Source organism: Pogona vitticeps, chromosome 12 (genome assembly GCF_051106095.1).
Source record: "Pogona vitticeps strain Pit_001003342236 chromosome 12, PviZW2.1, whole genome shotgun sequence".
Taxonomy (NCBI): domain Eukaryota; kingdom Metazoa; phylum Chordata; class Lepidosauria; order Squamata; family Agamidae; genus Pogona; species Pogona vitticeps.
In genome coordinates, this window is record NC_135794.1 from 10,144,917 (window position 1) to 10,273,189 (window position 128,273).

The 128,273-nt window shown below is 43.4% G+C and overlaps 3 protein-coding genes, 2 long non-coding RNA genes and 1 other non-coding gene across 14 annotated transcripts in view; 1 reads left to right on the forward strand and 5 right to left on the reverse strand.

Moving 5' to 3' along the window:
* PML (PML nuclear body scaffold) overlaps positions 1-3,684 on the reverse strand; it is a 33,116-nt gene extending 29,432 nt beyond the window's left edge. For both annotated transcript variants that reach the window (XM_078381099.1, XM_078381096.1), the window contains exon 1: positions 3,551-3,684. The gene's annotated coding sequence lies outside the window, so the exon portion shown is untranslated. The remainder of the gene's footprint in view (positions 1-3,550) is intronic.
* The window catches only part of LOC110084441 (uncharacterized), an 8,004-nt gene extending 3,854 nt beyond the window's left edge, over positions 1-4,150 (forward strand). The window contains exon 2 of the long non-coding RNA XR_002301481.3: positions 1-4,150. This exon is cut by the window's left edge and continues 2,792 nt beyond it. This is a non-coding gene — a long non-coding RNA (uncharacterized LOC110084441).
* RPS17 (ribosomal protein S17) lies at positions 3,693-12,087 on the reverse strand. The gene is made up of 5 exons (XM_072981984.2): positions 11,934-12,087; positions 10,209-10,360; positions 9,259-9,364; positions 4,188-4,253; positions 3,693-3,819 (listed from the first exon to the last, which is right to left on the reverse strand). Exons 1-5 carry the CDS (start codon positions 11,934-11,936, stop codon positions 3,739-3,741), a joined length of 408 nt encoding a protein of 135 aa, XP_072838085.1. The 5' UTR covers positions 11,937-12,087; the 3' UTR covers positions 3,693-3,738.
* Positions 9,993-10,124, reverse strand: LOC140702483 (small nucleolar RNA SNORA71). Its single transcript, XR_012081671.2, has one exon. It is a non-coding gene; the product is annotated as a small nucleolar RNA SNORA71 (small nucleolar RNA).
* Positions 12,088-14,347: 2,260 nt separating the features above from the next.
* LOC144584627 (uncharacterized) lies at positions 14,348-19,517 on the reverse strand. Its single transcript, XR_013538996.1, has 3 exons — positions 19,333-19,517; positions 17,718-18,953; positions 14,348-16,368 (listed from the first exon to the last, which is right to left on the reverse strand). It is a non-coding gene; the product is annotated as an uncharacterized LOC144584627 (long non-coding RNA).
* Positions 19,518-37,318: 17,801 nt separating this feature from the next.
* CPEB1 (cytoplasmic polyadenylation element binding protein 1) lies at positions 37,319-118,076 on the reverse strand. 8 transcript variants are annotated; one of them, XM_072982248.2, is made up of 12 exons: positions 117,922-118,076; positions 113,262-113,439; positions 101,047-101,241; positions 65,284-65,501; positions 53,568-53,814; positions 53,336-53,449; positions 49,602-49,706; positions 48,823-48,959; positions 45,184-45,382; positions 43,348-43,442; positions 40,610-40,690; positions 37,319-38,721 (listed from the first exon to the last, which is right to left on the reverse strand). In XM_072982248.2, the coding sequence occupies exons 1-12, from the start codon at positions 117,937-117,939 to the stop codon at positions 38,611-38,613; spliced, it is 1,698 nt and encodes a 565-aa protein (XP_072838349.1). In that variant the 5' UTR covers positions 117,940-118,076; the 3' UTR covers positions 37,319-38,610. The 8 variants fall into 8 exon arrangements, with proteins under 8 accessions (XP_072838349.1, XP_072838353.1, XP_072838350.1 ...); XM_072982252.2 differs by having other exon boundaries at positions 49,617-49,706; positions 101,047-101,238; positions 117,922-118,052; XM_072982249.2 differs by having other exon boundaries at positions 101,047-101,238; positions 117,922-118,052.
* Between the last annotated feature and the right edge of the window lie 10,197 nt (positions 118,077-128,273).

A 128,273-nucleotide genomic window follows, 5' to 3' on the forward strand; every position in this document is an offset into this window, starting at 1 on the left:
TGTCAAGCATTTGCATGAAAGAGACAGCCAGCTTTCCAACATGTCCAGCTGTAGATTAAAAACAAATTATTATATGCAAATATCAAGATCCACATACTCATCTCTGATGCATTCCTAGCAGGGACTACAATTAGAAAGGTGGTCCAGTTTTTATGCTGAGAGGGAATAGACTCTGAAACCTCTGTAAGTTTCATACCTTTTATATTCTGTCGTTTTCCTGTCAATTCAAGCAAATGTGCACCCTTCAAGCTGCAAATAGACGAAACCAATCTTTTCGGAGCTGTTTGCTCCCTCTAGTGGGGAGGATAACTTGTAGCTTCTGTCCTCTCTTCAAATTTCTTCTTTATTAATCAACAATCAACAAAACACAGAACAGATAACTGAACTGGGAATGTCAGGCCAGCTAGACAATTACTCATCACTTTCTCTGTATGCCACTTTATAACCTGGTACCAACAGCAGGTGGCAAAGGATGCCCTTCTTCCAGTGTATAAAAGGAACGACTCATGGCAGGTACCACAGTCCCTTTTTCTAACCAAAGTGGGAAAGGCTGTACAATAGGACTTACCGAAGTTTACAATACTGGATGGTTTGCAGATGCTCTCGGTCCAGGTTTCTATTTGGCTACCTACTGGGGGACCCCGTGTTGCAGGACCCCACAATCCAAATGATGCCACTGCTTAGGCAAAAAGGGTCCAGCCTTTAATGCCTGACAAACAGAGACTATGCCCTCCAAGTGATTGCCCTGCAAGTATTCAGGTGGGAGCCTAGGACCAAAGGCTGTCGACATGGCTGCACTTTGAGCAGTGTGTGCTCCGATTCCCATCTTGGCCAAACCAAGTAACAGGCTGCTACGGCCAGCACTGATTCAGATGCCTTCTCATTCAACTTTCATGGGGGGAAAAAACAGAATCAGCACATCTGAAAAGTCAAGATATACCACACCTTCTCTACTATTGTGCATGGATTAGGACAGAAGGAGAGGAGAATTAAGCTCCTGTGCCTGATGGAAAATAGAACTGAACTTTAGGACAAAAGGTGAATCCTACCAGAGGACCACAGACTCAGCATGGATTAGACACAACTCACACCTAACTCAGAGACCCTCTTAGCTAAGGCTGTCAGGAAAAGCACCTTCCAAGAAAGATGTTTTCATGATCCCGTTCTAAGCAATTTAAAGGGTGCCTTGTTCAGGGCCTTTATAACAATATGGAAGTTCCAGGAAGGAAATCCATGAATGCCAGGAAGAGTTTTAAGGACATGCCTCAGAGAAACCACTTCATGTTTTTATCCATATACTGTACAAGAAATTCCCCTTCCTAGATGGTGGCTAGGGCAGCAACCATCCTCCTTAAGATGTTAAGGCCCCTGCTTATACCGTTCTGTAAAAAATCCAAAGCATTAGATATGGCAACTTTCTGTGCCCATCCTTTTCCATTGTACCAACAACTGAATACCCTCCAAGTGACCTCATAAATCCTATTGATGGGTTCTCCTTGGGATGCTAGGGCAGATCACCTGCTCTGGGCTGCCAAGGAAGAAGGGGAGAAGGAATGAGTGAGTGCCAAGCTATACAGCAAAATCTGGTGAGGGGAAGAGATGACCTTTAAATTCCCTTCCTTGTGCTTTCTCCAAGTCATTTGAGAAATGTGAAGCTTACTTTTCACTCACCTGCAGATGGGAAGGAAGCTTCCCATTTCTTTTTAAATCATTGCTAACCAACATAACACATCAGCAATAAACTGAAATGACTTTAAAAAAAATCTATTCCAAAGCATCACTAAGCAACAATTGAAAGAAAACCTCCTCTCTCTTCCCCTCTGCAGTTAAGCAGCCAAGACGTTTCCTATTTCTCAAGACTGTTCAGCAGGTTCAGCAATGGATACCCATACAACCACTTTGACTTAACCCGAGATCACACATGTGGGAACTGAAGCAAAACAGTGATCCTACCTGCACTGAAAATCAGTAGCCCCTGACAAAGACCCAAAAAGGTGCAGGCAGGCACCGATTGGAGCAGACTGGCTTGCAATGGCACACATGCCATGAGGTTGCCAAAAAAAGGAACAAAGCAGCCCATCTCCAGGGCAGACCAAACAGCAGGGCAAGTACAGTGGTGCCTCGCTTGACAATGTTAATTCGTTCCAGCAAAATCACTGTAGAGCGAAAACATCATCAAACGAAATTTAAAAAGCCCATTGAAACGCATTAAAACCTGGTTAATGCGTTCCAATGGGCTGAAAACTCACCGTCCAGCGAAGATCCTCCATAGGGGCGGCCATTTTCCATGCCTGTGCAGCGAGGAATCCGTCCCTAAGCACAGTAGGGGGCCATTTTCTTCAGCCAGCGGCCACTTTGAAACTCGACGATCAGCTGTTTTTGATCATCGTAAAGCAAAAATCAGTTCCCGAAGCAGGGAACCGATCATCGCTATCAAAATTCCATTTAGACCATCGTTTTGCAATCGCAAAAACCTCATCGTAAAGCAATTTCCTCGTTAAGCAAGGCAATCGTTAAGCAGGGCACAATTGTATCCATGGTTTCACCCATAGTTGGGAGGACAATGAAACCAGGAAGGTCAAATCTTATTACAGATATGCACATAACTTACTGCTGCCCCTTTTGTTTGCTTCAACAAAACATGTTTTGGGTCTTCCTTCTGTGGAACGCTAGCATTCTAGTCAGCATCTCTCCCAAAACTGTACCAACCATGTGGCACATTGCACGGCACACCTTGAAGGAGGCCAACCACCACAATGGGTCTACCCACTCGGCTCCATCCTGTTGGAAGCTTTATTGGAAGCTATCCACTTGTGACAGCTGCTTCAGGCAACAGACTGACCATATCAAGGGTGGAACTTTTCCAGCAGACTGTCTGAACAGTTTTTCATGTAAGTGATCAATATAAGCCCCCACCCTAATATTAATAGTAGCAGCAGCCATAATAATGTGCTGTTTTTGCCCCTTTCTGACTTAGGGCTATAAGGACATATAAAGTGCTCAGAAATAGTTCACCACTTCCTCTTCTGGTTGCACTTTGACATCATATAACTTGTCGGTGCTACATAGTGGCAAGTTAACAAAAACCCATCAACCACACACTTTCCAGATTATCTTCGCTGACACCCCCATTCCAGGAATGCAGTGTGAATTTTAATTCCCAGTGCAAAGCTCTGCAGTCATGCGCTACACTACACTGAGTTACACCAGTCTTCTTCTTTCCTTCCTCCCTCCTTCCCTCCCCATCTCTAATTCCTTCTGTACCATTTCAACTGTAAACCTGGGGGCCAGGCTGTAACACTATTTCCCTGGGAGCATTTGTGGCTGAAGGTAAAGGTTTAAAGGCTAAGTAAAATTTGCTACTGCTCTGCAAATAGTCATCATTGATCTCACCTCCATTAGTTTTAAAGTGGAAACAACCTGCAATAGGGGCAATCTTCTTGCTGTTTAGCAATTTTTGCAAATCTTCCAAGCAGAAAGGAGACAGTGAATGCTCTCCTATGGGCCCAGCAAATAATCATGCAAATTACAGCAAGAGGTGCCTGCTTACCTTTATAGTTGTTTGGACACTTCTCACTGGCCTCCTGAAACCTGGCCTCTCTGTCATTAAAGATGGATGGCAATGTCCTCACACACTACTATTCCGCACATACAGAAGTGCACGATATATAATCAGACAAGAACGTCAACACTGTGTTTCTATGTATTTATTGTAAAACTGGCAGAATGGAACTGGCCTCAGATGGCACCTCTTGGGGTTTTGAAGTTCATCCCTACAGTGGGCTGCGTGACTTGCAGATTAGAAAGGCTGCCAAAGTCCTGGAAGAACACAGAACAAAGAACATTCACCAATACAAGCTAAACCAATGGGAATATTCCTTCAAGATGTGCTAAATCCCTTGCATCAAATAACCTACGTAGTCTTTCACCTAAAACATTATGGTACACAGACCAAATGGGATACTGTATTAATGAACACAATTTGCATCCATGGAGTACATTTCAAGGTTTCCCAAACACTAAGGCTTAGCCAACAAGATCCATTTAATACTGTAGCCTGCAAGCAGATGGCCTCCAAAAATTGACCTCAACACTGCTGTGATGCAGGTAGCTATTATTGTCAAGAAAAACCAGCTGGCTGCAACAAAAAGCAGTTCTGCTGGCAGCCATTCAGCTCCCCTGCTTACCAGTAGCTTCAACATTTCCTTGGTATCGGGGTCCACTTCAATGATCTCCTGATCCAGAGCAGAAACCTAACAGTGACAAAGATGGATTTGGTTAGAATGGCAGGCCACAGACTATCAACACAGTATACATCCAAATATAAGACCAGTGCAGTGCCAGCAACTGCTCGATGCATGCATTATGCCAGCAACTGCCTCACCAGTCTGAACTCACTAGTGGCCGATTGCAAGAAACATTGAAGCAGTAATGGGCAGTATCTTGAAATAGTGTGCAAATATGATCATCTACAACACTAGGGGTTTATAGAATTACCTATAAAGTACGTACTCGCCGAGCAATATTTTACTGTCGTAATTGTTTCCTGCATCTGCTAGGAAGGTTTCTGCTGGAATTTAAGGGTCACACACATGACTCATCTGTATAGTGTGTATTTTCAGCCTTCTACCACGAGTTACAAAAAAAATCTCTTACACCACTAAGGGTAGTGATTACACTTGTATGGTACAATCTATATGTCAACATTTTGTAACCGAACTACACAGTTTCGATTTAGTAACAATGAAGTGATCAACACAGCGGCCGTACAATGCAGGAATGGATAAAATGTCACTAATATAGAGTTAGGTATAGTTTCAGTGCAAACCACAGTGTAAATCACTTTGCACTGTGTTCTCCCCAGTGAAGGGATGCTATTTCACATTTAGAGAAAAACAAAAAAGCCCAGAAGGAAAAAAACACATCCTCACAAATGCATGAACACAAAGAGCTACAAGGAGTTAGCTGAGTGGTTCCCAGCTCTGAGTTCACCTGTGTGTTCTTGGACAGCAATTCCCAGAAGCCTTCACCACGAGCTGTCGTGGCTGAGGTTTCTGCAAGCTGCAGTCTGAGAACACCTGGGGTATTCAAGGTTAGGAACCACTGAGCTAGGTGAGCAGTTAGCCTTTGCTTGCAATCAGGCTCCCAAAAGCAGGCTGGACAATACCCTCTGTGAGGCCACTTCTCGGATTGTGTAAGCAGCTGCAGACATTTCCTCCAAACAAGCTCCTTGAAAAACCATTAAGAAAGAACCTGTATCCCATAACCCTAAATGTTTTTTGATACCAAAATTAATCAGTTAGCTAGGTCTCTGCTATCCCAAGAGATAAATAATTCAGAATTGCTAAGACACACTAAAGGAAACTACACTATGTTTAAGTTCTTTATTTTTAATTACTCTATCAAGAACACGTACATCTGGATATACTCAGATTACATGCTGCCATCTAAACAGGTAGAAGCTACAAGATCAACAGTTCTCAGAAAAGAGAAACAACTATTTAAGGAGGAAATATATTCCAATGGAGGGGCACAATTCATTTGAAGCAACACAGAGAATTCTTGCTTCATACGGAATGAGCCTCATGGCACAGGGGTTAAACTGCTGGAGTGCAGCCAAAACTGTGCTCACGTCCTGGGGTTCAATCCCAGGTAGCTGGCTCAAGGTTGACTCAGCCTTCCATTCTTCTGAGGTCGGTAAAATTACCCAGCTTGCTTGGGGTGCAATGTGCATCATCAACTTGTAATCCATCCAGAGTGCTTGAAGCGCTATGGGACAGTATATAAGCAGCACACTTTGGTTTGCTTTGAAGCTACAGAAGGGCTATTCCACATTCTAGGGATCTTTTTATCCTAATTGAAATCATTCCAGTGTCTTTCTCCACACCATATTTTTCACAAGAGCAGAATACTCATATGGCTTGGCTAGTTTACTCTCAATAGAGCCAAATGAACTGTGCAGTATGAAACAGTGAAAACAAGTCTGGCTTGACTTAATTTCAATCATACTGATTTAAATCATTATTCGGATTCAATTTAATCACATGATTTCTTCCCAAATGGAGCACTCGTTTGCTTTAACATATTAATACAGCAGTACACCCCCCATCTGTGGGATCAGTATCCACTGATTCACCTATCCGCTGTATGAAAATATTAAACATTCCCTCCCAAAATACATAATTATATTTATTTCCAGGGTGTAATTGCCAGAAATGTCCATTAGAGGTAGTGAGAGACAATGCATTATGTAGGGTTTTTTGCATCCCTGGAGGGGGGGTGCAGTCCTAATGTACGTAATTTTCATGTACGTATTTTTCAGAAGAGATATTTTTCACCATCACCTTGCCCAGATTCATTCCATTTCCAGTAATATTTACATTGACAGCATCTGAAAGTGTTCACTTTCAGGACGAGAAGGCTAGACTGCTGCATTTTTCTGTTTTGAAAGCATGCAAATGCGAGTGGATAAATAGGTCCCACCTCGGTGGGAAGGTAAAACGGTGTTCCCTAATCACGCTGGTCATGTGGCATCGGAAATTGTCTTCGGATAACCGCTGGCTCTACGACTTGAAAACGGGATGAGCAACGCCCCTAGAGTTGGACACGACTGGACTAAAAATGTCAAGGGAAACCTTTACCTTATGTTTATAAGGCACCTCCCACACTTTTCTAACCCCAAAATTAAGAAAATGTAGCTTTGAGTATTCAGCCTCTGGGCTCAAATTGCTAGGACATTACGAGTCCCTGTTGAATCTGAGCACTGCTTACAGGCTCCACTTTCAACCAGGTGTGTTCCAATTGGTTTGTTTGGCATCAGCTGACATCAGTTCCATAAGGCTCATGATTGGAGGAAGCTATTAGGAAGCTAAGCAGCACGATTTGCTTTGTTAAGCCTCCTGATTGGAAGCAGCTAAGCCTTGTGATTGAAGGAAGCCAGTCTACAGAGGCAAGGTATGTGATTTTGTTCTCTCCTCAGCTATCTCAGCTTACTTCTGTGTAAGATACCCCTCAATTTTTAGTGTAATGATTTTAGGGAAAAAATAGCATTTTATACACGGAAAAGTATGGTATGTCTACACAAAGATGCCAAGGAACAATAGCAAAACTGTTACTCTTAAGGGGACAGCATCACTTAAGGAAACTACTGAAAACAAATCTAGAGATTTTATATAGCGTCCAAAAATTTCCTAAATTATATCATGTCAAGACAAAAGAAGGCTGCACAAGTAAGTACAGTGAGGGTTGGGAAATAGGGCTAAGTACATCTACCTAGGGATGTGGTGGCGCTGCGGGCTAAACCGCAGAAGCCTGTGCTGCAGGGTCAGAAGACCAGCAGTCGTAAGATCGAATCCATGCGACAGAGTGAGCTCTCATCGCTTTGTCCCAGCTTCTTGCAAACCTAGCAGTCTGAAAGCATGTAAATGCGAGTAGATAAATAGCTACCACCTCAGTGGGAAGGTAAACAGCATTCCCTAGTCACGCTGGCCACGTGACAACGGAAACTGTCTTTGGACAAGCGCTGGCTCTACGGCTTGATAAACAGGATGAGCACCACCCATAGAGTCGGACATTACTGAACTAAAAATGTTAAGGGGAACCTTTACCTTTATACATCTACTATTGCTCATTTACATGTACTGTTGCAAAAAATTCTGTCTCGCTGCAGACACAAACCCAGTTTGAAAAACACAATTTCTCCTGATAATCTACTAGGCTGTGTACCAGGGAGACAGAAAGATTAACTATATAATCTATATGGAAAGAAAACTATAGAAATTCATAAAGTTGAGGGTTGAATTTGGGAATGATTGCACTTTAAATTGCCAAAAAAGAGGATTATTTGAATTGTCTCATAATATAGAACTAACATTTACAATCATTATTGTATAATGGATTTTTGAGCAATAATATCCTTTAAATTAAAATTGCCACCCTACAGCTTTTAAAGACAAATGTCTGAATAAAAACTACAAAAACCTGACTGAAACTTTAAAAAGGCAATTTGAAATCTTAAAAACTGATTTTAAGATATACAGTGGTGCCTCGCACAACGATTGCTTCATACAACGATGAATTCACACAGCGATGGGTTTTTTTGAGGAATTTCCCCCATCGTTTAACGATGTTCTCTATGGGGGAATTTCACTTAACGATGTCCCTTTTTGCTCATTTAAAAGTGTCTTAAAATGTTTGAAACCTGTTTTAAATGCTTGGATTCCATAGTGCACCTTGTGAAACATGTGCAAACTTAATTTGGTTTTGTTCTGAGTCTTCATTAATTTTTGGTGATTTTTTTATTTTCCCCATTTAAATCAATTGAATGGACAGTTCAATGCATTTAAATAGGGAAAACAAAAAATCACCAAAAATTAAGGACGACTCAGAACAACACCAAATTAAGTTTGCATAGGGTCATCCTTAAATTTTGAGTCGTCCTTAAATTTTAGTGATTTTTTTGAATTTTCTCTCATTGGAATGTATTGGAACTTTCCGACTGAGGCACTATAATAGCATTTTTCAAATACTTGAAAGGTTGTCATACAGATTTGTTATTGATCATCCCAGAGTGCAGGATACGCAACAATGAGCTCAAGTTACAGAAAGCCAGATTTCAGTTGAATATCAGGAAAAACTTCCTGCTAGAGCAAATATGGCAATATAATCAATTATCTTGAGAGGTGGTGAGTGCTCCAATGCTGGAGGCACTCAAGAGAAAATTAAGACAACCACCTGGCAGATATTCTTTGATCTGTATTCCTGCACTTGATGGCCTTATGGGCCCCTTCCAACATGATTCTATGATTCTGACTTACGCTGACCCTCTTCAGGGTTTTCTAGGTAAAAAATACTAGGAAGCAGCTACCATTTCCTTCTGGGTGCGTCCTGGGACTGTGCTGTCTGCCCATGGCAACACAAACTAGCTGTGTTCTTACAGTGGAGAATGAATCTCCCAAACTATGGATCCACAGCCAGATAGCTAAACCATCAGTTGATTCCCTAGAACACTACAAGTACTGCAATCTGTGATCAAGTTTTACAGTATCCCAGATACGCCAGTTGTTGTTCAAAGCTCCCTTTGCTAAATTAACTGCACTATTTGAAGGAGGTGGCTCATATGTATTTTCTGTTTGTTGTTTACTTGCTTCAATACAATACACAAAGTATCCCAAATCATGCTAGAAAGCAGAGGCTATTAATTCACAACCATCTAATTAACAACAAAAGCCCCCATACTTCAAGAAACTCAAAACATACCTCAGGGACATAGTTATCCCTCCTTTCTCTTTCCTCTTCCTGCAGTTTGATGGAGATACCTCTGACTGGTCCTCTTTGAATACGTTTCATCAGATGGGTCACATACCTGTAGAGAGACAGCACATGAGTATGCCTGGCTGCAAATCTCTATATTCCTAACACAAAAAAATTAACAGGAGAAAAAGCCAGCAGCAACAAAGCTCATACCGCAAACACATATAATTTTGTTTATTTATTTATTCAATTTTTACCCCGCCCCTCTAGACAACGTCTACTCGAGGCGGCTTACAAAAATTAAAACACATTAAAACAATGTAGAAAATAACTAGCATAATGCAATTATTATAATTAATACTATCCAAGATGGCAACATTAAGAACCAGAAAAAAAAGGGGGGGGGGGAAGAACTTAGGTGACTGGGGGGAAGGCCTGTCTGAATAACCATGTTTTTAGTTGGTTTTCGAACACACCCAGCGAGGGTGCAAGCTGAATTTCAGTGGGAAGTGTGTTCCACAGCCGAGGGGCAACTGCCGAGAAGGCCCGGTTTCTCGTTTTCTCCTTCCGGGCCTCCCTCGGCGTCAGTCCCCTCAGCCGTCCCTGCTGGCTATGTCGGGTGACTCGGGTAGATCTGGGTGGGAGGAGGCGATCTGCCAAATATATAAGCACGTATCTAGGCACTAAGTGCAAATGGAACAAGTTCTGCTATCTGTCTGCTAATCTTGCAGCTGTCACAATGTCTGAAAAGCTCAGGGTTTGGTAGGGTTGAGAAATGGTCCTCCAAACACGGGAAATGCTGTCAAGGATGCTGTTCCTGCAGTATCAATGACTAGGCCACAAACAAGACCAAAATCACTTTCGATGCAGGTTCTAAAAGGAGGAGACATCACAGCTTAACTTCCAATAGGCAGCCTCACAAGCATATGCTAGCAGAGGAAAACCAAACAACTTACCCAGCAATTTTGTTTCTCAACTTTTTGCTAGGAATTATGGCAATCTCTTCACATACTCGTTTGTTTGTGTGGAAATCATTTCCAAGGCGGGTATAGTATTTTTCAATGATGACTCGGGCAGCCTTTTTCACTGTCTTCGTGCGCACACGTCCCTAAGAAATTCCAAAAAGAGAATAAGCATGGTGCAATAGTATTGAAACCATTTTTGATCTTAGAAAGAGTTTAGAATTTTTTTTTCAGATAGAGAAGAATCCTGAAACAGGTTCTCTCGCAACTATCCTACTATAGCAGAGGTTTAAGATTCAAAATATGACAAGTTGGAAATAAAGAGGCATTGACACAGGGCAGCAACTTTATGTAACCAAGCCTTAAAGAGATTCATGAAAGGTGACAAATGGTGAGCAAATCCTCTATAACCCTTCCAAGTCAGCACTATTTTCTGACAGTTGCCTACAACTAGTCAATAACTACAGAGACAAAAGGAATGTTCCCATGACATGAATGTATTTATTTATTTAACTTATATGCCGCCCACACTACCCGAAGGTCTCTGGCCGGCTTACAGCATTTAAAATACAATAAAAAGGCAAAATAATTAAAATGCAATTAAAATATGTATTCTAAAAATTGCTATCAGACCTACAGCTGATATTATTTCAGTTAAAAGCCATCTGGAACAGGATTGCTCACACAATGTGCCACTTCCCCCCCATGCAAACTCTTAGTGGTAATTTTTCATAAGAGTGCTTGTCCACACAGAGAACATCCAGTTAGCTATGGTCAAACAGACTTCAACGATCAACAAATAAACCACTATCAACTTCCTACCCCTTCATCTCTGTGGCATCCCATCCAGCATGAGGGAAACCTGCACACTTCAGCAGAGCATGCAGACAGCAATCGGCAATTCCCTTCACTACTGCAGGTGAGCGCACCAGGACTTGCCACTAAGTACATACCCTTTAAATCAGGGTGAAGAATGGGGTGGATTCACCCTTTAAATCAGGGTGAAGAATGGGGTGGATTCACCAAACGAAGTAAGCCCATAAATGACCCACCAAAAACAAACCAATAAACCGCCACCCAAGAATCCTTTCCTGTAGCCGTTTTATGAGGTTACTAATGCGGAGAGGGAGGAAATAAAGAGGAGGGGAATCTGTTTTATACCCTTCGTGCCTATAAGCCAGAGATCGCCTTTTAGCCTCTGCTTTTGGGGCCTGAACCATAAGCAAAAAAAAATAAAATGAAATCCTTTTAGTGAAGACTTTCCTGGCTTCCGTCTCCCCAGGAGGGTGCAAAAGAGCACCGAGGAGGAGAGGGCGGCATATAAGTTAAATAAATAAATAATAATAAAAGCGTCAGGCCGAAAGCCCGTTCCTTCCCTCCACCGGCGAGCAAGCCAAGGCCCAGGAACCGCGCAGGCGGCCAGGCCCCGCGTTGTTCTCCTTCCGAAGGCCCCGGTCACGGACAACACCCCCCAAGACACCTCTGCGCCCCGCGGAGCCTGGCCAGCCTCACCCCAGGGCCGGCCAAGGCCCGAGCGGCCTGCTTGGCATCTCGACCCCTGAAGGAGCAGGCCTCCCCGCTCCACCAGCCCGGCCTGCCGAGACAAGAGACGGGGCCTGGGTGCCCGTATGACCGGGGAACTGCTCAGACCAGGCCCGATGCCTTCGGAACAGCCGCCAGGCCGAGGATGGTTCTGGATGAAGACCTCCCCGTACTCACCATGTCGGCGGTAGCCCGTCCAAAAGAGAGCAAAGGATGCCGGGAAGGGGCCTATAAAGAAGCTCGGGCCAGAAGGGAAGCAGGAGCGAAGGCTTCGCAGTTCTCGCACCGCGCCACCTCGTGGTCAGGAGGGTAAATAGGCTGCCTTCGAGCTTGTGCGAGCCGGGACAGAATAGCGGAATGGTCAAAATCGGAGGGCCTGGTGGCCGAGGATGGGCTGTCAGTCATTAAATCCCACACACTGAAGCCACACAACACTCTGTTGACTCCTGGTTGTTATGGGGGTGATTCTTGGGCTTTCCACAAGCCCAAGAAGAGCCTGTCTGTCCAAATAGGATGGCTACTGGTTTAGTAGCCCTATCAGCCTAACATGCTAAGGAACAACTGCTGATTTGAGTTGCCAGTCCTCAGTAGGTCTGTGGGCTACTCCAGTAAAATGCAACACCACTGTACTGGCTGATGGGGCTCAATTTTTGGTCTGCTGCTTTCCCCAGTCGTGAGATCCAGAATCCTGTAGAGGCAATAAGGGCTTCAGATCCACACCCCCTTTGCCAACTTAACCTCTTGCCTGATTCTTGAAAGGTTGCACACTTTTTTTCCTGCCCTCCTCCTCTGTTTTTCATTGGCCTCACTGAGCCGGTACAGCTCTGTGGGTTGGAGGGTCTTGTTGCAGAGCAAGGGGCTGGAAAGCTCTAATTTAGCCTGTGCCTCCTTCAGCTTACCCTGGCTCCTGGTGACCAAATGGGGGACTGATGCCTTGCGCAAGCTTCATGATCCCGGAGCATCAGATGAAGGAGGGACCTCTAAGCATTTGATAGTTAGAAAGCCCTGGAAAGGTTGCCATCAATTGGAAATGACTTGCCAGCACATAAACGTCAAAAGCTGTTATGATCGCAATGTGGATTTTTCAAACAAATGTGTGTATTGAGACAATAAGTACAGGAACCATTATTTCAGCCCTCCTGCCTGCCTGCCAATGCAAGATGTAAACAAATATTCTTTATTCAATTTTTGCTTGTTTGTTTTAGTCATAGGTCATAAACACAGAGGCGACGGCTCTGCACTCAGTTATCTGGAAATAAGACTCACAGTGGGATTGACTTTTCAATACGTTTGTATAGAACTATGATGTGAATGCAACAAAATAACATCAGTATCAAAACAGCAGGCTCATTACATATTTATTTACTTGTTCAATTATATACAGATGCCATCTGTTGGAATACTATTCTTTCAAGGTAGCTTCCAATAAATTTAGCATGTGTGTGTGGAGAATAAACAAAACAACAACAAAAACTGAGCTTGGAGTGTTAGTTTTAAAAATTGATTAATTAGTACTAAATATTAGAAAGGGGCGTGGGTGGCACTGCGGGTTCAACCACTGAGCCACTGGGCTTGTCAACAGTATGCATCTGCCGTGACGAGGTGAGCTCCCATCGTTTCTCCCAGCTCCTGCCAACCTGGCAGTTTGAAAGCATGCAAATGCAAGTAGATGAAAAGTACCTTCCTCAGTAGGAAGGTAATGGCGTTTTGTGTCTAGTCATGTAGGCCACGTGACCACAGAAACTGTCTGAGGACAAATGCTGGCTCTTCGGCTTACAAACAGGGATGGGCCCCGGCCCTTAGAATCAGACACAACTGGACTTAATTATCAAGGGGAACCTTTACCTTTAGCAAATATTAGAAGCAGGAAAATTAACTGACTCATTAGTTAAATTCATAGTTCTGAAATAAACAAGAGGATTTACAAGGGCTCCTTCTTGGACCTCTATTCATTTAGTATTAGTTCCTTCAGAAGTGTTCTTTTTGTTGCTTAAAATTGCTCCCTTCAAAGATCCTTTCAAATTTATCTTGATTCATTATTCTTATATTATATTTCTAGTTATATGTGCCATGCAGCAGCAGATTTTTCTTCTGCCTCTTTGTAAATTTTTATACATGCACCCCCATGTGAGAATCAATCAACTGGAAATTATTGACCTGCAGGTTCTCATAGATAATTAAGTTTTTATAGATATTTTAAACATTTTATTATTTGAAGCAAAACTAAATTGTGATTCAAATTGAGAAAGGAAGCTGGGATGATTTGCACAGACCTTCCCCTAAGCAGGACATTCACATTTAGAGTTATTCTACCAAGAAACTTTGCCTAATTTGTTAAATGAAGGAGCCATTTTTGGGAGGTCTGTCAGCCCTTACTTTTTACAAATGGGAGTGTACATATCTATGACTAATAGTTTTAACATTTAAAAAATGCTGTTAATTATACTCATACTCCATTTATTCATAGCATATTGTCAGTTGCTTGGAAAAAAATGAATTATTTCCAAGCTCTGTACAAAAATCACGAAACACCAGAAGTATAGAAGAACAAAGTACATCAGCAAAGCAACTGCCAAATCTAAACACCAACATAAAATTAAAATGTCTTTATTCCACATTTAAAGACTGCAAGAAATGGGCTTGACTGAGCTCCTTCAAAAAGACTCTGGAACTCAACCCTATATATCAAGCCGATGAATGAATAGGTAGCCCACATAACTCGGATAGGATTTGTGTAATATACAGTGACCATCTTGTCCCTACAGTTGATTATATATATTTATTACATTTATTACATCCTAATTACTCCAGAGAACTAAAGGGAACAGATATAGCTGCCTCCCCACTTTCTCTTCTCAACAGTGTTTCTCTGTTGGTTCTTCTGGACCTCTCAGCAGCTCTCAGTACCATCAACCACGGCATCCTTCTGAGCTGCTTACCAGGGATGGGACTTGACAGCCCTGTGTTGAGGTGCCTTTGGTCCTTCCTGAAGAACCCAGAAGGCGATGATGGGAGACACCTGTTCAATGCCTGGCCATGGGCCAGTGGGGTCGCTCAGGGCTCTGTTTGATCACCTTGCTATTTAACATCTACAAGACACCCATTAAAGAGGCTGTCCAGAGTTTAGGGGGTTCAGTGTCACCAGTATGCTGCCTACGTGACAAGAAGGACATAGCTGTGTGGAATTAACTACCATGAGGTGAATCACTAATTTGATTGGTTGGAGGTACAGCGGTGCCTTGCTAGACGATGATGATCCATTCCACTGAAATCGCTGTTTAGCGAAATCATTGTCTAGCAAAAAGCATTTCCCCATTGGAATGCCTTTGGTCCTTCCTGTTTCGGTTTGCGAAGCAGGGACCAAACACTGTCCAGCGAAATCCCCCCATAGGAATGACTGTTTTGCGAATCGCTACAGCGATCGCAAAAAGCCAATGTCTAGCGAAAAAACTGTCATGTGGGGTAACTGTCTAGCGAGGCATCACTGTATATTTAATTGCTGGTAGATTTAAAATCTCCTGAGTCCCTGCTGGGGGAGAAAGGCAAGAGAAACAAAATACTGCATTAAATAAACAGTTCTGAAAGATGTGACAGGATGACACTGTATGACTAGGCCATCCACTGTCTTTCACGGATAAAAACTGTAACAATGATACCATGTTGTCATAGAGATGATCGTTTGAACCGATCAAACTATAATCTTTTAAAGAAGTGTGATCTCACGCGGATTGTCTGTCACAAGTGCAAAAATAACTTGAGCCCTGCAGACTTTTGTCAGGGGGGGGCACCACCGGCTCCTCCACTTCAGGCAGCAAAATGATCTTGTCCTTCCCTTAGGAGATGAATCTAGAACCTTCTACAGACAAAGGGATGTGTTTTGTCAGCAAACGATGGGGTAGAGCAGCTTCCCTGTGCTTTGGCTGAGAATGCAGAACTCTTGTCAAACTCAACAGAGGAGACACCCAGACTTCTTTCAAAATTCACTATGGGGAAACAGGATGATGGCTGCTATGACAACCCTCCTTCTGGAGCCCAGGAGAGGATTTATGGAGCTTAAGAGACACTGAGGTCCACAGGGAGGGTTGCTCAGGCATCCTCTCTGTCCTGCCAAGTAAAACTCAGTATTCTTTGATGAGGCGAGCTCTGTTTTATTCTATGAGTCCTGTGACGCAAGGATCGGGTTGGTCTCATGGGTTCTGAGGTTCTCACTTGAGCATAAGGAGACGTGAAGGATGGAGGCAACCATCGCTGTATCTTCTTGGAGCTGTTTAAGAGCATCTTCTCCTGATCAGTTTGTCCTGACCAGCGAGCCATGAGCAACATTGGGAGAAACCCCAGGTGCAATTCTGGCTGATACCAACGCGCCTTTGCTTGACTGCGGAACCACGGCCCTTGATGGCTTGAGGGTCTTTCTTTTCCTTAAAGTGGGAGGTGAAGAGGCGAAGGTTGTTGCCTCTCCTTCTGGGATGGACTCCCTTTTAGTCTCCCAGAAGCTCTTGCCCATCATACCATTATGCTTACAAGGCAGGTGGGTTCCTTTGAGTGAAGAGACAGATGCTGAGGTGGGAATGCTGTTGCTTTCAGTCCACTGCCTTGGTCTCTCCTTGTTTGCCTGGGAAACACAAAGTACACGGTCAGAGACCCTCCTCAACACAAATGGGGCCTTCAGGACCTGTCTCAATCTGAGTTAGATCATCGGTCCATGTGGCGCAATATTACCAGTCCTACCTAGGTGGAATTGCTCCACTTGGATTTGTTTCCAGTATGTGTGATTGATGAGATCAAACCAAATCACTTAGTTGCCTGTCAGTCTGCTTTAAGCCTTTCAGAATATAACCATTTATTAGGAAATGGAAAGCTTCCTCCTACTTCCGCAAAGTTAAAAAAAACCTTGTAATTCAATGTTGAAATGGTTGAATGTCATGCTGGTTCAGTACTATGCCACTTAGGGATAATTTCTTTTAATCACAGCTTTTTCTTGCTCCTCCACAGAGGGGCAGATAGGAGGGGACACGGAAGAGGGACTTTTAAATAATTCTTTATTTATTTTCCTTTCCCTTTATAGGGATGAATTGGTTGCTTGTTTGGTTTCCTGCCCCCAAACTACTCCATCCTTGCATTCAATTGCAAGGATCACCCCAAATGGCATACTGCACCTCAAAGAAAACCTGTTTAGCCTGTTCCAGTTTGGCCATTTAGGGGCTCAGAAGAAAGTTACAGGTACCCACACCAAAACGTAAGAACTGCAAAACCAACTGAAGTTATGCTACTGTGAGATCTGAAGGACAAAGTGATACACATACACTCGTTGAATTCTCATCTAATTAACTCCCACTTGTGGGAACCTTCCCAGTGTTGTCTAGGTATAACGTATTTAGAAGTGGTCTACTGGACCCTCGTTCTGGTGGCACTCTAGGACTTTGAAGGTTGCCCAAGGCAACACAGGTGAGAGGACACATAACCCCATAATCCACACATGGGCAGGATGACGTTTGCTGGCCTCTCTCCCAAGAAGCACAGGGAGGATTTGAACGCCCAGCCACTGGCTCCATGGGTGTGTGTGCTCCAAGCCACTGAGTTAAGGCAGAAACCAAACAGACATGCAATCAAAATGTACTTCCCCATCATTTCTGTGGGCAGCAGGCTAGGTTAAGGGGTGCAGAGCAAGCAACATAGAACCACAGGCCACAAAAACACCTCCCCACCACTCCTGCATGCTCCCCACAGTGGCATCTAATGCCTGAGCCAGTCACCTTGTTTTGCCTATGGGTAGGACTAGCCCTGAAAGGCAGGACCCCAGGTTTCCACCCATTAAAAATATAGTTTCCTCCCACTCTTCAAAAGCCTTTTCAAAAACAGCGTTAATAAAGGGAAATGGTAACTGAAGTCTCCTTCACACATCCCTCCACCACTTTTCCATTTCAATTGTGCACCATTAATTCAAACCGAGGCCTTGTGTACCTGGCATCTTCCTTTGCCACGGGGATAGCGGGCAATGCTCTGGCGGAGGAGCTGCTCCTTATGCCAGTTTTGCTGCCAATGTTCCTGGGCAAGTTCCGACTTCCTTCCTTCCAGACGCTTGAGCAGCTGTTGGTTCTCCCAGTCAATGCGTGCAAGGTCCCAACGACGCTTCTCCCAGTTTAAGCTGTAGGAGGGACAATGGGGCGGAGGGCAGCTCCCTTCACTCTCTGCGGTGTGCTGATGTCATATCGGATCACCAATGCATTTTTAACAGACCATATACATCTCAGAGGATTTTTGTTAGTGGATAATTTTAAAATGTGATACAAGAAATAAAATAAATTGATTCAGATCCTGCCTTCTCCCAAAACTGGGACTCAGAAGGTGGCTCATGTCAAGATTAATTGAAAAAGAGGATGAGGTTGTTTTTTTAAAAAAAAAACTTTAAAAAAATCACACTGTCAAATATGTTACATTATTAAAAGATTGGCTGCATTAAAAACAACTTAAAAGCATATCAATAAACTGAGCACAATAACTGCCCTGGAAAAGCCCTTTTTTGAGCAGCCAATCTGTGGCCAGGATTCCACAAGAATGAAAAGGTATTTGCCTGTTGTCAACCAAAAGATGAGCCGTCTGGCCTTGGAAGCACAGAAGGCCCACGTAGGTGGGAGAGGACCCCTCTTGAAACCTCTCCTATCCCTGGGATTCTTGTACCGTCTTTGCAATTCCTTCTAACTCATGTCTATTCAGAATCGCTATTGTGGGGATGGCAGCTAAACTCAGAGAACATGAGGGTACTTGAGGAGGGTGGGAGATTATGGGAGTACACCTCTTAATCAAAAGGCTTTAACTTTACAAGCTGTGTTTCCACTACATCTCTACCTGCCATTGCCAGGATGAAACATAGACTACGAGTACTCTAACATCGCTACTCAACTCATCTCAAACCCTGCCTCTCAAAAAAACAATATTCAACAGAGCTTGGAGCTATTATGCTTGTGGGCTGCAACTTCCAGAACCTCCCGGTCTGACTGGAGGATTCTGGGAATTATAGTTCCCCAAACCTGTCCACACACTGCAGTTTAATTCCCCCCCTCCCCAGAGGCTTACCGACCTGTGTGTACAGTAGAAGTTCCAGTTGTCCAAACATCCCTGGGACTGTTTGATGCCCCATAGCTTGGCACGATGCAAGAAATTATCCCGGTCCCAAATTTCTTGACGTTCTTTTTGCATCTGAAATGAATAGAATGGATGAAATCATAATGGATGAAGTATGTATAGAGCGGATGAAATAATAATAAAGGAATGGTGCTACAAAATGACATTGAGGCATTTCTTGTTAAGTTTATAAACTTCATTCATTATTAGTTAACTGGTTGGGAAGATTATTTCTGCTGGGTGGAGTACACATCTGTATGTATGTTTGGGATTACATGCTTGCATACCTAAGGGAATATTATGCAGAGTTTGGATAAATTACTTTGTTTACTACATCAGTTACAGTCCAAAAAAGCTTTCAAAGCTTTGATTGTTATGCCACAAGAACCATCTTCCAATATCAATGGACAATTGAGTCCTCACTGAGCACCTGGACTGGAACAATCAGTTCTACCTCTATTTTCTTCAGGTTCACCTGCAGATGGAAAGGGGTTGGCGGGGCTGTAGTGTTCACAACTGGGACAGCTAGCTCCACCTGTGGGGAGAGAGCAAATAATCAATGAAACAAGAGGAGTTTTCCCTGCCCCAAGTTGTCCAGACAATGGGTTGTCAGCTTTTGATGCTCCAGATGTTTCAGACTTGTGTGTGGGATTCTATACATCTGTATAGAATCCAAAACATCTGTGGGCCAAAGGGTGACCGCCCCCAGTTACAATGGGAACAGCTCACAATATTGAGATCAATGCTGATTTTTCAGTTTCTTTGAGTGATCATTTCAGCCTTGATGATAGTGTTGCCACCGGGTAGAATTTTCTTTTCTTTCCCTTTTCCCTTTTCCCTTTTCCCTTTTCCCTTTTCCCTTTTCCCCGTTCCCCGTTCCCCGTTCCCCGTTCCCCTTTCCCCTTTCCCCTTTCCCCTTTCCCCTTTCCCCTTTCCCCTTTCCCCTTTCCCCTTTCCCCTTTCCCCTTTCCCCTTTCCCCTTTCCCCTTCCTTCCTTCCTTCCTTCCTTCCTTCCTTCCTTCCTTCCTTCCTTCCTTCCTTCCTGTAAGATACCAGCATCTACAGTGACACTAGCTTCAACTCAGAACCAGGCACATGCAAACCACTATGTATTCAGGTTGTTGTCTTATCTGGTTTGGACTGTCATAGAATCACAGGGCTGTTTTGCTGGAATGGACTCCATACGTCACAAGTCAAACACAGGAGGTATACATCTAAAGCACCCCTGGTCATCTAGCCCTCTGTTTCAACATCTCTAGTGAAGGTGAATATGAGTTAGTTTCTCCCATAATCACTCTTGCTATCATAAAGCTAATAAAATTTAGCTGAATTCACTTTTCATATAAATGAATCCACTAGATGAGATCTTAGGCAAAGGTTCCCCTTGACAATTTGTCCAGTCATGTCCGACTCTAGGGGGTGGTGCTCATCTCCATTTCCAACCCATAGAGCTAGTGTTTGTCCGAAGACAATCTTCTGTGGTCACATCGCCAGCGCGTCTAGATACGGAACACCGTTACAGTATCTTCCCATCATGGTGGTACCTGTTTAGCTACTCCCATTTTGCATGTTTTCAAACCACTAGGTTGGTGGGAGCTGCAGACCCCTTTGTGAGGACATCACAGCTGCCTGGGGGTCTGCAGACCACAAGTGAAGAACCTAGGCCATAATGCATGTAATGGATGGGGCCCATAACATTCATCCCTGCGTATTTACAGAGGGAATTGGTATGGATGGAAAACTTGCTTGCAGAGTTAGAGGCCAGGAGTTTGAATTCCACTATGCCTTCTGGGCGAAGGGCCAGCTGTGGACAGCCAGAGCATATGTAACTGATGGATTTATGCCTCTTGCTACTTGTTGAAATCTGGGCAAAAGTCATCCTCCCAGAATGCCATCAGAAGGGAAGACTGGGAAATCGGTGCAGAGTACAGTACTTTGAACCTAGAAAAGCATTGGAGGGTCTCTGTTAATCAGGATTAACTTGGTGGCACATGATCAATTACAAACTCGCTTCTTCTAAGAAGCAGATATATCTTTACGCATCACCAGCATGAATCATGCTCCGGCACTACCCACACAAATATGCAATAAAACCCAACATGACTCATCCTGGAAATTATCCAGTAAAGCAGCTATGGGTTAGGGTTAGAGGCATATGACAACTGTGGCTAATGCAGGATCTTATGGCAATGGAAGATGGCAACAAAAGGGGCAATGAAGCTTAAAGGATCCCCACAAGGGAGTCTACCAGCAAGCAAAAGTGCCAGCACTCGTGTACGATCTGGGAGCACCAGATGCATCATGTTGGAGTTGTGCAGGTGCAGATGTTTTCTGAACCTGAGCAGACACCTAAAAGCTTTATTAAGCTCAACCAAAAGGAGGGTAGAAGTTCATGCAGAACTGGACAAATTACTCCAAAACAGGACAAAAATAATGAAGCCATCCATTCTGGAGCAGTGTTAGGATAATGCTCTGGGACCAAGATCAACATCCTGCCTCTCTTCAGTTACTGTATACTGTAGCTGGTTCCATAGTTACACAGGACCTCCTGGTTGCTTAAGTCTTTCTCACCAGAGATCTCTGTTGTGGGTACACAACACAACATATGTCTATGCAAGGATGTCCTGAATTCCTTCCTGTGTAAGTTCCATAAGTATTAAATTTACACATTATGGGACATTACACCTGTTGTGCAAGCAATTCACCTGTAAAGCCCTAGATCTTTGAGCTGCAACCGTTCAAGCTGTAATTCTTCACTTGTGTACCTGAGATTAAGCCCAGTGGGAATATTGTCTGAGTATACATGTACAGAATTTCATTGTTAACATTTGTAATCAATTAAAGATTTCCTTAATAAATTCATGAACAACTTACACTCTTTCAAAAGTTTTAAAATAAGCATTTGTTTTTAAAAACTACTGATAAAGGCCACCTTTTTAAAAGAATCATCCCCTCCTGTCTGAGACAGAAGTGGAAATGCACAGCATATCGCCTAAAAACAAAGAAAGCACTCATTGGCACTTGAAAACCTTGTTTTGTGTACATGCGGTTTCAGGTAGGTTTCAGGCAGCTTCATGGATTCATCAAATAACCAGTTGACCGAAACTCACATGATAAATCAACTTCGGTTTCTTCAGCTCAGCGAGATAACAGTTGTAAGAAGCATACATTATTCATTTTACCAGCAGTTCTTCCTGTGTGTATTCAGTGTTCTGATGGGTCCTGGACTGAAAAGTTTGCCTGCCTGAGTCCCATTTCCTATACTGTACCTTACTTTGGAGTTTATCAGTTTTCTGCAACAAGGAGCCCAAAGTTACCCTTTTTATAGGTTGCCTGGTACCTTTCTGCGATGCTTCTGATAGCTGGCCCTGTCCCATTTCTCCTGCAGGTATTTGCTGGTTGCTGGTCGGAGAGGCTGATAGGCTCGATACATGTCTCACACAAGACCTCCAACCAAGTGAAACACTACACCAAGGTCTAAACAGCTGAAGTGACCCAGCTGAACAGGAGACAGACAAGGCCACTGGGTCCTAACCTCCACCTTTCCTGACACGGCTGAGCTTGTGTCTCAGAAGAAATGCACGACTACAGGTGAGGCAGAAGCCACAACTGACAGAAGATGATGCATTATTTTGTAATAGAAACATTGTCTTGAACCAGGACAGGTGATGGGTCCATGTCAGGGCTGGCCCTACTGGAAGGAAGTGTGGGGAAACTGCACTATGTTAAAGGTACAGCATGTCTTCCTGAGCACATGGCTTTTCCAGTCTGTTGGAGGACAGAGCCCCCTAAATTCACCTGCTGCCTCAATTATGATGGAAGAGGCTATGATGACACCGGTATTGTCTTCTTCATCAAGTAGCAAACTCTCTTGGGTGTTTTGGTGGTGGTGGTGGTGGTGGTAGCGGCAGTCTCACACAATAACTGCAGTACTGATTACAGGAAAGCAGAACAAGTGGAGCAAGGCAAACTTTTCCCAAGCTCCTGCTATCCGGTGTGGTTAATTGCAAACCTAATGACTCCCAGTCAGGCAGTCAACAGCCAGCAAGTTAGATGGGCTTGAGTCTGGACTCTGTCCAGATAAATATTCTCTGAAAAACGGCACTGCGTCACTTACCGTATTTTTTCGTGTATAAGATGCGCTCATGTATAAGAATTTTTAACCCAAAATTAAGAAATCTAAGTGGGGCTTAGCAAGTGGAGGGGGAAAGCAAAGATCAAAGTGATCATGCGGCATTCTGATCCCTGCTTTCCCCCTCCACTTGCTAAGTGAGCAGAACAAATGGAGGAGGGAAGCAGGGATCAAAGTGCCGCACGATTGCTTCGATCCCTGCCTTAACCCTCCACTTTCTTAGCAACAAAGTGGAGGGGGAAAGCAGGGATCAAAGTGCTTTGATCCCTGCCTTCCTATTCCACTTTCTTGCCTCTACTTTCTTGGCAAGAAAGTGGAAGGGGAAAGAGGGATCAAAGCAATCATGCAGCGCTTTGATTCCTCTTTCCCCCTCCACTTGCTAAGCAGGCTCAGCAAGTGAAGGTGGAAAGCAGGGATCAAAGTGATGCACGATTACTTTGATCCCTGGTTTCTCCTTTCTGGCTAAGCCCCGTGGGGCTTAGCAAAAAAGGAAAAAGCAGGAATCAAAGCGATCTGCAATCCTGCAGCTTTCCCTTTTGATCCCTTTTCGCCCTCCTTATTTCTGTGTATAACGACGACCCTCAGTTTTTAGTCTAAAGATTTTAGACAAAAGTATTCTCTTATAAATTCAGTTTCCCTTAGCCCGGTGAAGTGCTCTGAATGTTTTGACTACAACAGTGAGGCCTTTTAGGACTTTTAATCCCAACTATCTAAGGAGCATCAGGTTGGAGAAGCCTGACATAATGTCCCCCAGATTTAAAGAATATAGACTAGATCATTGTTTCATGACATTTCGATCAAAAAATTGGGGGGGGGCTAGATATTTGGGTCTAAAAGTGGCATTATGATGGTGATCCCCCCCCTGTATTTGAAGAAATCCTAGCATAATTCTGAAAATTAAGATTTGTCCTGCTTGTTCTAAGTCAAATAATATTTTTGGAAAAAATATTTTTGTTAGTCCCTTGGAATGTGGATTCAAATTAATTGCCTTTTGTCTGGAATAATAGTTATCAAGTGGGGATGAATTTGCTGTTGTGAGTAGCATTTTCTTTACTTAAATGGATCAGTAATTTCTTTGACGAGCTAACCAAGAGATTCTTCTAGAATTCTAGTTTTATACAGGATGTCAGGGCTTAAGATAACATAAATATTTGTATTTCAACCCCATGGAAATTACATTTTATTGTTCACTAGTCTGTGGACAATTTTGACTGAAATCTGGATAATGCTGACTTAGGAAAATACAATTTGTCAGACTGCCTGCTTCTACCAAATGTATCTTTGAAAGATTTAGGAGGTTTTGATCATCTTTAGAGGAGAATCAAGACAGGCTAATGAAAAGAATAAAGGGTAGACCAAATGAGACCTGTGAGAAGTAGTGAAAGGAAAGACATATGCTTGGTTGCTTAACGAAAAAATAACTAAAGAAGGACGCAACACGACTACCCAACTACTTCTGAAGGGCTGTCTGTCATGCAGAAGAGGACAAGGATTAGGTCTGCTGTGCTTAAGTTACCAGAAGGCGGGTCTCAGCTGAACTCAGAGCCATCCCAAAACATGTTGCTGCCTAATGCAAAAGACACAACAGCACACCGCTGGCAGCTGAACCCAACTTATACACTGGCAATGGGAGAGCATTCTCCACTACACCTTGAGGCAGTGGAGACCCAGGACTGGTTATGTGATCTTCACAGCTCTTTTCTCCAACAGAAGGAGACACTGGAGAGATCATGGGGACCACCCAGGAGGCTCTCACTGTCATGCCTCTCTCAGTATTTTCATTATAGGCAGTTGCCTGGTTCTGCCTAATTGGAAGTCTAGTTCTGGCTGACCACTGGAGGACTCTCTTAATACCCTGTTTCGCCAAAAATAAGACAGGGTTTTATATTAATTTTTGCTCCAAAAAAAACGCACTAGGGCTTATTTTCAGGGGATGTTTTTCATGTATAATCTACTTTTATTCAAATACAGTCATGTCATCTTCTTCTTCTGGTTGCTGCACAGTGGTGGAAGGGAGGGTTTCACTTAACCGGGGCTTATTTTGGGGGTAGGGCTTATATTATGAGCAACCTGGAAAAAAAACATACTAGGGCTTATTTTCAGATTTGGTCTTATTTTCAGGGAAACAGGGTAATAAACACAGTTGAATGGCAGAGAGGAAACCTAGAAGGATGGCGGGCAATCCCTAAAGTACGGTCTTCAAGCAGAGGCGAGTTGGCCATATGTTGGGAGTCCTTTTGCTCTAGATTTTCTACCTCAAGCAGCAGGTTGGACCAAATGACTTATAAGACTCCCCCGTCCCGCCTTGTGAGGTTGGAAATACAAATGAAAGGTGATTTTTGTTCCTTGTTGTGGGCCAGGCATCTGTGAATAGTGGTATTACATAGGCTGTTACTGCAAAACTAAAGTATTATTTTGCAACGTGAGAGCCTTAACTACAAGATCTTTTGTTTTACAGTGCTATTATGATGCTGCTTTAGATTACATGAGGCAAAGGGATGGCAATTTTAATTAACTCAAGACAACGAAGCATAATGGTCACAGCCCTGAACTGGCACAAAAAGAGAGTACTCATCTGACACTGTGTATGGACCATCCAGTGTACTCTTAGGATTCACCCGAAACTCCAAACTCCCACAGAGACGTTGATGCAAAGTCAGCTTTCGTTACCATGGGAGCAGGCCTTCCCCCTGCGCGGGGCTCCATTCATTATTCACAAGTTCCTCAGATGAAAACTTGATGCCCCTCCAGAGAGAGAGAGTTTGCTGCTCTAACCTACAGTCAAACATGGACTAGCACATAACTTGGAAATATTTTATTCAAAATTAATTCATTGCTTTAATCCTTTCCGTCAAAATTTTAAAATTTGTTATTTTAACTGTTAAATGTCCATGGTTTTTTTTGTTTTTTTTTCCTTCCCTTTATTTTCTTTTTCTTTTTGGAGCAACAATTAACATTTATTTGTTGCTCTAATTTATTACTCGCTAGTTGTTAGCAATTTCAAAACATAATTAACTGCTTGTTCATGGGCGAGGTTTAGAAATCCCTTTTAACATTTCAACTGAATTGCTTCAACAATTGAGTGCCAAGGCATTAGCATCACCATCCATATTTTTGCTCTGTGCTAGCAAAGCCCTTGGCCATCACTGGGTGCCCACACACCATTGAAGGAAGATTTAGATCACGTCTGCCCTTGTCCTTCCCCCTCAAATTGGTTTGTTGTGTGTTGCCGAAGAAGCCAGATTTAATTGTCAAAGTGCTGTGGTCCCATTAAAAAAATATTTTAAAAAATGTTTCAAAGAATCGGTTGATAGCCAAATGCTGCAATGGCTGTAGCCAATTTAGTCAAGCAATATTGAGGCACTGGGGCTCTTGAGCACTTCGTAATTCCTACTGGCAGGTCCTGCCCATTTTATTGCTTCCTGTTGAAGGAGGCAGTGCATTATTTATCATTGTTATTACTAATTTATGGTTCTTTACAAAGAATACATATGACAGCTCTCTATGAAACGAACAAACACACACAGGGAAGGAGAGCAACTGGAAAACAAAAACACAAGTAAGCAAGAGAAAAAAGTGCTGGATTTTGCCAATCTGTGCAGTGATGTGGTTAGAGCAAGGCTGGGAAACCGTAGCCCTGCAGTTGTTTTTGATAACATCTCTCATCAACCCTAGATTTTATATTTGATTTGGTAAATATTAGAGAAATTAGTTTGCTTTTCAAATGGTCTTTGGCTGTCTCATTGTGTAACACTCCCAATTTTCTTTCCCCTCTTCTAGTTGTACTGTTTTATACGCTTTCCATCTTGCTGAATTGTGTAATTGCATTATAAATTTTTATATATGTGTTGTACTCCATGTTGTAAGCCGCCTAGAGTGGTCGAAATGACCAGATAGGCGGGGTATAAATAGAATAAATAAAATAAATAAATAAATAAAACCCTAACTGATGGAAAAGTCCATAACAGTTGACAAGCCATGATGGGGATGCACAATCTCCAGGCTTAGAAGAAAGGGACCTTCAAAGGCCAGGTGCAGGGGAGGGGTATCAGGAGACAGGTCTCTCGTAGTTTCCCAGAGGCCCTTGATAGGGCCACCGGGAGAGACAGAGAGCCGGAGTAAATGGGCCCTTGGCCGGATCCAGCAGGGCTTTTCTGAGGTTCTATACAACTAATGTCAAGGGATTACAATGGTGCCTCACTTAACGATTACAACAAATCCGCTTTACGATGATGTTTTTGTGATCGCAAGTGTGATCGCAAAATGATGGTCTAAATGAGGGGATTTCGCTTAGTGATGATCGGTTCTCTGCTTCGGGAACCGATTTTCGCTTTGTGATTATCAAAAACAGCTGATTGTCGGGTTTTCAAAATGGCCACCGGGTGCTTAAAATGGCTCCCCGCTGTGCTTAGGGACAGATTCCTCACTATACAGGTACCGAAAATGGCCGCCGTATGGAGGATCTTCGCTGGACGGTGAGTTTTTAGCCCATTGGAATGCACTGAACGGTTTTCAATGCATTTCAATGGGTTTTTAAATTTCGCTTTACAACGTTTTTGCTTAACAGTGATTTTCCTGGAATGGATTATCGTCGTTAAGTGAGGCACCACTGTATAGGTGTTGTAGTTCAACCTCTGGAGAGCCACTATTTGTTCACCTGTATTAAAATCTAACACATATATTGCCAAGCAAAAACAAGACAAAAAACATGCCTGACATACTAGCACAGACCAGTACTGCTGCTCTAAAACATGTATTGTAACTTGCATGGTCTAGAGCCCACTGTGGGAGCTACAGGAGGTAGTTATAACAGAGGATAAGAGATAATACAACAGAGATAAAACAACATGCATGTGCAAAAACAAACATGCACCTTGAGTACAGAATGTAGCTGTTATAATATTGACTACAAAAGTCGAAACAACACAGTAAGGAGTGTTTGTTTAGTCTTTGCATAAAAGTGCAATAGGTCCAAATCAGCAATGGTGTGACTCATTTCCAACTGGCTGCCGCTAGTGAGTAGGCACAATGAAATGAACAGTAGAAAACATACAGTTGAAGAAAAGGTGTTATGTTCAAGCTTGAGTTAATCAACCCAGGTTGCTTCTAATTCGAATTTCTCAAGTGTTGTATGTATGCCAGTCTCCTTCAGTGGGGGATGGAGACTTGGCATTCCAGCCATCTGTAAAGTGATTCTTCAACACGTTTTCCCTTCACTGTATATGCATCTCAGTGTCTTGCGTCAAGAAAAATCAAGAAAATCAATATACCAGGCCAGGCTTTTGAACTTTCTGTGTCTTCCCTGTCCCCTATGTTTGTACCATTGTGCCTAATAAAAAGCTCTAAAGAATTTGACCTGTGGCAACTTTCTGCCACTTTTGTCATATTTTAGTGGTACTAATAAAGGATAACATGCAGTCTATACATTGGACACAACTACTTTCATTGACTGAATTTCCTAATAGATTCCTAATTAGCAAATTCACTACGGGAGTCCACAGGAGACAGAAGGACTAAGGCACCAAGTAAAGATACATTACTACCAGGAATAGACAAATTTGGAATTGTGGGTGCCAATTCTAGCTGTGCTGTTCTCAAATAGAAACAATATTGGAAATCTACCTTCAAACTGGAGGAGTTAATTCTCCAGAATCTGGAATTGACTTCATTAATCCTCCAACTGTTTACTGAGTTGCATCCTGAACTGTATATTTCAAACCAGGATTTTATTTCAGTGTACAGAACCTCTTCTCTCTCACTAAGATGAAACAAAAAGCTTGGGTGACATAGTTGTCAGATTTACAATGGGACACAAGAAAGATGCCCTGTTTTCAGCTCTTTGAGAAAAAAAATCCGATAGTGTTCCAGAATGCAAACATACTAGTTTATCAGGATCTTTGTCCCATAATTTTGCAGTGCTTCAAAATATACCAGTCGTTCACAAGCCTCTCGTGTGAAAAAGGAATAAAATACAGAAGGGGGAATCCAACAATACTGATCAATCAGGAAAGGAATCTTTTGAATTGTTGCTCCTATGGAGTGGCAGGGAAAAAGGAAAACCAGATGCAATAATGTCCACCTCACAACCAGCAATAAGATTTGTTACTGTTAATTTTGTGAGAGTGTTAGCTAATTAGAATTATTCATTCTTTTGAGTATTTTTTAAATGGTCTAACATAATTAGTGTAACTGGGGGTGCATAAAAAGAATGCTACTGTGGTCCCATCTACATTCCCCTATGTTTTGCTCTCTCCCTGTTGTTGTCCTTTGAATGAGTCTGGAACTCCCTACATAAAGGGTTGTTTCAGATGAATTTTAGAGGCTTTTTCAGCCTAGGTTAGTGTATCACAGGTTGTTTTTTTCCAGTGGTACAGGTTATATTTCATGTTTTAAACTTTGCCTTCATCACAAATTGGACTTCTGATTGGTTTTCTATGGTGTCCAAATTACAGCTGTTTTCGGGTCAACTCAAGACAACTTATTTTAAATTTGAGATGCCAGATTTGAAAGTGACATCATTCAGTGTCAATGGAAAGGGATCCCTAATGAAATGAGGGTAAATCCAGAATAAAGCATGTTGATTCTGGCATAATAATGGTGCAAGACACCCATCACAGAGGGGACTCATCCCATCTTGTAGGATGAACTAGATTAAGCTCCTGTCATTCAGCTGCCAGCTCTTCTAAATTACATGGAGTACTGATTGCCGCCTTCTCCGCACAGATACATTTCCAGTGTGAAGGGGAGTTAAAAGACTCCAATGGCAGGTTATTCTCTGTAAATGGATCTATTGTCAATTCAAATTAGCAGGGGGATATATACAGTATATAGCCAAACACAGAGTTTTCTTTTCTTTAAGATACTCTGTCAAAACTGTTTGTCTTTGAGGAGGGTCAGATCCTGCTTGAGGATGACCTTAATATAACTGCAAGCACCTTGGACAATAGTACTCATAAAGCTTGCATCATCCTTTGCCACAACTCTTCAGTGAATCATCATCAGCAGCAGCAGCAGCAGCTTGGAGAGAACTTTGTCCAGGTGAGAAAGACTACTCTTACTTTTCCAAACGTGAATCATACTCCAGAATAGAAGATAATACAGGTTTCCAATGCATGGAAAGTGTATTTCAGGTCAACACAAATTGGATCCTTAACAGCTTCCAATCACACACCTCTTCAAGCAACGTTTCATCTTTTCAGGCCAAGACCAAAGCCTTCTCCTGGTCACTGAATCTAGCTTTATTATGCAGAAGAGAAACTACAGAAAAATTTTAGAAGACCGTTGTGAACTGTATCAAAGAGAACAATGCACCATTAAGTGAATATTGCTATTCTATGGGATGCTTTGAAGGCTGTAGTATGGGCATATGTATTGCTGAATTTTGCCACTTAAAAGGAGTATCACAAGGGGCTGTATCCTTTCCTATAGGAATAAATGATATGTGTCTATAGGCTCTGGTAAATTGAAACCCTTCTTTTTAATGCCAAGGTGAAGCTCTGTAGCTCTAAGAGGATGATGATGAATAAGAACTGTTGGATAACTCTGGTTTATGTCTCTGACTGTGGAGCCAGAGGTTGGGAGTTCAATTCCCCACTGTGCCTTCCGGCTGCACTTGATCATCCATAGGGTCCCTTTCAGATCTGCAGTTCTAAGATGATAAATCCTGTGTCTAATTGTGTCCATTTTCCTACCTTCCTTGGGTAATGGAACTGTATATTTTTCCTTTTAATCTCATCTGAAATGCTTCAACAATAATCAAACTGATTTTAGGATGTTTAAAAAAGAAAGCCTAATTCCTTATTTGTTATTTTATATAAAATTTCCACCCTTCTAGAAGTTGGTGAAAGAATAGACGGCTTTTTCCAAGGCTCCTTTTCCAAATCTAGCACTGCAATGACTTGAATATTAACAGTTTCCAGTGGTGGAAGTTTCTGAACCTGTAACTGGAGATATTTTGCCATTCTCAACGTTAAATCAGAGAAGGACCACCTTCTGATGACGGCAGATTAGTATCTCTGAAATCGGAATCTTGAGATGTGACTATGAGAGATGGAGATTAGAGAGAAAAGCTATTATCCTCTTTTGAATTAGAAGAGTTCTTGTTCTCATAGTTGACCCCCTTCTTTTCTTCTGCAGGTTTGGACTGATCATCTACCTCTGGACATACCAGAATTATGCCCGATCTTTTTTTAGTATTAAAAACTGAATACTTTTATTTCTGAGGTGATCCTCACAATTAGTATTGGCAAGTCAACTTCCTTAACTTGTTATTGGTTTCAATAATGAACGATGGGAACCTCAGGTTAATGTTGAGTTTCAAGATCAGATACCTTTCAGAATTGGGGATCATGAGCTTGAGCTTACAGATGAACCATCTTTACTGCCTCATTTTCATCCTCCTAAGAGTCTGGTGATTTCAAAACCAAACTCACTGTGTTCGGGTTTTGATTGTTCCTTCTCAGAGGATATTGATATTGAGTGACTCCTCCATTTCAAGAGGCTTTTAGTCTCCAATCTTAGATTTATCCTTTCTTTTAGTCAGTATTTCTGCAATGTGGAAGACTTTGATTACTTAGGCATCCTTCAGTCTCGAAAGACTTTGATGCTAAGCATGATCATCCATGGGACATGAGTGCACGCCTCTGAAAACCTGGAAACTCACGTCACCCATACTGACCTGATTGGAGTTCCAGCATCAGAAGGGCCAACATGGAGCCACGGTATGCATTTGAAAGCCTCATGGCCTGTGCCTTACGAAGGCTGAAACAGGGCGATAGATATGGTCCCTCCACACCCACATAAAACTGTATTAAGGTAAAGGTAAAGGTCCCCCTTGACAATTTTTGTCCAGTCGTGTTCGACTCTAGGGGGCGGTGCTCATCCCCGTTTCCATGCCATAGAGCCAGCGTTTTGTCCGAAGACAATCTTCCGTGGTCACATGGCCAGTGCGACTTAGACACGGAACGCTGTTACCTTCCTACCGAGGTGGTCCCTATTTATCTACTTGCATTTGCATGCTTTCGAACCGCTAGGTTGTCGGGAGCTGGGACAAGCGACGGGCTCTCACTGGATTCGATCTTACAACTGCTTGGTCTTCTGACCCTGCAGCACAGGCTTCTGCGGTTTAGCCCACAGCGCCACCACGTCCCTGTATTGGGGCTCCATAATAGAATGAGTGTGGATAAACATTTTCACCCATAGGGAACTGATTGAGGGTAGTGGAATCTCTTTTTCATTAAGGAGGGGGGGAGATACCACTTCCAGTAATTAGGACACATTTAATCAAAGCAGCTGCTTGAATGCCATCATCACATATTGCACTACTTGCAATGCCAATCTGTCTTGATGGCATAAGATTATGCCTATTTAGTGTCATGCAATAGTTTTAGGAAAGCAGAATGAAATAAACTGGAGGAGGGTTTGAGTAAATGCTGGCAGTCCACAATGGAGCATTTTGTTGCAGGCTAGTTCTCCATGGGCTGCTTTGTGGTTTTCCTCTATCCCTACCCCTCCACCCACCTAAGCAGGGGTAGGCAACATCTATGGGGCTGGGGCTACTATTCAGGCAACCTACCTCCTTGGCAGCTTCACTCCAAAAGGATTATAGAATAAATGTAATTACAGAATTAAAATAATTATTTTTAGTCATTAAATAATTGTGAAATATTTTTCTACAATTATGAAACAATTTAAATTACAGAATATTAGAATAGTGACTATAATGAAGTTACAGAATGTTGTTAAATGAACTGCAAGAACCACGAACTGTCATTTGCTTATTGTACCAAAGTCAGAATTTTCCCCCTTCAATAATAGTTAAGGCTATTTCAATGACACTGACACTTAAGAATCTTTATGTGAAAATTAAGGCATAATATCAATAATTACATGCCACCAAGTTGGTTCTAATTTATGGTGACACTTCTATGTTTTTCTTATGAATAATTTGAACTGATTTACCATTCCTTTCTCCTTGGAAGGCACTTTGGAGCTGTGCAGACTGAAACTTGGATTTAGCTAAATAAAGGAGATGTACAAAGAAAAACTGCAAATAGTCTGATAAATGAAGTTTTGTGTCTTCACTTTTCTTTGAAAAGATTTACTGGGAGAAGAACTGGGAGTCTCTAGGGAGTTCTTAAAAGAGAGTTTAATGCAGTGGTTCCCAAGCTTGAGTAACCCAGGTGTTTGGACTGCAAGCCCCAGAAACCCCAGCCAGCATGCCTGGTCATGAAGGCTTCTGGGAGTTGCAGTCCAAGAACATCTGGTTTACTCAAGGTTGAGAACCACTGGTTTAGATGGGAAAGATTACTTACCTGTAACCTTGGTTCTTCATGGTCTCTATGAATGCACACAAATGGGTTAATCTGTGCCTGCGCAGGACTCCTCTGATGTTTCTAGAGCTTAAAAACATGTGATTAGTAGGATGTTCCCCCATAGAGCGCATGCTCCTATAAAGGTCTGCCACTGTCAAAAGACATGGAGATAACATGACACAGGGAAGGACGGGTGGGACAGGTGGCTTCACAGAGGACCACTAGAAGAACCATGGTTACAGGTAATTTATTTATTTATTTATTGGATTTCTATCCCACCCATCTAGACCAAAGTTTTCTTCTTTGTGGTCTCTATGAATGCACATGAATGGGTGACTAGCAAGCTGACTTACTGGATGGTGGGACATCACGTCAGCAATGAAGCAAGTACAGCTCTGACGAAGCTTGCCTTATTTTTGGCCTCGACGTCAAGTTGGACCCCATCTACCTCTTCCCTCCCATTCCTCTCACTGAAAGGTGCAAACGCGGCACCATTGATTGCACCGATACAATACCTGTACGGCTGTTGAGTAGAGTAGTAACAGGCTGTTTTGCAAATTTTATCAAGGTTGTCCATCCCTTCATCAGTCTTGTCATTAAAGAGGCCTACTCTGTCAAAGGGAAGGTCCTCTATGCAGGTTCTTGCGTCATCCGTGATCCCAGCTGACGGAAGCCAGGCATGTCATCTAAGAGCGATGGCTGATGCCATAGACTTGGACGCTGCATCAGCGATGTGGCAGCTATACATTGCTGTTTAGCCAGGGTGGAGGCCTCTAGATGTACATTGCTGTCCTCGAGGGCAGCCTAGAGAATTGGAAGGACCTTATTCCAATTGCCTATGATAGGCTCCTGTGGCCGCGTGGTAGTTGGAGACTCTCATAGCAAAAGAGGCGAGTGAGTAGAGACAACATCCAAGTACAACTAATTTCCTACCTTCCCTGTTAGTAGGGGTGACTGAAGAACGGGTTCCCGCTCGCAACTGACTAGACTGGACAATGATCGAATTAGGCAATGGGTGATTTGCAAAGAAGGCAGTGCCACTTCCATGGGTTCTGTAGTGATTTTCTACCCGTCTGGAGATCTGTAGCGAAGAAGATGGCTTGTTCCACGACTCCTTTATGAGGCTGAGCATAGCCGGGATGAAGGCAAGGCTCAACCGGGGGGGGGGGGGGGGAGGGATTTGTCATGGTTAATGTCATCAAAGACGAGTCCTGTTTGGGAGGAGGCGGCTGCTCGATGTCAAGCTCAAGAGATTTCACCATACAAAGTATTAGATGTGAGTAGGAGGTGAAGTCCTCAGATGGAGAGGGTGTGTGTGATTATCGGCCACGTCCAAATCAGGGGTGGGTAAGTTTGAAGGTGACTCCCGGGAAGCCTCAGAAGGTGAATCCATTACGTCTGAGATTGTCGAGACCGAAGACCCTCTGATTTACAAGGGCGGAAGAGAAGGCGAGCGGTGTCGAGATCGTGACATGGAAGTTGTAACTTGACAGGCCAGCTGGAGCTGAAGGAGGTCCCCTGTAAGCAGTCATGACCTGGAGAGATGATGGTTGGGCACAACGTAAGGTCACAGTCAGATGTGAGGCCAAGGCAGGAGCCAATACCGAAAAGGTACAGGGATGCTTTGTTGAATGGTGTTCAGAGTGCAAAATGTCTGGCTGCGGTAAACGCTATTCGAGGGAAGATCCGAAGATCGCAAATGAATCGCTCTAGTCGTCCAAGTCTGAACTCAGCAGCGGCTAAAAGGAACTGAGGGACTGTAGATGGTCAGAGAATGCGCTCCATGGGGGAAAGTCCTACATTTTAAAGCTCTAGAAATTTCCGAGGAGTCCTGAGCAGGCGATTAACCCATTTGTGTGCATTCAGAGACCACAAAGAACACACATTATCTTTACTACCCTTCTGTTCACTCCCAGATCCACCCATCCATCCATCTTCAGTATGAAAACCACAAGAAGTCCCCCGAATTTGCTGTTGTCACACTGCTGTGCATGGATGATGCCGTTTTTTGGCTACCAAAAACACTAGCATCACCTCTGAACTTTGAGAGTAAATGACTGCTTTGCTGAAGTAAACTTGCTTCACACCTTTGCTATTTCCATAAAAAGTGTATAAAGTTCTCCCCCGTACAGCTACTGACAAGTCTAGACTGCCTTAACTTCAGCAGTTACTACATCATGTCCCTTGGATAAGAGAAAGGGATTCTCCTCCCCCCATTATTAAACCCATTTCTTTGAAGTAATCTGCTGGGGGCTTGTGAACAGCTCTAGGTCCTCTGTAGGCAGAAGGGTGTCAAAAAGAACAACTGGTTACCCACCTGTAATTGTAGTTCCTCGAGCGGACCTCTGTGATTCACACTCTGGGTGATCCGCAGCTGCGCAGAGCCTCATTGGAAAGTTTTAGAGCTTCTGCAGTAGCAAAAAAAATTAGAATAAGGCACCTCCCCCCTCGTATAAGTACCTTGGCACCAACGCTCCCCCCCCTTTCAGTTGTGTCAGCCGCTGCTATATTAAGTGGCGGAGGACAGGCGGGATGTGTGAATCAGAGGTCCACTCGAAGTACAATTATAGGTGGGTAAACTGACATTCTTCTTCGTGGTTTCTGAATCACACCCTGGGTGACTTACCTGGTGGCAGGGTGGCATGCCAAGGTAGAGGCTAGAACAGCACATCCAAAGCCCGGAGGGCTTTGATATCAAGGGTTTCAGTATTGAGCATTTTGATTTATGGGTTTTTCAAGTTTTAGACAAAGTGGATGGAACGTCGGAGTTGGACAGTGTGGTTGATGGACGTTGTTTTGAGGCTTCAGAGAGTCTTCTCTATTACTCTGGTTTGTGAGGTGGCCTTACAAGGAGATTGGGCCATTTTGGTTGGTTGAAGGAATTGTTCCCAAAGTTTTAATCTTGAAAAGTGAGAGCGGAGGACTCTGCGCTTGAAGTTCTTACAGTGCTGGGAGGACGACGTCTGGTGTGCCTCTCCCAAAAAAAGCACTTGGCGTGACCATCTTGTTATCACAGACCACGCAATGTTTAAATGGGGCCATGAATAGGAGAAAAAAAATGATGGGGTGGTGGTGGTGCTGCGGCCAGAGGCCGAGCAAAGTAGAAAAGGAAAAAAACACCTCTGATAATAATTAATTTGATCTAAAAGTTTAAAGGAAAAAAGATTGATAACAGGAAGGAATCAAGACTAAACTCTCTTTCTCTTTTACTCACAGAAGCAGAACTATGAGGCTCCCAACGCAGCGGTTGAAAGAAACTGAAACGGGAGCCTTGGTGCCAAGGTACTTATACGAGGGGGGAGAGGCCTTATTCTAATTTGTTTTTTGCTACCGCAGAAGCTCTAGAACTTTCTGATGAGGCTCCGCACAGGCGCGAATCACCCAGGGTGTGACTCACAGAGGCCACGAAGAACCAAAACTTCAAATACAGGAAGCCCTAGACAGAGGGGTTAACATAGCAAACCAATGAACCTAGACACACAGCTTCTTCCCAGTTGGAGCAGCACTGACCTATTGTCATCTGCCCATGTGCAGTCTCTATGAGGAGTGCTTCCCTCACCCTCCCCGTGTCCCAAATACGGTTCAACAGTGCTGGTGTGCGGGCAGGTTTGCTCCATGTCAGCAAGGACTGGGCTGTGGGCCAGTCCATCTCTTCAATTGTCTACACTGCCTCTAGATTGCCATGGGATACCTTGGAGGGACCAGCAGACACAGGCCTACCATGCCAGCAGCAGGCAAGACTGAAGTGAGGGGGGGGTATATTGGGGCATCCATTTCAGAGCGGGGGCCATGTAAAGTCAGACTGGGGACCACAGGTCAACTAGCTGGTCTTCAGAGCATGCCTTAGGCTTGACTGCCCCCAATGCAAGATGAAGCGCCATGGGTTATATGTATAAAATGAGTGCAACTGACCTCCAGAAATGGCTTGAAAAGCTGCTCTGACACACACTGACACAGACGTCCAGTTTGCCGTTAAAAGAAAACAAAACTAAGGATTTGCTGCAACGTGTTTATTATGTGCCAAGAACTACATCACAGCTTACTCCACGCATCTGTAGGAGAGTGCAGTCTTGCCTGCATATACTACAATGAGGTAGAGACTTCACATACTGGTTCACAAAACCCCACAAAGAGCAGCTGGAATATGCAACATCAGCTCAGCAGGAAAAAGGGAGAACTTATGACACTGGTTCTTTGGCACACAGCTTCCAAATAGAGGGAAAAAAAATAAAACAAAATCAAAACTTCAACTCCCAGCACGATCGGTGGGCTGTACTTCTCTCTTCTGTACATTCCTTAAAGTTATTTTACTCATCTCTAAACAGAAAAGGGCTCCCAGGAACCTTTGCCTGCCCTATGGAAGCACAGCCCTTAAATCAGCTCCGTTATAAAAAGAAAATTGAAGTCTTGTGACTTTGTGATTAAAAATCTTTATCAAGCCCCCTTAAGTGCAACTTAAAGTGCAACAAACTATATACAGCAGCTCAAAGATCGTTTATCCGGTCCAGTTTCAAAATCCAAAAATCCTATCCTTCTGGGTTGCAAATACTGCTATTCACAACTGGGAAACTTTTTTTTTAAACTAACAGCTCCCAGACACAAGTTGCAATGATGTTAAAAGCTGCCAGGAAAGAAAAAAATCTAGTCTCAAACGACTTAAAAACCATTTTCAAGAGTGTAAAAAGGAACTGGTAAAAATCCTGGAGCGTAAAATATGAAATATGATTTGGTTTAAGTGAAGAACAAAGTCTCCTTGTTGTTACAGTAAAAAACACCAGCTGAACATTCATTTTATTCCGTTCAGATGGGGGGGTTAAATGAATGGAAAGGCACTGTATGGCAACTGCAAAAAAACGGAGCCAATGAGACCTGCATTATTACCATCAGTATTGCAAGGAATGTAAAAAAAGGGCCCTTGATAAATAAGAAACGGAAGCGAAGGCATCTGCATTCAACACCTTCTCAACACAAGGCCCCTTTATGCTTCTAGTCAGCAACAAGGAACCAAAGTCTGGGAACTGCAGAATTGTTTGAGGGGGGCCCTCCCCTCTCAACCCCCCCAAACAAATCCCTGACAAAACTTCACTGTGCATTAAGTGCAGAAACAAATAAAGACCAGCAAGTGCAAACGTGAAGGCAAGATTCCCCGTTACGTTTTTTTCAAAAACGGGCATTCCCCAAGCCTGGGTGGTGGCACGGGCAAGCAGCCCTGGGCTCTTTCTCTCCCTGGTGGCAGGTAAACAGAAGAGCTTCTCTCTGCAAAGCTGCAGCGGCCTCGGCCGCAGCTCTAGCTGGCATCTCTGTTCTTCTGATTGCGCATCAGTGGGCGGTGGTGATGCAAGATCTCCATGGAATGTTTCCAGTGCCAGCAGGCGCGACAGAAATACTTGAAGCAGACCTGGGAGTTGGGGGGGGGTGGAGAAGGAAGGAAGGAAGGAATGAGAGAGTGGGAAAAGCATCCCGAGGGTACACACAGTTACGCAAGTTGTACAGGGATTCACAGATTCAAGGTCTGAGCTTACATTACCAAAAATGCTAACATGTTGATGTTGAACTCCTACAAAACACATTTATGAATACTAGGGGAAGTTTGAATTTTTAAAAAAACATTAAAGCGTTAAAAAGAACATTTAGAATGATTAAAATGGATAGTAATAAACTAAACTACTGTGAACACCAATCATTATTAAAAATAGGTAATTTGGTGCTTAACGATTAAGATAATGAATTTAAAAACTGTAGGAAATACTACAAAGACTGGGCTAATAAATTACTTGATACATATCCCTTCCAACCTTTGTTGACAATGATTCAAAAGGCTAACACTGCTTTATTTTTAAGGGTACTAGGCACTGGCCCAACAGCAAGTACCATACTAGGAAGAATACTAAACTGAAAATATCCGGCACATTTATAGTAGGTTAACATTTCCCCTCCAGAAGGAAAAAGAGAAACAGAACCCTCACATCCATGTTTTCTTTTTTGTATTGTCAAGACTAGTGAGGTACTTTTCTGCCCAAAGCATGCTCCTAGAAAGGTAAAACATAAAACCAATGGCTACACGGTGAGACATCATCATAAACCTTTGAAAACGAGTGACTCTGCTCAAGGGGCGGACTTTTGGTTCAGTCTAGGCAGACAGCAAGATTCAGGGTATCAGCTGCAGACTGCGGCAGGCATCTTCGAGTTTTTGACGAGGATACGTTTAGAATTTTGAAAGCAATGTTTAAAACAAAAACAAGCAACGAAGCCAAAAAGCCACTAGAGGAGAGTGCCTGATTCACAGGAATGAAACTGGCAAGGCTGAGGGATCGACTGCCTTGCCAAAGAACCTGATTGCAAGGCAGGGATGTGGCTGGAGTCCTTAAACTATTTCTGTGAACCCTCTTGTGTGTCCCACCTGCTCTCTCTCCTTACTGTAAAACTCTTTATGAGCCCCAGTCATCATCCTTCCTCATACCAGCATGGCTTTTCCCACTGTTCCACGTTACCTGCCTTTCCTCCACCAGATCACAGATCTCTGAGAGGGGTGTGTGTGTGTGTGTGTGTGTGCTCAAGTGCTCAGCTCAGGCAGATGAGCCCCCTCCCTTGTTTTCAATCAGTTCGAAGACTTATGGTCTGTCTAAGCTTGGAGGAAGTGGCTATAATGCAACAAAAAGACTGCATGGACCGGATTTCGGAGAGAACTTAGTACAAAGAGGAGCAGACAACAGTGGCAACACCAGGATCTCAATGACCTCCCTAAAGCCACCCACTTCCATGCTGCGCCACTGCTTTGGGAATTCTCAATCAAAAAGGGTACAACAGAGGTCTTCTCCCCAGACTTTCAGAAGAAATAGTTATCTGCATAGACTCTCTTCCTAAACTGGCTTTTAAAATATCTCCCTCTTCCCCCCCCCAAAAAAAAACCCAGACCAAGAGATGTAGAGTAGCAAGAGGGCAAGCCTGGGCCTAGGGTGGCATTAATCTGGGTCAATGGGAGATGGAGAGAAGCTGACTTCTGTGCACCCCCAGCAAGGCGTAAACTGGTACTTTAATGCCTATTATATTCACTGAGTCAGTAGCCTACATTTCACAGCCACAAAAAGACACAAAGTGGCCAAAACACCTTGGTTCAGATTTTAACTTAAGTCTGACATGCTTAAAATAGAGTTTTAAAGGGGGATTAAAGAGGAAGAAATCTTTGAAGAGTTTGTACACAACATGTGAACCAGCAGATCTGCCCATCCGTCCATCCATGTCCTCACTGAGGCCTGAGGTTGCAAGAAGGAAGAAAGACTGTTTACCTGATCTCTGCAAAAGAAGGGACCTGGCTGAGTCCTGCAGACTTGACACATGGCATCTTCTAGGTATGGATCAATCTGAACCTGTTCAGGTGAGAAAGTAATTAAATTAAAGGGAGGGAGAGCAAAGGCAGAATCAACAGAGCTGCACAAGAAGAATGCAGGACTCTGGCAAGAAACAAAGTGAAAGGCCAAGGCTCATGAGGGTTGCTCCTCCTGAAGAAGCAGCGCCAAGGATATGTATTGAAGGACGTCGCTGCTGTAGGACAAGCTTTGCTTTTATCTCTACTTGAGAGGTCTGCTCCTCTCCGGAGAATAAGGGCCAGCATAGAAGACATGGGTATCTCCTGCAAGCAGGTCTCTCTGTGAAACAAGCAGCTCGGGTATGCAATTTGCAACCCAGATACAGTGGTGCCTCGCTTAACGATTGCTTCGTATAACGAAAAATTCACTTAATGATTTTTTTAGGAGCGATCTTGCACTTCGTTTAACGATTTTCCCTATGGGCGATTTTCGCTTAACGATTTTGGGACCATGCTTCGCTTAACGTTTCTGGTTTTAGGTCCCCTTGTTTCGCTTAATGTTTTTTTTGACAGCCCCGTTTTTGCTATTTTTAAAATATTCTAAATGTTTAAAAAATGTTTAAAATGCTTGGAATCATTAGTGCACCTAATAAAACCTTCGTTAACTTAATTTGGCTTTGTTCTGAGTCTTTTTGAATGTTTGTGAATTTCTTTCCCCCATTGAAATAGGCTTCAATGTATTTCAATGGAGGAACCGCGTTTCGCTTAATGTTTTTTCCTATGGCGATTTTCGCTTAAGGACGGTAATCCGTTCCAATTGGAACGGATTATCCGGTTTTCAATGCATCTCTATGGGAAATGGTGTTTCGCTTAACAATGTTTTCACATAGCAATTTTTTTAAACCAATTAAAATCGTTAAGCGAGGCACCACTGTATTTGAGGGCATGCCTCCCATTATAAATACCTGCCTGGTAATTAAAACCAACCTAGGGAGCAACTCCTGTGTCCCCCCCACTGGAAGCAGTGCATCATCTTGAGATCCACTGGCTGTGAAATTCTCTCCCTCTGGAGTCCTGGCTGGCGCAGAGAACCTACTCCATGGCTGCTCACCCAAACATTTGGGCTCTTATGAGATCCTGGATGGTTCTATCAATTTACATCGTTTGGCTTCCATTGTTAGAAATATTTTAAAGTGTCAGAATATAGCCATAGTATCTGCTGATACAACGTGGGTGAGAAATACTTAAATAATTAAAATAAACCATGCAGTCTCCCCTACAGTATTTTTCTTCTTGCAACATGTAGGTAACTCGAGTAACGTGTGATACAAACACAAAGTAAATTATGAACACAGTGATGCTTAAGATCCTTAGGATGAGTAGAACCTTTGGAGTGCTCTCATCCAAGTTCTGAAAATTCAACAAAGCACACACAACATAATTTGATTTGGCCTCACAACATTATGGCTACTGAGATCTGAACCATAGCTCTATTCATGATACAGAGGAATCTGGTAGCCTATTGTGACTTGAGTGGCTCATAGAGTGTAAATAAACTTTGTTTCCTACCAGAGTACAACAGAACAAAATGGGCTTGCAATGGCTCAAAGAATACATGCCACTTTTCAGGAATGACTTTTGACATTTTCTTTATCTTCTGTCCAAACTAATATGGGATGCAATTTATTATAGAGCTATCTGAATTAGTAAATTTCAAGGACAGAACGATCAGGAATAATTAAATGATTGGCTGGATACAATCATAACTATTATTTACCAAATATATACCTTTTAATCAGGCAATTGCTATATGAGAAGAGAATTTAAGAATTTCCAGAACCAAGTATGGTTTCTCTTCAGGACTATAATTAAAAATCTGGGATTAGTTGTATTTTTTTTTTAAACTGATGTGAAATGAAGACAGCCTGGCCATCTTTGCCATCCTTCTGCAAGGAGGCTGAGACGTTTTCTCTTCAGCCACACTCCTCCCACTCCCACTCCCCTTGGCTGGCTGGTTGAGGGGCTTCTTTGTTTTAAATAAATGGGTTGTAGTGCCTTGTTGCTTTTGAATGTGTTTTTCGGTGTCATTTTGTTTACCATTTTTAATACATTTGTTTATTATTTTTAAATCAGGGCTTTAATATTTTACATCAGGGGTTATTTTTAAATTATGATTCAAATCAACGCAGGGCGGATGAAAATGAATGGCTTTTTAAAAACTGATTTTTTAAAAAAAAAGTAAAACCCACTCTGTTTTATATATTAGCATACTTGCTGTTTTTGGATGTTATCTATGGGGATGTGCTCCACCTTGGGTCTTTTCAGGAGATAAGTGGAGCAAAAATATTTCAAATAAATGAAAGGTGGGGTAAAAATATTTCAAATAAATAGAAGAATAAATAATGTTTCCCTAATGTTCTTATCACATACATAATCCCTGGCACCTCCAGTTTAATGACAGGGTTGGTTGCATTCAGTCTTTGGATCAGTGCTTGGACACCTTATGCCAAACTTGGCACCGTTCAGGTGTGCCCTACTATAGCTCACATCATCCACAAATGACCAAGCTAACTGGGAATAATGCTATTTATAGTCCAACACGCCTGGACAGTACCAAGCTGCAAAAGGTTGACTTGCCAGTCTCAGGATTTGTGGAAACAAGTTGTCAAGAACGTAGCCACATCCTCACAGCTTGTATTTTTATTTTATGTGCTCTACCTTTTTTGTAAACTTGGTCGTTTTGATCTCGACAAACGCAGCACTCACGGCTTTCAGATAGCTACGCTGATTGTTGAAGGTTACACGGCCAGATCCTGAAATGAAACCAGGCCATTAGTGAAATGTACAACATAAGGAAGTATTTGCACAGGGGACCCAAAAGAGGATTCTGAGCCAGCAAGTACGTGGCCTTATTGCAAAAGTCCGCCACATCAGGAGTGTTGCTGCGAAGGGAGGAAAAGCGGCTTCAGAGCAGTGCTGGCCAGGCACTCATCATCCCTGCAGACCACATTTTGTGAATTTCTACTTTAAATGGTCCGGATTCACACCACACAAAATAACATACAAACTGGAATTGCTATTTGCATTAAAGTGCTAAACCCTACCAAAAAATACCCAATTGCTGAAATCCCAGTACTTCATTACACTTGCAGACTGCAAACAGTGTTAAGGGTGTGATGACTCAACTGGGAAAATGCAGTTTGATCAACTGTGAATTCAAGTTTATCAGATTAGGTTTCTCCAGGTGAATCACTAGACAAGCCATTCTTAGTTTTTTTTTTGGGCCGCGCCCATAAACAATAACAAACACAGGCCAAATTAGGAACGTATAACATAACAAACCTTATAAGGTGGTGTGTGAAGAAATCTTTCCTGTCTGTGCCCCCCTTCAAATGTGGCAGCCTCCCCACTGGAGCCATATGCACCTTCCCACCCACCCAACCCCCGTTGAGAATACCTCATCTCGACAACAATTTGCAAGAGTCAACAGGATAGGGAGCTCCGTTTGCACAGAACTCTAACAGCAGAAGCTGTCTTAAAATATAACGAAGTGCTAATTGGTGATTTCCACATCGCTTTCTCTCTTTTCATTTAGTTCCCCTGAGTGCCCTAGTAACAGTGTCTTCCAGTGCCAAGTTGAAACTTTTAACAAAAAAAGCAACTGTGAAAATCTAAGGGTGTTTGGTTGAGGAGAGCCGACACCCTTGCAAGAACCCCTTTGCAACGATTACACTGCATGGAAAATAGGCAAATGCAATTCAAACCAATTGGAACAAATTTAACCCACCTCTGAAGACTGAACAAAAAAAGATGTTCCCACAAACTGCTTCCCTACACTGAGCTTTATGTTGTACAATCGAAACGTTTTCATTCAAATTCATCTTTGCCCGACCAGACATAAACAGTTTGCGAAACAACCAATGCTGTTGCCTCCCGATATTCAGTCGCTTCTACCTGGCGATTAACAAGTCGCTGCTGAGCACAGGTCCACTGGCTTCACGCACACACTTGAAAATTCCAGAGAGACTTGTTAATTGCCCACTAGAAGGGACTGAATGTTCAGCCGTTTGCCTTTTACATATATGGCAAAGCAAGATTTCGGCCATTAATTTATTATTTATTTCATTTATTCGAGTTAGAGCATGTCTTTCTCCCAGAACTGGAATTTATCAATAAGTACTTTGATTCAAACTGCAACAAAGAAGAGTTCAACTAGATGTTAGGAAGAATTTTTAACAGAGAAAGCCATCCCGACAATGGAATGGACTGCCTTGGAGGGCGACATCTCCTTTACTGGAGATTTTAAAGTAGATGTTGGACAGGATGTTTGTGGAGTGGATCTCTGGCACCGGAGGGGGTTAGACTCAAGGATCCCCTGTGGCCCCCTCCAGCTCTAAAGTTCTGCAGTCCTTATGGATCGGCTTTCCTTCTCCAGGCTCCACTTTCATTTTCTCCCCTAACAGAAGGGGTGCAGAACGTACCCGCAAGGCACTTTACCAAAGTCCCAGGTAACATGGTAAAACAAGTCATCAGTCATTAACAGTTCTTACTTACCAATAGGGTACTTGTGCTTGTCTGTGTCAATACCGGCATACACCACACCTCCAAACAGGTCATTGAGGATCCCTGCTAAGGCTTCCGCGTTCAACATGCCATGCAAAGCTCCCACAAAGACAGTTTTTCCAGGATCGAGCCTCTGAGTTGGGCTGCGCACAAAGTTGCTGTCTGCCAGGACCCATGGAATCACCTGCACCTAAAACCAACAACGAGAAGGATCTGCACTACTCAATGTATCCGCAGCAATCGATCTGGACCCCTCCCCCTCCTCTTAAAAAAACCTTTTCTTCAGTTGAGAATAGTGGTTCTCAACTTTCCACCCTCTGGTTTGGACTTCAATTCCCAGAATCCCCAGCGAGCATGGCCAACCATCAGTAATCTTAGGAGCTGACATCCAAAACATCTGGAAGGGGTTAAAAGGTGAGAACCACTGGCAGAGACCCAACCAGAATGTCTTACCCACTTCACACACCTGCCCCCCAACCACACACGCACCACTGTAACCATAGCTAAGGCGGACCGGACTTCTGTTAATAAAACAGAAGCTGCCTTATTGTGGGTCAGACCCTTGCTCCCTGGAGTCCAGGGCTTCAGGCAAGCACCTCATTCCAGCCTGCCCAGAGGATTCAACCCAGGATCTTCTGCATGGACAGCATTTGCTCTACCAGTGAGCTAAGGCAACACAGTCTACAAACTGTAATATGTTCAGAGTGCCTTGTTTTTATAACTGGCCTTTCATTCACAAGCATTCTCTTGCCAACTGAACTACTCAACGTATGTTGGGAGAGGCTAAGTAACTCAGCTACTGGAATACGTCTCTGCATTGTCACAAGACAGTAAGACCCACTTCAATGAAGTGGTTAAGAGTGTTAGGCTAGGACTCTAGCAAGATGGATCCAAATCCTAACTCAACTGCAAAATTCAGTGGATGACTTCTGATCAATCGCAGTCTCTCAGACTGAACTACCCCACAAGGCTGCTGCAAAAGGTATAATATAAATGCAACAACTAACTGTAAATAATCACTACAAGACTGTTTCCCAGTAATTACAGGCCTCCTCTAAGTAATGCCTCCCCCTTTTCTTTGTACTCAACACCCATTCTCTGTGTTAAAGCTTTTTGTGCAGCCCTAAAACTGGCCTGCAAACAGAAGAATTCCTCCCTTTTCCACACTGTTCAGGCAAGGCTTCCCAATCAACACTAATATCCCACTCAGCTCCTCTCACTACAGCCACTGCCTTTCCCATCTTACAAATGACATTTGTGACACACACAACACTGCCAACAGCAGGACTGGCATTCTTCTGCACCAAGAAAAACAAGCTTGACACCATGGAAACCGTCTTCTGTGACCAGTAAGGTAGGGAACACTTGCCCACGTTGCAACAGAGCCAAGAGATGTACAGGCACTGACAAGGTGACATAAAACGTAGCCCCACTCCAAAAAAGACCTCCCAAGAATTGCATCAGCTGTGTTGAGCATTCATGTGTCCATAACAGAATGAAAAACATTCGTGATTTCTGGAGGTACAACTGACAGAATACCCTGGGCCACAATGGCCGGTGATAGTCTGGGAACTGTAGTCACCAAAAATTAGCGCTTCCCACCTCTGGATCATAGTAGGCAACTATGGAAAGTCAAAACTGGTTTGGATGCTGGTGCTGACATAGTCTCAGTCAGAGTGCCTAGCAACAGCCCACACCCACGCAGCACCTTTGGCTTCAATTTCAGTGAAATGCATTCTAGGAAAATAGAAAGAAGACTGAGCAGACGTCCCAGGATCTCCTCAAGTGCCTTCTTTATGTTTTGGCCTGTGGATGCAGTTCACTGAACTCTTAACGGCCGAAGGAGGTGTGCCTGGCTAACTTATCTGCAGAGGGAAGAGAAAAGGCTTATGCTCTGCACAGGAACTGGATTCAGTTAAAGATGATGACATGGATGCATCTGCCGTTCTCCCAGCCTGGATACTTAAAACTCCCTGAAGTCCCAAGTCAGCACATTCAGTGATGAGGTATCCTAAGAGCTGAAGACAACATCAGCAAGTGAAAACCTGGCTTTTTACCTAGGCCTTTGCAAACCTCATCCCTTTGTAATATTAATTTTTTACTTAGTTTATGCTGGTCTGTGGTTTTCCAAATGTGTTTTTTTATATGCTCATTTTAAAAAAATTCTTGTATAGTATATTTTTGTTATTTTCTGGAAGCCACCCTTGCCCACTAAATGGGTGGGATAAAAGTTTAAACAAACAAACAACCAAACAAACAAATCTGGGGGCTCAGATTGGAAGCCACTGGGATACAGCATTCTAGCCAGACTCTGAAGCCAAGGACCCTCTCTTCTAGAGATGTATCTGTTTCAGCAGCCTTGTCCACAGGGTGCACATACAGATGCAAACTAGCAGCCTCCAGATTCAAGCCACTGGCCTTGCAGACTGTGAGGGCTGAACTTAAAACACTGGAAACCCAGTTTGAGGCAAAGATGGCAACACATGCTTCTCATCTGTGATTTAAGGCTGCCTTTAACTTGACCTAAGGGAAGGTATTACCTACATCTGACAAATACCTGCAACCGCAGGCACCAGAAACACTTTGGACACCATATTTACCAAGTAGTTCATTCTTTGGTGTGGCAAGGAATCTGTAGGCCTCCAGATGTTACTTGTCCCCATCAGTCTCACCCAGCATGCACAATAGTCAGGAACAACAGTAGCTGTAGTCCAAAACTACCTGGAGGACCACAGGTTCTCCACTAGCTTCTATGCATGATAAATTACAGTTATCTCCTGGCTCAAATGCAAACAGAAATCTTAAGGCATGGATCCAGAAGCCAATTCACAACATGATGCTTTTGCATGGATCTACTGCTCATCCAGCCTCCACGATGCACAAAGATCTACTGCTGAAAAAAAAAAATCAGCAGTGGAGATCCACTGCCAGTTCTAACAAGATCTGTGTATAAGCAGATTCTGCCAACATCTTGCCAGCCTGCAAAAGGTACTTCTGGACTTTCATATTGTTCACCCAACCACTTGTAGCACAAACCCTGCACACTTAACAGAAGAGCTGTGTATCTTCTGTTAGCAAGCCTGGGAACAAGTTTTGCCCCAGAATCTCACTGGAGCTTTCAGAAACTCACCAGTACCAAAATGTTGCACGATGGGGCAGACAAAGAAGCAACCTTTCCTGTTAAAAATGAGGTGTTCACAAAGCAGAAGCAAGCTATTTGTTTTAAAGTCTGATTTTGTTCCCAGAAGCATGACTGTGATCCCAAAGCTAAAGGCAATCCATTTTGAGGCCAAGGCCATGGTGATTTTCAAGGTTAACGATCAGACATAGGGAGGACTGCACACAGCCCAAGGACACATGTTGTCCACCCCAAATTTAGAGGGGTTCAAAACCAACACTCCAATCAAGGGACCACTCTCTGTTCTCCCTGTCTAAACCAAAATCTGGATATTCAGAGCCGACGTGTGGAGCAATCCTCTGTCCATCTGGGTCATTCTGTGAGGTAGAAATAACTAGCACGTTCACCCAAGAAAATGCTGGATCCCTCGTGGCCACCGCTCAAGCCACGAAACAAAGGCCAGCCATCTCTTTCAATTCTCCTATGGCCCATGAGGCAGGGTACCTGCTCACCTCTTTGCAGCGCATTCTGCGGCTGGACATCTTGAAATAATACTCGCTCAGGCCGCTGGGGCTCAGCACGTCACGGGAACAATTCTGGAGCAAAGCGCGTACAGATTTCTCTGACTCAAACACCAGGTAGGCATAGCCTTGGGGGAAGAAAACAGGAAATTCAGGTACATGCCCAGTCCCTCGTTCTTAGGTGTTCCTCTGCATCCCAAGGCAGCCTTGTTGCTGCATCAAAAGAGCCAATTAGTTCAGCAACAGGCATCCAGAAGATCTGGGGATGCTTTACAGAAATATCCCATTGCTCCCTCTGCTCCCCTAGAAGCACACTGCCTTGGGAAGGAGAGGTTCTCGCTCATTCACACTTTCTACACATATTAAGCCTTGAAAAGAGAAAAATTTCTGCAATACAAAAGGCTTGTGTGTAAAAAGGATTTCTTCTTGCAACAGACTATTCCAGTGGAACCTATATGCCACTTTTCTCATGTTTTACTATTTCACTGAAAATAACGCCAGATTTTAGAATTTGCCCTGGACAGAGAACACTGATAACTAGAATAGATTTCCTTCCAAAAGAAGCCCCAGAAGCCTTCCGCCGCTCCTCCCACCTTCAATCACCGCCAGTGAGTGGAGACGACAGCCGTGGAAAAGAACCTGTGCAACCGAGGGAGGCCTGTGTCCTGTGATGCTTCACCTGTCCAGTCACCGGCATGCACTCATGCTCTCCCAGCAACCCTCTGTGCTCTATAGCATGGATAAAAAAATGCCTACCACGTCTGTATTACCTTTGGGCATATTACCTTTGGGAGGGCAGCGGGGATGCTTGCTATCCTTACCAGGCCACTCCACCCTCAGAGAGCCAAACACACGGAAAGTGCTGATGAGACCCGCTGCGCAGAAGAAAAAGATTTATTCAGAGGCAGCCAAGCCAAACAAAACACCAGAGTCTTACTACGGTTGGGAGGATTATATTTTACATTTCCTTTTACCTCCTACGTACCCTCCTTTAGTCAAGGCAAAAGAGGGAAAAAACATTGTCTTTCTAGATGAGGTTCTGGATGTCAACTCTGGCTAGTCGGGGCTTTTGTCGAGTTGCCATCCGAAATATCTGGAGGAGCAAACCATGCCTACCTTGCTGGATCTGCAGATTCTCATATGGCACACAGCGCAGTGTTCTGCAGTCTAGCTCATCAGGCTGCAAGCAGGGAGACCCACTTTGCCCAACTATGCCATGAAGGCATGAAGACAGTTTCATTCTCTTAAAACTTGTCACCAGAAAAGGCAATGACATTGGAAGAGTTGGAGGTAACAGGGCTAGAGGACAACTGAGAAGGAGGAAGGAGCCACTCAATAAAGGAAGCCGTGGCCTTGAGTGCACAAGTCCTGAGCAGGACTCTTAGTGACAAAATCTTCTGGAGGTCACTAATCGACTCAGAAGCAACTTGATGGCATGTCATAATGACAGAACTCCAGTACTTGCTAAGAACGAAATGCAAATACTAAATACCTGAAGCCTTTATTACTTTAATGTTCTACTTGACAGAGTAATCAGGCATGTGCATTTTATCTGTGCCACTAATAGTATTTTTTGTTAGAATTGGTACCATTAAAAGCACAACACTAATGTATTAAGTGTATTATGATGGCCTTCAATATACACACAGTATATGTTTTCATGTTCCAGTGCATTTAAAAAAGGGTGCTGAAACACTGTTCTGCATTAAATTCATCATTAAACCTTCACTATGTTTATATTATGGATATTTTGTAAGTACTCTTATTTTTATATTAAACAGAGAAGAACTGTGTACTGGAAACAGTGATAATTGCAATGACTGTTGCCTTTTATTTTGCATCAGGGACATCCCGAGCCTGGCATCTATCAGACGTTTGTGACTACAACATCCATATCCTTCACCGCTGGCCATGCCAGTGGAGCTAATGAGACTCATGTAGTCTAACACCTAGGTTCCCAACCTTTGTTACTCAGATGTTTTTGAACTGCAACTCCCAGAAACCCCAGCCAGCACAGTTGGTGGTGAAGGCTTCTGGGAGTTGCAATCCACAACTCCTGAGTAAGCCAAGGTTGAGAACCAGTGGTCTAACACAGTGGTTCTTAACCTTTGTTACTCAGATGCTTTTGAACTGCAACTCCCAGAAACCTTAGTCAGCACAACTGGTGGTGAAGGCTTCTGGGAGTTGCAGTCCAAAACTCCTGAGTAACCCAAGGTTAACAACCAGTGGTCTAACACACCGAAGAGCACCAGCCAGAAGCTTGCTCCAGAACTACTCTATCTGATACAGCACACTGTACTTGCAGGATTTACTTTTTACACATTACACATTCTAATGTGCACCAAATACCTCAGAATACAACCAGCCATCCAATTCTACTGCATGTGTAAATCAACCCATCAGTATGAATCAACTCTTGACTCGGATATTGGCATGAACACAGTGGGGCTCAGCAGTTACTATGTGTTCCTGAAAATGAACATTTGTAAGCTGGGGTGGGCAAACTACACCCCATGGGCTACATGCGGGAGACCTCCCCATGCAAACAAAATGTCATTTGCAAACAATGCCCTCTCTCTGCTCCTGAAGGTCCTCAAGAACATGAGTTTTCAGAGGTCCTCCAACACCCCTGGAGCAGTAGGCAGCGAACCTTTTTGGGCCCGAGTGCCCAAACTGAAAGGGGGGGGGGAACCAGTGGCGCAGCGGAACTGGAAGTGGTGGCGGCGGAACTGGAAGGGGGCATCTGAGGCACAGAAGTGTCTTGAGACCCCACCCCGGATCCTGGCCCTGCCGCCTGTCAAAGCGCCAGCACTGCAGCTGCAGCCACCTCCTGAGGATTGGCTACTGGGTGGGGGGTGGTAGCGATCCAGCGACTTATGGCTTGTGTGCCCGCAGAAAGGGCTCTGCGTGCCAGCTGTAGCATGTGTGCCATAGGTTTGCCATCGCTACCCTAGAACAAACTACTGAAGCCGCAAATGGCCCCGGGCCGCATGTTTGAGACCCCTGCTGTAGACAATCTCACAACTTCATTACTGAAATGGTTATTACTGGAGTTTCAATAGATATCTTCTAGACTTAAGTTACCACCGCCTTAAATGACTTACGTATGTCAAATGTAACTTAATGCATTTCAATGTATTGTTTATTTGTATTTCAGTACTTTTATTCTGTGCCCATGTTAAATCTTTGAATTTTTAGCCATGTTTATTGTGCTAATTTTCATGTTATTATTAGTTTTATTTGCATGCTGCATTTTTCCCAACAAAGAGACCCAAGGAAACTGATAGCATTAAAATTCACACAATTAAAACACAGTAAATCAAATATTAAAAAGAGAAATTAAACAATATATGATTTAAAATAAAAGATTAAAACATGGAAACATGGAAAAGATTAGAATTATCTGCTAAAATGGGGTTGAGGGATTCAGTTAGATAAAAGGGAAGGGACCATCCTGATCTCCCGAGGAAGAGTGTTCCATAGCCTGGGAGCTGCCACTGGGAGCTGCCTGCGTTGGCAATGAGACCAAAATAAGGGCCTCCTCTGATGGTCTTAAAACAATGAGAAGGCTCATATGGGGAGATACAGTCCTTCAGGTAGCCTGGATCTAAGCCATATAGGGCTTTATAGGTAATGACCAGCTTATAGGTAATGTTGTAAACTGCCAAGAGGCCTTTGGCCAGATGGGCGGTATAGAAATAAAACAAATAAATGCATAATAAAGATACCGCCAGACTCCTTTCCAACCTATTTGCACCCAGGACCATCCCTACCAAAAGATAAACTGACCACCTCAGGCAAGATGTGCTGTTTCCCCGGAGCCTTCCTCCTCTCCTGGAAAACAAAATTGTTTTGTGCCATAAGGTTTTTCCCGTCCCTATGCTAATAGGGCACACAGGCACAGTGGAGGAAGACAGCTCATCATCTCTTCTGAAGTAAGAGACAACTATGGGTGCAGTCAACTCCTGTACATGGAATGCAGAGCATCCTCTCTTTTGCCTCATGCAACCATTCCTTCTTGTAACTCAAAACCCAGAAAAGTGATAAAGTCTTGCCTCAGCAACCCACAAGGGACCAAGCTGGGGAAAACGCACCTTGTTCACTCTAAAACACCAAGAAAAGTCTTTAGACAAACTGGACTGGACAGTCTCTAAGGTGGTAAACAGAGCAGGCCTGCAGATGTCATAAAAGGGCAATGTGTTATTTACTTTGTTAATATAGCATTTTCATTCCCAGGAAGAGGGAGATTTATGGGACCTTCTCACTCGTGCTAGAATAATTTGGCCAGCTTTAGGTACCATCTACCTTGACGGGAAGGGCCATTTGCTGCTCTGACTCAGCAAACAAAATCATTTTGAGCAGACTTGGTGCTAAAGCATGCAGCGTAATCAGGATGAGAGCCCACAGGAAAGGAGTTCACCTTGATAGGAACCAGCAGCAAAGCAGTTCTTCAAGGCACCCATCTGCTGACCTGCAGGACCGTAGGAGACTTTCCATTACTCACCTTCTGTGATATCCCAGGGTACTCCTCCTAAAAACACCTTACAGGAGTAGACTGGATTCTTGTAATTTCTTGGCGGGAGCTGCCCACTCCATGTACAGGTGGCCTCGTTCACAGCTAAGGACAAGGAACCACAAACAGGAAAAGTTAGCCCAGGGACCCAAGAGAGTTAGCATCCCAATGACTACTCAACCCTTCCTCCTTCCCCCAAAGGCAAGCGCAGATTTTGGCTGACCTGCTGCCTGCTTGTGAAGCCTTGCTTCTCTCTCAATACTAAACGGGTCCTCTGGAGAGTCTGGCAGGTTCCAAGAAGGCCATGTGGATGCTCCAGGCCACTGCTTAGGGATGCTGGTTGGGGTGGAAGTGACTGCAGCCAGAGTAGCTTGGTCTTGATCCAGGTGGGACCCTGCCCCATTTAAGGAATCTCTGGTAAGACCTCCAATAGGCAGGAAAGGCAGAGGCGGGGAGATGCGGAGGCTGGACTGCAGTTGAAGGGGGAAAGGACAATGATTTGAAGTTGGTATCTTCAGAGGTCATCTAGTCCAACTGCCCTCCCCCCCCGCCCCCATTAAGCAAATCCATTATTACGACGACCTTGGTTAAGTGGCTTCCTATGTAACGGTTCCTTGTTTCTACTTTACTCAGTAGACTACGAGCTGCCACAATAAACAGCACTTGAGTTATATATCACCTGCAAAAAGTACCAGTAGCCATTCGTAGTGTAAGAGAACCCAAAATCCTTTTTGCTAGCTTATTGAGTCAAAGACAGCGGAACTTCATTCTGCTCTCCAAGTTACCCAGCTTAAGAGAACACGACAATGACAGTTGCCTGAGGGTGCATCTCATTATACTCTGCTTTTTCTATCTGATTTTGCACATTTCAGATTGAGACATTTTTCTTAAACTACATAACAAAAATCTAATCACCTCAAAGACTGCACTATTTCTGAGGCCATTTGGGGGTTCTTGTTTTAATGGCTGTTGGGAGGCTAGCCAGCGTCTCCCTCCCCTTTTTTTTTCTGATATGCGATCAGCCCTCTTGGTCTAAATGTACAGTTAGGGGTGGTGGGGTCCATGCTGCTGTTTTGGGTAACACCTTCAGTCCGTATGTGTTACAGGAGTATAATCCCTCTTCAGGTGAACACCGGCAGTTTGTCCTCCAAACAATCTTCATTCTTTTTTTAAAATCTGCCTGTCAAGTCTAGCGCTGTTTCAGATCAGTGCCGAGGCTACCTTGCTTTTTCCTTGTCAATTTGCTTTCATTCTGTATCTAGTCTTTCAATGGGACAACTGGCCCTACTTGAAGTGTTTACTTTTCATTCCACAATTTTTTACTTTTCTACTTTTAATGGCATAGTCCCTGACTCGATGCTAGGCTAAACCTTTCAAAGGAGATCTCTTCCACTCGGGGGGGGGGGGGTGTCGAAAGTGCCAGGAACAGAATGCTCTACTTCCATATGAAGGGGATGAACGATGAGAAGAAGTGCAAAGGAAGGAAGGGCAGTACAGACGCTTGTCAAGGGGCAGTCTATCTTACTGGCACTGACAGCTACAGCAATTTTGGTAGCAGAACCCAGCAGTGACAGGGTTTTAAAAAATGTGAGGCAAGCCAATTGAATCTAGTGTTTATCCCCTGTGTAGCTACACCCTCAGTCTTGAAAGAAAAGGTTAGATTACCCTTATAGATGTAAAGAGAGGATCCCCCAACACTATAATTTAAGCTCACAACCTTCAGAGTTGAATACTAGAGAAAGTAAGCTTTTATTACAACACACTTCTAGTCTGTCTGTTTTAAACTTATTTATAAAGTATGGCTGAGAAAACGCCAGACCAAAAATGAGTCATGGCTTACCCAGACCCTGACCTTTCCAATCCATAATTGGTTTCCATTTACTGTTTCTCTGGTTATTTATAAATGTAACAATGACATAACAGTAACATTCATAAAATTCATTCAGACAGTGGTATATGTTTGTAACCTTACCATCCATTCTAATGCATTTTAAAAGTCAACTATTACCAAAAGACAGTATGTTCTGTCATAGACTGTTGACCCTGGAGAGTGTCTAAAGTTTTCCACAGTTTGCTGTATGAACTTGGGGGGGGGGTCTTCTCTTTTGTACACCTTCCTTAATGTACTGTACAAACTAGTACAAACCCCCCCCCCAGAAAGAATAAATTTCAATCACTTTTGCTGAACTCTAACCCACGTGATTAATTTATCTACCCAAATTATACTCCAAACATATTGGCACAAGAATTCTAAAGAGAGATCTTCATTTGTTTGCCAGGTTTTGTTGTTAATCCCTCTTGCCTACCCCCACAAGGAAGGTACATTTTTCTTTACTTGGAAAATGTCATTCAATCCCAAAAACAGTGATAACAATTTAGGATCAAACCAAGTATCTCTATGAATTTTACTGCATTCTTGGCATACACACTCCCAACAACATTTGTATCTTCTTACAATTCCATCATATACGGAAATACATTTCCATTGCCTCGCACCATTTCCAACATCAGTAAGCTATTTTCTAAATGGCAATGGGAGTTAGGTACCCTGTTTTCCCCTTTTCTTTTAATTGTTTTCTCCTTATTTTTGCAGATGTTGATTTGATTTTTTAAAGACCAAACTGATTCCCCCTTTTTCAGTGTGTTTTCTTAGGGAAACAACCCCCCCCCCCCATTTTTAAACTGTTCGGTGAAATCCTGTTATGATTACTTATTTGCTTATAAATGAGAAAAACAGCTCATTTAGTTTTCTTTTTAGTTGCCCATAACCACTTCTCAAATGCAGAAAGAGATTTCAAAACCTATGCCATAACACATCTGCATTTGATGTCAAATTCACAGCCAATTATGGCTTATGTGTTTGAGTTCCACTGCTAAGCGACATTCTGTTCACCCTATAAATAGGTCTTTTAATAGGTCACATTTTCCCCAGGGTCTGAACTGTGCATATTTATCTTTAGAATAGTACAATGGATACTGGCAGGAAGAAAATTAATGGAGATATTTTCTCCATTTTTTTCATGGATGAGAAGTAGACAGTAGGAAAGAATGTGTGATAAGAGTCTACTATTCTTTTTTAATTATGAAATAAAAAGAGTAGTTCTCTTATGTTGGGTTAAATTTTCTTTGTGTATTTTATATATAAGCAGGTTTTCTCATTTTATTGTAAACCATGCCTAAGCTGAAATGTTTCATTCTACACCTTTACATTTTGGAATACTAATTCCTCTCCCTTTTTCTTCTGGCTGCCTTTGTATGATATTCCCATTTGCCTTTTAACTGTGAAATATAAATTCAATAGCTTTTGCCAATATGAAATTGTTTTGGATGGCACACCAACTAGAAGGAAATGACAGAAAAAGATGTTATGTATTTTTTTACTGCTGCTGTAGTCTTCCATCCATAGCCTTTTTGAGGTCTTATCTGAGCTGATTTCTCAACGAGTCAAGTGCAACAGGTTCTCAAAACTGTTAATACATAAAATATTTTAATGTCTAATCATTTTAGCATTTTTTCTTACCAACTGGAATACCTGTCACTTATTCATTTGTGGTTCTTGTTCAGTAATCTTACTGAAACATAATACTAATTCTGCTGATTTTATAAGATTAATTTTCAAACTTATAAGTGTAATAAAAGTACAGTGGTGCCTCGCATAACGTTTTTAATTGGTTCCAAAAAAAAAAACGTTATGTGAAACATCGTTATGCGAAACACCATTTCCCATAGAGATGCATTGGAAACCAGTTAATCCGTTCCAATAGGCACGGATTGCCGTCCTTAAGCGAAAAAACCCATAGGAAACATCGTTAAACGATACAATGTATCCTCCATTGGAATGTATTGTAGCTGACTCAATACGTTTCAATGGCTTTGCGAAGTCAATTTTTGCAAAATTAAGTGTGTCATAAAAGGGTCAAAAATGGTTTTAAATGCTTGGATTAGCTTCTGCACCCTCTAAAACGGATGCAAAAGTTAATTTGGCTTTGATCTGACTTTTCGTTAATTAATGGTGAATTTTTTTCCCCCAACTTTTGACAGCTGTCAAAATCTGACAGCTCCATTATTTCCCTTGGGGGAAGAAAAAATTCACAAAAAATTAATGAAGACTCAGCAACTGTTCTAAATTCTTGGGTTCGTTAGAGGACCCCCTAAGTTGTGTGCAAACCTGATTTGGCGTTGATCTGAACTTTCGTTAATTTTTTGTAAATTGTTTTCTCCCCCATAGGAAAGCATGGAGCTGTCAGATTTTGACAGGTCCATTGGTTCCTATGGGCCAAAAAAAAAAAAGAATTCACAAAAAATTAACGAAAAGTCAGATCAAAGCCAAATCAGGTTTGCACATGACTTAAGGGGTCCTCTAACGAATCCAAGCATTTAGAACCGTTTTTGACCCTTCTAAGACACTTTTTTAATTGAAAAAAAAAAACATTGTTAAGTGAAGCAGGGGACCTAAAACCAAAAACGTTAAGCGAAGCATGGTCCCAAAATCGCTATGCGAAAATCGCCCATAGGGAAAAACGTTATACGAAGCACAATCTGACTCTGAAAAAATAAACGTTAAGCGAAAAAAATGTTAAACGAAGCAAACGTTATGCGAGGCACCACTGTATTAATTTGCTTGAAAGCTTCATCTACAATTGTCTCTGGTGACAGGACACTAATACAAGACCTGAAAACACATTATTTTATTTGTCATTTCATTCATTTTAATTCTTTAACAGTTTCTTATATTAATTGCTAGAGGCTAAATGAAAGGCAGACAGAAATGGAGATAGTGGGAATCTAGTTTATTTGCACTGCTATACAAGGTAAGGCCACTGAACTTTAAAAAAAATGTTTCTGATTGCATGCAATGATACTATGACTGCTCTAATTTTATTAATTATACTTTAATAAATAAGATGTAATAGTGTCTGGGCAGAATTGCTTATTTGTTTGTTTCTAATAAATACTCTTTGATCCTTAGCCACAGTGGAAGGTAGCTGTCTCCCTTCATTGCCATTAGAAATGCAATGAACTGGCTATCTCTGTCTCTCCTCCACTGGCATACTTCATAGCAGGAAAGATCCATTTGTTTGGTAGCAGCCAACAAAAAGAGAGGTTACTTAGTGGTCATCTGTGAATTCACACAAATGGGTTTAGTGTGCCTGCACAGAGATTCTTGGAAACTTCTAGAGCTTTTACATGTGTTCGTTAGGACCTCCCTCCCATCGCCCTTGGTTCCGCCCATGGCATAGAGTGCCTCAGTTCCGTAGAACAGTCCACCGCTGCCCAGCATACAATAGGCATACGTGACGGACAAACAGGAGGATGGGCGGGAAGCGTGAATTCACAGAGGAGGACTCAAAGAACCAGAGCTACAGGTAAGTAACCTCTTCCTTCTTTGTGGTCTCTGTGAATGCACACAAATGGATGACTAACAAGCTGACCTACCAGGAGGTGGGACGTCACAACAATGCAGAGGCGAGGACAGCACGACCAAATTAGGCATCGGCCTTGGCCCGGACACCTGGGCGGTAACGGGCAGCAAAGGTGGAAGGTGTTGCCCAGGTGGCTGCTTTACAAACGTCAACCAAGTCGCCTCCTCTAACAAATGCCTCGGATGTCGCTACAGCTCTTGTAGAGTGAGCCCAAAATGGCCTGGGAAAAGGCTCATGGGCAAGGTCACAAGACAGGTCAATAGTAGCAACAATCCATTTTGCAACGATTTGAGAAGTGACTGGAAAACCCTTAGAAGGGCCGTGGCAACTGATGAAGAGACTTAGATTTCCGAAAGGAAGCAGAATGGGAGACATAAAATGCCAAGGCACACCTAACATCTAAGGAGTGTAGCAAGCGCTCTAGGTCATTAGCAGATGATGGGAAGAATGCAGGCAGAACTATGGGTTGTCATAAATGAAATTCAGACACCAGCTTAGGAAGGAATGTAAGGTCAGAGTACAGTATAACATGACTTTGTAGAAAGGGTGGGTCGATGAGGAGAGCGGAGAGTTCACTGGCCCTGCGAGCTGAATTGATGGCAACCAGGAAGGTTGTTTTAAAGGCCAAGAGTCTTTGCGGTGCTGTTGCCAAGGATTCAAAGGGTGGCTGTGTTATGCGGTTAAGGAAGAGCTGGAGCGACCATTGAGGAGCTGGTGTTTTGCATGGCGGGTGAATATTTCGTAGTCCATGCAAACATTGTTTGAGTGTAGGTTGTCTGAATAAGAATGCAGAGTCTGTGTTCTGAGGTTGATGAGCAGCTATAGATACCTTTAGTGTAGAGTGTGAGAGGCCTTGCTTGAAAAGATGTAGAAGGAAGGCAAGAACTGTGTCTAGCGTCACTGGAGCGGCAGGTAAGTTACGCGATGATGCAAATTTAGAAAAGATGTTCCACTTAAAATTACGCAAAGCTTTGGTCGAAGATTTGAGGGCATAGTCCAAAATCTGCTTTATTGAAGGAGTGTCCTCCAGGCGAACAGGGTGTACTGTAGAGGATGAAACTTCTTGCCCTGGTTGAGGGTCAGCAGATAGGGGAGCCGCGGAAGGCAGAGGAAATGAACAGCCATGGACAGGAGGGTCATGAACCATGGTTGGCAGGGCCACCATGGGGCAATCAGGACGGCACTAGATTTGTCTTGCCTGATTTTGATAATTGTGCACCAAAGGAATGGAATGGGAAGAAAGAGGTACAGCAGGCTCAGATTCTAGGTGTTCATGAAGACATCACCTTTGGATGCTGGTCCTAGTTCCACCCTGGAGCAATAGCAGTAGCATTTCATGTTGGCAGAGGAGACAAATACATCCACCTGTGGGGTACCCCAACGATGACATGGGCAGGCGAAACATGTTGTTGTCCAAAAACCACTCATGGCTGCACATGTGGAGTCTTGCTGAGGTGATCTGCGAGGGCATTGTCCTCTGTAAATATGTGAACTGCAACTGGGTAAATGTGGCGAGTGTAGCATCACTCCCACAGTAGGAATGTCAGGTAGAGGAGAGAGAGAGTGTGTGTGTTCCTCCATGTTTGTTTCTATAAAACAGGACTGCAGTGTTGTTGGTAGTTATTTGAACTCCAAATCCTGTGAGAAAGCTTTTGAAGGTGCAGAAAACTTTGATTACTGCGAGAAGCTCTAAATGATTGATATGCAGAGCACAGTCAGTGTATGGTCATATTGTTGCAGTGAGCTCCCTAGTCTGAGTGGCTGGCATCTTTGGTGACTTGAGCAGACAGGAGTAGAGGGCCTCTACTCAGGTTGTGAACGTTGGCCCACCAAGACCGAAGGATTGTCTGTCTCTCTTCTGGTAGAAAATCGTGGCCTTGGACCGAGTCAAGTACTGCCCCTATGTATGTGACCCTTTGGGAGGGGCTCAGAGATTGATTTGGAGAGGTTGATTTGAAGCCCTAAATCACTCAGGAGGGACAGGGTCAGATTGAGGTTGTGGAGCGCTTTGACACAAGACGGGGATACTAGGAGCCAGTCTTCTAAATAAAGGAAAACAATGACACCTTGGAGAACGAGATATGCTGCTACAGAAGCCAGACGTTTTGTAAAGACCTGTTGGCAAAATGGTATGGCTTTGAACTCACAGGTTGTTCCTTGAAAAGTGAACCTGAGGAATCTGCAGTGATCTAGACGTTAGTTTATGTGAAAATAAGCACCTTTTAAATCTATGACCGTAAATGAATCATCCTGTTGGAGTAGCTGGATGGTAGTGTCCATAAGAAAACGTTGTGGGGTGATGTAACAATTGAGGTGGTGGAGCTCTAAGATTGGTCGTAGTCCGCTGTCCTTTTTAGCTGTCCTTTTTTGGAAATGTAAAGTAACAAGAGTAAAATTCTGGGGCAATGTCTGCCTGTTGAACTAGAGTGATGGCATCTTTCTGTAGTAGGGAGCATACTGTATATCTCCTCTTCCAGAACGGGAGAAGGGGTGGTGCTTTTGAAGAGCCCTGTTGGTGGGAAGCAATCAAATTCGATTGCACAGCCTACACCGATTACGGTGAGGACCCAGGTGTCTGAAGTGATGCATCACCATGCCTGTAGAAAAGGTGCCAGCCATGTGTGGTAAGTATTTGGCATTGGTGGCGGTGGGGTAGCCGTGGAGGGTTGGGGAGTCATTCTGCTTTGTCTTCCTCTCAGGTCTACGGACAGACTGACATGGGCATTGTCTGGCAGTCTGCTGGTGGGAAGAGAAAGTAGGCGCATTGGATATGTGTGGCCACTGATGATCCACCTGAGGTCTATACTGTTGGTAAGTACAGGGGCGATGCCAAAAATCCCATGGGCAATACTGCTGAGTGTTATATGATCTTGCCACTTTCCTCAGTTTTTGAAGGCTGTCTAGAATTTCATCAGTCTTGTCATCTTAAATATTGAGGCCATTAAAAGGTAGGACTTTGGCTCTGGACTGTGCATCATCAGAAATACCAGGAAGGAGAGGCCATATTCAAATCTTCTGAAGCCACCTGGAGAATGGGTAGTACTTTGTTCCAAAGGTAGCGATGGTAGGTTCCAACTGCAGCTATATAATTAGCTACCTGAAGGAAGGCGGAGGTGAGAAAATAAACCCGATGCCCTATGACACCCAGCTTCCTCCCTTCATGGTTGTTGGGAATGGAGGCAGAGCTTTTGCGAGCTCTACTTTGTGTAGCACCCACAATAAATGAGTTAGGAAGAGGATATTTATTAAAGAGAAAGGTGGTAGTGGCACCATGGGTCTTACACAGGTTTTAGATTCTCCTGGAAATCTGAGGAACAGAAGATAAGTTTCTCCCATGATTCCTTTAATAAGTTTGAGAAGTGACAAGATGAAAGCTAGGCGAAGTGGTGGAGTCTGATCCTGCGTAATATCTTTGTAGACTTTGTCAGACTCTTCTGGTACTGGTTGATTGACAGCAAGGTCCATGACCTTAGCAATACGGAGAAATCAGCTGGGTGTATGATGTTAATTCCTCCGAAGGAGAGGGAGGGTGGTTCTCCACAATGTCTCGTGTGGGAATACTGGGTGGTAAATCTCCCCTGGTTTCGATATCAGAATAGTCAGTGTTGGTATCAAAATGGACAGGAAGTTGATCTGGAGATGGAGAAAGGTCCCGCCTAGCCGATACCGAAGGACAATTGGAAGGTTCCTCAGGTGGTAATGGGTAATGTTTACCCTTTGTTTTATTGGACTTTTGTAGGGACACCTAGTTGGCATCAGTATCAAGTGAGTCTGGAGGTGCGATTGTGTTCATTTGAAACTTGGAGCAGTTCCTCTTTTTTTGCGGGAAATAATGACTGAGACCTTTCTGAAACTTTAACAACTTTATTTTCATTAACTTTTGGCGATTCCACAACCGCTTCTAGTGGATCAGAACAGCTTAAATTTGGTAATTGTCCACAACGTGACGATGTAAACTTGGTTTATGGAGACAGACAATTCACTGGGGGGCTGGACCAACCCACTCCTGATCCGTAGGGTTTCTCAGTGGGGCACTCCGTACCACGCATATTGTCCCACAGCACAGATGTGGAGCCCAGTCTCCTTCTTTTGGGGGTTGGTTGTATGTCTGGTCCCACCAGATTACTTTCTTTCCACGTCCTCTTCCCCACAGAAAAACGACTACTGGCCATTCTAGTGTCTCAAACATTGTTTCTCCCTCTCCTTTTAATTCTGGATCAGGTAGTAGTCCACCAAGCTTCGAGTTGGGGAAATCTTTCAAAAGCCAGCACATTTTCTCATAGGTAGATTTGACTCCTTTCCCTTTTCTATCCTCCTTTACTCTTATCATCTCCCTTTCTGATACTGTATACTGAAAAACCTCTTCTCCCCTTTCTTTTATATCTTCTTCTCACACTGATACATTTAACTCCTCCTCTTTTCTTCTTTCTCCCTCCTCTACTAAACAGATCTCTACTTTTCCCCTTTCTTCTTTTGATTCTAACGCTCCCTTTTTCTCTATCATTACTTCTTTTTGTTCAATTATTTCTCCCTCCCTTTATTCCCTTCTCATGCTCAGGTGTTTCTATTCGTGAGGATGGCTCACGCTGTTCTTTTTTTCCTTTTTCTATCTCTCCTTCACAGTAGAATAAGCACTGAGAATGCCCGTCGGAAAGAGTTCTTTTATTCAGGCAAGATTAGCACCTCTTGAAGATGTCCAAAGAGGCCATAAAAGATATTACAGTGGTGCCTCGCTAGACGATAATCCGTTCCACTGAAATCGCTGTTTAGCAAAATCATTGTCTAGCGAAAAGCATTTCCCCATTGGAATGCATTGAAACCCGTTTAATGCCTTCCAATGGGGGAGAATTGTCGTTGTCTAGCGAAGATCGACCATAGGAAAGCCACTTTGCGAAACGGCGATCAGCTGTTTAAATCGCTGTCTTGCGAAGCTTAGGTCCCGAAAACACCTGTTTGCGAGTGCAGAGGGAGCTGTCAAAATCGTTGTTTAGCGAAAATCGTTTTGCGAAGAAGGGACCAAACATTGTCCAGCGAAATTCCCCCATAGGAATCACTGTTTTGCGAATCGCTATAGCGATCGCAAAAAGCCAGTGTCTAGCGAAAAAACTGTCATGCGGAGTACGTAACTGTCTAGCGAGGCACCACTGTAGTTTCCTCTCTCTCTCTCTCTGTCTTTTTTTAATCCACAAAATAGAGAACAGAATACGAGGGGGGTCCTGAAGAGATCGTACTATCTTTCTTTTTCTTTTCTACAGAATGAACAGAAGCTCTGTAGCCACGGTGCTGCTGCTGCTGCTGCAGCAGTGGTAAAAAAGGAACTGAGGCACTCTGTGCCATGGGCAGGGCAAGTCCTAATGGACATGTGTAAAAGCACTAGAAGTTTCTGAGAATCTTTGCGCAGGCATATGAAAACTTAATTTGTGTGCATGCACAGAGATGACAAATAAGAACCTATCACTATCTTATATTTTCATATGTGTGCTGTGTGTGTAGAGTAAGGGAGCTCCTCTACTGAAAGTATCAAAATGAAGGCTACATGCCTCTTGGAGACCATTTTTTCCCTTGAACAAACAAGTAACAGTTGTGGGCTTATTTACAAGGTTACCCTAGATACTAAGGCAAGGTAAGTCTCTAGGTTTTTTGCTGGTGGGGGGGAGCGTTATGTCAAGTCAACCAATAACTCACAGGGGATGAGATTTTAGCAGAAGCCAACTGGACAGGCTATCCTGGTGTACCCAATGTATTCGGCAATAAATTCTTCCCTCTTCCTTACTCCTTCCCTTTAAAAAAAACACCTATGTGCTGAATTTTACTGTCAGTACTATAACCACAAAGTGCAACAACGTGTTACCTGCTTAATCTCCTGCACACGAGTCCTGCAGAGCAGCGCACTACTTCTTAGGAGACCTGTAATGTCTACTAGTCTGTGGACAGCCCAAGGTCTAGCACTGTTGCAGACTTCCCATGAAATATAATATGAAACGCGACTACTGATGCAGATGCCATTCATTCTCTTAAAAGCAATGCTTTTAGCAAGCACAGTCCCCTAAATCCATCTGCACTTACTTGAGCATTCTCCCATTTTTTAGCACAGAAATATATGAAGCACCAGAACACAAGCTGCAAATCAGCCTGTTTTTGTTTATTTATTTATTTATTTAATTTATATCCCGCCTATCTGGACTGTAAGTCCACTCTAGGCGGCTTCCAGCATATAATAAGAATAAAATACAATTAAAAAACATGTGCATAAACATAAATAATAATTAACGTTCAGTCATTGAAAGAAAAGCAAAAGATTCATTGGCAGGCTGACTGTGTGGATACAGTGCGCTGAAAAGTCAGTTTTTGGAGGGGTAACGTCCTAACGACATAGCTGGCATCTCATCTATTTCCACTCTCCATAGCACAGGAGAGGAGAAAACCACATGGTATTCTCAAACGTTGTATTTCAACTCAGTAATCCCTCCGCGTCCACTACAGTAAGGAGACCAAACAAACCCACGTAAAACTTACAATTAAGTCTGAGAGATGGTCAGAACCAGAGCTGAATCCACTGGTGTCAGAGTCTGAGGGGCTGCTGGAGCGGGAATACAGGAGCGAACGGCTGCTATCCAGGCGAGAGCTCCTCAAAGCCGAGGCTGGAAGATTCTCTGTCAACTCAGAGCCAATGGGATCCAGTGGCAGGAAACCCAAGGGGGGCTTCCCCAGAGGATTGCTCAGCATGTTAAGAACTAGGAACAAGACAAAAAGTAATGACTTAGGTATAACGCCTTTTATTTCCCTTTGGATTAGATGATACTTGTGCAGTCCCCCTCCAAAACGAGAGGGAACAAAAGCCTCAGTGTTTAACTAAATGTGCTAAGATTCTTCAAAGTAGGTGCTTTATCTATTAACAAATACATTTATTTCAGTACTCCTAGCCACAAAGATTAAAAATGAATTGCTATATCCTAGTGTGGAGCTTTCCCAGCCCAGTAGCAACAGGGTCACTGGCAGACTGCTGGTGGTTTAAGAGTTCCTTTTCCAGATTCAAGGTGAGTGCAACCCCCACGCAATGAAACAAAAGTCTCTCATGCTCTGAAATTTTAAAAAAGGAAGTACTCAATGATGTAGCAGCAATCTGCTGCTCACAGTGACATCATTCGTTCTGTTCAGGCACCATATTCGGGGGGGCGGGGGCGGGATGAATAAGCCAATGTATATAAGCAGCTGCTTTAGCTTTCTTGCATGGTAGCTGCTGTTGCTCCATTGGCCAACACAGGCAGTATCTGTGCCCTATCATAGTTGAGCACTCAAGGGAAATCTTACAGAGCATTTATCACTAACTGGAATGCTGTATGATCCATGCTCAATCAGCAACTCAAACAGAGAAGACACATTAGCAGGCCCCACAGATGAGAACACCTGTCTTGCACCAAGAAAAAACTGTATGCAGCAAGTGGCAAGGTAGACTCATTACCTGGAAGACTACATGAAAATACCTTAATGCAAGGCACATACCTACCCACTTCCTAAAATTGGTACAGGCCACCAATACCTCCAACCTCATCATCTTGCTGTGCACACAGCTGTTCCAAAGCATCTTCTAAAGCAGACTGGGAATCATAGGGTCTGCCCTCAACCTATCCAAGATCCTAGTGGAATCCCCAGTCCTACTCCTAACAACAACAAAAAAGCTGAAATACGGACAATCCCCCAAAGGATATGGTTAGCCTTTCTCTCTGTTCCACCAATCTCACTGGTGCATTTCGTGGGGACACAGGAGAGGGCTTTGTCTGTCACTGATCTCAGACTCTGGAACTCCTTCCCTCTGGAGCCCAGGCTGGTCCCACCTTTCATAAAATTATAGAATAATGAGGTTGGAAGGGGCATATAAGGCCACTGAGACCAACCCCCCCGTTCAGTGCAGGAACACAAATCAAAGGATATCTAACAGATGGTTATTTAAATTTCTCTTGAATGCCTTCAGTCTTGGAGCACTCACCACCTCTCGAGGTCATTGGTCTTACTGCTCTCTAACAGTCTTACTGCTCTAACAGTTAGGAAGTTTTTTCTGATATTCAGCCTAAATCTGGCTTCCTATAGCTTGAGCCCATTATTACAATGTTCTGCACTCAGGGATGATTGAGAACAGATCCTCTGTATGATTGCCTTTCAAGTATCTGAAAAGTGCTATCATGTTTGATTGCCTGCTTTATTTTCTAAGTGCTTGCACAGTGACTGCTTTATAATCTGTTCCAGAATTTTCACTGGGATTGATGTCAGACTGACTGCTCTGTAATTCCCAGGTTCCTCTTTTTTTAAAACCCTTTTTGAAGATAGGGACAACATTGGCCCTCCTCCAGTCGTCTGCCATCTCACCCATTTTCCATGACTTCCAAGAAAATAATGAACAGTGGTTCTGAAAGTTCTTCAACTTGTTTCCTCGATACTTTTGGATGCAGTTCATCCGGCCCTGGAAATTTGAATTCATTCAAGATAATAAAGTATTCCTTGACTATTTGTTTATCAATCTCCAGCTGCAATCTTGTCCCCTCCACCTGCATTTCACATTTGTCTGGAGGTTCACAGTCTGGCCTTTGGGGAAAGAAAGAGCTAAAATAAGAATTCAGCGCTTCTGCTTTTTTTTTTAGTCTTGTTGTCATTTTTCCATCTTCATTGAGTAGCTGAGCCTCTTTTTCTTTCCTTTGTCTTTTGGTCTGCACATACCTGAAGAATGCTTTTTGTTGCTTTTAGTGTCTCAGCTCATTCACAACTTTTGCCCTCCTAATGCCATCTTTGCAATTCCTTGCTACTTGTCTGTACTCTTCTGATGTGGCCTGGACTTCTTTCCACTTCCTATACAGTGGTGCCTCGCATAGCGAGGTTAATCCGTTCCGGATTAACCTTCGCTATGCTGAAGCATCGCTGAACGGGGCAGCGATTTCCATTGGAACGCATTAAACATCGTTTAATGCGTTCCAAATGGGCCAAATGCTCACCGTTCAGCGATGCTTCAGGATGGCCGGCAGCCATTTTCGCGCCCTCGCCTCGCTTAACGAGGGTGCGAAAACGCTGCGCGCGGCCATTTTGGCCCATTTCCCGGCTTCCGGCGGCCATTTTGGCTGCCGAACAGCTGATCAGCGGGGGTCGTTTTGCGAAGATCGGTAAGCGAAACGCTTACCGGTCTTCGCAAAGCGAATTTTTCCCCATTAAAAAAAAACGTTGAGCGATCCTATGCGATTTCATCGTTATACGGTGCGCTCGTTAAGCGAGGCACCACTGTACATGTCTTTTTTTTCAGGTCCTCTCTGAGCTTTTTGTGAAGCCACACTGGCCTTTTTTGCTGTCTCCCATCTTTTTTCCCCTTGTGATTATTGTTTCTAGTTGTGCCTTTAAAATCTCCTTTTTCGAAACTCCCGCCTTTATTGGACTCCTTGTTTGTTTGCTTAACTTATATGCCTGTGATGACCTGTGTTTTTATGAGATGCTAGAATGGGTTTTGTAGTCATAATATTGTTTTGACAGCATCCATCTTGATTTAAAGTCTGCTCTGTAGTAGGAAAGTTTTTCATGCTGTTTCAGAGAAGCTTCGCTCTCTGGTTATCTCGCTGCTAAGATGAGTAGAGAGCAGAGACTTTCGTAGTCAAAATAATTCTGCCACAAAATATGATAACAACTCTCAAGCTCCCATGAGAAAGTTAGGCGGGACAACAAGACCCAGGAGGGGGTGTTCCTTATGAGGAGTTCTGGGAAGAAGAAGGAAGTTGGTAAGGAGTTGGAAAAAGATGGAGTTGGACTGAGAAAGGACAGACACGTGCTTTTTCCCAAAATGGATTCTAACTTTTGGATTATAACTGGTATCTAACTTTTCCTGGTGGATCATGGACTATGGAATCACAGGAACATAAGAATGACTATGCTTATGCATTATTCTAACTTAGAATGCTTTTAATTATTTTATTTTTCCAGCTGGAGTGGTGGGGGTGATCTGTCTGCCTTGTTATGAAAATGTTCCCAACTGAATTACTTTGCAATAATCTGAATTCTTTTCTGAACCATCCTTTTTTAAATAAAACAGTAATGATTTAGAATTGCATGCATTGGTTTCCTGAACAGACTAGTCTTTCTGATTTGGCCATGTGCATTTGCTACCTGATATAGAGCCCAGATTAGCCTGAGTTTAAACTCATGGATTTGTCTGTGTGTGTTGCTTTTCTTAATAAAGGAGGTGGATTTGAGGAAGAAGTGTTAGTCAGGGCCTAGCTGAGAGTCTTGGGCTCATCTTAGCTCCTAAAGGACTGACTAAACTTTGGAATCTCTCCATTCTCCGGCACCCCGGATCTCCTTGGAGATGGGGGATAGCTTACACCGCCCACACTACCCGAAGATCTCTGGGCAGCTTACAACATTTAAAATACAATAAAAAGGCAAAATAAAAGGGCAAAATAATTAAAATGCAATTAAAAATATATACTCCAAAAATTGCCACGAGACCCACAGCTGATATTATTTCAATTAAAAGCCTTTTGTTAGGATTCTTACCATGGGACCTTGCTTATTCTTGTTCTGAGTTTATTAAAACTAACTTTTAAAAAATCGAGCATACCTATGCGGGGGCTACACTCTACTTTAGTTTCCTTTGAAATCAGGTATTCTAGTAGAACATGGTCACTCTCGCCCAGAGTTCCCCCTTACCTGCCACTTCCTCCACCAAGTCATCTCAAGTGTGGTTGGAATCAACTCAAGGGTAACTAGTCTTCTAGTTTCATTTTCCACTTTTTGTAGGAGAAAATTATCATGCACGCAAGCCAGGTATTTCTTGCAAGGCTCATACATGGCAGAATTTGCCTCCCAACAGTTATCAGCAATCTCCCATCACTGCTACATTGTGTCTCTTTGAAATCCTTGCAATTTGTTTTTCAAGAGTTTCATCCGCATCCTCTCCTTGATTGGGCAATCAGTAGTAAACTCTAACTACCATGTTCCTTTTGTTTTTCGCCCCAACTACATTGATCCCGATGCTCTCAATGGGGCAGCCAATCTCCTCCTCCTGTATTTCTGTGCAGGAATGTGTATTTTTTAACATCTACTGCAATTCCATTTCCCTTTCTATTCTCTTTGCTGTCGTCCCACAAGCAGCCCAAGACCTTTCTGTTGAAGCAGGCTTTTTTTGTAGTGACTGGCTGTCTAAAGAGAGTTTTTAAATAGGACTGTTGTGTTTTCATTGTTGTTTTAAATGCATTTTTACAAATATTTTATCTGCTAATTTTAATACTATATTTGTTTAATTCTTTTAAAAATATTCCAATATTTTATTGTTTTTTGCTTCTAATGCTGTCTATTATAATACTGTAAGCCACCTTAGTTCTTTTTTAGGTGAGATATAAATATTTTAAATAAATAAATAACATTATATTTCCCCTCTGCATCTTTTAAAGGTGGGAATCGCCTTTTTCAAAACCTAATTGAAAAAGAGAGAGAGAAAGGCAGTAGTTCATTCCTTCACAAAGGTGACGTGCTGTTCCACTTCAAGGTACCCCCAGCCATTTCACTCCCCCGCCCTGCCCACTTGATGTTTATTGCCTGCAGTGTGTGTGAAAAGAATGTTTCCAGGTGCACAGATTCCCACATTTACCTTGACCCCAAAACTGGTGGCTTCTGTGCCTTCCGTTCACCAACTAGAGAGAGTTCCATCTGCCCTGAGCACAGTCCTCAAAAGAGATGGGGGTTAGATGTGGTCTCTGGACCCTCCACGGCTGACCATCCCCTGCTACTAACAACACTGGTGTTACACAGCAAGAACAGAATGTCTTGTGGTGCCCACCTTAAAGGCTTATAAACTGCTCCTTCCTTGTGATCAGAAAAATAAAGACACCTGTAAGTTTTGTGTTAAAATATATAGACAGATGCTCTACTGTGAGAAATCTGTTCAATTTTGATCTAATAGTTCAATAAATACCATGTGCATCTAACAACAGAGGAAGTCACTTTTTCTCTTCAATGAACTATTTCTGACCTTCTTAATTTCACATATGCATTTGATATGCAAATCTAAGTAGCTAAAATATTCAACCAGTGGAGCTCCTCCAACGTTCCCAACTACCTTCTCATCTGCTTCCTGTAATTATGCCCCTTGGCATACTCAGTGGGTACCTGCAGCCATTCATATCACATTTTAGGCATCTTAAGTACAACAAAAATTACAGCAACATGTATTAGCTGAATATACCGTATTTTTCGCACCATAAGACGCACTTTTCCCCCACAAAACGGGGGGGTGGAAAGTCTGTGCGTCTTATGGAGCGAAGAAAACAGATTATATTTTCCAGTTTTCTTCTCCTAAAAAAATTGGTGCGTCTTATGGAAAGGTGCATCTTATGGAGCGAAAAATACAGTAATCGAAAATGCTATTGTGAACTCTCCTACTATAGCCTAATGTCAAGTGACCATTTATTTCAGGTAACCAATCTGTTCTTGTCTGAACAAAAGTCCTAAGAGGCATGGCTCCTTCTGACTATTAACTGTTCCCCAAACTCAAAAAACACTTAAAGGAACAACAATTTGGGAGTGATCTGAAGGCAACTAATGCTGCAGTCGGAAGAATTTTATTTGAAGGGACTTAAGAAGCTGCAGGACAGATGTTGCAAATGCATTGACTTCCTGGAGGAATATGAAAAATAGTGTGGCAGTTACAGCTTCCTAGCTCAATTTTTTCTGGGAAAGGCTCAATACTTATCAGCACCCTTTAACTGCTGGATAGCTTAGTGGTTTAAGTATCTGACTATGGAGCCAGAGGTTGATTCCCCACTGGGTCTCCCAAACCAGCGCTGGACTCGATCAACATCCTTTCCAGCTCCGCTAAGATTAATAATAATCTATAAATACATTTGCCCATGGTAAGTAGCATCTTCTTTGTTAATGCCAGTGTATACTGCATTTCTGGTTGTAGCAGCACAATTCCTAGGCTAACAAATATGAGGATGCTCTATGCTAATCTAGTGGTTGTTTACACAACTCTAGAGTAGTACTACTGCATAATGTGCATCATGTGCAATCACATATGAGTCAAGCTTCTACAATGAATTTGCCTTATTTATTCTGAACCCAATTTTTTTTGGCCACAGGTATCAAATCTGGATTTCCTCAACACAAAACCTGAAACACATCTGAGCTGTTTTCAGCATTTCCCTGCTGCCAGACTTTGGCATCTGTTCAGACCTTCAAGCAAAGAATAACAAACCCTAGAGAGAGAGATCTCTAATCCAACCAAATGCCTGCAACTGATCTTTTTTGATCCTAAGGGACACGTTACTGTGCAACTACGAAGTCAGCATTAACTGAACATTGATATTTTAGACACCAAAATTGTAGTTCTGCTTTAGGCTGAAGGCTGAAACAGCTTGCCTCAATTACAGAGCATCGTCATGCCTTCATCATGCCTTCATCCCACATCCACCTGGGTGCCCTACAGATGAGAACATTTTGTTCGTGCAAGTAGCTTGTGCCTGGGTGGGTAAGGGTCTGCATCACGATGAGAAGAAGAGAGAGGAGAGTTACAGTCCTCCTCCCTCTACCCCACAGTCCTGGCTACCCCACACTCTGGCCTCTTGGAAAATGGAAATCCTGTATCACAAAGGATGCAATCTAGGTAGTCTGGTCCACAAACAATGGCAGAAACCGTCTCTGAGTCTCATTTTGAAATGGTGATTACAGGGCGGGGAATGTCAGGCCTTCCAGATGTTGGGCCGCAACTTTCTTCAGCCAATGGGGAAAGGCAATAAGAGTTGTAAAGCCCTGTATCCCCTGGAGAGCTGTGTATTCCTCATAATAAATATAAACTAGATGTAGCTTCTTAATCAGTCCTGGCATGGAGCCAGCTCTACATGTGGCAATAATTTTCATTTGTTCTATTTTTATCATGGACTGGTGGCATTCAAACACTGCAAGAGATGAAGAGTTTGTCTCTAGGAAACGTGAAGCAACACACTCCCTCCCCTTCCTTATTTATTGTACATATACTTTTGCCTTGTCTTTTAAGCATATTATCTACACAGTCTACAAGAAGAACAGGATAATGAAAATATAAATGCTCAAATAAAATTATCTAAAATCCAGAGGACTAGAAACAGAACATTGAACAGTTATGATTAAAATTGCATCTAAAATCTTGAGAAAACCAAAAGGATCCATAGGAAAATAATATATCAGGCACCAGATAACCACTCTGGGGTAATCACTCCACAACTGGGTTGCATAATAAGCAAAGCCCCTTCTCTGATACTTGCTTCATCTTAGATGCTAGGATCTCCTTCAAGGCAAAGATCAGCCCATGGTTTCTTTCTATAGACAGAAACACAGATCCCTCTACTCAGAATACAGATGCTTACAATTCCACAGAATAAATTGCATTCTGCCCTAAAGGCTTCAAGAGCTCTGTGTTCCAAGTTTCAGCACTGGGCTACATTCCTATCAATTTATAGAAATGGGGTCCTAAAGCAAGAAATGCGTCCAACCTAACCAAGCACTTTAATCCCAAAAACTACTAACGAAAGTACTGTTTCCCTGCGTTAGGCCAAAAGTGTCTAGATGCCAAAGAATGCTCCCAAATAGGGTTTGAAATCCATGATTCTCACCCTCTTGTTTGTATAAGGGAGATTACATTTCATTTTCATATGTCAAGGGGTACCATCTCTATCATTCCACTTGTCAACACATATTGAAGATGATGCACAATATGAAAAACAGCAGAACAAAAGTATCATTTTTCTTAAAAACTAATTTTAGTTGCTTTTAAACTCAACAGTAGTTTTCAGAGAGATCGCTTATTAATCTGCTTCAGCAAGAAAAACAAAACAGAACAACAACAACAAAAAATAGCACTTTGGCATCTTTAAGAGTAACAAATATATTTCAGTGCAAACTTTCTTGAATCGCAATCCATTTCCTTAGACATCTGGGGACTCAGAAGCTTTTAATATTGTAATTTGTTTAACTGTGTTTTAGCACTCTTTCATTTTATTCCTTTCACCTCTATTTTTATCGCTACTTGTTTTCAATCTTATTGTGAGCCACCTGAGTCCCAGTCCTGGGTGAAAAGTAGAATACAGGTCATGCAAGATGAATGAATAATTCCAAAAAAGAAACAGCTACTTCTATTTTTGGAGACCTTACAGAGAAAAAAGAATCCAACCAGTACCAGACGAGCAGCTGGCTATCAAAATGAAAAGTCTTCATGAGGTGGGAAAAATGTGGTGCAAGAAAGCAGGCTGGGTCTAGATGCCACCATTGCCAAGAAGGCCCTTTCCTGCATGCCAACCCCATGAACAGGACCCACTGCTAACAGTCACTGAAGTGTTTCCCATTACTGTATCTTGTTTATCCCCTTTAAAGATATCTAAGCCAGCAGCTATTCCTACATCTTCTGACAATGAATTATTTTTGTTATACTATGCAAAGTAATATTTCTGTCTTATTGTCAGCTGACTTCACTGGGAGATTTATAGCTGCAAGCACACACATAATCTGCAGTTCAACTGAAGTCAAGTAGGTCATTATTGTATTGAGATGCAAAGGTCATAGTGCAAGCTCTTATACCCAAAAGGTATGTTTTTATCCCCTCCAATTGTTTTTATCCCCTCATAATTGTTAAAACCTCATGTTTCCCCTCCCCTTTTTAAAAAAGCAAACAATTTCCATATGCTTAAGCATCTCCTTGTATTGAAGGTCCTCTAAACCCCTAGTCATCTTTAGATGCTATTCTCTACACTTTATTACAGGGTTTCAAAATTAAGTGGTCAGAACTTTACCTAATAGTCTTAATGGGTCTGCTTTAGAAATTGCCAAGTGGATTTGTTACTATTTTCCCAGTAACCTTTTCATTGCCCTGCACATTAAAGTTGATATTTTTTGTGCATTTTCTGTGCATAAACCTAAGGTTTATCTCCTGGGATAGTGCTAAAAAATTGCTTTTCCCAGCAATGCTGACTTTGTATCCACATCAACGGAGCTTGCAATTTAGTTGTCCATTTACCCAAGCTGGGGATACCCTTTTGAAGCTCTTTTACCTTTATGCAATTTGTAAATATGGCTTCTCAGTGTTCATGCAAATTCCTGGCGATTTATGAATATTCTACACAACATTCCAGCTTAATTCAAACCAAAACAATGCCCTCTCACGACGGCAGGACCAACATTATGTGACAAGCCATAGTTTACAAATGGCCAACAAATCAGGATTTCAAATCCTGCATGTGCTCATCCACTACTCTTGGCCATATGTATGAAACCATTAGTCAATAAACTGGAACACACAAGGGCATCACTGTCATTTTGCTCCTCTTCCTGCACAAGCAGATAAACAAGCTGCAACCAAGGACAGCTTTCATCAATGTTCAAAAAGGAAAGCTTCACCAAGATGCTAGGAGAGGAAAATTCAGTTACAGCCTCTCTTCTCAAGTTAGCCTAGGTCCTATCCTAACTGGACCTTATTCATCACTCAGCAATGGCCACTGTCAAGCAGGATGGAAGCAAAAAACAACAAAAAACAACAAAAAACTCATTGAGATATATGGTTAAATGAAACGCAGGGGTTATTAAGCATGCCATCCAGATGTTGCTATACCACAACTACCTCTAGAACTGCAGTCCAATGACATCTAGAGGGTCACATATCGTCCCCCACCTATGACTGTTTTAATTGTAGAGACTCTTCACCGCAATCCTGGGGGGGGAAGCCTCCCCCTCATTTGGCACCATCACTATATTCTGTACAGCCAGCCTGAGGAAAAAGCAGGGAGGAGTCTCAAGAGGACATGACAGAGGCGTTTGAATAGCTGAAAGATGCGGCTAGATCTGAGGAGCTGATAAAGGCAGGTACCACCTTTTTCTAGGCAAAGATGCATAAATCTTGTATGATCTTATGCTTGTTATTCCTGCTACAACACACAACCACAGTCTTAAAATTGCTGTTCCCCTTGCTTCTGAGTGTGGCCTAAGAAAATTATACCCACCGTGCACTAAAGCTAATACAGGCTCATTTATTTGATGTTTAGAATTAACATCAAACAGGAAAGCCGCCTGGAGCCTGAATCTTGGGCGCTTTTGTCAGCAATGCTTTCAGAATACCCTTGAAAAGAAAAACAATCAAAACACAGACCTTCCACATATATTTTGGTTGCAGCAAAAAAAGAGAAGCCTGGAGGTGTATTAAGTGAGCAAGGCCCACATTCTAGAATGAACCTCAGTAGAGAAACATTAAGGAGGGCTTTTTATACTCTGAGAAGACTCTCTTGCTGGGCCACTCTGCACGCTCCAGGCTGGCAGCATCCCAGATACGATAATCAGCACTTGTGACTCAGCGGTTCTGTGAAGCACCAAAGAGACCTTGCGATCGATCGAATAAATCTGACTGCGCGCCCCACCCATCCAAGCATCTACAGAAGAAAAAGGCAGGATTCATTCTGTCTTGGGGTAAATATTCAGAGTCACCCAAGAATGTTTCTCTACATCCAAGAGCTTGAAAGAATGAAATACTTTCAATGCGTAGACTTGAAAAGCCTTTAAACTTCCCAGACCTTTTAATCATCTCTTGCAAAAGTATCCAACAAAACCACCCACGAAATCAGCAAAGCAGAGCAAATCATACAACTGGCACCCCTTGCTAATGAGAAAGACCCATCAAGTGTTTCAATATTGACTGCAAGCTACCGCTGGGTCACTTTTGTGTTTTGAAAGATATAGCACAGAAGTCTTTGATTTCTTAAAAAAGGAAAGGGAGGGAAAAAGGAGGGGGGGGGCCATACAAAGGTGAGACAGGCAGCCTTCACAACTGGAGATCATCTCTGGTGCACTGGCATCTCCAACCCTCTCGTATATGCAGGTTTCTTCAGAAACAACCATGCAGAGCTCAAATGGATTTTTTTCCCACAGGACTTTAACCCAGTGACAGATGGCTGTTTGCAAATTTTAAATCGTAACAATAAAAAAAATACAGATTCTGCCCACTGGGAGCCATTTTCTCAGTAGCCAGTAGTATTGACGAAAACTCAACTAAAGAAACAGGCCTTTATTTACCTGTTGATGAATAAACAACAGAATTGGTCAGACTAGGTTTCTTCAGAAGTATGTTTCAAAGCTTGGCCACCAAGAAGGACCTCTCTCGCATCCCTTCCAAATCTGAGGGTGGTGAGACCAAAAGAAGCCCCCCCTTTTCTTTTCTTTTCTTGCTCAGATCTTGGGCTGTGTCATAGGAGACCATATGCTCCTCCAGAACCTGGGCCCAACATGTATATAAGGCTTTATAGGACATAACCAGTGCTTTGAATTGTGCGCAGAAACAGTCCAGCAGGTAGCACACAGCTAATGCTAAGGTATGAGCTGCTGCCCCAAAACAATTGAAGGACCACAAGCTGCCCCAATTCCTGCATAGATAGATCCATGCAAGACTTGGTGCAATGGCAGGAGGAGATGAGGTCTGAGCATGTTGCCACTTTCATATAGGTTAGAATACAGCCACTAGATGGATTCTTTTAAGGGGGTAGCTTTCATTTAATCTTTCCAACATGCACAAAAACAGGAACATAATACTGGGAATGTGTGTCTGCAAAGACACCTCTACAATGTCAGTAAATCAATGGGGAAGGAGTGAAAAAGAGGTCAGACAGAAGGAGCTCCAAACTGTACAGCAGTGAAAGCTATTTGTGTGTTCTACTCTCTCCACCTTCCCTGCTGAAAAAAGCAAAAACAATGAACTACCAAGAACATTGTCATTGAAGCAGTAAACACGAGCTGTTAAGACAGGGCAAGTAATACCGAAAGTCCAAGGAAAACAAAGGGAAGTGCATTCATATTCTGAATCATACTAGTCAAATCAAAATAAAATTGCACAAATATTTGTGACAATTAATGGGGATGCTCTGCTAAGCTCCAAATGGAATTTTTGCTCATCTTTCATAAATTAAGTACACTTGGCTACACTGTGTTCCTTTTTTAAGTTAAAGAAAAAATAATAACAAAACCCACATAAAATGTGTGTACATACACAATACAGTACAGTTCGGATTCCCCACCTGTGCCACCTTCACCCTTGGGACTAGGTAACAAAAAATACAATTTTAATACTTTTCACCCCATTTCACTCCAAAAATAATATTCATTCTTCTGCTGGCTTATGACCTTTCCCTTCCTAAAGACATACTCCAAATATAAACTCCATACCTCTTTAAAATTATACTTTATCATTCCCCTTCCTACTTTCAATTCACGTTAGTTTATCATTAACTGCTAAACTCCACATTTCTTTGTACCAGGTCTTCAAGATTAATTTGTCACTTTTCCATTTCTTTGCAAATATTAATCTTGTTACTGTGACCATTATAATGAACTCTTTCTGTTCTTTTTAAAGATGGTCATTCTTAATTATATTTAGGAGGGCAATAATTGGTAATATTTGAATATTATATCCAATAATCTCTCTAAATTCTTTAAAAACCAGCGCCCTTTCTTTCTTATTTCACAATTCCACCACATATGCATATATGTCCCTCTTTCCTTTTTACATCTCCAGCATTGAGAGGTACATTTTTATTTACAATATTCAATCTTACTGGGGTTAAGTACCATCTCCATGCAACCTTATAACAGTTTTCTTTTACCCTTACAGACATATTCTTCATTATTCTTTGTGACCATAATTTTGTTCCAATCCTCACCTTTGATCCAATTCCTCTAAGTCCTTCTGCCACTAGTTTTTCATAATAGCTTTTGCAGATCCAGCATGTGTTAAAATCTTATAAATTACACTAACTATGCCCTTTCTTTTATTTCCTTCCGCTTGAATATGTCATTGCTCAATGATCTACTCAAATTTTGTCAGTTTTCTAATTTCTCCTACTTTTCTAGTCCACTCTCTTGTTCAACTTTCCATCTGGAGTATATTTAGCCAATATATCCCCTCTTCTTCCCGCAAAATGTCCTTTATAGTATTTTTTATCTTTCAACCTTTTCATCCAGCTCCTTATTGTATTTAACCCTTTCTCTATTAATACATCTTTAAATTTAATTTTAAGAGTTTTGGGGAAACTCTCGAGTCTCCACGACTTGTTGAAATAGGTGGACTCAATATATATATCTATGTTCTTTTCAACATTCTAACATGTTCATCAGAAAGGGATTAGTTGTTCTCTTTATTTCTTGTACAATTTTTTTCTTTAAAGAGGCAGTCTATTGGAGGATTCTGACATTTCCATTTCCCTCCGTATTAAGTTTCTATTATGTGCAATAATATCCAGAATAGGCTGGTTTGCAATGTAATTTATTTTTAACACTGTGTTCCTAAGTATGAAGCAAGAGGTACAGAGTGCGCATTTTTGTTGTGCACTTTAGAATTCTAACTTAGTATTACATGTGAACGTAGCCGATGCCATCATTTTATGAGACCACAAACCAGACATCGCTGGCCTTAAGTACTCAGGCCTCTTAAAGTTTGGGGTGATTAAGTGGGTTTAAAGCATTATTTTCCTGTACAGGAAATACAGAAGAAAGTTACTTCTAGGGAACTACACTGCCCCATTTCTGCCAGCCACTATTAACTACTGAATGTGCTTGGCTGGAGAATTCTAGCAGTCATAGTCCCAAAAAGTAACATCTCCAAGCGAATGAATTCATGTCTATACAATCACACCTCAAAGCATTCAAAATTGAAATATTTTGTACAACAGAAATCCTATTTACAGGGAAATTAATATTCACTGATTCACAGAATATTAGAATAGTGAAGCTGGAAGGAGCCTAAAAGGCCAGTAAGTCCAATCCCCTCCTTGATGCAGGAATCCAAATCAAAGGATATCTGCCAGGTGCTTGTCTAAATTTCTCTTGAATGCCACCAGTGTTGGAGCACCCACTACCTCTGTCTTACTTCTCTAACAGTTAGGAAGTTTTTCCTGATATTCTATCGAAATCTGGCTTTTTGTAACTCAAGCCTATTGTTGTGTTTCCTTCACTCTGGGATGATCGAAAACAGATCCTTCCCCTCCTCTGAATGACAACCTTACAAGTATTTGAAAAATGTTATCCTATCACCCTTCTGTCTTCTTTTTTCAAGGCTAAACATGCCCAATTATTTCTGTTAATTCTGTTAATGAAGCCTAAAATAGCATTTGCCTTTTTTGTAGCCACATCACACTGTTGGCTCATATTCAGTTTGTGATCTATGACAATTCCAAGATCCTTCTTGCTTGTAGTATTGCTGAGCCAGGTATCCCCCATCTTATAATTCTGTGTTTGGTTTCTTTTTCCCCAGGTGCAGTACTTTGCACTTATCCCTGTTGAATTTAATTCAGTTGTTTTCAGCCCAGTGCTTCAGCCTATCAAGATCATTTTGAATTTTGAAATTCCAGCTAATTTTTTGTCATCCGCATACAGTGGGGTCTCTACTTAAGAACTTAATCTGTATTGGAAGGTGGTTCTCAAGTTGAAAAGTTCTTATGTTGAATCTGCATTTCCCATAGGAATGCATTGAAAACCATTTAATCCGTATCTGCTCTTTTCCGTCCATAGAAACTACAGTGGAACCTCTACTTAAGAACTTAATCCGTTTTGGAATGGTGTTCTTAAGTTGAAACGTTCTTAAGTTGAAGCAAAATTTCCCATAGGAATGGACTGAAAACCAATTAATCCGTTCTGGCTGTTTTTTTGTTATGTAGAGGTGCGTTCGTACATTGAAGCATTAGTTCGTACATTGAACCATAAGCTGGTTAATACGTACTCTACCACTAGGGGGAGAATTTGTTTTAACCTAAGATGACCTATGGTTAAAAAAAGAGCAGGAAAGGTTTTTTTTCCTGTTCTTATCTTGGATTTCTGTTCTCAAGTAGAAACAAAATTTAGCAAATGGAGCTGTTCTTAAGTTGGATTGTTCTTAAGTAGGGACGTTCTTAAGTAGAGACCCCATTGTATTTGACAAGCATTCCCTGTACTCCCTCATCCAGGTCATTAATTAAAAAGAGAAGTTACTTACCTGTAACTCTGGTTCTTCGAGTGGTCATCTGTAAATTCACACTAATGGGTTAATCTGCACCTGCACAGAGGTTTCCAGAATCTTCTAGAGCTTAACATTCGTTCGCCAGGACCGCCCCCTAACACACGTTGTCCACCCATCCTGGCTAGTGCCTCAGTTCCCAAACTGCCTGCTGATGAATAAATGAGATAGACATGACAGTCAGAGGGGAGGACCGGGGGGAGGAGTGTGAATTCACAGAGGACCACTGGAAGAACCAAAGTTACAGGTAACTAACCTCTCTTTCCTCTTCTTGGTCTCTGTGAATGCACACGAATGGCGGATTAACAAGCTTACCAGAATGGAGGAGGGACATCACGGAAGAATAGACGACAGGACGGCTTGTCCAAATACAGCACCAGATTTAGCCCGGAGGGCCAACTGAGAGGCAAAAGTGGACGGCGTGGACCACGTAGTAGCCCTGCAAATATCAAGGACAGGAACGTCTCTTAGGAATCCTGCTGAAGTAGCCACTGCCCTCGTTGAATGAGCCTTAATTCCAACTGGAAGAGGCTTTTTAGCCAGCTGATATGCTAGGCAAATGGTCGATACAAGCCACTTAGAGATGGTTTGGGAGGAGATAAAGCATCCTCTGTGTGGAGTGTGGAGAAACAAAAAGTATCTTGGATTTGCGGAAAGAGGTGGTCCTTGAAACATAGACGGCCAACACTCGCCTAACATCTAAGAGGTGGAGAGAACGCTCCAAATCAGTAACAGGTGATGGAAAAAAGGTTGGTAGAGTGATGGGTTGCTTTAGGTGAAACTCAGAAACAACCTTTGGAAGAAAAGAAACATCGGGATAAAGAGTGACCTTGTCCGGATAAAATTGAAGAAAAGGTGGGTCAACTCTGAGTGCAGCAAATTCTGAGGCTCTACGAGCAGGGGAAAGAGTCTTGTAGTCAAGGTGATCAGACGTTGTGGCAAGGGGTTCAAAGGGTGACATTAGGCTCCATAGAACAGTAAGTAGTGACCACTGCGGAGGGAGGTATGGTCTGTTGGGTTGTAGACTGGAGACCCCTTTAAGAAACTGTTTTATTGTAGGGTGATGAAAGAGTGAAGAGGCTTGGGAAGCAGGCAGCTGATGAGCTACTATGGCTGATAGATAGAACTTGATAGTAGATAAGGATAAATGTTTACTGAAGAGGAGAGTGGGGAATTGCAATACGGTGTGAAGAGTTGTAGGTGCAGCAGGAAGATGGCGTTGAGCTACAAATTTAAGAAAGGCAGCCCATTTATATGAATACAGCTGTGTGGTGGCAGGTTTTCTGGCCCAAGCAAGAATGGCAGCCATTGGGGGTTAATTTTCTACGCTGTTAGGTGGAGTGCAAGAAGATCTTGATTCTGGGGGAGAAGATAAGGTATTGGGGGAAGACGGAGGAAGTCCACGGAGATAGAGCGGAGCATAGTGAACCATGGTTGTCTCGGCCAGCACGGGGCAATGAGAATGTGTTGGACTGTTCCTGGCGGAGCTTTATGATAGTCCTTAGGAATAGAGGGATTGGAGGGAAGAGGTAAATCAGACCTGACATCCGTGGAGTCATCAGAGCATCTCCGATGGAGCCGCGGCCTATCCCTGCTCTGGAGCAAAAGAGGGGACATTTTGCGTTTTCTGTTGGTGCGAAGGTGTGTAGTTGTCCCCATAGAGTGGTTAGATGATGAAAGATGGAGTCGTTGAGGGACCATTTGTGCATCTGCGAACTGAGTCTGAGAGTCCAATAGGCGATTGTGGTGAGTGGAGATACAAACTGCTATTGGGAATAAGTGGCGCTTGAGACACCACTCCCAGAGCAAGGGAAAGGAGTGCGTCCCGCCTTGTTTGTTGAGATAGGAGAGGGCCATGGTGTTGTCTGTCGTAATCTGAACAGCGGTCCCGGTGACTAACAGTTCGAATGCGTGGGGAGCCTTGAATATGGATAGAAGTTCTAAATGGTTTACGTGAAGCAGTTTTTCAGAGGGAGACCATAGGGCGTGAAAGTGTAGTCTGTTGCGGTGGGCACCCCATCTGATCCGGCCTGCGTCGGTTGTTATTTGCATGGTAAGTTGGAGAGGCGCAAAGGGTCTGCCGATGAAAAGATTGGTTGGTATGTTCCACCATTGGAGCTGTGCTGCAAGCTTTTGTGTTAACCCTCAGTAACACGGAGGGTGGATCCGACATGGGACAGAAGAGGGATAGAAAGGCAGTATTATCTCCATGTGTCTTGTATAAATTTTCAACTCATCTGGAGATTTGTGGCACAGACGATGGTTTAAGCCAGGAATGTTTAATCATTTTGAGCAAAGATAGAATCATTTTGAGCAAAGGGGGTGGTGGTCTTGGTCATCATCAATGTCTTCGTAAACTTTGTCGGACTCAGATTGTATTTGTTACCGTACATTGAGATCCATCTCTTTAGCAATACAGAGGACTAGTTAAGAATACGACGAAAATTTCTCTGATGGAGAGGGAGGGTTGACATTGGCAACATCAGAGTCAGGAGTAGGTAGATTAGGAGGAGACTCTGGAAGTACCATGGAATTAGAGGTGTCAGAATCCGTTGATGGCGAGGACGCTGAATGACGGGGAAGATGGGTCATCAACTGTACCAACGGGTGCGGCGGTTTGTTTGGTGGATGCCTGCTTAGGGGCTCAGTCTCGAATAGTAGATTTGTGTGATTTAATTTGATTAGGACAATGAGCACAAGTGGTGTCATGAGATAATGGTGCAGGACCGGTATAGGTGGTAGTGACTTTAACCGATGATGGGCAAACCTGTGGATGGGTTACAGATTCAGTGTATGGTACCAACTGCTTAGAGGACTTAACACGTTTTGTTACTGGTACAGTAGAGAGGGCGGGATAAGATGTGCTTCCTCTTTCTGAAGTATTTCTGAGCTATCGGTATTGGTATTGAGGAGTCATCTGCCGAGGAAGACTGGCCATGGTATGGAGGAGATTCAGAACCAGAATTGGAATAGTAGTAGGAATATCAAGGGAGCTTAGGCGCCATATAGATTTCAGTCTCAGGGCACCAGTACCGGTATCGATGGTGGCAGTATCACTATGGTGGGAGCTCATAATATGCCGGTGGCTCATAGAGGGTTACCCTCTTGGCATCATGGTGTCGTGAAAGTGCACCATGGGATACGTGTAATCCTGTCGACATTTATGGAGCGCCGATATCAGTAGGACCAGTCTCTGGTGTATGTTCCTTCCAGGTCCACTTGTACGGCGGTTGCAGATCAGCGACAAAAGCTGAATCCGACCGACATTCAGAGATGGAGCAACCCAAAGGGCTCGAATGGTCATAAGGGGGTAGTACCGTAACCTCAGCCGAGGTATTAGCCCACAAAGGGGATTGAGCCAAAAGAGGCAAAGGTGGTTGGCCTGAAGGTGGAGGCAGATACAGTGGTGCCTCGCTTGATGACGTTAATTCATTCCAGCGAAATCGCTGTAGAGCGAAAACTTCATAAAGCAAAATAAAAAAGCCCATTGCAAAGCACTGAAAACCGTTCAATACATTCCAATGGGATGAATACCTGCTTGTCCAGCGAAGATCCTCCATACGGCGGCCATTTTCGGGTGCCTGTTAAGCGAAAAATGCCTCCTAAAAACAGCGGGGGGGCATTTTGAACACCCGGCGGCCATTTTGAAAACCAGCTGTTTTGATCATCGTAATGCGAAAAATCGGTTCCCGAAGCAGGGAACCGATCGTCGCAACGCCAAAAAAACCCTATTAAAACATCATTTTGCAATTGCAAAAACATTGTTGTGAAGCGGATTCGTTGTTATATGGGGTAATCGTTAACTGGGGCACAACTCTAATCGTCATCTACTGATACGGAATCAAGGCAGACAGTTTGCTGGTCCTGTAGTTGAATGGAAGAGGTCACTGTGTCCTTCTTGCGTCTGGAGGATCAAGAGTCATAGGACAATTTCTTAGGTTTCTTTGGTTTGGACTGTTTGTCCGGTACCGGTGTAGATTTTGGTACTGGAGTACCTGTGTTAGGCTTGGAGATGGTCTTAGACTTGGATTTTGTTGAAGATGTAATTGAAGCTCCAGGGGAAGTCATCTGAACCTGAGAAGGTATTGCAGGTTTCATGGTTGGTATGGGACGAAGGGAACGTTCCCACAAGATCTCAGGCATTGCTGCTTTGGTTTAAGTGCCTGTTTCGTAAACTTTTTACAAATGGCGCAGGAAGCCAGTAGGTGAGCTTCGCCCAAACAGAAAAGGCAGGAATCGTAGCTGTCAGTGAATGGGATCTTATTGGGGCATGAGGTGCACCGTTTAAATGGTCCAAAGGAGGCCATTAAAATAAAAAGGGAATAAAATGCATGGGGAGGCGGCAGAATGAAGAAAGAAAAAGAGTCTCACTGTCAGAAGATCGCCAAGGAGGAAAATTCCTTTTTAAGCAGGAGGCAAATACAGCTCGTCTGAGTGAAGGAACCTCAGTGGTGGCAAAAAGGAACTGAGGCACTAGCCAGGACAGGAGGACCACATGTACTGGGGGGGGGGGGGCGGTCTCGGCGAACAAGTGTTAAGCTGTAGAAGATTCCAGAAACCTTTGCACAGGTGCAGATTAAACCATTGGTGTGCATTCACAGAGACCACGAAGAAGAATATTGAGCAGCACCAGGCCCAGGACTGTGTCTTGGGGTACCCCACTTGTTACCTCCTCCCAGTTGGAGAAGGAGCCATTAATCATCACCCTCAGAGTGCAATTCTGTAACCAACTCCTGTATTCACCTTACATTTCTTCTATCCAGCCCACACCTAGTTAGCCTGCTAAGCAGAATATAATGGGGCACTTTGTCCAAAGCTTTGCTAAAGTCAAGATATACTATGTGTACAGCATTCCCTCTGTCTATCAGGGAGGTTACCCAATCAAAAAATGAAATCAGATTAGTCTGGCAGGATTTGTGTTGGCTTCTAGTTATTTCTGCATTGTTTTCTAGATACTTGCATAGTGACCATTTTATAATTAGTTCCAAAATTTTTCCTGACTGGCCTGTAGTTCCCAGGTTCCTCTTTCTTGCCCTTTTTGAAGATAGGAACAACATTAGCTCTCCTCCAATCCTTTGACACCTCCCCCGTTTCCCATGTTTTCAAGAAAATAATGGATAGCAGTTCCGAGAGTTCTTCAGCCAGGTCCTTCAGTTCTCTCGGATGCAGTTCGTCCAGCCCTGGAGATTTGAACTCATTCAAGCTGGTAAAGTATTCCTTGACTATTTGTTTATTAATCTCCAGCTACAATCCTGTTCTTCCCTCCCCCCTTGCACTTCCAATTTGTTTGGAAGTTCATACTCTGTCTTATGGGAAAAGACTGAACTAAAATAGGAATTGAGCACCTCTGCCTTTTCTTTGCCTATATAGGAAAAATATTACCTATTTTAAGAAGACTATTTTTATGTTTTTAGCATTCTGGGTTTGATGCTACCTCCCCCAAGCCATTGCTCTAACTTAAATTATGTACTTTTGTTTATTTAGTTCAACTTACATACCACCCTCTTAGTATGAACACACTCTGGGCAGCTCACAACACGTCAAATCACGTTAAAATCAACAGTACAAAAAAAGATATGTGACGAATACTATAAAATAAGTAAAACCTGCATTTAAATAGAATAAACAAATTTACAACAAAATTTAACATCTCAGATCAGTGGTTAAAGGACTCATAAAAGGCAGCTTTAAACAATTCTGTTCTCAATAATTCTGTAAAAACAAAGAGATGGTGCCTGACAAACCTCTGTTGTTCCAGAGGGAAGGGGGCTACAACCGAGAAAGTTCGGTTTCTACTGTTAGCTCCTTTGGCCTCTGTAGGTGTCACAGCATGACCTGCACATGAGGAAAAAGACAGAGATGTGTGTCATCCAACATACTGATGACGACAAACTCCAAATCTCCGTATGACTTCTACCAGCAGCTTCATGTGGATATTGAAAAACAACTAATCCCTGAGGGGTCTTGTAACAGAGGTCCCAAGAGGTGAACATCACCTCCCCAACCTGTACTTTCCAAGATCAGCCCTTGAGGAAGGACTGGAACCACTGAAGAATGGAGCCCTTAAGACCTAAACTCAATAGTCATCTCAGAAGGATACCATGGTTGATGGTATCAAAGGCCACAGAAAGATCCAGGAGGACCAGCTCCCTGTTTGCCTCCCTCAGGAGATTTTCTTGCAGGGCAACCAATGTTGATTCAGTTCCATGGTGCATCCTGAATGTCGACTGAAATGGATCTAGGATACTCATTTCCTTCAAAAACACTTGCAAATGGTTGGCCATCACTTTTTTATGAATTCTATATACAGTGGTGCCCCGCATAGCGAGGTTAATCCGTTCCGGATTAATCCTCGCTATGTGAAATCATCGCTAAACGGAATGTAAAAGCCCATTGGAACGCATTAAACATCGTTTAATGCGTTCCAGTTGGCCCTAAACTTACCGTTCAGCGAGGTTTCCTCCATAGCAGCAGCCATTTTTGCGCCCTCGGTAAGCGAGGGGAGGGCGCGAAAACGCTGCATGCAGACATTTCGGGCATCAGGCGGCCATTTTAGAACCGCCAAACAGCTGATCGCCCGACTCTGTGGGAGGTTTGGGGAGTCGGCAGCAAGAGGAGGAGAAGAGGGAAAGTGGGGGGGGAGGACGTGCGAACGCGCGGCTTCCCTCCCTTCACCTGCCTGCCTTGCAGCCTGCTTTCATCCCTGGGGGCGGCAGGAGAAGGACGAGGAGGAAGAGAGGAGGAAGAGGACGTCCCTCCCTTCGCCTGCCTGCCTTGCAGCCTGCTTTCGTCCCTGGGGGCGGCAGGAGAAGGACGAGGAGGAAGAGGACGCGCGAACGTGCGGCTTCCCTCCTTTCGCCTGCCTGCCTGCCTTGCACCCTGTCTTCCTCTTCCCGGCCAGCACCGCCCCGCATCACTCTTGCGGCGGCGGCGGCGGCTCCTTCCTGGCACTCTTCGGTAAGCGAGTTTTCTCCATATGGACGGATGCGATGCCTCCGCATTAGCGATCCCGAAGAAGGGATCGCTATGCGAATTCGTCGTTATACGGTGCGCTCGGTATGCGAGGCACCACTGTATTTATGTAGGTAAGTACCAATACCGCTGACTACTGGAGAACATCAAACGATTTCAGAAGATGAGCTGTCTATGCTTTAAAGACTACAACAAAGTCTTTGACTGTGTGGATCATGAAAAACTGAGTTGTTCTGAAAGATATGGGTGTGCCTCAGCATTTGAATGTCCTGGTGTGCATATTGTGGAGAAGAAGTTACCACTAGGCCAGGATATGGAGAGACAGAGTGGTTTTCTATAGGCAAAGGTATCAAACAAGGGTGCATTTTATCCCCATCTGTTCAATCAGAATGCAGAACATATAATACGGAAAACCAAGCTAAATTCAGATGGAGAAGTGAAAACTGGTGGAAGAAATACTGGTAATTTAAGATGACACCATCTTATTAGCAGAAAGTAGCAATGACTTGAAATTACACCAGATGAAAGTGGAAGAAGAAAGTGCCAAACCAGGTCTGCAGTTGAAAAATCATGACTACAGATGAACTACACAACTTCAGTGTGACAATGAAGAAATTGAAACTGTACATCTTGGTTCGATCATCAATCCAAATGGAAACTGCAGCCAAGAAATCAGAAGACTGAGATTCAGAAGGGAAACAATGAAGGAACTGAACAAAAATCTTCTAATATAAGGATGTGTCACTGGAGGTCAAGCCAAGAGCATCGACGTTCTTGTACTCCCAATCACTATGTACAAGTATGCGTTCTGAACAATAAAGAAAGCTGATAGGAAAACAACTGATTCATTTCAAATACAGTTGTAGGGCTTTGCAGATACCCCGGACTGCCGGAAAGATGAACAAGTGGGGCCTAGAGCAAATCAAGCCTGAACTATTTCTGGAGGCAAAAATAATGAAACCAAGGCCATGCTGCTTTGGGCACATCATGAGCAGGCAAGATTCTCTAGAAAAGACAATAAGGCTGGAAAAGGTCAAGGGCAGCAGGAAAAGAGGAAGACCAAAAGGGAGGTTACAGGAGCTGAGCAGGACAGCTGAGAGCAGGACAGAGCCTCGTGGCGCAGTGGTTAAAACGCTGTATTGCAGCTAAAACTGTGCTCACGACCTGGGGTTCAAATCCCAGGTAGCTGGCTCAAGGTTGACTCAGCCTTCCATCCTTCCGAGGTCAGTAAAATGAGTACCTAGCTCGCTGGGGGGGGGGCAATGTGTAGCCTGTATAATTAAAATTGTAAACTGCCCGGAGAGTGCTTGTAGCGCTATGGGGCGGTATATAAGTCCCCCCCCCAAAAAAATCGGAGATTGCTCATTCAAAGGATTGCCATACTGTAGGTCAGAGGCAACCTGACAGCACATAACAACAAAACATACCTATGGTTTCGAACACTGTGCCTGCATGAAGCAGAACAGACTGCACCTGGGAAAGCAAACTACATACTGCTACCATACGGGCAAGACAGCCTTGAGACAAGGATGACAATGCTTAATGGAGTTGCCGAAGGGAAAAAAGGACACTCAATAGACGAATGAAAGAAAGGAAGATATTGTGCCACCAGTACCACAAAAACAGGTGCCGTGACTCTTCTGTGCCCTAGCTATCCTTTTGTAATCTAATAGAAATTGTTTGCTGGGTCAGTGGGGCTCGTCAGCCCTGGAAGGCAGCCCATCTAGGAGAAGGAAAACTCCTTCAAACCCCCACTGAGGCATCACCATCGTCCTCCATGCCGTGGGGGAGCAGGCCGGGTAGGTGGGACTCGTCAGCCTGGGAAGGCAGTCCATCTAGGAGAAGGAAAACTCCGATTTCAAACCTCCACTGCCTTGTGGCTATATCCACTCATGGAAAAGGCTTCAGGAGTTAACCTAGAGGCAAAATCCAGAGCCGGAGTCCCGAAGGCAGTTTGTGTCGTTCTGCCAACTCCCGTGACGTCACTGGAACCAGTTGTATTGGTTCTTGCCCTTCCATGGGACTATTTCCGTGACGTGGAGAGGGGAAGATTTGCTGTTTGGGTAACAGCCTATCCTCCACATTATTTTACCCAGGCTTCGTGCCCTGGAGAGGACACCCCAGCTTCGCATACAGCGTCAAAACACTAGACACTGTTCCAAGTCCTCCCATACAGAGCACGTTACCATAGTCTCTCGAGACTGAAGGATGCCTATAATGATGAGAAATTGCTTATGAAGTTTTGCCATGGACTAAGTCGGTCCAGCGGTCCCAGCTAGCACAGGATTGTGGGAAATCTGAGCTTTCTGAATGTTTTTTGAGTTCAATACCCATCAGTCCCACACGGCATGAGCTTACAGGAGCCAAAGCCCAAAATACCAAGAGGGGAAAAAGTTCCCTCACCACTAGTCTAAAGCAACCAGGGCATAGTTTCCTGAGGTCTTAGCCAGCGTTTGTCTCCTGGCCCTTCTTGGAGAACGAATGTTCCCAGAAACACAATCAGTTATGGGATCTGAACTCTCCACTTCTTCCTCAGCAAATATCCTTCAATTCCCTCCATGTTACACTCGTCCCATACTTATGATGTCCCTTCTGTGGCTTTTGTTGTTTTCTATCTGAGTTCTAACTGAAATGCAAATAAATCTTTACAAACTCTTGAGATCTGAGCTTTGGGATCTGCTACAAAGTCAATTCAACCAAACTTGCCATTCCATGTGCTGGAATCTGCACATGGCTTGGTCTTCGACCCAATCATCAAGTTGCTATCAAGTGAAAAGCCCAGCAATTCCTACTCCAAGTACCATGCACCAGAAAGCTGAAGAAGGACAGGTTACTTACCTGTAAACATGGTTCTTCAAGTGGATTCTCCATGAATACACACTAGTGGGTTTAGACAGCGCCTGCGCTGGCCTCTCGGAATGTTCTAGAGCTGTAAGAGAAAAGTAACAATGTTTTAGGCTACCCCTTACCGCGCATGTCTAGCCCGCCAACGGCTCAGTTCCATATGCCCGCCACAAAGAAGAGTTGGGACTCGATTCCAATGACGGACATGTGGGGAGGCCGGGCGGGACGTGTGTATTCATGGAGAATCCACTTGAAGAACCATGTTTACAGGTAAGTAACCTGTCCTTCTTCAACGTGGTTCTCCATGAATCCACACTAGTGGGTGATTAGCAAGCAAACTTACTGGATGGTGGGCCGTCATTGTAGCAATGACGTAAGGACAGCCCTTCCAAACTTGGTCTCATTCTTGGCCCGAAGGTCCAACTTGTAATGGGTGACAAACGTGGACACATTAGACCAGGTAGCCGATCTGCAAATTTCTTGAATATCGACTCCTCGCAGCAAAGCTGTAGACGTGGCCACAGCCCTAGTTGAATGGGCTTTAAGACCCTCAGGAATAGGTCTGTGTTGTAGTTCATAGGCCAACGAAATAGTGGAGACCAACCATCTAGAAAGAGAGGACGACGAAGCAGCTGAACCCTTCTGCTGACCATAGAAGCAAAGAAACAGCCGAGGAGACTTCCTAAAGTCTTTAGTCCTTGAGACATAATAGGCAAGTGCCCTTCGAACGTCCAAAGAATGAAGCATGCGCTCAACATCTGTCACTGCTTCAGGAAACAACGTTGGTAAAACCAAAGGTTGGTTAACGTGGAACTCAGAAACCACCTTAGGGAGAAAGGAAACATCAGGATGCAAAACAACTTTATCCTTGTAAAACTGAAGATAGGGAGAATCGGCACGCAAGGCTGCAAGTTCACTAGCCCTCCTAGCCGAAGTGATGGCTACTAGGAACAAAGTCTTGAAAGACAGGAACTTAAGGTCACAAGAGGCCATAGGCTCAAATGGAGGTCTGGTGAGGCTATGTAAAACAGTCTGCAAAGACCATTGTGGCACTGGTTTCTTCAACGGTGGCCTCATGTTGCTTAAACCCTTGAGGAAGGCCTTAAGCGTTGGGTGTGAAAACCAGCGAGATGACTCAGAACCCTGAGGTTGAAAGGCCACAATAGCCGCTGTGTAAACCTTCAGGGTAGATTTGGACAGTCCAAAGTCAAAAAGATGTCTGAGGTAGAGCAGAAGGGTAGACAAGGATACTGGGGATGACTGTAAGTTACGTTCCTTGGCAAACTTCAGGAAATTCCTCCATTTATATTGATAAAGCAACTTTGTTGCTGGTTTACGAGCCTTATCAATGACCTCAATTAGTGATGGGAAATCCTCCACGCTGTCAAATGGAGGGTTTCCAGGTCGGGATGTAGAATCTTCCCGTCGTCCAGAGTGAGAAGATGTGGATGCAATGGTAATGTCATGTAGTCCACTGCACCCTGAAATAGTGTGGAGAACCACGGTCGACGTGGCCACCAAGGGGCGATCAGGATTGCCTCCGCTTTCATTCGCAAGGCTCTGATGATAGTTCTCTGCAGAAGAGGTAGCGGAGGGAACAGGTAGATCAGTCCCACGTCCCAAGGGATCATAAAAGCATCCCCGAGGGAGTCCTTTCCCTTCCCGGCTCGAGAAGCGTAATGCAGACACTTCTTGTTGCTGGGAGTTGCAAACACATCTACTTGAGGTTGACCCCACATCCGACAAAGTTTGAGGAACACCTGCTGATCTAACTCCCACTCGTGGGTCTGAGCAGAGCGGCGACTCAAGTCGTCCGCGAGCTGGTTGTCCGTTGTAGCAATGTGGATGGCTACCGGAAAGATGTGTTGCTGGTAGCACCACTCCCACAGCTGGATAGTGAGGAACAGAAGGGACTTTGATCTTGTGCCTCCTTGTTTGTTTACGTAGAACATCGTGGTGGTGTTGTCCGTGACTAGTTGTATGGCCCTGCCCCTGACTAGGGGAAGAAAGGCCCTGAGGGCTTTTATGACCGCTAACATCTCCAAATGGTTGATGTGCAGCGTCGATTCCTCCGGGGTCCAGAGGGCATTGATCTGATGACCCTCGCAGTGGGCTCCCCAACCCGTTGGACTGGCATCTGTGGTGACCTGTCTGGTAAGTAGAATGGGTCTGAACGGCTTGCCGACCAAGAGATGGGGAAGGAACGTCCACCACTGTAGTTGATTTGCCAGCTCTGGTGTGACCCTGAGGCGCTTTCTTTGGCTGTCTGTCTCTGGATCGAACAGGGTGAGGAGCCAAATCTGTAGGGAGCGCATCTTTAACCGTGCATGAGACAAGGTGGCTGTTGTCGATGCCATGAGGCCAAGCAGATGTTGAGCCAGCCTGGCCGACACCGTACGTCGTGGTTTGAACTTGCGAACCGCTCTTCTGATCTTGTGAACGCGTTCTAGAGGAAGGAACATGCGGCCTTGCACTGCATCGAGATGTGCCCCTATGTAGTCCATCGTTTGAGAGGGCTCTAGATGAGATTTCTCGAGATTGATGGATAGTCCCAGAGCTTGAAGAGTGCGGAGGACAAATTGAGTGTCTCGATATGCCCTTGGTTTGGATTTGGAGACGATGAGCCAATCGTCGATGTAGGGGTAAATTTGGATGCCCTGCAATCGTAGATAAGCCGCTACCGGGGCCATACATTTGGTGAAGGTCCTCGGTGCCGAGGCTAGACCGAAGGGAAGAGCCACGAACTGGTATACCGTGTCCTTGAACATGAGCCGGAGATATTTTCTGAATCTTCGGTGTATCGTCACGTGAAAGTAGGCATCCTTGAGGTCCACCACCACAAACCAGTCTCCTTTCTTCAGCAGGTGCAGGATCCCTTCCAAAGTGACCATCCTGAAGCGACGAGGCCTGAGGTAAGAATTGAGGTCCCGCAGATCTAGTATGGGACGCAGACCGCCGTCCTTCTTCGGAACAGTGAAGTACCGGGAGTAAAACCCGTTCAGGATGTCCCGTTGAGGTACTACCTGGATGGCCTGTTTCTCCAGAAGGGTAAGAATCTCGTCCTCTAGGATGGGATCGAACGAGGTAGGCTTGATCCAGCCTAGAGGAGGTAACTCTATAAACTCCAGGCGGTAGCCGGAGCTTATAATGTTCAAGACCCAGGTGTCTTGGGTAATCTTGTTCCAGTTCAGAAGGTAAGGAGAAAGTCTTGTGCGTGACCTGATGGACCGGATGGGATGATGAGAGTCAAAGATATTGTTTTGACCTTTTCCCCCCAGGTTTGAAGGACTGCCTTTTGTATGCGTGAGGCTTAAAGCTGGAAGCCGATGAAGAAGCCTGTGAAGAGCGTGGAGCAGCTTGAGATCGGAACGAATGGTAAGTGGAAGGACCGGATTGTTGATAGGTCTGCTGTTGATAGGGTTGTTGCTGGGGTCTAGGCCTCCACTGAGATTTGGAGGGTCTAGGCTGCTGCTGCACTGCATAGGATTTTGCCGTCTTTTTGCTCTTGTGTAAGTTCTCAAGATTCTCATCCGTGGAGCCATTAAACAGGCCTGTAGCATCAAAAGGCAGATTTTTAATCCTAGCTTTGATGTCTTCCATAATGTTGGCAGAACGAAGCCAGGCGTGCCTTCTTAAGGTAATGATGGATGCCAAATTCCTCGCGTTGGCATCAGCGACGTGACGGGAGGCTAAGCGTTGGTGCTTGGAAACGGTCAAGGCCTCCGCATGGGCATTGAGACAAGTCTGCCTGATGTCCTCTGGAGCTACTTGCAGGGCTGGCAAGACTCGTTCCCATAGTTGTTTCTGGTATGCACCCATAGCTACCAAGTAATTGAGAGCTCTGAGTGCAAAAGTAGTCATAGAATAAAGCCGTCTGCCCAACACTTCCAAGTCCTTGCCCTCCTTAGTGGTTGGAGTTGGGTGACCTTTAGCTGGTAATCGTGAAACACTGGACTCCACTACCAAGGAATTGGGAGCTGGATGCTTCAACAAGAACGAGGTATCATCTCCATGTACACGATACATGTTCTCAGTACGCCTGGACATATTGGGAGGGTCAGCAGGGTGCTGCCAATACTCCTTGAGAAGATCCATAAGTTCAGGCACGTAAGAGAGACTGACAGGGCGAGACCTTGCAAGGTGGATATCCCCAAAAATCAGGTCGTCTGCGCGCGAGGGAGATTTTTCTATGTCCAGTTTAAGCGCTGCAGCCATCCTAGAAACCATCTGAGGGTAAGAGGAGAAGTCCTCAGACGGGGAGGAGGGGTGGATGTCAGCCGCGTCTGAGCCTAGGGGTTCTCCTGGAGGTGGTAATTCCAGAGAAGCCTCAGAAGTATTCCCGTCCTCTTGTTCAGAAGAGGAGTGAGGGTCCTGGCTTTCCTCATCAGAAGACTGGAGGATGCTAGGACGAGAGTCCGTATCCTTAGCCTTAGAAGTCTTACGAGGCCGGGGTGCCTGAGGTACAGGTTCGGGCACCGGGCGCACCGGAGGAGGAGGTGGTGTTGGTCGACCTGGAGGGTCAGTTGGCTTAACCGGTGCCGAGGGGGCAGGTTTGTCTACGATCGGGCGCTTGCCATGTCGACCCTTCCTAGGGGGTGAGATCGACGACGAGGAGGAAGAGGTATATCGGGACCTCTTTCGACGTCGACGTCGGTCGCGGGAAGTCGATGACGAGGACTCAGTGGAATCGTCGCGACGACGACGACGACGCCGGGACCGTTTCCTATCCCTGCTATCCTCAGAGTCAGAGGAAGAGTAGTCTCGGCGTCGATGTCTCTTATGCCTATCGGCGCCAGAACCGCGTTTATGTTTGCGGTGGCGCCGGGGCTTCTTAGGTACAGGCTCCTCCTCTAACTCAGATGCTGGAAGCCGAGGAGAGGGGGCCGGAACAGGCTTAGCAGGTCTCACTGGTGTAGATGGAGACTTGGAGCCTGGGGATCCCGGTGTCGAGGATCGCGATCCCGTCCCTAGCCCGGTTAGAATGGGGCTGCGAGGGACGCCCGGCAGATCAGCCACTATCTTCTCTAAGTGGCTCGTCGTCGGTGACTTCTCGACAACGGACGGTGGCTCTTGATGAGGAGGTAAAGAAGGAGCCAAGTCCGACACCGATTCCCGGTCTCTAGACGAATCCTCGAGTAAAGGAGAGGGCACTGAAGTCGAGATAGATGGGACAACGAGGGTAAGCTCCTTAGCCCTCGCTGATGACTTTGTCGACACCTTCTTCTTTTTCAGATGTTCCGACACCGGTGGAACCGAGGACTCGGTCGATGAAAAGAGGGAGACCGATGCGGAGGTAAGTGCTGACGGAGTCTTCCTTTTCTTAGACTTGTCTTTCGAAGACTGCTTAGGTCCCTTCCCCTTAGATGGGTCCGGCGCCGATACTACTTTCACTTCGGAGCGCACGGAGGAGGTAGAGGGTATAGCCTCCATTTGAGAAGGTTGGGAAGCGGACAAAGTCTGTTTCCACAAAAAATACTTCAGGCGTTGCTGGCGCGCCTTGAGTGTGACTTTTGTGAACTGCTTGCAATGCCTGCAATGGGACACCGCGTGCGATTCCCCCAGGCAGTACAAACAGAGGGAATGTCCGTCCTGGAAGGGAAGTTTTCTGGAGCACGCGGTGCAGAGGCGAAAAGGTCCTCTCCTGGGGGATGGCTTTTCTTTAGGAGGCATAGACCAAGAGGAAAGGGGAAAAAACCAACCGTAGCGGAGGGTCCGATTAACTGAGAGCAGAGCCGCGTCGACCGGAGCACGAAAGGAAGTCCAATGAGGGAAAATTGAAAGATTCCTGTAGGCGCGTGGCGCCTCCGCAGGGGGCCCGTAAAGGCCTATTAGGCCTCAGCGGGAAGCCTTTTGAGGTAATAAACGCCGGATGAAGGCAGAGTTCACCGAACCAAAATCACCAGAGGCAGAAGCGTTGTCAAAGAAACGGTCCGAAGTCAGGGTAGCCAGAAAATAGAAGCAAAATAGTTCGCCAGAACGAACCAAGAAGCAAAGCTCTAACGAGAGGTCCCAACTCACTGGCGGAAAAAAGGAACTGAGCCGTTGGCGGGCTAGACATGCGCGGTAAGGGGTAGCCTAAAACATTGTTACTTTTCTCTTACAGCTCTAGAACATTCCGAGAGGCCAGCGCAGGCGCTGTCTAAACCCACTAGTGTGGATTCATGGAGAACCACGTTGAAGAACCTGGCATTCTGCAGACACAGCCTGCTTGCAACAGTGTGGTCCCATGACAACAGAACTGCAGAAGCCATCATGTTTCCACACACACAGCAAAAGCTCCTGCAAATATATACAAATTGCTCCTGAGCACAGAACACTTCGCAGCTACACCACACACTTGGGAACCCTGCCACAGTTGGGCATTATCTGGTATGGGGTCCCAGATGGTAATTCTACAGCAACAGACCCTTCTCACTTGATGAAAAGGACAGAAAGGCATTGGCCTATATGCCTGAGTGCAAGCAACACGGCTGACAACAATGCATAAGCAGGCTCCCACTATAGAGCATGCAGTTAAGAGCTATGCAGGAGCTGCATGCAGATTTGAGGAGTCACAGCAGCAACTGCATGCCTAGACTCCAAGCTCATCAGCAGTCAAACCCTGGCACCTCGAGAGTGCAGATCAGCAATAGTATTTTTAGCATGATTGCGAACTTTTTGCACTTCTAGCCGGCTCCCTGTGGATTCGTACATCTGAGTCATTACAGAAGCTTCCAAACGATGGAAAATCAACAGTGCAGCCCGGAGCTTGGCAGGGCCTGCACCTCACAATCCACGGGCTAGGGTCTCAAGAAAAAAACAACAGGGAATACTGCAGGGGTTGTGCCAAGCACACTGGCTAAGGTGCCAGCTGCTGCATCAATACACATCAATACACAACAAAGGAGCTGCTTGCTGGAAATTTGACTCTTGACCTAGCATCCAGTCTCTGCTTAGTGAAGCAGTCTTTTCAATATTTCTTCCTGTATTATGTAGTGCACAAGAAATGCCACCTATACAGTACTGTTACTTCCATTTCTCACCATCCCATATTTTTTGCTTTCGAACCTAAACTCCCCTCTCAAAACAGATGGAAAAGCAGATGACCACTGCGCCCTAGAGACTCTTTGGGTCTCATACGCAAAAAAAATCAAATCTCCTGTCATTGCTATACCTCTGCAAACTCATTTGCGACGTTTACAACAAGGGTGGGTAGCCCTGTGGTCCTTCATTTATTTAGGATTTCATGATGTCTCAGACCACGAGGCCACAGATACGAGTTCCAAGTTTTACAGAAGAGTTAACGCAACTGCAACATAAGCTACGCAAAACCTGGAAAAGCTCAACGATGCATTGTCACATCCTCTGTCCCCATGAGCCAAATACTTTCAGAGATACAGCAACCCCGTAAGTATCTGCTGATATGTAGGCTGACGTGCCATCTGCCCCTTTGTGGGCCACCTGGAAGTCCTTGTCATCCATTTAGTTCTAGCAATCTACTATTGAACTAAGCACTGCTGGATACCTCAATGGTTAAGGCATCTGGCTATGGAGCCAGAGGTTGGGAGTTTGTTTTCCCCTCTGTGCTTCTTTGACAGGGCTGGACTCAATGATCCACAGGGGCCCTTCCTGCTCTGCAGTTGTTGTTATTCCATTTTGTTGCCTCTCCCCAATCTTATTTCTAACATGATTTACTGTATTATGTTTAAAACACATCCTTCTCTCAACACATTACAAGTGGCATAAATAACCCTCCTTCATTTTCATTACAAACCTGGGCTTTACATAGTTGTTGGTAACTTGAACCAATTTTAAAGGTTATATAGAGGTCCCTTTTGTCCTAGGACAAAACTGCTTTTTATTTTTCTCTCTGTCTCAAAGGTATTTTGAGCTGGGGGGGCGCACTTGAAATCTGCTTAGGAAGCAGTGAAGAGATCATTCACTGTGCGTTAAAATGCCACTATTTCTGCATTACAGAAACAGTACTGTTTATTATTACAGAAATAGTATTCAGACAGCAGCCACTGGCTTTCATTTTTTATGTCATGCTGTAAAACAAGAAGGTCTGAGCAACCCTTGCTTAATTTCTAAGACAAGATGTTTGGCCTTCTCTTCTTCCAAGGTTTTTTTTGTTGCATTCAGGTTGTCTGGGAGTTCTTACTAGCACGTCATCTTCTTTTTAATATCTTCTCTCCCTGTCTTGTACTGTGCAGTTTTAAAAGACCCTCAGACACACCCATCAGCTAAGCACTACAGCCTTCCTCTACAGGGCCTGCCAAAGCAGTAGCAAACCACAGCTTTACAGACTTATTACCACTGAGCGAGTGCCAGCATTGCCCCACCTTAAGATGTCTGCACTGTGCTGCCTCCCGAAGCCATGGCAAGCGGTGGCAGCCCAGAGGTAAAAGACGTTGCAGTTTATCTACGTTGCAGTAAATGGAGTTAACTGTTCCACTTACAGGGTCTCGCTTAAATTAAAGACTCAGCAGGTCCTTCAGCAGTTTATCAGAAACTTCCTGAGACCATCTGATGGACTGCCTCAGCTTTGTCTGCCAGGCCCATGCCATTAAATGAGAGGATTCCAATGACAACAGAAAGTTAAGATCCGATTAACTGTCTACCTGTAATACTCAAAGCAGTCGGTACCTGTGATTTTAAAAGGCCTACACCAGTTTCTCTGCGGAAACTGGAGGCAAGTTACCATACTAGAGCGAAGCATCCAACAAGATTTCGTTATAGCCAAAGTAAGCACAAAGCAAGAATTCTAGCCGCTTGATCGCCCTGCCAATGTGGTCAAACGGCCAGATTGATGTACAAGGACTCATGAGAGCTGGGTTTGAATCCTCATTCAGCCATGGCAACGGTAAGCTTGTATGTCTTCAGAAGCCTAGATTGCTAAAAATGAGATCTTATTGATAAAACATAAATGCAAATTACCATGCTGAAATTTAGTATCTTTACAACTGATTAACAATTTTTTTCATTGTATGTGCAGTAGATGCACACAGGCTTTCTCTAAAGTCATTCTTCTGAGGGGTCTGCGGAGCCACCCATAATCTAGTTACAATAAGATACGGAGGCCTTAAACATCCACAAGCATTTCAGCAGCACTTGAAAAACTCTAGCAAAACACATACTCACGTATGCTGACGCTCAAACCCACGGTAACTGCCATTTTTAATTACGCAGAAGAATGTAGCTTCTAAGTGAGCAGAATACGCAGCACATACACAATAGTGTCTAGCCACTGTCCTCTGAGGAGTACTTCTTTGATCAAGCTGGATTGTGAAAAGTTGCCTCTGTCGGAAGCACCACAAACCAGCAAACAAGTCAGGAGTACTGAAGATCAACAGTGAGTGGAAGCAGGAGGTGCTAATTATATTCCCCCATGTTCTAGATAAACCTTCGTTCCAAGGAAATAATAGACCTACCCACTATTAGCACAATCATATTCAGCTCCAGCTAGTATCCAAAACCACACAAGAGACAATCAGGTACATCAGCATGCTCATACAAAAAAAACAAAAGCAAAACAAAAACACCAGGCCTTATTTCCTACAGCCTTTGACCAGCGAAGAGCAAGCACTCACTGGCTTAATAGACAAGGTCTGCAAGCAAAAGCCCAGGGCTGAGCTTCTCCAAATACAGATACACACAGCTTGTCTTTTGTAGGGAGGATGAAAAATCCTAGGGGTTCAAAAAGAAAAAACCCTCCCCCCAAAAAACCCTGATTCCTTGCTATCACCACATATTTTATAACAGTCTGCAATATACATCTACTTTGAGGAGTGCCACTTTAAGCCCAGTATCCTACTAAAGCACTATCCCTAACCCACCTTAGACCCACCAGAGCATCACTTAATAAAGTGAGAGTAATACTTCCTCTCCTTGTATTCAACATCACTTTTTTCAGTACATATAAACCTCAGCAACTCATGCGTCTTCATTGCTACCATGTTTCCCCGAAAATAAGACAGGATCTTATATTAATTTTTGCTCCAAAATGCATTAGGGATTATTTTCAAGAGACATTTTAGTTTTTTAATGTACAACAATCTAAATTTGTTCAAATACAGTCATGTCATCTTATTCTGGTGGATGCACAGTAGTGGAGGGCGGGGTTTCACTTAACTGGGTCTTATTTTTGAGGTAGGGCTTATATTACGAGCATCCTGAAAAATCGTACTTATTTTCAGGTTAGGTCTTATTTTCGGGGAAACAGGGTAATGTTTGTGTTATGTGGTGGGGTATAATTCTAACAGCTTTGCCCCTCCAAAACTCTAATTTTCCCAAGTGACTACAGTAGCCTAAAGGAAACTGACATCTTAAAAAGACACCCCCACCTGAGAAAGACGGTGCTGGGGACCATCAGAATCTACTGTTTTGTTCCCAGTGAGAAAGCTGCAAAAAAAAAGAGAGAGGCTATCCAGCAACTGTTGCTGTGCGTCAGCAGAGTCACTCACCAGAATGCGTGCTGGGCTGAGCTGCAGCATCTGAATCCTGGGTGCTCCACGGCCTGTCCCACCCTGGCAGGCTGAGAGACTGCAGTCCAAGGCACAGGTCATTGGCATCTGGGAGACCACGCGGAGACTCCTGCGCAGACGGTGGGAAAAGCATTCTGCTTGCTGTTGACAATCCCTCTGAGTCCTGGAAGTCTGCTTAGAGAGGAAGGAAAATTAAAAGCCACCCAGACAGATGCACAAAATGCACGCACGCACACACACGGAGAGAGAGAGAGGAGTTCAGGAGTTCCTCAATGAGTCAAGTCCAAGCCAGTTGTGCACAGTGTTCACACAGATCTGGCACAGCGCCGAGAGGTATTCCTTCTGTAGCTAGCTACTAACTACTGACACCCAGGGAGGAGGCAGAGGGAACCATACGGCCTGCAATGAGAGACCCATCGCCACCCTCCACCTTCCTATCCCGCCTGCACTACTGACTGGGCCAGCATGTGATCAGGCTGCTGATGCTTACCGTGCTGCCAGAGACGTCACTCGGCCATGCAACACAACCACATCTTTGCTTACAGGATAAAGGTGGAAACCAAGTCTGCCCATGGGAGTCAAGACAGTGCGCAGGAGAAGGAGAGAAGGTGCGGCCTCAGGCAACCAAGGGAACACATTTAAACTGGGAGCTGTTGCTTAGATAGCAGCAGAGAAGGGAGGTGGCTAGAAGCAGGCGAACCCTCGGCAATCGCTACAGCAGAGAGCAGCGAGACAGGGAAAAAGATCTCCCTCCTCTGTAGGCTCAGTGCGATCGGGCTCTCCTAGCCCCGCCTACCTACCCTCCCACCCTCTCCGCCCACAAACCCAAAAAACCTTTCGACCTGGAACACTGCCAGTTGCTGGCGCAAGCCCTGGGAGCAGCAAAATGTAAAGCTTCGCAATTCTGCTGGCATTGTCTATTTGCTTTAAACTTGGCAACTGCGCTCTCACAGACTCTGCATTGTTTACCACTCTGGACAACCTTCCAAAAATCAATAAGGAAAAAAAAAAAAGAGAGAGAGAAGAGGACGAAGAAAAAGAATCTGACTCTGAGCTAGGCAAGAGTATACATGAGAAGGTGTAGTGCTCACACTAGTCATTTAACTGGCATGATGCAAAGAAGGCAGCAGTGCCTAAAATATTTTTTTCAGCCTTTTTAAAATACAACCACAGGTATAATCTTATATATGGATAGCCCAGCACTATATATTGCCCTTCCACTCCGAAAATATTGAGAAACAAATGCATATATATATGGGGCCCAAATGCATCCACATATATATTCTATAGATGGAAAATGTAGCACATTTTCCAATTCCAAAATTCTAGCATAATACAGAAATTCAGGTGGCCCCAGAGAAGTATTTTCTCCCGTCTCATCTGAAGTTTAAAAAGAGGCTAATTACAATATCCTGCTCCCATCCCAACTCCTCACCCCAGATGACATGCTGGACTGTGCCATGTAAGTGTGTATAACAGCTGAGGCACGCACAGAACAAAATATCCCATGCCAACCTCTGGAACTGCTAACAAGTACCAGCTCTAATAGCTTCTGTCCTTGTAGAAACAGTCATTCCAAAATGGGACTATAATGTTAAGGGCCCAGGGTACAAAAAAATGTTTTTGTTTTATTTGCACCATCTGGCATCCAGATTTAAGAGTGGGATACTAGTCAATCACTGTATGACTTACTTTTTATGATTTTTTCTAGGAAAAGTATTACATGAAGCGAGGAATGCCTTTACATCAGAGGAAACCTATTTTTCAACTTTTATCACATGAAAGCAGAGGAAGGAATAAGAAAACTTTCTTTCCTGGTTTCACAGGAGTCTGAACACTCAAGCACCCTCCACCCCATTTGGGCACATTTTATCTTTAGATGCCTTGCCTTTTTTAAAAAGACAAATAATACTTAGTAAATGTCTTAATTGAAGCAGGAATGGACAAGCTGTGGAAAACTATCTGTCACAAAAAGGTGAAAGAACCTGTTTTAAAGAACTTCTTTCTTAACAACTCCACAACACAGACATGCAAAAGAGAGGAGTGGAGGTTCAGACGTCACAAAAACAGCCCTAAGCTATGGGATACTATGGGATACCTGGTTTCTACTCACGAGTAAACATAGTCTGCAACTGTTAGGCATCTCCCACGGAAGGTAAATAAAAGCCAGACAGAGCACAAATAAATTTCTTCACAGCTCCTGGTTAACTGTCTTGGACAGGCATGAAACACATGAAAGTAGCATTACACTTCTTATGAAATTCTTAAGATGGTGCCTTCCTTTCCTACTGACAGTAAGGATAAACCAGATCTTCTCCAGTAATTAATGCTCTCTGATTCATGTGTGTGTGTCTGTGTGATTATAAACCTGCAACCATGAGGTTAGTGGTAGATTCTGAAGTACAGGGGGCATCATAATTGCCATACCAAAAGGAAGGTGCAAATATACAAGCCACTCAGTTGCTCCATATTTTAAAAAAAGGAATTCTAGCACTTCACATCACCTCCAGAAATAGCTCTTTTGCAAAGCTAATAGGTTTTCATTACCCATTCAGACCAAGCCCTATTTCTTCCCAGCACTATGCAATGTAACAGATGCAGTTCATCAAGATTTTATTAGTTACTCCTGCTGATGTTAACATAACTGGTGCAAATCCTGTTGGCAAATTGCTCTAGGTTAATAAATTAGCATAAGTATTTGCAGCTATCATACTGAGCCATGCATCTGGGAAGTACATTATACCAACTGCATTAGACTGGCATAAAAACTCAATAGGGTTTTTAGCCAGCAAATTATTACAGAGAAAATCCATTCTTTCCCACAGCTGCTGGGAGGATTGCAGCTAATCTCAGAAAGAACAGGGAAGTCTGAGTGGAGTAGCAGATGTCACTTCCCTGTTAAGGAACATATTCTGGTGCTTTAAAGCTAAGATATCCTGGTTCACCATTGTTTACATGCCATCGTTCCAACTTTATTTGGGAAGATGAAACACAAAACAGCATTGCTCCTCATGTTCCCTGATGTGCAATTTAGCAGGAGGTGGAAGTGTATGTGAGTAGACCCTCGACTTACAGTGGCTTGACTTACAGACTTTTCGAGTTACAGACTTCTCTGGTCGCAAAATTTAGGTTTGACTTGCAGCCTGAGAATCAATCTACAGACCAGAAAAAACCCAAAATGGAGCAAAAACAGCCAGTTACGGGATTAATCGGTTTTCAATGCATTGTAGGTCAATGGAGGCTCGACCTAGAGACTTTTCAACCTGCAGTCACCGTTCCAATACGGATTAATTCCGTAAGTAGAGGGTCCACTGTATGACAATACAGAACTACTGCCCCAATACATGCTGGCATACAGGATATGCCTTGCACATCTTATTAAAACAAAGATCTCTTTACACTGATTTGTGTAATATTTGTGAATTGGTCACATGGACTCTGGACCCTCCCTTTTAGAGGGAAGTACAAATAGGGCAAAGTGGATAAAAATAAACAATTTTCTTTAAACGATTTATTTCTTAAAATCATTATTTAAATTTTTAAAAAATCAACTGTTTTGATTTAAATACCCAAAATCCCATTTTTAACATTTAAATTGTGATTAAAATCACAATGTGAATCAATCTGATTTAAATCAAATCCACCCAGGAAAAAGGAGAATCCCCTCCCCAAGAATGACAATTTTAATGCTTTTCAACCTTCCTTTATACATTGCCCAAGCAGCAGAGATGCTTCTTAAATGCAGCAGATATAACTAATCCAATATACAAAATGAGAAATTTAACTCTGGAGGACAGATCACTTGAAATGTTATCGCTACGTTGGACAGCAATTGCTCCAATTGCACCCAGAGGGGAACAGTCCCAGAATGTCCTCTGACTGGTTCCCGATCACTTTTTGATCCTCTAAAATGTTTTATCTGGGCTTCTCTCGGGAAGTGGCAAGTAACGCATACCTTGTACTGGCCTGATTAATGTCCATTGTGAGCTAGAAAGTTGATGGAAGCCAAGTCCGAGACTGACACTGGCAACTGATTCAAGACTGAACTATGGACAGGGTGACCTGGTGTTTGCTGCAATTCCATGCAAGCATGGAGGAAATCTCACAGGAGACAACACAGCACGCAGAGCTCGAGCTTCCAAAGAATTGCAGCAAGCAGTAAGAAACAGTGTTATGGTTGCTAAGATATGCTTGAATGTGTGGGCATATCTGTGAAGTCTCAGAACTGGAGGGGGGGAGGGCTTCTGAATAACATTTCTGGGAATCCTGACGAAGATGAAAAGAATTTGATTGCTGCCACTTCCAATGACAGCAGAATTATGCCAACTGCAAAGAACGAACTCATGCTAACTTGAATAATATGCATTATGTATCTCACAGGACAGAATCCTGTTCACTTATGCAATCATATAAAAGTGATCACGTAAGCTCATCTTTGCAAATGCTTCAAAATCAAGCATGGTGCAAATTGCACAACCAATCACACAATTTGCCATGCAACTGCCTACATGTCTATGATAATTCTCCAACTGGATTTTGGGCACAAAATTCTGACTTTTTTTACACATAAAGCTCTTGATTATAACCACAAGCCATGCTCCATTTCAGCAGCCTCAAAACACAACACTCTGCATGTCTTACTCAGAAGGCCCACTTCCAGGTTAAGTGTGCTATAAGCTGCTTTTGAGGCAAGTTCTTTGTACAACACTTCAGGCACACTTTGGAAGAGGAGCCTTCTCTGCCCATTCTTAAAACTTCACACGGCAGATCTGTTCCAAAATAACGGCAACCCCAACTAAGGCCCAGGGGCACATTCATTCAGCACAGTGCCCTCTGACAGGACAATCTTTCTTTAGTCCCAAACCCCATTATATACTAATTCTGTTCTCAGGAAAAAAACTTTTAAAAATTATTTTTCTCCTATCTAGCTGTTCAAGAGCTTAGAAAATTAATTCAGTTATACTAGGGTTGTCCATTTGAGCTGTATCATGTTTCATTGTGTGATGTGTCTGAGGCTTCCTCTCCCCAACCAGAGAACTAGTCAAATTGGCTTTTCTCTTGAGATCTTATGAGCACCTGAATATACACTGGTGCCTCACAAGACAAAAGTACAGTGGTGCCTCGCTTAACGAGTGCACCGTTGAATGACGAATCCGCATAGAGGTTTTTGCGATCACAAACGCGATCGCATACCGATGGCCCCTATGGGCGAAAATCACTCTGCGATGATTGGTAAGCGTTTCGCTTACTGATCTTCGCATTGCGATGCCCGGGAATCAGCTGATCGGTGGTTCCATAATGGCCTCCGGAAGCCCCAAAATGGCCAAGCGCAGCGTTTTCGCGCCCTGCCCTCGCTTACTGAGGGCGCGAAAATGCCTGCACTATGGAGAAACTTTGCTGAACGGTAAGTTTAGAAGCCACTGGAATGCATTAAAGAAAGTTTAATGCGTTCCAATGGGTTTTTACTTCCCGTACAGCGATGTTTTGCCATAGCGACGGTTAATCCGGAACGGATTAACCTCGCTATGCGGGGCACCACTGTAAGTGGTCTATCGACTAGATAGGCGGGATATAAATAAAATAAAATAAATAAATAAATAAATAAATTCGTTCCACGAGTAGCGCTGTCTTGCGGAATTTTCATCTTGCGAAAAGCGGTTTCCCATAGGAATGCATTGCAATGCATTCCTATGGGAACCTCGCAAGACAAATGAATTATTTTCGTCTTGCGAAGCATCGGTCTTGTGCGGGGGGGGGGGGCGTCTTGTGAAGCACGGCCATAGAAGCCGTCTTGCGAGGCACCACAGAGATCGCAAAAAACATTCGCCTTGCGGGTTTTTCGTCTCACAAGGCGTTCAACTTGCAAGGCACTACTATATTCCACATTTGCTTCAAGAAAAAAAAAAGCAAAGTCCATTTGGAAAGAATGGATCTATTTTTAAATAATTTTAAAACAGCTTAGAGAAAAAGAGAAAAGGTACAAGTAGTCAAATGGTAACAAAAATATACAAAAACCCACAGATAGAAGTTTAAATAACTAATTGATAACTATCAATAACTCCATCAACCTAACATTATCAAGTTAATTAATACCTGCTGCAGGACCCTAAACTATTGTGAACTGCATTTGGTTTGAGTTAGCTAATACAGTAAGACCCTCATATCTATGTTCCAAGCCCCCCGATGCTGAAACCCACAAACAATTGCAAACGCTACATATAATGTGGTAAAAGAAAAAACATCTAGAAAAATTTATTTTCACTGTGTATTACCAGAACTGGCCACTTGAGGGAGGCAGCGACCATGCCATGCATTCTTCAACAGGAAAACATAGCATGGTCTCTGATTCTCTCTAGTGGCCAGTTCTGGTAAATACATCTTGAAAATATATATTTCTAGGTTTTTTTCTTTCAATATTTTGAATATTTTTCAGATCACAGGTACATAAAAGCGTGGATACCAATCCTGCAGATACAGGGGTCCTACTGTATGCTCAATTGCTGTCACACAATGAATCTGGCTGAAGATGAGTCCCTGTTCCAGGTCCAGTCTTTGCCTGATGAACAGCCAGTGTACAGTGGACCCTCTACTTAAGGAATTAATCCGTATTGGAATGGTGGCTGCAAGCCAAAAAGTCTGTAAGTCGAATCTCCATTGACCTACAATGCACTGAAAACCGATTAATCCCATAACCAGTGGTTTTTATTCTATTTTTATTCCATTTTGGTTTTTTTCTGGTCTGTAAGTCGATTCTCTGGCTGCAAGTCGAATCTAAATTTTGCAGCCAGAGAAGTCTGTAACTCGAAAAGTCTGTAAGTCGAGAGTCCACTGTATATGAGAAAAGGATCCTTTCTGTCACACCAAGATAATGCACACAATAGCAAAAAAAAAAAAAAAAAAAAGCAGACCTGGTGCCTACTTTTGTGTGCTTTTTTCAGAGGCAGATGATGACGTGTGGAGCAAGAGTTTCCAAAGTCCACGTTTCCAGATTTTCTGAGTAGCTAGGACTACAGAATCCTCTGCCATGTCCTCAGGCTTCTCTGTCCCCCCCCCCCCCCCGACACGGCTCCTGACAGCTACTGGGGAAAAACTGTAGTGTCCCCAGAAAGCACATGGTTGTCAACTTCTCCTGTAAGGCAAAATCTGACTAGGTTTAGTACTGACTGAGCAATTAAGAACTACCAAACCATACAAAAGACATGGGGCTGGCCACGATGAGCAAGTACCGTATTTGCCAGCGTACAAGATGACTGGGTGTATAAGACGACCTCCCAACATTTCCACTCAAAATATTGAGTGGACGGCTCTGCTGCAGCAGCTGCCCAGGGCTCTGCCCAGGCCTGCCCTGGAAGTTCATGGCCGGCGATGAGGAGGGGAAGCTACCGGGTAGGCGGTGGAGGAGGGGAAGCAGCTCTCTGGAGGTGCGTGGGCGAGCGGGCAGCTGGCTCAGTGGCGAGAAGGGTGAGAAGGAGGGGAAGCAGCTGGGTGAGCGGCGACAAAGGAGGAGGAGGAAGAGGGGAAGCAGCTATCCGGTGGCGGGCGGTCGAACGGGCAGCTGGCTCAGCGGCGCGGGGCGGCGGGCAGCCCGGCGGCAGGCTCTGGCCACTCAGGCATGGCCGGCTCTGCTTCCCTCCCTCTGCCTGCCTGCCCAGCAGCCCCACGTCACTCACTCAACGGCAGCAGCTTGTTTCTGGCCCAACTGAAGTTCACCCGGCATATAAGACAACCCCCCCCCACTTGGAGGCATGTTTTGGGGGCCAAAAAAGTCATCTTATACGCCGGCATATACGGTACTACCACAGTTAAACAAACCCTCTTTTACACTAGTTACTTTAAGAAATACCTTCTAAATGCTGACTACTGCTGCTATTCTACTTAAAAGAAAAACAGATGTCTCACACACATTTGGTGTAATTTCCACCAGTAACACCGATTACAACACATCCAGATGCACACAGGCTTTTCAGTACGAGTATAGAGCTGCAGAACCAGAGGTTGAGAGTTTGATTCCTCACTGCGCCTCCTGCAAGTAGAGCCAGCCTGCGTAGCCTCAGGCAAACTGCATGGCCCGAGGGTGCCCCCAGAAGAAGGGAATTGGAAACCACTTCTGAGTGTTCTCTATCTGGAAAACTCTGAAAGGGGTCTGAATTGACTTGATGGCATATCATAATTATTATTGAAATGAAACTGCAGATGCTACACATCTGTCTCAAACTGAATCTGCATTTTGTCTTGCCAGCAGTCTGTACTCAGAAGAACCAGGTACCCCATCTGGCCCAAATTTCTAGATTATCTGTCTCCTCCCCACTATTAAATTGTATATTAGCCCTGAGTCTGTCTAGCAAACTCAAAAGCTCATCTTATTTTTGACTTCCAAGTGATTCAGTACAGATATTACTCAATCTAGAATTGTGAATATTTGTCAGTCTTGAGGTTTATGTTTTTTTCTACTACTAGAACAAGTTTTGGTTGTATTACTCCTAAAAAAATCTTGAACACAGCCACGATTCAACCTTGTATGCTTCCAATATACAGTGGTAGGGAACTTTGAAGTGGGAAGGTGACACAACTGACATGATACGTAGGGATCTAAAGATTCTGGCCCAGACTTTCGCAGCAAACCTCTCCTCCCTTGATAGCCACAACGCTCAAGTCACTGACTGAAAACCTGTTACTCTAACTTAGGGCGCGTATGGCTGACAACCTCATTGGCTGTAGTGTTTCTTTAGAAATTAAGGTTCTGAGGCTCCAACTGGGACCATTCTTCTTGTGGAACAGCTGTTAGTAGGCCACAGAAAGAGGTGGTCTTTAACTTCCACAAGTGACTGCTGCCAGTAAAATCATACTGATATAGCAGTGATTTTTCAGAAATTAAAGACACCCGCTCCATGGCCCACAACGGCTTCCCCACAACAAAGGGGTTCTCACCAAAACCTTCAGGACTCTTGGGGAGAAGAATCAGAAATTTCCTGCCATGCATTCCTAAACAATCTGAGGTGGCACTATCTGCAATGTTGCATCAGGCAGAAAAATATTTCAGGTTAGTCTTCGCACTAGAGGAAAGTACTGTATTTAAAATTTCACTTCACTAAGGAGTTTCTGCTAGCAAGATTGACATGTTGAGGCTAGCATATCGGAGCAAAAAAACCCAAACTAGATATACATACACCAAATGCTTTCCCTTCAAAACGAACATTGGGACAACTGGCAAAGGATAAGCCATTTAGAGGCTGAATCTTTTTAGACAGCCATCGTGTCTGCCTGAATGGACTGTAAAGGCCTGAATGCAAGAACAAACTAGAACAACAGGCTTTAAAAATGTATCAGGGAATTTTTTAAAAATGAGTCTACTTTTAAAAAAATATTAGAAGAAATCACATAGAACATAGGTTCTAACCTCTGGTCCACAAACCCCCACACAGGGGCTGCAATGTCCTCACAGGGGGGTCCACAAAGGCTTAAACAAATGTTTCTGCAGTTAAAACAGAAACAAAAGGAAACACAGAACAAAATCTTAATACTGTACAGTGGTGCCTCGCTTAACGAGCGCACCGTTTGACGAATCCGCATAGCGATGCGTTTTTTGCTATCGCTAATGCGATCGCATTGCGATGATTCCAACGGGCGAAAATCGCATTGCGATGATCGGTAAGCATTTCGCTTACTGATCTTCACATTGCGATGTTCTAAAAACAGCTGATCGGCGGTTCCAAAATGGCCACCGGAATAAAATGGCCGCCTGCAGCGTTTTTGCACTCTGCCCTCGCTTACCGAGGCGGCGAAAATGGCGGCTGGATGGGGAATCTTTGCTTACCAGTGAGTTTTCGCCCCATAGGAACACATTAAACAGAGTTTAATGCGTTCCTATGGGGTTTTACATTCCGTATAGCAATTTTTTCCGGATAGCGACGTTAATCCTGGAATGGATTAATGTCGCTATGCGGGGCACCACTGTATCCTTTGCTTGTTTGTGTAAAATTTGGCTATTCTAACCTATCGCCTCCATTAAAAACAAACAAAAGTAAAAATTGGTTATGGAAATAACTGTTGATAGCAAATAACTGTTTGACACTGAGTGGCTGAGATAGCACGTGACATTTCCTGCTACTACACAGACAGTCTGAGGCCATGGAAAGAGAGAGTTGGAGTCAGTCAGCGTGCATGAGTGTTTGGGTGGACTCCGTGATCATGTTTCTTTTTCGACTGCTGCTAATGAAACCGTTATTGTTGGGTAAAGTGACTTTTCAATATTACTGTAGTTCATTTTGTAACAATACATTTTGGTTGAGCCACAGAATGGATTGCTGGCTGAATCTTTAACGCAAAAGAACTGATGCTGTTGATGAGGGTGCATCCTGTTCAAAGCAAAATGAAGTTTCTTCCAGTCATCTTAAAAAGTGTCACATTATAGCAAGGAATATCTGTCAATGAGACCCTTCATGAGAAACGTTAAATAAATATTTGATGCGCTTCAGGGTATTAAATCTTGGTGGTCCACAGCAACAAAAATATATGTACAGTAAAGGTAAAAAAAAGCTTAAGAACCACTGACTTAGAATGCAAAAAAGCAAGTCATTATGGTGCAAAGCTCCTTTCTGCAGCCTGATGACCTCTACATGTGTTGGAGTGCAACTCCTATAATGACACCGACAGCATATTTCAGAAGCCAGTTTGTTTCTGAAACAAGCTGGCTTCCTGAACCATAAGCCTGTAGTTAACTTGTTTACACTACTTAGTTAAAATTAATCAGTTGGTACACGCTCAAACAACATAGCAAGCTGCAGATAACCTATAGAATATTAAACTATGGTTCAGAATTACATCTGAATGACCCATTGGTTTTTCAGAACAGATTGGGAGCTAACATGCTGGAATGTGTGAAATGTCTGATTCGAAAACCTCTTCAGCTAACTGTGTGGGATACAGCAGCCAACATTATAGCCTGACATAACAGATTGTTGCAAGCATGAAGCCAACCCCATGAACCCTGGAGAAATCTCAGGTGTTAGGTATGTGCAGGCTTCCTAAGTAACAGCAGGACACAGAAACAAAACTATAGTTTTTGATTACTATAACAAGCAATTTCTGTAATGGCATTTCACAGCTTTAAACAGCTGGCCTACCTCGCTCTGTCCCATGCAGTCTTGCAGGCAAGACCCATGCATATCTAGAAAGAAAAATCCCCTTAGCAATTAACCTGTAAACTTACAGGGAAGCCACTATCCCTCTCCAAAAAGCCATCACAATATGGGCAGAACACTGGGTTGTAACAGCCTACAGTAGCTGTTGTTGCTGCTGCTGCAGCAGCTCAGCCTCTCTTGTCCCAAAACCACTGTTTTCAGATCACAGACTGGATATTTGCATAAGCATTGACATCAACAGGACCAGATGGTATTCCCTCAGTATCTGAAGATCAAATTATACCACTAAGCTAGTTGATGCTGGACTATGGCAGAGAAGACACATTTGGCAAGAGGTTGCTTGAACAGAACCTATTAAGTGTTTCAATTTATGAAGGAAGATTCAGCTCTTACGACAGTCCTCCTACTGCTAAGTCATCCTCTCAAATATGCAGAGCACCTTTTTAAGATTTGGATTTTATGTTCTGAATTTAATCTTTACTCTCCTGGTCTGTGGAGGCAACTCAGAGGCAGAGACTTTTAAAGATAGGTCCTATCAGCAGTTCCTGGCTCCTTCTGCTTTTATGCCCATCCTATTTTCAGTTTAGTACAGAGGGGTTTAACTTTTCATCCTTGAACTAGCAAATGTGACCTCTTTCCCCACAGAAAAGATCAAACTAATGTACTGAAGAATTTGAAGGTAACCTACTGTAAGAATGTTGTTTTCATCCTAAATTCATAACACCTCCCACAGATTACATTTTGCAACCCACTTAGCAGCTTCAATGCAGAAAAGACTGCTCTCAATAAAATTAATCAGAACATTACCTGGAAGTTACGTCATGGCAACTAGACTTATTTCTTGTTAGGTTGAAGCGTTTCACTACTCATCCAAGTAGATTCTGAAGGCTGAAGAAGCTGCTTGGATGAGTAGTGAAACGTTTCAACCTAACGAGAAACAGGTCTAATTGCCATGACTCAACGTCCAGACTCTGGTCTTTAATATTAAAAATGAACCCTGCCCCAAGTAATCTAAAATGTTCAGTGCTTTAAAAAAAAAACTCATTTAGTCACCTGATAGTAACTCTCTCCTTTCTTTTGTAATGGGTGTCGCACAGACTCCACTGAAGTCAAGGGAGTTGTCTAGCATGGCGTTTATTCGACGGAAAATATCTGCATTGCTGCACGTGGTCAGAGCCGGAACGTCAGAGTGGTCCCAGCAATCTTTTGTGGTCTTTCCAATACCTTCCTTCTGGGAAGAAAAAGGCCAACATTAGCAATGCAGTAGGAAAGTTAAGCTGTAACAGCCGTCCTGAGCTGTCGGGAGAGAAAGCAGGATATAAATAGATTAAACAATAGTGAAAACAACTTATGCACAATTTCAAAGCAATATCATTTTTCACAAATGATTCCAGCATCTTCTCTACATCACCAATCTTACTTGGAACTTTATCCACTAAGGACATGTGTACAATTTCCAAATCTTGACAAGTGTGTGATGACTGGGGTAAGATAAGCTGACAAATGCAAAAAAATATAAATAAATAAAATAAAAAAAAGCTGCAGACTAAAATTACGCAAAGCCAGGATGCCATATAGCTTTATATTTGAATGCTACTAGAATCCCTTCTAAAAACTGATGACTCTTGAGATGATATATAGCTGACTCTCTAAGACGTTTTGCAGTGATGAGAATACTTACAAAAGCAGGTACTGTACTCTCAGAATGAAGTTCTACAGCAGATGCACAGGACATCTAGGTTATAACTGGATACATGCACTCCACTGTGACTACTTCCTTATTATCAATAAGCAATGTCATCATCATAGCACATTCCTAACAGCATCTGTGTTATCCATGGAAGCTCACACTAAAATAAAGCTGCTAAGGCTTTAAAGTGCACAAATATCTTTCTTTTTTGTTTTTCTCCCCTTCCTCTTTTATTTTACCAACAAGGCAAGGCAAGTCCAAGAAGCTTGAGCAAGCAGTAAAACAACTGAATATGCTGCAGGTAATTTCACATGAGGCAGCTAAAGCCCACTGCTGTTCTCCTCTCTCCATTGTGACATTCCAGGTCATGAAATGCCAACGAGGACAGACTAAATCATTTGTTCTATCCAGCAATGGTCTTGTTCCCACATAAAACACAAGTCAGGACTCCGGCCTTACTACTCAGCATGTTGGTGCATGCAAGTATCTGCTCTAATCATCCCTTCCTGTGAACAGGTAAAGCTAATGAACAAATTATGATTTATAGTGACTTATTAGTACACCCCAAATAAACTAGGATTTGTTATAAGAGGGTAAGCAAATGGGCCATATGCATGCTGTTTCCTCACAATATCACCTTACCCTCATGCACAAACACAGCCAACTAGCTAACTGGCTTCCTTACAAAAAGCCTTCACAGGAGCAGGAGAATCTTTGGCCCTCTATTTTTGGACTACAACTCCCATATTTATTTGCCATTCTAGGCCTTATAAGCTGAACACTCTGGAGTGTCAGACGTTCTCTCTCCCAGTGTTTTCTAAAATCCTCCTCTAAGTGGAAGATGCTGAACTTCCCCTACAGCAGCACTACTAAGATGACAAATCGTCAAGTCTCATATAAGAACAAGATTTAATTTCAGTGTCAATAATTTTAGATCGTTTGAGCAAGGGTAGCAATGTTAGTCTGTGTGGACGAGCCTACTTCCTCAAACCTTATCCACAAAATCTCACATTACAATATAGCACAGTTAGTCTTCAAGCTACCACGTTTTTAATTTTTATTTTGTTCCCCCCTCCCCAATATAATTTTAGATAATTGCAGAAGCCAGGAGAAAATGTTTAGTTTGGAAATACAGCACCCAAGGTGATCTAAGGGCTGCTTCAAAACAAGAAGCAATTTTAAAACCTTGAAGGTTTTAACCGTTGGCTTCCTCAGGTTTCTGGTTTGTATTAAGTAAAAACATGAAGCCTAACAGCAAGATAGCATATGGCTGGTGTTAACAAATTTTATTCTTAGCTCAATCACAGAGCATTCTGCATATTCTACAAATAGACGGGACAGTCAAGGTATGAGGGAAGGAAAGGAATACAGACACTGCTGTATCAAGGTACACAATTCCCTATGTGAATTCAAGCTGAAGTTCTAGTTCACCAAACCTAGCAGGAAAGAGAGTGGAGGCTGGGAGCATCCATAAAAATAAATTCCTGCCTGCAAGAATTTCAGAATTATCTCATCTCAGGCTTCATCGTTGCAGGTGGGTACCGTGAAGAAACCTGGAAAACGACCACCAAAACCAGGCCTTCTGGGTGATGGCCACAACGTTGTGGAACTCACTGCTCACAAAGCACCCTCCCTTCTGGCCTTCATGAAGCTGGTTAAAATGGAGCTATACAAAGAGGCATTCAAGACCATATTCACTGTTTGATCCTCTCCCTGACCCATCCTAAATAAAGTTCAGTATTGATTTAACTGGTGCCATCTAGGGGGTTATATTATGGTATATGTGTTCATCTATTTTACACTTAGATTTATATTGTACTTGATGTTACGTGTTCAATTTTTGTAAACCACCTAGAGTAGTGGCTTGCCACTACATAGGTGATACTTAAATATAATAAAATTAATACAATTATTTTTAACTAATTCAGGCATTTCTGCTAAAAATGGGAGAGAGGAATCTTCTTAACTACCACAAGTGAACAGTTTCATGAAGCACTCTTTGCAAACCTTCTGAATATTTTAAGTACAAGAACAGAATTCTACACCACACTGAAGAATAATATTTTATGGAGTACCTTTAACTCTTGCAGTTTAAAAGACCACACCTGCTCTATAACACACTGACTTACAATCTAAGTATATTCTACAAAGGTATAATATACCAACTTCAACACCAGAATCTGCACCACATTTTTAGCTGCAAGCTTCATATAAACTAGCCTCCTAGTCTATTGAAAGCTAGTGTCCCCAAAAAACAGTACCATCCACTTCAGCATGACAATACGGTTAGAAATCAGGAGTGATGGAAGTCAGTGTACTAAATAGTTTTCCACACACAGCTGTACTCAAAAGGGCAGCAGTGCAGAATTCATGCTAAGAATTGCAGTTCCAATAGTAGTAATAGTAGTAATAGTAATAGTAGTAGTAGTAGTAGTAGTAGTAGTAGTAGTAATAATAATAAAATAATAATAATAATAATAATAATAATAATAATAATAATAATAATAATAATAATAATAATAATAATAATAATAATAATAATAATAATAATAAAAAAACAAATACCAAGTTCAGGGATAAAGAAAAGGCTGCAAGTGGGAAGCTGCCTGCTTCAGATTCACAGGTCAAACTTTCTTCTTAGGACTGCAATTGCTAGAACATCTTAACCAACACAGGTTTATTTGGGGAGCTGTTTACTGAAAACAGAAATGTGGGCATGTTGTGGAATAACACAATTCTTCCTCTGCTAGTGTACAAGGTATTTTATTTTTCAGATGATTTGTAAGTTGGGGGGGGTTATTTCCAAAGCTGGTGTAATACGCCACAGAAAGAAAAAAACTACAGGATAAAATTTGGTATGTGGGCTAAAGAACCAACCATTAGAATCACTCCTGGAAGAAGTGCAGGAGATTTAAAACATGCCAAGTGATGGGCACAGGAGTCGCCCCTGCCTGAATGCAATTCGCAGCATTCCAGGATTTCTGGTCCTATCCCTCTCTGAGAACTGCTTTCACCCGGGCTGTGCCCAACTGGCAGCAAATTTACAGTTTAACCTGAAGGTAACAAGAAACCAATCTTCAGGAAAATATACTTTCTCTACCCTCCAGGTGGGGAAAAAACTGGCTCAAAAATAGAAGTCATCCTATAGCAACAGAGTTTTTAATCACACCTGAGCTTTAAATAGGCCGAAAACCACTGAGCGCCTCTTTTTTTATTTTTGCTAGTGCTAATCCCGTTTCTTTAAAGTGGTTTAGATATCATTTAAAAAGGGGGGGGGGGGACTGGAGAAGAACAAGGATCACAAAAACGAGGCGGGGAGTAAACAAAACCGAAACTCAAGCGATGGGGAGGGGTTGTGTCTTTACGACAATACTTGGGAACGAGAGAGATTCCCTTCTGCAGGTCGGACAGAAAAACAGCCCCTTTCTTCCCCCCCCCCCCGTTCTGAAAAAAAAGAATAATGAAGAGAGTTAGGTGAAAACTGTAGGTTTTTCTTTAGAAAGTAAACTTCCGTGCGGGAAAACGCGCGGGGGGGGCAGGTTGCCGGGACAGCATCCAAAGGCCCCCCCCGCCCGCTTCAGGGCCGGCACCTGCCGGGACCGAAAAGAACGTGAAAGAAGACCCTAAGGCCCGGATCGTGACCCAACGCTTGGAAAGGGGTGGAGGTCTCCCGGCTGGGTCCCAAACGCCGCACCTTCGCGCCCCGCCCGGGAAAGGAAGCAGTCCCACGCGCGGGGCACGAGGAGGAGGAGGCGGCGGCGCAGGCAGGCAGGCAGGCGGGCCCGCCCTCGCCCCCTTCCGAGGCGGGAGAGGCAGAGGCGGCGGCGGGGCAGGCTCTCCACCGCCGGGCGTTCGACCCCCCGGTCTCCCCCGGCTCGCCCACTCCACACGGGCCTCGTCCTGGCTTCCTTCCCCAGCCCGCACAACACGTCTCCTCGGGCGGGCTGGCTGGCTGGCACGTCGTCGTCGTCCCCGCCGCCTTCTCCTTCTCCCCTCTCTCTCTCTCCAGCCTCCTCCACTCACCGGAGCTTGGAAAGCCATGGCCAGCCAATCGTCCGGAAAACCCCGCAGGCGGGCTGGGCGCGGGAGATTTATACCTGCGCACACCCGCACGCGGCTTTCGCCTTCCCTCCTTTCCCAGGACGGCGGCGGGGTGGGGGGGGAAGGCGGTCCCTCAAAGGGCCAACACGAGCCTCGCGCGGAGACGCGCAGGTGCCTTTGGAGGAGGCGGGCCGGCGGGGAGGGGGCGGCAGGCCTGGCGCCACGGCCCGTGTCTGGAGGCGCTCTCTGTGGCGAGGAGCTGGGGGGGGGGAGGTCTCGCTGTGAACACGAGTGCCCCAAAACCACAAAACGTGAGGGGTGAGGTGGGGGGGTGGCTCCCGCCTGGAGGGCTCCTCAAAGTACCAACGCACAAAGTCAATTAAAATTAAAAGTATTCAAGACTCCCCAAAACGCACCACGAGTGGTTATTTCTTTGGGGGGGGGGATCAAATGTGTTTGAACAGAGCGAGGCTGTGTGGGGGAAGGGAATAAAGTGTGGAGGGGGGGTCCAAAGCGGAGGGAACCTGGCCTGAAATCCCCATTTGGAGATGGAGCCCCCGGGGGTGGGGTGCGGTGGGGGGGCCGCCAAGGATAACGCTTCTCTTCACACGTCGCTCTCACTTCGAAAACCTTGGCGGACTCGACGTGGGAAGCGACTGGAAGGCCTTCAGGAGCATATGTTTATCGGACCGGGCTCTCTCTTCTGTGAAGCGGTTTAAAAATATATATATTATTTCTCATAACCGTTATATATATATAAAACGCAGCACATCCCAAAGTCTAAACCTACAGGGAGTTCCACTGAATGCAATGATATTTATTTCGTATTAAGTGTGCATAGATTTGCGCTGTGCTTCTTTAGGTGAAGCGGTTGCAATCGGTTATGAGGAAATAATAAAATGTAAATTACTGCGTTTTATCGAAATTGCAATGTTGGAGCACAAATATAAACGGGCGGCGCAAGATTGTAAACGTGTGGTATATGTATTGTAAGCAGTTCTCAGACCATTGCTGACTGAAAAGCAGGGGTAAACACTTATTTTATTAGGGTCTTTTAAATTGCACACACTTTGGAGAAAAGAGAAGGGAAATAATATAATATGGAAATGTGCAAGACGTATAAGCTGAATGTGCATCCGAAAAATATTTTTTTTGGAATTGGGATCGACACAAGTCTCAGCATTACCGAAGTCATAAGATGTTCTGGCCGTTGAGTGGCGGGTGGTGTATTTCCACCTTTTAACTGGGTAGAAAGTCTCCTTCAGTTCCCAGGGCTTTTTTTTTTCTCAAGCAAGTCTGCTGCAACTGAAGCTTCTTAAGACGCCACATAACCTTTTTGTTGTCTTTTCAGCAGCAGATCCCTCTGAGGCTGCAATCCTGCATCCAGTAATCTGGCAATGAGCTCTGCCTTCTGAGTTAGACCTGTTTAGATCTATCAGGCTATGAAACGCATCGAAAATTGGGAAGCAGCAATTAGCTCTGGCTTAAGTGCATCTTGAAGTATTGATTTTGATCAGATTTTCTTGCATCATTGTGGTGTTAATATTTCATTTACAATTTATTTCACTCGTATTTATCCATAAATGTTGGAAAACAGCAGGGAACAATTGCAATAACTTTAACTTTTAACCTGATCCCAAGACAGTTATCCACATTAGCTATGTAGCGCCAGCCTCAGAGGCCAGAAGTTCTGAACTGGTAGCTAAATCTAAGCAAGGACTTCTCCACAAATATTTTGGTGAAGATTGTTATAATCAGGGTGCTAGTGCAGGAAGACCTAGCATGTACAATATTTGTAAATCTCAGCAGGTTTAGAATCCCATTATCACAGTGTAGCAAATAGTCAAACTGATGACTTTTATTATTTGATTTATTTGACTATTATGGAGTGGTGTGTAAAATAAACAAATAAAATAATCCTCTTGTCTTACACCTACCCGCATACATCAGCATTCATTACCACTTCTCTGCCAGTATGCCCCTGCAAGTCCAAAGCAGAGTAAACCATTCACTGCCATATAGGAAAGTGTTGGCTTTAATATTCAACAACTGATCCAAAGGGTGTAACTGCGGCTAGAAAGAGGATATTGGCCACTGTGCAGAGCTTTGAGACATGTTGTCGTAAGCCTAACCTTTTAAGTCATCCCAAGCAACGTAGTTGTATTTATTTGTTTTATTTTGAATTGACCGTAGGGGTAGCCAGAACAGGGGAAGGAAAGGCTACATCAGCTTCCTGCACCAAGGTGTCCTCCATTGGCTGTTTTGTATAAGAATAATGGGATTTGTCAACCAACATACCTGGAAAGTAGTTGATGGAGGAAGGCAGGTCTATAGTACGTTGTGCAAAAATTAGAGTTGGAGGGAGGGAATCAGATATAATCCAGAATAATAGGGGAAGGAATTACAACTGGGTATGTTATGTAGGTTCACTAAATTATGAAGATCTTGTCTTTTTTGTCTATAGTAAAGTGAATAATCAGAGTGAATATTTCAGTTTTTGTTTTCTACATGAAAATAACATTTCAAATTGACAACTAAAACTGAGATGCTTATTATCTGAACCCTAATATCGGGGCAGTGTTAAGCATTTTATACTATTTTATTCATACTATTGTACAGTACTGCAGAATTATCTGTCATGAAATCAAGAAGAAACAACTAATAACCAAGTGTTGAATGCTACAGCCTCCTTAGTAGCCACCCAAATAACATCTTCCAGGGCATGCTGGCATCTTGGAACTCACATTCAATCAAGCTTTCTATGACATGTCATTTCTCCCCCCCCCCCCCCGCAACCTATGTTTGAGTTTTTGGCTGGGCTTGAACATGTTTATGAGCAATCTGGTGAGAATAGCCAGATTACTCATAAACATGTTTGAACTTGCTTATGGGTTCAAATGTAGGTTGCAGAGAAAATGTTAAATGTCATAGAAATTCTCCCCCTAGTGATAAGCCTAAAACCAAGAGAGAAAACAAGAAAACACGTGACCAAACCAAGAACTATTAGAAATTCACTCACTAGGCTTATTATCTCCTTATCCAGGTGCCCAGGCCAGCAAAAGGTTCATTGCTCAAATAAATGATACTATTTCTCACTTCCTTAGCTTGAAACCATTGATTGGGTTTTTACACCAATCTAACACAGCTGATGTGAATCTTGTGGTGAATGGCCACAAAGTAGAAAGCCAGAATTGGCTATTGTGGATCAGTGCCTATGTTGACTTCTTAACTTGCAGCAGTTAACTAAGATTTGCACTTACTGTGTTGCACTGATGTAAAAGGCCAATTGATTTTGGTCTTTACATTTCTTTTTATTCACAGGACTTCTGAGATCAAAGCTGCTTAGCAATGGCAGCTTTGCTCACTAGCAATCTGCAAGACTTTTGAGACTTGAAAATACCGTATCCCTCATTTAAGAGATCGGAGTTTATAGCTAGCACAGAGCAGTAGTCTAAAAAAATGGAAAGGAGACATGAGGTGTAATGTCTGATCATGCAAGGCCCTCCATTTGGGGAAATGTCCTAAGCATCCTCCCAGACCCAGGCCTTCACTACGAGCAACACCTTGGCTGTCAGAGCTGATACAGACTCAGACACAATGGAACAGTGCCTGTTTATTTTCATATCAGGCAAAATCCAAATAAAACAAAAGAAGGCAAAAATGTGGCATCTTCAAGACAAACTACGTATTATATTTTAATGTGAGCTTTCGCATACAAGTCCACTTCGTGAGATGTATAGAAATGAAATACCAGTTTCACAGGTAGAACATTCTAAATATTCATCGGCCTGTGAAGCTGATATTTCATCTATTGTTTCGTTTGCCTGATGAAGTGGACTTGTCCACGAATGCTCACGTTCAAATATAAAAAGTTTGTCTTTAAGGTGCCATTTTTTGGTCTTGTTTTGTTCCTTTGGATTTTGCCTGATGTACTTGAACCAACTAACACAGCTACCTCTTCTAACACTACTATGTTTTCATAGTCACTGCTAAGGTTAACCATCCTGCGATTCAGAATCTGGAGGCCTGCCTGGCCCATCAAGAAGCGGCAGAGTCCAAGGGCCTGGAGGACTTATATGGGCTTGATTGTCTTCCAAGAACTTCAGGTTTCTCGTGTTGGAAGCAGAGAGAGAGTTATGCTGGGCACGCTCACACAAAACCCAGGTCTTGTGGCCTTGTATGCCTGTGCACACCTGCATCCACATGTGCACACATTTTTTGGATAAAAATTCTGGTTGATAGAAGGAATTGCTATCTGCGCTGCAGTACTAGTACCCTGAAGTTGTTTTTAGCAGCATGGCAGGACAAACTGGAGAATAGGAACCTAACCGGATGGACTGGAAAACTCTACCTACTTCCTGTCACAAGGAAGAAGACCCAGACGCAGAGACTTAGGGAGCCTTAATATTTGACAGTGGTCCTACTCGCTAAGCACCAGCAATATATAAAAAATATATTATTTTATTGTATTGTATCATTTTTTGTAAGCCGCCCTGAGTAGACTTTGTCTAGAGGGGCGGGGTATAAGTCTAAATAAAGTAAAGTAAAGCTCCCGGACCCTTTCTGAAACCATCATCTGTCCTATTTTAGCTTTACCTTTGCAAGATTAAAGGTTTTGCATAGAATCTTCAGTTCTGTGTCCTTTAGCAAATTTTCATGTTCATTTATTGCACCTCTGGGAGGGAAATAACGTGGTCTACATGCAGTGTGTGGTCCCATGCAAATTTCTGCAACACCTAGAAATGCCCATTGCTCCAATATTTGTGGGAGCAGGGGAAGAATCCACCCACCCACCCAAAAAAAAGCACTCTAGGAGGTGCACAAGTGTCTGGAAGAAGGCCTGGAGCAAAGCTTTAGCAACTTCCCCCTCCCCTTATAAAACAAAAGCAGTGACCTGATCCCTTCTAGTTGCATCAGGAGGGATGGGGGCCTCCTACAGTGAACCCAAGGTGGGTGGAAAACATCCTCCAGGCCCTCTGAAGTCCCCACCGCCACCGCCAATATATACCAAAAGTACTATCAGGTGCTGAGCTAAGATAGCTATGTAACCATAATGAGGCTACTAGAAAAAAGGGAGGAAAAAGAGGCATCAATATGGGCATAGGAACATTGAGAGGAGGCAAAACAGGCCATTTAGGACTAAACATCTTCTCGGAATGCATAACATCCAGAGTATCAGTGGTGGGCTGTGAATAAAATGGAGTGTCCTGCATGTCTTTAAACAGGCGTAGCTGGTTGGCACAGTGCGCAAGAACACTCCAAACTGCAACAATTTGTTGTAGGCCATGCTTCATATTAACTGCTATTATTATTTTCCATCGTAAAAATGCAAGACCGCTGACAAAGGGAATATAAAATGTTGGTGGATCAACTCATCCTGATAGACAGGGCTTCACCCTCTCCTTTGTGTGGAGCAGCTGACAGCTGAGACCTGGATCTTCCCAAGAGGAGAGAGGCTGGGTCGCCCTTGTGCCAGGCAGGCCAATGGAAAGGAGTAAATCTCTCTCACTCACACACATATACTGTTACACCAGAAGACACACAGCTTGAGTAACGGATAAGCACAAATGATTTAAAGCCCCAAAGGACAGGTGCCTAGAGGTACAGTGGAACCTCTACTTAAGAACTTAATCCGTTTTGGAATGGTGTTCTTAAGTTGAAACGTTCTTAAGTTGAAGCAAAATTTCCCATAGGAATGGACTGAAAACCAATTAATCCGTTCTGGCTGGTTTTTTTGTTATGTAGAGGTGCGTTCGTACATTGAAGCATTAGTTCCCATAGGAACTAATGCAAAGCTGGTTAATACGTACTCTACCACTAGGGGGAGAATTTTTTTTAAATCTAAGATGACCTAAGGTTAAAAAAAGAGCAGGAAAGGTTTTTTTTTCCTGTTCTTATCTTGGATTTCTGTTCTCAAGTAGAAGCAAAATTTAGCAAATGGAGCTGTTCTTAAGTTGGATTGTTCTTAAGTAGGGACGTTCTTAAGTAGAGACCCCACTGTACACCACAGCTTGCTACAACCCTCCTTGTGTCTCTTTCTCAAGGGCATGATCAGTGCTGTGATGGCAGTCTGGCCAGCAGCCACAGACTTTCAAACACACCTTGGCAACCAACACCTCCTCTCGCTTGGCCCTCCTGCTGTTCCCAAACTTCTCAGGAGGCCTTCAGCTCTTACAAAATCACATTATGATTTTTTTGACACATTCCCTCTCCTAAACAAGTTGCAAAGAATGGTTAGCAGGTGTCTCGCTGGCTTCCCCGGTTTCAGTTGGTGTGTGGTCTGAAGCCACATGCTTTTCAGGATTGGAATGCCTGGACATGCTATTATTAACTTTGATTATTATGAGCAATCATTTCATTTGCATGATCTTCACTATTAGGGATTCAGAGCAAAATTGGCACACTTAATTGCATAGATAGTTGGAGGGTTGCAGTTAACATCCAGTCTCAATATGTTTGCCTATATTAGTTCATACATCTTGCAGTTTATAAGGAGTGTGTATCACTATCAGGTTCCACCTGATTCACCCAGGAAAAAGGCAAAGAGGTTTTGGATTTTTGCAGTCCACCTTCTGTTCTCTTTATATTCATATTCGGGCTTGCTCTGTGCTAGAACGCAGCCCTATCTTTAAATCACTTGTCCCAAATTTTTATTGTTAAATTCCTCAAAATGCCACATTCCCACTTCTACACTTTATTTCAGAAATTAGGATGGCCCAAGCTGTATGTATCTATCAAGTTTCTAATTAGAAGTATGATTCTGGAGTATCAGGATTAAAGTACAGTTTAGAAATTTTAGTGAAGGGAAGGGGAACACTTAATTGTAAATTCCACTGAAAGTCAATAACAAAGAGTATTTATTTCAGTGGCCATGAAAACACAGCTAAAGCATAGGATAAACACAGATCAGACTCATCATCTTCTGGCCCCATTCCCACCCTGCAAAGTCTCTTCTCCACATTTTCCCATCGCCCCCTTTAAATGGTGAGTTAACAAAATCTCTCCTACCCCCTCGGTGTATGGCCCCTTTCCGTTTTTTGCCCTTCTTCTTCCCCCTCCAAGCATGGTCCCCGGACACAGCTCCTTGAGGGTGAATGTCTCATGTTCCAACTTTGAAGGAAAAGAAATATACAGGGCCTTTTCCTCCCCTTTTATTTTGTTTCCAGAAATCAAGGTGCCATGCGTTGTATAAAACACTTCCATTTTCTCCTCGACATAGGAGTTATCTTGCTGGGGATATCCTTATCTCTCGCATTTGGACTGAGAAGTTGGATTTTCAGAATCTCCAAGAACTAGTGCATCTGACCAACTACAAAAGCGTCCCTAAAATAAAATCCCTCTGTGAACCCAATGCCCAAGTATCTTTCTCTGTGTCGCTGCATTTTCATATGAATGCATTTAATTGTTTGAGTGTGACATACTATTTTTCTACCCTGTAATGCTAGCGTTATTTTTTCTAAATTCTAGCATGTATACACAGATTGGCACTGCAATAAAGCTGCCTTATAAACTGAGTTTATCCCCAGCCTGATCGGCTCCATCGCCACGGGCTTGCTGGGGTTTCAGCAGATGTCTTAAAAAACTGTTACTTCATCCTTTTGGAAAAGAGAGATTTTAGGGACTGAAACCGAGACCTTCTGGATCCCCAGCTGGTGCTCTGCCACTGGGGCGGGATCTCCCTTGCAGGTGCACAGAGCTGTGTGATTCCCCCCTCCTCCCCCCCTCTCTTCAGGACCTGAGAGGAGAAAAAATCCTCCCATTTTGGGGGATGCTTCTCCAAATTCAGTTACAGTGCTGTAGCATGACTAGGCAAATTTTGCCCTCGCGGCTTACAGTGTGATGCCAAGTTAGATTAGCTCTTAAAAACAAGCCCCAAGGGGCAAGACAACTTACTTTTTGTTGCTAACCGTCTCCCTCTGTGCCCTCAGAGCGCAGTAAAATGCTTTTAAGATTCCTGGACAATCTGTGTCTGCAAAGTCCTGTCCTTAGTCTCGTTTTGCATTTGGCACCGTGTCCTCCAGTGACTGTCAGGTGATCCACGTACCTAGTTTTTGTAACAGCGATTGGTCTAGCGCTAGAATATCCTTTTTTTATGTAACTTCACTTTCTCCTGAGGAGAATCAAGGTGGAAACGGCGGCCCTATCATTAGGCAGAGTGAACAAGCCCCCTGAGGCAACTGATTTAGGGTTCATGGAAAGTCTGCCGAGTTTTAGGGTCGTATCATAACTCTCTCTCCGATGCCAACATAAGGTGGATCATATGCATCCAATTGTTGAGCATGGGAGGCACCAACATATCTTAGGGAAGGCCTTCTCGGACACCCCTTGTTTTCATGTTTTCCCAGGAAAGGACATGAGAACTGCCTGTAGCAAAAATAAAAAATAAAAAAATAAAAAAAATTAAAAAATTTTTAAAAAAGGAGAAATGCAGGATTTGGATTTCAGTGTACACGCAATGGGACAGCTGGGTATAATCTTTTTAACCCACACAGTTCTTAGAATACAGTATAAAAAAATTAAAAATAATATTGTCTTTGTGAGCTTTTTAAAATATAGGTTGTCAACATTTTACAGTATCACAACAGCATGACCTCCACATTTAATTTGTGGGTCTTTTGTTTATACAGTGGGGTCTTGACTTGAGAACTTAATCCGTATTGGAAGGCGGTTCTCAAGTCAAAAAATCTGTAAGTCAAGTCTCCATTGACCTACAGTGCATTGAAAATCAACTAATCCCGTAACAGGCCGTTTTTGTTCCATTTTGGTTTTTTTCTGGTCTGTAAGTCAAATCTCAGTGTGCAAGTCAAACCTAAATTTTGCGGACAGAGAAGTCTGTAACTCTAAAAGTCTGTAAGTCAAACCGTCTGTAAGTCAAGGGTCCACTGTACTTCAATTGGAAATGTAATTACTTATTGTTAGACTCTTTGAATGCCTTTTTGTGGAAACATGGGATATAAATCAAACAAATAAACATGTATTTTCTGTTACCTTTAGTTGAGGGAAGTGGAGCTGTGTTGCTACTAAATTACAGATATACTGGAATCCTTATTTCCCATTTTTTTCTGTGGGCGCTTAAGTCTATACTGAAGAAGATCCTGCTCTCCCCTCAGAGTCACCAAAGACAATCTGGAAGCACAAGCGTATGTTTGACACACAGAGTCGTTTATGCAGATCTAGGAGTTTGGGAAGAAACTGATGTGCTAAGTCTAGCCGGAGGCAGGAAATGCTAGGATACTAAAGAGAAGTTGTTGTCACTGGGAAGTACAGTAAGTAGAGGTTCAAGGGACCTTGACCATCTGAGGGCCTCACCAGATGAGATCCTGATTCTGTATCTAGAAGCAGTGCACCGTAAATAAGAAAATGTGATCTATTTATTTTAACACAAACCTGTCCCAGTCTGCATTTGGCAGATTAGTTTGCTTTTGTTTTTTAACTGTTCAACTGGGAGGCAGCACAGCTTCAATTGCATGCCTCATATCTTAGGCACCACAACACCAAAAAAAACTTGTATGCCCAGAGGGCTAAAATTGTAAGGGACGGAAATGCAGGATTGCTTCAATGTGTGATGTGAGCCTAAAGACAGTGAGCCTGGACAATGAGTAGATGTTAGAAGGGAGTGTGCTCAGGCTACTTTCCTAAAGGAATAGTAAAAATAGTGATTAAGTCTCATAAAATAATACAGCCATAGAGGTGTACAGCTGGAATGCACTCCATGGATCGAGTCCAGCCCGTAACAATGCAGAAAATCCATATCTAAAACATCTCTGGCCAGTAAATTTTTGTGCATACATAGTAAAATTTCAGAATACCAATCTGTAATTGTTCTAGTTAACCTACATATATAATATATAATGTTTTTATGGTTTTATTGCTTTGAGTAGCTTGATGGCTCTGAAAGGAAAGAAGGAAAAAGAAGGGGGAGGGGGAGAGATTCTTTTCCTGCCTGGAAAAGAGAAGATGGATAAGCTAAACATAATAGCAGCCATCTCCAAATACTGTATTTGAAGTAGTACCAAATAGCAAGCTTGTTTTCTGCTGCTCCACACGTTACGACCTGAACCAGTGAATTTAAACTACAGTAGGATCCCCTATCTGCGGGATCATTATCGACAGATTCACTTCTTCACTGCCTGAAAATATTAAATTAAAAAACTCCAAAATACCACACGTATTTATACATATTTCCACAGTGTATTTATCAGAACTGGACACTAAAGGGAGCAACAGACCATGTATAATGTTTGCTATTTCTTGTCAGCACCCACAGGGTAGTTTGGAATTGATCTCTGGCAGATACCAGGTACAAGAAAGTAGATTGCAGCTAAATATTAGGA

Bases quoted from the DNA above. Each gene is read 5' to 3' on its own strand.
- CPEB1 (XM_072982248.2), bottom strand. The intron at 101,242-113,261 runs GTGACTAAATGA...TTCCTCTCTAAG, and splicing joins AAGGAGAGAGTTACTATCAG to CAGACTTCCAGGACTCAGAG. The intron at 53,815-65,283 runs GTAAGTTTTACG...CTTCAACTGCAG, and splicing joins ACCATCTCTCAGACTTAATT to TCCAGCCTCCGCATCTCCCC.
- RPS17 (XM_072981984.2), bottom strand. The intron at 9,365-10,208 runs GTAAGTTGTTTG...GTCTCTCTACAG, and splicing joins TTGAGAAACAAAATTGCTGG to GTATGTGACCCATCTGATGA. The intron at 4,254-9,258 runs GTATGTTTTGAG...TGTCACTGTTAG, and splicing joins GGGATAACTATGTCCCTGAG to GTTTCTGCTCTGGATCAGGA.